This window comes from Nesoenas mayeri (genome assembly GCF_963082525.1).
Source record: "Nesoenas mayeri genome assembly, chromosome: 2".
In the NCBI taxonomy this organism is placed as follows: Eukaryota; Metazoa; Chordata; class Aves; order Columbiformes; family Columbidae; genus Nesoenas; species Nesoenas mayeri.
Genome location: NC_137543.1, coordinates 75077622 through 75221800, shown reverse-complemented (window position 1 = coordinate 75221800; position 144179 = coordinate 75077622). Strand labels below are relative to the sequence as shown.

The window sequence follows — 144179 nt, the reverse complement described above, 5'->3', positions numbered from 1 at the left end:
CACTCCCATGAAAACATTGCAGCCCTCACTGCAACATAGTACCTGAGCTCCATCTAGGTATCATCAGGAGCATCCTGTGAGTGCCACCTGTCTCATCATTAAAGGATGATCCAGGTTTGAAGGGAAGACAGGTGATCATGCAGTCCAATCTCCTGCTCGAAGTGGGGACAGCTATGAGATCAGTCTGCATTGCCTTGGGTTTCTTATGGTCTCCAAAACCTCCAAGGTCACAAAACCTCTGGTTACAAAAACCTCCAAGGACACAAAACCTCTGGTTACAAAAACCTCCAAGGACAGAGACTGCACAGCCTCTCCAGGCTATCTCTTTCACTGAATTTTGTCCTCATGGTGAAAACACTCTTCCTCCTGTCCAGTCCTAACCATTCAAGGGTACTATTATTAATGAAACTTTCCTGTGTACATTTCAAGCATAAGCATTACTGCAATTGCAAGCAATATTGTAACTGGACTAATAATATTCTGTGGTATTTTGATTAGATTTTTAATCAGAGTAGCAAATAAAGATGGGTTCCCTTTTGTTTCACACAATGCCTCAAGCGAAACAGCAAGAGGTAGGAAGGAGACAGGCAACCTGTGTTGTGAGAAGGTGCTTCTCTGCTTCATCTAAGGTAGGGGTGTCAAACTCATTTTCACTGGAGGCCACATCAGCCTCACGGTTGCCTTCAAAGGGACAAATGTAATTTTAATTACTCCTACATTTATACAGTCCTAAAGTTACATTCTTCCCTTTGAAGGCAATTGCGAGGCTGATGTGACCCCAGTGAAAATGAGTTTGACACCCCTGATCTAAGGGGAGAGGGGTGGATCAAGCACCCAATGAGGCTGCTGTACCTCTGTGTTTCGTTACACAGATCCTGAGCCCTGGCCTGTATGAGGAACTGAAAAGAGTCCGTGTCACACTACCCATGCAAACCTCCCCACACAGCATGCGAGAGTCATATGGAGAGATCTCTGAGCCCAGAAAGGGCTGGCTGAAAAGTAGAGCAAGGGAGCTAGAGGGCAGCTGGGATTTGACAGAACTGCACAAGGAAGGAATAGGCAAAAGCCGCTGAGGTTTCTGCCCAAGGCTGCCTTGGGACTCTGCCGAAGGTATGAGTTGGGTCCCCTCTGGGTATGAGAACACAGAGAAGGACGTTATTTGCCATGGTAGTTCCACCACTGGGTTGGAGTACCTCTATAGATCAACCAGAGAAGTTGCTTCCAGGAGCACGATCGTGAATGTTTGTTGCATGGTCAAGATACAAAACACCAGTTCTGGTGCTTTAGTGGTGTTTTATGTGCTCTAGCAGGGAAAGACCTGGCTGGAATGTGTGGCCATGGGCAGCCATGTCAATCTGGTTAGGAAGACAAGCACCTGAGCATCTTTACAGCTGGTGCATTACCATTTCTCAGGAGGCAGCATTCTGGTCTGTAAAGTAGCTGGTTCCTTTTCAGCCATAATCACCAGCAGCTGCTGCTTTGTCTGCTATGGTTGCCATGGGAGACTGCCATTTGAGGACATGGCAGCTCTCCACAACCCCCCAAAGGCATATACTGTGTTTCTGCACAGGTTGCCCAATAACACCAAGCATCTGATGCTAGAAAAGGTCCACGTTTCACACCAAAAGCATGTAGAGAAACCCCAGTAATGCTCACTGGAGTGTTATTCTGGCCTGTAACCTACTGATGATTGGGACAGCAAAAACAGCAGATCTCTCCAGTATCGTCTTCACTAGGGCTTCACTAGCAGACTCCAGTTCCCTGGAGAAAGCCTTGAAAGGGGGCACTTCACATCCAAAAGTTCTGCATTCAGTGCTCTTCATCCTAAAATCACACTATTGTCTTGTGCCACTGCAGGAACTGGATTCCTAGGACCAAATTCCTCCTCCACAAGGCCAGAGTCACCAGGTACAACCAGAGACTGATGCAGCTGATGGAACTCCCTGTCTTATAGAGGAGGTTGTGTTGTCCATGTGCCCCTTTCCACTTTCAATTCCCTGGACAAAATGGAATGAATTCACTCCAGCTTATGAGGTCCTTCTGGAGTTCCTTCCCATCAATACCCAAATGTATAATTTGCAGTCTTGGAAATTTCACTCTGCACTACCATTTCCAAGCCTTCATTTCCATGAAGATGCTTGATAAACTCTGGTCTAGTACTGATCCCTAGGATGCCACTGGTGACACTTTGCTATCCTGGAAAACGATTGTTAATGAGCTTTCAAAGCTTAAGAGGACCTTGCTGCCAAACCTGTGGCAACTTTGTTTCCATCTATATGAGTATCCCACACTCCATTTATCCCCTACAAAGACATAAAGAAACTATTCTGAAAGCAAACCAGCAGTGTTAGGTTTCAGGTAAAATTCAGAGACAGGGAGAATCGAGCGCTGTATCCCCTTTTTATCCATCAGAGCCAGGGCAGTCACTCCCACTGACAGAGCACCTTGTTTTAGGAGTTTGCCTTTGCCAAAAAGCCAACTAAACACCATGATTCAGGGTATTCTCAGGTGGTCAGCACTGCACTCCTGCTCCCGACTCTGTTCCTGCTCTGCAGGGCAAAGAAGGGCATAAGAAGGTCTCTGGAACCTCATGAATATAGTACGTGTAAGGGGAGGTATCCAGCTCTGTTCCAAACTGCATTTAAACGTAGTGGGTTGACACCACCGAGGGACACAGAACACAGTTCCAGTTAACATATGAATCGCCAATTAAACAATCAGTTAATAGGGTATGGGAAAAATGACTGCTCTTTCTGTCAGTAACCACATTAGGACTGGCACACTGGAACATCTTTTAGAGAGTATCTTTTAGAGGTCATCCTCTTGACACCGTGCCACAAGCCTGCAAGGCGGGAACTCATCCTGGAAAGCAGAGGGGCTTTATGAGGGTTCATCTCTGAAAGAGGCAAAGGATGATGTGTATTTCAGTTATCCCAAAGCAGTGCCAGGGAGCAGCAAGAGTGGCACTGCCCAGTGACAGGGGACAAGATAGGAGCTGAAGGTGACCGCAGCCCAAGTGGCGTCCTCACCAATGGACACAGTCCTGCAGAATCTGCACACAGTCAGCTGGGAGGATGCTGGTAATGGGCTCTATCAATAGGGCCGGACAAAGCAAAGCAATCAGTTGGTTTTGGGGGTCCACTTAAAATTGGGACGAGACAGGACCAGAAGCAGGGGTGGAAATAATGTTCCTTACTGCATATGTCCAAGGTCTGTCCCAAAGAGGTACTGGAGACCATTATGCCCACAACATAGCTCGTGAAAGGTCTAAAGACTTGAGCTTAAGCTTCAGTGAGGCTCTAGGCCCATTGGCAGAAGAGGCGAATGGAGTCCCCGTGTGAGGCTGATGAGGGCCATTAAAGCTTATTGATGCTCTCAAGGCCTTGAACATCCAAGAGGTCAGATCTTGTAGTGAGGAAAGCTCCATATTTTCTTCAGTTGTAGGTAACATTTTCAGAAAAAAAAAAATATTCTAAACAAATCTTTTGTTATGTCTAGGTCTCTCAAACATGCACATTTTAGCAAGTGAGCTATTTAAAATCATCTTCAAAATTATTCAGTTCTGCCCTAAATACAGGCAGAATCTTTTTATGATGCTAGAGTTACCACAAAATTGCCTCGTTTTAATTCAATGATTTTTGACCACAACTCTTTAGAAGCTGAAAGCTATTATTGAGTGGTTCTACTTCCCTTGTACTTCAAGCTCATCTCTTTTTAGAAAAGGTTATATGTACTGATTTGTGAAATCTTTGCAATGAGGCACCAGATTGGAGGCTAGAGGTAATTTTTAGCAGCTCAGTTCAAATTGCTTGAAAACTGAAGTATTAATTTTCCATTCTTTAGAGCTGCACAGACAATGACTGGATCATGAAAAAACAACCATTGCTTCTGCCTTTTTTTTCCAGGCATACATGTCACCCATGAGGAAGCTTGGGGCTATGTGCAGTAAGGCTAAGTTATTTGTCTTACTTCAGGGACATATAAACAAACCCACTGTGATTTATTAGTACTGATAAACTAAATGAAATAGATAGGGAATATCCATTCATGAGATACTAACAAGTGCAGGAGCAATGCACCAATGCATGAATAACAAAAATGATCTATCAAGATAGACTGCATGATCTAAAGGCAATTTGTTATTCAGTACAGTTTAAAAAATCCAAATATTTTCTTTCCTTTTTTAGACATACTTTTGCAGAGCAAAATATACAAAAATCAGCAAAGAAATTAACCTTTGTCTTGATTATAATCCTTTATATTTTTGATTGCATTTTGTTCTGTTAAGCAATCCCATTCTTAGTCAAAAAAGGTTTAGTTTTCCAAAACAGTTTGCTACTAAGATGGCATTGAACAATTTCTCTCCTAGTTCATCACTGTCAATATATTGTGAGTACTTCTTCAGGTATTTCAAGTCTGTTCACATTTTTCATCTATGTTATCCCTTCTCTTTCCTCTGTAGATGTATGCTGTGAAAAATCCACAAGCCATAGATGATTCTTTCAGTCTATGACTTTGCATCATTCATTAAAATTGAAAAATATTTTTAACGGCTTATTTGTTTCTTCGTCTTTCCTACCTGCCTATGTTGAAAATCATCACAATGTGTGATTGTCTTTGGAATACACTCTTTGCCAAGTGAATTGGGTGACTTTCATCCCTTTAAACATCTATTTTTCCTTTTCTAGCACACTGTAGTTGACATATTGATCTAATAAAGTCTCCTCCTAATCTTTTCCATGAGAAGCTGGTGACAGAGAAGCAAAGGCACCCAAGAATCTGAAGCTATGAACTTAATTCTTCCCCAAAGGCTGCTTTCAGTCGACCCAGTCATGCACAAATTCTTTACATGGCATCAGAGGCCACAAGAGGTAAGGCTACATATAAAGTTTTGTAGACTTTGACTAGAGAAACTGGATGTGTTTTGCCAACCTGGTGCAAAGAGCCATCTGGGCTTGGACATCTCACTGATTTGTTGTCTTTGATCACTTCTATTTCTTCCTCCACTTGTATCACCTCTGCCCTCTAATACCAGATTCCACCCTCCCACATTCTCTGAGCCTGTCCATGTTGTTTATACCTTAGACTGGCTGCACTCTTGTTACAAATAACAAGAGAGAAGATTACCAGGGAATATAACTTCCAACTATAGGAACTGCAGAATAATGTTTGAAAACCAAGAAGCTCATGCAAAATCCAGGCATCAAATTACAAAATGCATAATTAATTTTTCATCTGTTTTAAACCTCCCTGTACCTGAAGTGATGCCATGTGACGCTCTGAATTCTATTAAGGAGACCAGAAGCATGAGGCTAAAAGTTCTAAATCTCCGAATTCATGATTGGGTGGATTTTGGGGACCATAGCAATTCCCTTGGTCCCCTCAGTTAAAGGAGAAGAGAGTTCTCCTTCCTTTCTGGTTGGGGTAAATATCACTCCCACTCACCTCCTCCCCAGTCACTGGTTACAATACTAGTGAATCCACTTTTAATTACTACCTAGTGTAAACCAGAGCAGATACAATCCTGATCCCAATAGAGGCACTGCACAGCAGCTGTGTGACTGTACCACATACCATGGGAACCTGCATCATCGAAAGACTAGGAAGAGTTCAAATCCTATCACAAGAGGAGATAAATATGAGTCTCAGTCTAAATCTTGTGTTCATAAAAACAGGAACAGGGCTCAAGACAATTTCATAGCTCTTTTTATCTTGCAGATGGAAGCAATGAGAACATGTGCATTTGTGAACACCTTGTACTCAATTTGATCTTTTTATTGCTATAAATTATTGTTTGTTGTGTTACAGAGCATTTCAGTTGCACCACTGTGCAACTGCTGTCACTTTAAACTCTTTGTATAATATTTTAATAAGATGTTCAGAAAGGTGTACCAGCTATAACGTGATGACAGATATCCAGCCGAACTACTGCTTGTAGGTGTACCTGTCAGACAGAAATTTCAGGTTGTTAGACTAGTTACACTCAAATTAGTAAAAAATTATGTTTGGTCTGCTATAACAGAATAATGTTTTCTTCGTACAGACAGTGTGGCTCAGTTTCCAGATTAGCAAATCAAGCTGAAGACCACATGAGCACTCAGTGCTCACCCTAACCCACCGCTCCAGAAGGCAGTGCAGTCCCCTCAGTGGGGAGGACCAGGCAGCCATCAGCACAGCACACAACAGCAAACACTGTGCTGGTTGGGGATGTTACTAGAACAAAATATCCTGTTCCGTTATAAGTATTTGGTTGTAAAACATTATCTCCACTAATATCTGGCTGTGGCTGAGGTCCCAAACAGTGAGGATCTCACTGCAGAAACCGGTACTGGTGAGGCAGAGAAGCAGCTCAAGGCTTCTTGAGGACTTCAGGTAAACCAGCATCTGATGAAGGAGAGAGGGTTAGCAAGGGGAATGAGTGGGTCAAGCCTTACTTAAATTTAAGTTAAAATGCATTTCAGGGCTTTTTTTTGTTGTTGTTAAAATATGAGTTTTGACTCTGAGTGCAAAACCTGCTATTAACCTTTTTGGGCAGCAAGCAGACAGATCTGTCCAGACCAAGGGACCTTCTGGACTCTCATTCTCTCATATAGGTCTAGAGGACCTTGACAAAGCTACATAAAATTTTCTGGTTTGGAGCAAAAGTTTATTTAGTGGATCTCATATATCTCAGATTCCCCTTTGGAGGCAAAAACAGTGGAGTGACAGCCACAGTGTAGAAAGTCAAAGTGGCTTAGCAGCAGTGGCAGTAGGCTAAGGTGGAACTGGTCAAAGTCAAGTTCAGGTAGTTACCTAATAACAGGACTATTCAGGATGCTGTTGTACAGAACCCTGGACTAGCTGAGGGACCTTGGTAGGGTTTCTTTATTCAGTGACAAACGGATAATGGAAAGATGCATGTGCGCTGTATTTTGGATCCACGGTGAGCAGAGTGGAAGTTCTGAGTGTATAATCAGGTAAGGCAATGAGGCCATAATGATTGCCTTGATATTGTCCATTTACTCACTGCTGGCTTGCCCAGATGCATCATCTTCTTCTGGTGAAGATGCATTGCCCTCCCACTGAAGTTCCCTTGGTTTTGCCAGGGTTGTTAGTCATGATGGAAGCCTGTATGATGGAATTCAGTTCTCCTGGTTTACAGCTTTTCTCATTTATCTTTAAGAAGGGTGTATCTTCAATAACTGAACTCAACCTTTCTTGTTACTTGTGCCCGCTGGAAGGACCGCTAGAATTTTACCAATTGTTAGCACAATAATGGTTCATCGTCAGATTTTCTTCTTTTTACCCCCATGAGGATGAGGATGTAATCACTGGAGCTGTTTCTTGAGGGCACAGGCTTTTATAGGAAGTGACTGTAATGTTAAGAATTTGTAATGTTTGATTCTGGCAACACTTGAGTTTCCTGTGTTCAATGAATCCGGAATTCAGCAGGACACTTAATCAAACATGTAAAAATGCCTCATACTACTGAGTTCTGGCTTGTTATAAGAGAAGTCCTTCAGGGTGCATAATTAAAAATCCCTGGATAAACTGTTAAATCCTAAAGTTCTATATGTCGCCAGTTCTGTAGATTTTCAGTTTGGATAAAGCTTTAAGTTAGAATGTCTGCAGAAACAAGAAATTACAGCATAAAACTAGACAAATCTCTTGTTAACTTGCTAATAAATAGTTACTTATATGTAAGCTTAACTCTGGTTAATGTTTTTCTCCAGCTTTTCATGACAAATGGAATTTGAGTCACCTGTAGTCATGAAAATTAGTTGTGGGTACATGGATGCCTGGCATGTATGCTGGAGAGTGAATGAAATAATAAATTAATAGCTTCTTTTCATATTGTTCCTAGTCATCTTTCCTCACTGAAGAGTGAAAACAAAAGGTCGTCATGGTCCTTATTAAGAAGTGGAACATTTTATTTTAAAATGGAGTAGTACAGTTTCTCATTCCCTTGCTATTTTAAATGTTTATTACTGCACAGTTTTTCATCTCCATCTGAATTTAAAAGTACAATCTCTCAGCTGACCATTCAAGTCTTACTTTGCTCCAACTTATTATATATAATCTCTTCCATCTATGTCATCTTCATAGCTAATAGCATACATTCAGAATCCCTCAGGAAATTTAGGGATACAGTGTCAGAGTAGATGCTGTTAAACATTGTCTTCAAAATGAACCACAGCTTTTTCATCAGGTGTAAGGAATAATTTGTCCCTTGTGTGCAAATAATAAAGATAGGCTAAGTCTATTTCTGAGCATTTTCTGCTTGTGAGCTGAACAGTTAGAACACTTCAACCTAATAAAGTCATAGTTAATAAAGTCATACTAGCTATAATAAATTATTTGAGAGGTACACAAAACAGCAAATGGAACAGTAATGGAAACATATTCTAAGTTTGAACTCCTCCACTTTGATTTCTCCTGAATTGTGATAAAGGAGGAGCAAGTTCATTTCTACTTTACATTCACGTAAAACTTCAGGTTTAGTTTGGGGTCTAGTTCCAATTCACTACAGGTATTTTTACCAGCTTTGCAGTCTTTTGACAAACAATTCATAGAGAAATCGTAATGATGTTGTAATTTCCTTTCTTATTTCCCTAAATATAACTGTAAATGATCTATATATATTGAATTTTAGGAGGAAAAGAAAAGATGATTGGTGTATCACTTGCTAATGAATAACCTTCATGATGGCAAATATGATTTGTGTCTCTTTTAATGCATCTTCAGTCTTGATAATTATTTAATCTACCTGCTATTTGGGCTTTCTCTGGTCAGCAATTCAAGAGTCTCCATTTTACAACTACCATTTGCCAAGCTGATCATTCCTAAATAGACAAATATTTGGTAGTAGCTTATCCCAGAAATAAATTGACAGAACTACTGACACATGAGCAAATCATGGTTAGAACCTCTCTGCTGTATGTATGGTCTGCCTCCAGGAACCTCTTTGCTCTTCTGTGTATTACTGTTTGTTACTCATAGTGCATCACCCAGAGGTCTCATTTGATACCAGGGCTTTCTTATGCAGGACACTGCATGTACACGGGAAGATGGTGCCTGTACATCAAAGTCCACCCCACAGTCTATTCTGCCCAGGAAGCACAGAGGATGACAGAACTGTCCTTTCCAATGTTTTTGCAGCAAGTCTGTCTCCACCCACCTCCTCTCACACAGACACATGGCACTCATACCCTTGGCATCATCCTGTAGAAGCAAAGTCGAAGATACCAGCATCACTACTCAAAGGAAGTAGATACAGGTCCTTGTAGCTGTCTGTCTGAAGATCTCCCAAGCCTCAGAAGAAGGGAAGGAGAGAGATTTATAATGCCAAATCATCCTCAGCCTTGTAAAAGGTGCAGACTGTTTGCACAAAACTTAACAGAGTGCACAGCACTATTTCACATGGACATCTGCATGTATGGAGGTGACAGAGGTGAATCAGAAATCCAGTGCTCTTTTCCCTACCCCTTCTGCTCCACACCCAACTCTAGAAAATTCCCAGTTGCTCTCCAGTAACCATCCAGTCTGAGCGGGTCACTGTGGGGGTGACAGTAACCTCAGGCAGGGGACAAAGGCAGCTGCAGAACTTACCTTGGGATGCAATGAATACTGCTTACTTCCTCATGTGTATATAGACACTGGCTGGAAAAACACAGCAGAGAACCTCCCTCGAGGGAGGTTCTCCTGCCCCTCTGCTCTGCCCTGGTGTGGGCACATCTGGAGTACTGTGTCCAGTTCTGGGCTCCCCAGTTTAAGAAGGACAAGGAATTACTGGGGAGAGTCCAGCCACAAGCTATGAAGATGATTAGGGGTCTTTTTTATGAGGAGAGACTGAGAGAGCTGGGTCTGTTCAGCATGGAGAAGAGAAGGCTGAGAGGTGATCCCATCAATGTTTATAAATATCTCCAGGGTGGGTGTCAAGAGGATGGGACCAGACTCCTTTCAGTGGTGCCCAAGGATAGAATAAGGGGCAACGGGCACAGACTGAAACACAGGAGGTTCCATATGAATACAAGAAGAAACTTCTTTACTTTGAGGGTGCCAGAGCACTGAACAGGCTGCCCAGGGAGGCTGTGGAGCCTCCTTCTCCGGAGACATTCAAGACCCTCCTGGACACATTCCTGTGTGATCTGCTCTGGGTGAAGCTGCTTTATCAGGTGGGTTGGACTAGATGACCTCCAGAGGTCCCTTCCAACCCCAACCATTCTGTGATTCTGTGAACTGCCAGACCCCCACCCTTTCCTACAATCTGCTTTGGACAGGTAATCACTGCGACACCACTCTGCTCCCCCAAATCAGAGACAGCTCATACCAGCTTTTGTAGGCCATCCTGCCTGGAGTTCTCCTCCAAGTAGTCCTCTTCAGGCATGCTCTGTAAAAGAGCAATACAAAATTGGAAATAGTTACACCTAAGCATGCCAGGAGTAGAAGTCATCCTAGGGCAATGGTTTCTGACTCAAGGTTACTGAAATTACAGCCTAACAAAAGGGCAGCAGATTGGTTTAGAAATCTGCTGGAAACTGCAAAGTAGTCACAGATTGTTGTGCAGTAGTTAAGACTGAGATAGATCTCTCTTGTTATTTAGAGACAAAATAATATATGTTGAAGCATCTCCTTTTTGCAGTACTGCAGACCCTCCAATTAGGAGCTGAAATAACAAGAAACTGTTAGGAAAACTGCAGTATCAGCTGGAGCAGTGAGCAGAGTAAGAAGCAGGTGCAGCTAGAAAAGCAAGCAATGAAGGAAAACAGCAGCAAAAATGGAGAGAGCAGAAGTTGCTCACAGCACAAACTCTGCAGATCTTCAAGACTTGACCATAAATCTGTAAATATAAATGTCGTGCAACCTTTTTTTTTTTTTTCCTTTATTTTCTTTTGATTTTTTTTAATGGGTTTCCTGCTAGCTTTAGTAGTTTATGTCTCTGGCTTCTGTATGTAGAGCACCAAACAGATTTGTAGACCCCTGTGATATCCCTTCTGTCTTCCCTAGGCTGTAAAATTACATGGTAGGTGAATGGATTTATACAATGGAACAATGGCATATTTTTTCCTAAAAAATCACATTTGGTCTGCTATTTTGACCATTACTGGCACTGAGCCAATGTCTTCATGGAATCATTCAGCATAACCCCACCATCTTGCCCCTGAGTTGCACAGATGACTTCCAAGTCTATCATTTTACAACTGAAGCTATGAATATCTTCCTCCAAAATGCATAATTTTATGGGTGCCTCTGTTGAATTTAGTCTGGTTAAGTTTATTACAAGACTGAGTGACTTGGAAATGTCCTTCTACTCTTCATAGCCAGTTCTAAACCTTACTACTGTGAGTGACTTTGCAGTATCAGTAGTTTCCTTAACCCATTGCTCCTTTTCTGGTGAGCAATGTCAGTCCTAGATACAATGGTGATGCCTCTCTTCAGCCAGACCTAACTCTCTATTTCTTACCTTTTAAAACCAATTATTTGTTGATGCACAAGCCTTCTGTCCTATGACATAGCTAGTTTCCTTGCAAGGTCTGATGAGGGACTTTGTCCAAAGATACTGATCTGTTCTACTTATTTATCCATACTCTGATGGACCAGGTCCCACAGGATATAAGTCAGTCTGCTGATGAGGCTGGGCCACCAATATGTCTCACATAGTGAAGAGACTACTCAAACACAAGCAGCAAACACAGCATTTCAGAAGCAGCAACAGCAGCAACAGCTGATGTAACAGACACAGTAAGGAACTGCAGGGTGTTGCAAAGCGAGATGGACAAATGCTGAGGACAACACATGCTGCATGTCAGTGTGGCATGTGAGTATAATACATGCAAAAACTGTAGGGCACATACTGAGCCAAGGGTCTCTGTAAGCACTACACTATATGAACAAGGCCCATCATTCGTAGTGGGGAGCACTGGGAGTAGATCCAAATCATTTTAACAGAAGCGAGCCTTCAGTAAAGGGTCAGCGATCACTTTGTGTTGTGATACAACGACTATAACTATACAGATATGTGTATGTATGCATACATACATATAAAATGATAACAATATGCAGATAAACCCAGTATGTATTTTAAAGGTTTAATATTCAAGTATTGAATAATATTAAATAATTACTTATTAATTTAATTATTCATTATTAATTTATTAACAAGTAATTACTATTCACTTATTAAATATTATCATGTTCATTTTTTTTAATAATTGTAAAATTTCTCTGTCAGGAGCCTCCATATACTTTCATATCTAACTTTCTCCCCTTGCAGAAACTCTCAATAATCCCAACACCATATGAATATTGCAGGTGCTAATGCAGGAAGAAAACTAATAACCAGATAGCTGCTTTTCAGAAATGACTGAATCTAAAAAAACCCAAGAGGTTAATTTCTTTTGCTACTCTAGTAAATCCAAGTGCCTCAAAGGTCGCAGGTTTTGGAATTCTGGGCAGCCACAGGTACCACTGTGATGGATGTGATGAAAGAACCCGAAAAGAGAAAATTTGTTTTGGGGGATTACCCAGATCCACACATATTTTATTATAAAATCAGATCTGTTGAAAGGAAAGGAATGCTTTGAAATAAACCCGTTTAACAGTGCAGTTCAAGTCACATGCTTTTTCTAAATAAGAGTTTGGAGGCAAATTTTCCTGTAACTGGCATTTTGCATACTATATTTCAGGTCTGTTTTTCCAGAGTATAGCTATATACTGTATATAATGGCATAAGATTGACAGATTCTGTACAAAAACATACCAAGCAAGATTTAAAATAGAACCCTGATAATATATGAAAAAGGAAATATCATAGTTATAAACACTGAACCAAGAAACTTTTTGGAAGCAGAAGTGGAAAATAAAAATATTTCAGAAATTTGGCCTCTGTTCTCAACATCTTGTTGCAACAGATGAAAAGTAGAAGGAGATTTTGGAAGAACTTTGTTACCAACACTTTGCTGTTACCAACACTATGAAGAAATAATGCTGAAAGCAAAGATTTAACTACTATCAGTTCACATTGCTGTACCCCAAGGCAGGCAAAACTATTCTGGTTTTATAACCAGAGAGCCAGTGTCATGTTAGGTTTTCTTCCTGTAGGCAGTGCTGGGACACTTTGTGGGACACTTTGCTCAGGTATGCCTACATAGATTGCTAGTGTGATACAGTAAAAAAAACCCAAAATTAAAAAAAAATAAAATAAAATAAAGAAAAAAAAAATCAAAAAAATCCGTCTGCAGAGCTATTCCCAGTACTATTCCCAGTAGATGGAAAACAGCTCATGTGAGCCATCATCTCAGTAGCAGATCCAAGTTTGATGACCTATAATCAAGAAAGATGAATCTTAAAAGGCATGTAGATAAAGCCTACCTGAGAGATGGAAAGAGTGGAGAGGCTGTCTTAAGAGAAACTGCAAGAAAGTATTTGGTGTTTGGTTCCAAGCAATCTCCCTCTAAAAGGCAAAAATTAGTCTAGCATGTATACCTATACACATAATAGTAGATATTTGAGTAAAAAACAGGGAAGGAAATGAACAATTATGCATGAGAACAAATGACTCTTAATGAGCCATGAATAAATATCTATTTGAAATGAGGAGAGAATATCTAGACCATTGGCACAATCGTGTTTTGAAATGGGATTCTGAGAAGAATAGGATCAAAAATCTCAAATACTTTCAAATGGGACTTAGTAAGTTCATGCTTGCAATACAGCCAGACTGATTTGGCCACCCAGAAGCTGTTAGCAAGTTCCATTGAGCAGCAGCAATCACAGTTTGCATAGGACCACAAGTACATTGTATGGCTGTTTCCCTATTTGTAAATTACTGTGAAGTTGAAAATAAAATCATTTAAACACATAAGAATGACCTTTGTGAAGCCGGAAATGAAAGAACCATACTAAAGAAAACTCTCAGAAGCTGGAGTCTTCTATTTGTGTTTTTAAAACTATTTCACTACCTTTATATTCAAAGTTATATTCTATTTATAGGCAGCTGCATCTAAATTCATATTAAAACTGCACCTCAAACAATTGCTAGTGATGATTTTCTATTCCTAGCAAGCCTCATTCTTGCTCTGAACTGGCAGATTTTTATTCAGGTCCGCAACTAGGTGCAGCAGGCAGTCTCAGACCTTCCCAGCAGAGTATCCCGAAGGTTAGGTCTTTAATGAAAAATAATTGAATGACGTGATACTGAAACATTCAAAGCCTTTTGAAGAATACCCACAGGAATAGTTCTTCCTGTAGACAAAATGAAGAGCAAATATGCAGTGGCTAAAAAGTACAGATAATCTGAAAGGTGATTAAAATGCAAACACTAGATAGCTCACCTGCACTCAACTTACCTTGGTGTAAAACAAGGGCAAAAAGAGATAACACAAGCAATTTGAACATTAAGAGCACTAGCAAACCATGTTCTCAAAAGCAGTAAGGCAAAAAGCTTCCCTCAATATACATGGGTGAGATATTCTTCAGCCTGCAGTGAAGAATAGGCTCAAAAGCACTTCAGGGTGTTTACACAGTCTAAGTACAAAAAGTACTGCTACAGCCCAAGAACTTTGGCGTTTGCTTCTTAAAGAGCTCATGTTTCCTGGAGCTTGACATCATGGCCTTTAACCATGGTTTATTGTGATAGAAATAGTGCAGCATCCAATACATGATGATGTTAGAAGCCAACAAGATACTATACTTAGGAACTCCTGTTTCTTATGCATAATTCACATGGGAGGAATAACAGATCTGAATACAACTAAAACTCAATGTACTGATACAAATCTAGAAAATCTGGAATTAGATCATTAATAGTTTGACCACGTAGCCCTGTAATACGGTTTTGCTGCAACTTAGTGACAGGTTGTGAGCTTGGTACTGAGTTGAAAAGGAACAAGACCTGAAGCTTCTCAGACTTATTCTGTCTCAGCTTTTCCTGACCTGCCTGCAAGTCTGCTTTATTTGCTTGTTTTAAACTAGTTTACTTGGTTAACATGTCTATGATTGATTCGTGTTACTTGCAGTTATCTTTGTATTGTACAACCACAGCTTTACATAGATATCAATAGAAGTAAATTATTCTATGTAGAATGAGGTACTTATGCCTCTAACATAATAAAAAGTATAGAGAGATATAGGCCTGGTAAGATAGCAGAACAATAATACATTTATTAACAGTAATATGTAAAAGACACTAGATAGAGTAAATTTTGATGAAACATGGAGCTGGAGACAAATGAAGAAAGAGTAAAGGTGTAAAAGTGTTTTAGGAAAGATACAAAAACAACCCCAAGCAGATCTTAGAAGGAGGAAGACAAAATTATCAACATGAACATCATGTTTCTCCTGGCAAAGAACACCAGGTGCTGACACCTCACCATAACACCCACCACCACCACCAGAATCAAATCACAGATAGTAGAATCCAAAGGAGCAGGGAAAAGCTGAGCATAAAATCAGGAAATTGAGTAATTAATGATCTGGCTGATGGGGCAGAGTGTTCCCTCAAGAAGTTTGCATATGACCCAAAACTGGGAGAAGTGGCTGATATGCCAGAGAGTCATGCTGCCATCCAGAGGGACATTGACAGGCTGTAGAAATGGGCTGACAGGAACCTCTGATGAAGTTCAACAAGAGGAAATGTAGTATCCATCCAATCCTCCCTCAAGCCTTTCCTTGTCATTGCCTGGATTGAGGAGAAAACCACTGGGTCTCCATATACTTGACCCTGAACACCAGAGACATGCAGTCACGTGAGGTCTTCCCAGCAGCACCACAGACGCCCACATGGAAAAGCAGCAGAGCACATAGCAGGAGAGCTGTCCTTGGCAGTCTTTCTGCAACATCCTGGATCCAAGTCCCCAGCAGGCAGCAAACCTCCCTAGACAGCAAATGAGGTCGCAAGTGGGGGCTGCTGTTTCCTGTAGGAGGGAGTTTCCCACTCTTACCACAGGTCGCTTCCTCTTGGTGCTGTCACATATTCAGGCTTGGCCACCTCTCATGAAATCATAGAATCATTTGGTTGGAAAAGACCTTTAAGATCATCGAGTCCAACCGTATACCTGGTGTCCAGCTTCTCACCGGCTACCAAGGCACAGGACTTATTGCGTAGGTACAGATCTGCAGCTGGAGAAGGAACTGCGCTCCTGCTGCTTGAATTCACAAGCCTCCAGCCTTCACGACCACAGGAGCCTCCATTTACTACCCTGATGAGTTCAGCCGTTCCTGCATACAGCTGAGTTCAGGCTCTCATTTCTGCAGTGACTGGGTCCTGTTCAGATCCAGCCAACCTGTTTCTCGTCATCCCTAGTGCTACTCTGCATGCCACCCTAATCCCACAGCTTCTTAACTTGCTAACAGACCTGCGGGTAAGGACATCACCTCCCTGTGTCTCAGGCTTAGCCAGCAGCACCAGGCCCTCCCTGCAGCTCCAGAGCTGGAGAGCAGCAGCCTCCTCTGGAGCTGCCCCTGAGCAGAGACCTCTGATGTTCCTGGGGTAGTTGTTCCAGCCCATGCTGGAAAGGGCAGTGCCCTGTGGTATCAACCTGATGTTACATATGCCATCTCATTCTGGTATTAGAGAAAACTCTGCCCTTGAAAGGAAAATACATATCTACTATGATCTAAATGCTAGGGCAGAGGTATGAGTAGTAACAATTTATCACACACATGAGATTAATAACTAATAAACAATTGGGGAAAAAAAATAACATCCTCCTTGCTGATATTGCCTGAAATAATTACCATAGTCTTTTGTTTTTCTCCATCCCTGTTAGCCTTTAAAAAGCCAGCTCTGAAGGGTACTGACAATATTTAATTAGCTTCTTGTTTATCAATTAATGTTCCTTTCAGAAAGTATATTTTTCAGCCATTCAGTACCTCCTGTCAATATTCTGGCTATGTAATTATACGATGAGAAGTTAAAACCGGCCTTTCAGCATATTCTCTCAGCTAAGTCAAACCTAAAACATGAATTTTCCACTTGTTACACGAAAACCTTTTGTCTAGTCTAAACCTCAAAAAAATAAAACCTCTTTTCCCTGAAACCCCTTTGATGCCCACACGGTGTTCGAACTAATAATCTTCCTTGTTTGGCTGCTTTTCTCTCAGTCTTATCTAACATTGCAGTACAGGGTTTTTATCAATAGCAAAATGTCAGTCATTTTCTGAACCTCTTTAAGATCTTGACTTCACATGGTGGCTCAAGGGAAAAGAATGATGCAAAAGAAATATTTCGATCATATCACGTATGTAACAAGCTGTCTTCAGAACAGTCCTGATTTTAAAAAATGAAGACCCGTCAACTGTTTGACATCCAGAATAACCATATTAGGGTATAAAACAGTCACAGTGGTGCACAGAAAGGGGATACAACAGCCAGTGCATCTCAGAATGCTTAAGACAGTGTAGCAGACTCATATACAAAAAGATGATCTCAAGGAGAAACCTAAAATCAGCGTCCCAGGATTTTCCCACATTTAAGTGAAGCAAATAGGCAAGAAACATGGCAGAGCATGGTATTCCTGATTATCTGGACTGATTCCTTCCTTTCATGATTTGGGAAACATTTTCGAGAATGGATATAGGAGAAAAAAGGCTCTGTAAGATGTCAGATGGTAAACACTCCTACTAAGAGAATGAATTATCATAAGAGGATTAAGCTTTAAACCAATAGCTATTTTATAGATAGTAGGATTAAGAAATTAAAGACAAATTATATTCATAAATATTAGAACTGTTAAATAGGTGGGAACAGAGATGCTTAAGTCCCTTGAAACCCCTTGCAAGAGAAACTGAAATACCAGAGCATGAACAGCTTTCTTCAGTTCATCTTGCACAGTGGTCCTTTTTTAACAGGAGGGTTTTCCTCACTTCTCTTGATCTGCTGTGCATGCAGAATGTGGTGTAGGAAGTACTACCAGCTTGCTGTGATGGAAACAAAATTTGTACCTATTTTTAAGTAAGCAAAATGAAGCTTTTTTTTTAAGGGAGCAGGAGGGACAATGGTGCAAATGAAATCTCCTGTTTATGCAGTTCCCTGTATATTTCAGGCAGCTATCTTATGAGGTCAACCGAATTGAACAGAAAGATAGGATCAGAGAATAGCTCACAGTGGATGGGACTTCAGACTCAGGAGGTCATCTAACACAACATCCTGCTCAAAGCAAGGTCAGCAAAATATTACTCAGGGTTCTATCCAACCTGGTCTTGAGACTTTCTAATGATGGAGACTATACAACCTCTCTGGGTACCCTGATCCACCTTATGACTGCATCACCGTTAACAAATTTCTCCCCTCATGTTTCAATTTATACCTTCTGGCCCTCATTGTCCCACCAGGCACCACTGTGAAGAGCTTGGCTCTACCCTCTTGATAACCTCCTGCTGCCAACTCCCCCTGAATATTTCTCTTCTCCATGCTGAGCCAACCCCAGTTCCTCAGCCACTCCTTACAGGGCACATGCTGCACAGTCCCAGAGATAACCCACTTTCTACATCTTCCTCAAAATCTGCAGCTAGGTGAAGGGGAAGCATGAGTATGTGACCATCTTGACATCAAATCACAGTCACAGCTCAGAGGGGGTGCCATCCATACGGCCATGGTCAGCAGGAAAGCTCCAGGTTAATTACAGGCTTCTGCCCATGGCAGGTATCACAGGAGACACATGAGGCACTGGGATCAAGGGTGGGAGACAGAAAAAAATAAAACCAGAACAGATTGAAATTCATTAGTTCTGCTGCTAATAAACCAGCCTGCTTCTACCAGGTTTTGTCTTCTGCGGATACAAAATTCAATCAAACTCATTATGTAAGATTTGTATTTGCCGTAGCCCTTTGAGCATGTTGCTTCTGCATGGATATTGTATCTATTCATTGTTCTCCTCTTTGTAGTTAAAAATGGAGTACGAAGCAAACAGAGATCAGCTTGAACAATTTTATTCTGCATTGTTCAACTCAATCTAAATCATCAATATGTGACTTTTTCAGAATGGTAATTGTTTTCCTTTTTTTGCAAACTGAAAAGAATTTATAAAAAAAATGAAAATAGTTTCAATTGTTTCCACTGAAAGGGCATACAGTAGTTATTCCTGGTAAATCACAATCCTGTGCATGGATGTTTTACTTTCTGGGACTCCCTGAGGTGAGCTGTATTTTTTTAAGACTACCATCTCAAATAGTGAACAACTTAATTAGCAGCAGGATTTACATTCTAAGAATACACAGAATGTACCTGCGGCAACAAAGGAGATAAATTTAATCAAAATGTTCTCTGCTTCCAAATCTTGATATCTGTCACAAATGAAAAACTGTAGTTCAGTGGGATGCAAGGCCAATGAATATGTCTAGAAGACCACATTTTTAGGTAGGCTTCCTAAGAAAAAGCAGGTTATGCAATTCCGTTTTATAGCTGTCCGTCTACATGTCTTCTATTAGAAGACTTGACTCTGTTGGCCAGCTGCTATCCGGCTTGAAAGGGGTAAATATCAGGAAGATGACTGAGTTCACATGAACGTTCACAGCTTGGTAGAGGGCACTGAATCACAGCAGCACACTTGAGGAGGGAAAGTTGCAGAATTCATCTTCTACATACACACTCCATTTATTAACCACTGAAGATACTGACATTTGACCTTAATATCACCCTCCCAGACTTTTATAAGCACTTATTAATTATTTCAGTATTTTACACTTCTCAAGAGATTTTACAAACATTAAATCCTGCATTATGTGAAAATTCTCGAGACCAGTTTCTTAGCTGCTGTAAATCAGATGGAATCATGGTGGTATTGTGACGTGTATCAGCAGAGGAAGCATCCTCACGGAAAACAAAGAAATACTGGATTGCAGGTGAAGAGCAAAGAATTACCCTGATGCATTACACAGTCTATCTCATCTTTTTTTTCTTTCCATATGAGGGCATAATGACTGTTTTTATAATGAAGTAATAAAAGTCATCTAGATTTCATCTCCCAAAGTCTCATATAAGTGGAGTAATTGTGGAGTAAAAGTGGAGTAATTACCTTCCTTTCAGGAAGGAAAACGGTTTAGTGTTATACATTATTAAGTATAGGGATTAAGAGTATGCATAACTCTAGTAAACACTGTGCACTATGAAGTAAATACATAGAAAGGACAGATCTAGTTTAAAAAAAGAACAAATGTTCAAAAGCACGACTGAGAGATTCCCACACACAAAACAAGAGCTCTCAGGCTGCCCTATTCTGTGCCCAACCAGAACTGCCAGTAGTCCAAAGCAGAGGGTAGACCCAACAAGTACCATCCAGAAATTTGGTGAGATAAAAATAACTAGCGCAACAGTGAAAGAATAAGGTACAGATTACATACAAAAGAGGCTTCTACACACTAGAGAAAGCTTGTTTTCATGTATACATAAGTACATTAGCCTTACTAATATTTACCACAGACCTCACTGGCCTGAATCCTGCATGTGCGTAGGAGCAGAGCCGTACCAGGAACAGCATCGGCCACACAATGGAGCAGTAGCAGTGACAAGCTGAGATAAATCAGAGAAGTGGCAGATGGCAGAAAAGGCCACAATAACTGGATGTTCTGGTACCATGTGGAATTATGTGGTAGGTGGGTAAGTGGTGCAGTGGGGCACAGTGGACAAAGAAAGTATTAAGGCCTTGTAAGTGGCTGCAAACTTTCTCATGTTATTCTTCCTCTTTTTCCTCGCCCACCACAAATCCCTCTGATCTCTCCCTCCACTCCCCCTCCTTTCCAGTACCTGTCTGCAATTATCTTACTCTTCATTTTCTCCTCACTTTAAAGCCCTTTACCACTCTTCACTCTCCTGCGTAGCTGGAGAAGCCAGTATCGCCAGTACCTTTTAATGCAATTTTCTTTAATTTCAACTTCTTACGGTTTTTTTTTTCCCAGATCCTTTCCTTTGCAGAAACTCCTTTACTCTTCTGTCCCTTCCCTCCTCTGCATAAACCACTCTCAGCTTCTTTGGAGACAGCTTACCTCACCCTGAAGCAGCCACAGCTCCAGAAGCGGCTGCCTGCCTCTCTGTTTCTGATGGGGATGGAAAGAGATGCAGTGGGAGGGAGATGCCTCCATCTGGACCACACAGCTCCCCTTTCCAAAGCAATCCCTTTGCAGCTCTGGTTGTGGTATCCAGAGGTGTTATCTCATATTCAATATCCCTGAAAGGGTTTCTTTTTTTTTTCTTTTATTTTTTTGAGATTTTTCCAACTGTTTTTCAAACTCAGATAAGATTTCACATACAAAACTTTTCAGGAAAGAATTCTGCAGTTAAACCAAGAGTTACAAAAATTGCTCCCTTTTAACCTGCACCTACTTGATTCGTTTGGTGCTGTTCAACCGTTAGTAGGAAAAACTAGCAACTGTTCCTTTGCCTAGTATTTTGTCATATCCGTCTTCACTTATCGTTTGCCAAAGGTAAAAAAGTCCTAATCTCTGTCTTTTATGTAGCCTTATATGTAAACAATATGATTTATATAGAAACTAAACAGGACATTACTCTTGGCCTCTCCAAATATGGCCATACTTTGAATAGACATCTCAGATTCTTCAGTGAATCTGAGTTGATGAATGCATGTAATTACTGAGAGCTATGTAGAAGCAACTTATGTGGGAAAAAAAGAAAAACACAAAACCAAAAACCTACATATGGACCAGGCTGCGTTGCTGAAAGCTTTTTATAAACATATATTGAGTGCACAGTCAGACGTATAATACCAAACCACAAATCTAAAACACTTGGTGAACCTCCAGCAGACAAAAGTTTGGCAAAACACAAAAGGTTTGATACACAGTAGTGACAAACCATGTTGGGTTTGTTTTTTCTGAAGGACTACTCATTATACAGCCTAGGAAGCAGCTGGAGGGAGAAACGAGCTCTAGGAAAGATCTCATTTTGGAAGAAAATTCAAGACCCTTCCAGTACAGTAGAGCAAATGCTTACTTCTGACAGCTAGAGCCAAGAAGCTTTGTAAAACCACACATTTCTCAGTATCAATATAAACACAAGACAATGAAAGCCTTAGATGCTTTTACTGAATGTTAGTCTAAAATGGGGGCAGTACCCCAGCAAAAAGGTACAAGATAAGAAGCAAACGTTAGCATCATCTCCAGTAACTTCCAGGAAGAAGTGGGGAGGAAGACAGGAAAGAAAAGCTTGAGGGTTGGGGGCTGTGAACCCAAACGTAAAACCAACACCCAAACCCAGAGTGAAGTAACTATAATTCCGGGGCAGGAGAAGATAGATAACCTTGTGAACTGATAGAGTTGTCTTTGTAAGTTCTTTAATTAAACATAAGAGCCTCTTTAAATATAAGGCCTACTGATTTCACCCTGTTTCACTTGCAATTCTCATTTCTCTTTAAAAGCACAAAGTTAACTCTTAAACTGATAATACTACAGACTCCCTGCATACAGCCTGGACTGCACAGAATAATCAGAATAAGTTCTGGCTTGCACACACCTTTGCTCTGTGTTAGAAGTCCTATTGCCATTTATTCTTCTCCATGCACATTCAGTGAACACAAACTCATTTGCCACGATAATTGCTGATATCATGTTACTGACTAAAGATTTCGCTCTATCAACTCTTTAACCTTTAGAAAATAATGTTAATGGTAAATTTACCGCTGAACTAAAGCTGGATAAAACTAGCAACATTAGTACCTGTTTGCACAAAACAAAGAATCCCTAATCTGAATGATGCCTGGAGATATTTTCAGGACTGCCTTATATTAACACATCCATGCTGACTATACTGTATTTTCATCTTAAACTTGAAGAGGTGAAAAAAAAAAATAACATGGCCATTTCAGGCTAGGGAGAGAAAACCTGTCAGCATCCTAATTCCATTCCCAAGAGGACCTGGGAATAAAAAAAGCTCTTCTGCACGCTAAAACAATTAGGAGCTCCTGCACCTGAGCTGGATTTGCGTAGTTAAGGGACTGAGAGATCCCTAAGAAGGAAACAACAATTTAACATCTGGAAGTACTAAGCGTTATGCCAGTGGTACGGCAGGACAGCACAAATCCAAGGTAGGGTTTCCCAGGTACAGTTTTGATAGAAAAACAACCACCTTGTTCAGTGATCCATTACTTCATACAAATAAAGCGTTCTGAGTATTACCCGTATAAAACGAAATGAAATTACATTTAAAGCTGTCCTGTGCCTCGGGAAAGGTTTTTCAATCAAGTCAGCGCCTCCTCCTCACCAGAAGCGGGTGAGCTGTTTATTTAGCGGTGGAACATGAGAGTGGTGCAAGAGCGCACCCTCCCTGCAGCCAGGGCAAATTGAATTTAGCGAATTTCATTTACCTTATTAACAGCAGAAAATCTTGTAAAATCCTATAAGGAGATTAGTTAAAAAAAAAAAAAAAAAAATTCTATACTCGAGTCAATTTAAAGACTTTTTGTCAGATGAGCGACATTCACTTCTAGTAATCTATGGGTAAATAAAGTAATAAAACCTCTGCAATATGCCCAGGAAAAAAGTTCTTTTATCTAGATTCAGTGTTTACCTAGAAAGAAAAAAGAACAGCTCATTTTGAAGTAACTACTGACAGCAATCTGCTTAAACAACGCTGAAAAATTAATTCATGTTCACCATAATCCTTTTCATGGCACAACTTCAGAAAGATCCTGCTGAGCTCTTTCTACCTCATGTGTATCAGAAGGGTCTCTGATATTTAAATGCATAATGAATAGCATGTTTTGCTTTGGTAATTTAAATAGCATTCATGCCTAGAGGATTATAGTCCTCACAATTTCTAGTGCCTCCCCATCTGCCCTCCCCCACAGTCCTCTCTCAGGAGTCCATGAGAGCCAGAAAACAGAGGTTTTCAGTTCCTACAAAAAATAAAGGGCTATGAGGAAAAAGGGAAGATAGCTGTGAGATAAATGAACAGGTAGATCATTTTGATAAGTGTTTATCAGTCTTTTATTTCTTCGAGGCTTGGTTAACATGACTATTTACACCCTTGAATACTCCAGGCAGCATCCTGCATGTTGAGGGTCTGTCCAGCCATGTCCAAGCCTTTCGAGCAAATAACGATCTTGGCGCTTCTCTGCAAAATGCCACTATACACTGTGGCTTATGCCATGGTGAAACATGCTCTGACCACTAAAGTACCTCTTATGATTTCCGCATGACCGTGTCACAGACATGATCTAACGTGCCACATCAGCTTGAACAACAATTGCACAATTGGTCCCAACATCCTCTCTGCTCTAAGTGCAATATTGGGACCAAGGCTTAGCGCCATGAACATCTCCTTGATGTCGAGAGGATTCCAAAAAGTCCTCTGGCCTGGAAGCATCTGCTCTGAGAAAATAAACTAATAAATTTTTTCCTAATCCAAAATGTTCTTTAGAGAAAGCTACATCAGACACTTGAAAGGATTGAAAGTAGGGAACTAGCACAGATAAAAGATTCTATAAGGTCAGATCTGTCACTGAGTCCTGAACCTTGCCTCTATCTAAGGGCATGTTCATGACAGATCTTTTTTAAGCATCAAACTTAGAGTCACAGGGAGTATACAAGGGGAAAAAAAAAAACCCAACTATATCCTGCATAAATCTATGAACATTGGTATTAAGAATATTGAAGAGCAAGTAACAGGTGAAATCAGCGTAATGGTGATGTTTCTCCTCTTTGGGACAGTCTAGACTATCCATACTAAGTTAAAGCAAATACACTAAAATAGAGAAGAAAATTCTTTCAGGTCACTAAGACCTGACTGTATGAGCAGATGGGAGAGGGGCTTGGGGAGGGGACAGAGAAATTTATTCCATTTAGACACAACAATGCTGTGGTAGATCTCTCCTTCCCTATGGGATTGCCCCTCTTGTTGACAAACTAGCCTTTTTTTCATAGGCAAGAGCCATGCAATGAGAATTTAAACAACTTTCGTGCCTACAGGATTACATTCCTCTCCACCCCTCCTCTCCCACACATTTGAGTTTGGATCTATCAATATCAGTAGGTCAATGAACAGGAACGGAAAGTAAGAGTTACCAGGGACTGAGCTATGTCCTGGATGCCAGGCTAGGTCAAAGGGTGTCATCAAATTCCTATTTTATACACTGAAGTGCTCAGGATTATTGGAGGAGTCTGAGCTATTGCATGCCTTTTTCTTCCAGATCTTCCAAAAGGATCTGACAGGAAACCCAGAGTAAAACCACAGGCATTTCTCCACCAAAACTGAGGAAGGAGGGCTGGCTACCACAGTCATTCCACATTCCCTAGACTGATTACACCCAGTCAGATCTTCTACTTGTCATACATAGATATGAAACGACAATCAGCCAGTATGTTCAGCATCCCCAGGAAGCAAGTCATTCCTACATCAAAGACAAAGATCCAAAGTTTGCCAATACAAGAATGGTGCAAACTGATACAAAAAGCTGGGTAATGGTATCTGTCATCCCTAGTACTACCCATCGTTTTGTCATGACATGATAAAAACTCACTTGAGCTTTGGTCAGATTCTTAAGTGTCAGAAGATTCTTTAAATCTGTGCCTGCTGCTCCGGTCACAACTGAATAAAGAAAAAAAAAAGGAAAATAGAGGATTACACTTTTCTTTTTTATTTTCCTGAAATGATGACACAGGTAATTTAACCAGTAAAACTTTGGACTTGTAATTAAAGAAAATAATTAACACTACTGGAAATATTTCATATAATATGTGTTAGGTTCACACATCAACTTTATGACACAGTTTGGTGAATTCACTCATACTGTCAACAAATATGCCCAGGTCTCTTTCTTCTTTAGCATTTCTAAGCCATAAGCTTTCAATGTTTGGAAGCAGCTATAGATTCTTAATTTCTAGCCTTGTGCTTTGTGTGTCATCCCATCTCTAATACTCAGTACTACAAAACTCTAACACCGTGCATTGGCCACGCTTCCCACATTTGTCACAATAGCAGATTGAGCTGGTGCATGGCAGTTCTTGTGTCACAATCATTAGCAAATACAGACAAAACAATCTATTTGCAAGGTTAATCTTCAATGATACGCACCACCCTGGCCCAAAAATTTGCACTCAGCGCCATCTATTGATTCCATTCTGGTTAAGTGGAAGGTAACATTCATTCACCATGTGGCACTGAACCACAACATATGCTTTACAGAAGAATTTGAAAAAAGGGGGGGGAGGGGTTTGTTTGTTTGTTGTTTTGGTGGTGGTTGTTTTTTAATAGTAACACTGGGTTAAGCATTACAAAACATTTGATAAATGAGTGTCGTATTTTGCCTGTTTCTAATTAGCCCTATTCTGCTTTCTCACAGAAATAAAGATGCAATACTGATATGAGTTGTCCAAATAATGACTTTTGCTATTTCTTAGCAATATGAGTATCTTTGAGATCCTGGAGCTCTTTTCTCCATACAACATACCAGCATTAGAGGGACTTTCCTGGTGGGTTTAAGTCCTTATTAGTAGATCTGCAGCTTGGCATGTCTCAATTCCCATTCTGGTGGGATGGCTATTTTATATTTCAAGTTAAGATCATTAAGCTCTTAGATTTTGCTTCCTTTTCCTTTGTGGAAATTTCCTTTTCTATATACCCAGTCCTGATGAACATTTTTCTCTCTCTGATTTCTATGGTGGAAATTGACAGCGCTGATCTAGACAGATGTGATCTAGAGTTATTTAGGTACAACTCAGGCTAATAGCAGCTTCCAAATCTTACCTTCAATAAGCCTTGTCACGATGCTTTCAGCTCCATCAGTGCTGTTTTACTACCTGTCAGGCAGTGTTAATGTAAGTAATCTGCCTACTCCTGTACTGTAGAATAAATCCAAACAAGCAGATTTTAATTATCAAAAGCTTCCATGATGAATCTATGCAACTCTCATCAGGAAGAAAAGGTGATGAACTTCGCATTTTGGAGTATTTTACTGATGTCCTTCACAAACCACTAGTCCTGCACATCTGCATTACGTTACCATTGAAATACAAGTTGACTGAAATCAGAAGAGACAAAATATATGTTTATCAATAATAATAATAATAATAATAATAATAATAATAATACAGAGAATATACTCACAAAAATTCATTTTAGTCAGGAAGATTTATTGATTTACTTTTTGATCCATAATATATGTGTGGGGACTATGCATTTCTGGGTATTATTAACTTCAGAAGCCAGTGTGTTCTCACCTGTTTCAACCTGTTGGTCCTAGAATTTGCAGATATAATTTCTCAAGTGCAGGACAAAGCAAAAAAAAAAATTAACAATTCCTGCCCAACATTAAGACACTTCATAAACCTAACAGAGATACAGATAAATCAAAAAATAGTTATTCTTTTTTGTGATATCATAGAAAAATGAAGATTAGGACGAGTCCTACAGAGTTCACATGGCCCAATCTCCTAGTCTAGTAGGACTGACTTTTAATTTAGACTGCGTTGCTTGAAGTCTTGTCTAGGTAGGGTTTCAAAAGATGGAAATTTCACAGCCTTTCAACCATTTCAAGTGGTTGTATTCAGTGCTTAATCGCTCCGAATTTCTAACACATCCACGCGGTGCATGTAACTCACACAACCTTACACCCCTTGACCGTTCCTTCTTAACAGAGGAGCGGGAAGACATTTCGGTTGACTGCTATGTCAGGAACTAATCAGAAAACTTGTTGCACAGACCTGCTCTTGGACAGAAGTGGCAGCATTTGCTCTTGATGTGAGGGACAAACAGCTCTACTGGGCTGACTTTGCTGCCCCTGAGGTCTTTGTAAGGACAGCAGAACAAACCTTGCCCATGTAGCCGAGAACCGCAACTCTGCTCATCCACAGAAGAATGCACACATGTATATGAACGACTAAAAGATCAACCTTATTTTCTGTTCCTCTGTCTCCTAAGAAATTTCCCTGAGAAAACAGAGATGGTTTCATAATCTCACCCATGACTATACAGTAAGAGGTTACTCAGGTTGTCTGTTACCACCTGGACAGGCAACTCTTCACAAGGGTGAGATTTCACATACCCCTGTTGGCTCCTCAAATTAGCCAGATGCCCCCAACAGTAATCCTGAAGGAGAGGACGGAGCCCATCAGAAGATTCAGCTTTTTCTCTCTGGAAAGGAGGAGCAAGAAACAAGGAATCTTCTTGCACAGATTTTCTCAACAGAACTTCCCTAAGAAGATCAGTGAGAAAGTTTTTACTGATGTAAAGTGGTAATTAACTGGAAGTCCATAACCTCTATGCTTAAATGCTGCTTTCATCCTCTTACCCAGAAAATCGTGTAATGGAAGCTCCCAAACTATGCTTGTTCTAGGTTTAAAAATAAGACACTGAAGCATATATTTAAAACCCATTTTTTACTAAGACAGTAAATCGACCTACTGTTCAAATCCTGTAAGTTACTGAAGCAGGAAACAGCTCACTGCACAGCTAAGAACTCAGAGCAGGAAAACATGACACATGAGTGGGCAGGGGCAACGTAGCTGGGGATGCCCTTTCCACCCACAATCCTGCATGAGAGGCAGTGGCACAAAGGCCATTAGCAATGCCACAGGAATTTTTCCTGATCTCAAGTACAAAGATGTGTATCAGTAATACTTTTTATGTCAGGCAACAATCACTAAATTAAAAATAAATAAAAAGGCTTATAAAAAAAAAAAGCAAATGGTTGGAGAATCCCTAATTGATTTGAAAAGGAAAGGCTGCTCTCCCAGAGACAACAGCCTGTCCCAAAATTTTTGCAGTAGTATAAAACTGAGAAGAAATGTGACCAGAACTTTAAGCAGCAATTTTGCACATTTCAGGTACAAAGATGTTCTGTAAGAGGCACCCCTACCATTCTTTCACTGAAACACAACCATAGCCTGTGACCATTATTTAACAGAAATGCACAGCTGATCTATTTGTATGAGGTTCAACAAGGCCAAGTGCCAGGTCCTGCACAACCCCAGGTAGCGCTACAGGCTGGGGGAAGAATGGCTGGCAAGCTGCCTGGCAGACAGGGATCTGGGGGTGTTGATCAACAGCCATCTGAACATGAGCCAGCAGTGTGCCCAGGTGGCCAAAAAGACCAACAGCATCCTGGCTTGTATCAGGAATAGTGTGGCCAGCAGGACTAGAGAAGTGATCATCCCCTTGTACTCGGCACAGGTGAAGCTGCACCTCAAGTCCTGTGTTCAGTTTTGGGCTCCTCACTATAAGAAAGACATTGAAGTGATGGAGAGAATTCAGAGGAGGGTGATGAAGCTAGTGAGTGGTTTGGAGCACAAGTCTGATGAGGAGCAGCTGAGGGAACTAGGGCTGTTTAGCCTGGAGAAAAGGAGGCTGAGAGGAGACCTGATCACTGTCTACAACTGCCAGAAAGGAGGCTGTAGCATGGAGGGTGTTGGTCTCTTCTCCCAGGTAGCAAGTGATAGGACAAGAGGAAATGGCCTCAGTTTGCATCACAGGAGGTTTTGATTGGATATTAGGAAAAAAGTCTTCACTGAAGCAGTCGTCAAACACTGAAACAGGCTGTCCAGGGAAGTGGTTGAGTCACCATCCCTGAAGGTGTTTAAAAGACATGTAGATGTTGTAGACTTGGCAGTGTTAGGTTAACAGCTGGACTTGATGATCATAAAGGTCTTTTCCAACCTAGATGATTCTGTGATTCTATCTCCTAGTAAATATATTGGTTAAAAAGTCAAAAACATTTTGTTCAATAGATCTCTTGCAGACACCAGCTGTCCATAGGTTTCTTTAAGTGATCTTTTGCTAAGAACTAATGAAGGATTTCTGTCATCCAGAACAAGCAAGGCACCTCCAGGACTGGAACTTATGCAGTCTTGGAAGGAAGTAAAAAAAAACAAACCAAACTTAATATAAGAGTTTAACATCCAGGTTGAAAAGAAAGCCTAAAGTCATATGAAGAAAACGTGGGGAAAGGTCAGCTACAGCAGTCTTCTGACTGTGAACCTGAGGTTCAGTAAATGGTCAGTACTGTCATTCTGATACATTTTTTGTTACAAATGAATTAAACAACCACCTGCACTGGGTCTGAATACTGGGGTTTATTTACAAACCAGCAAGACTAGAACTTTAATTCGGGTTGATTATTTCACACACGCATCTGTTCACTCTCTCAAAGCCCCACATTTGTGAGGGTGTGAGCTCCCTTCCTGGCAGGTTGCCTTGCTGCTGGTGTGGCAAGGTCAGGCAGAAAACCACATCCCTTCATGCTACACAGCTACTCAGATACCAGTCCAAGGCAGTATCAGTCAACGTCCCTGGCATCCCCCGGTGGTTTTTTCCATGTTCCTTATCTCCAGGATCTTTTCTCCAGGCAGGATCTTTACTTTCTTCTAAGGCCACTTCCAAAATCCTTTTTGGCACCACATGTACGTTCCAGAACAGTTCAAGCCCAAATCAAAACAGTCTACATGCAGAAGTACAAAACACGATCAGCGACCTAACTCGTGCCTCTGCCTCATGTCTCTTCATCAGAGAATTCAGGACACAAACTTTGATTTTAACTAAATTCACAACCAGACTGTCTCAGCAGCAGACAGCAAGTAGCAGGCTTGTTGTGCTTGAGAGCTCAGAAGTTGGCAAATGAGCCCCCTACACATACACACCCAGTCATCTGTTGCCTGTTAGCATTCACAATTTAAGCTTTTATTTTTGCCCACCATTGATAGAGAGCTCACATTGCTTGAGGGTACACTGTATTTCAACACCGCTCTCTGTTACTATACCTGTTCAAGATCCTGTCCCACAGCTGTTTCTGTGGAAAGAAATGCTGCTGAACCAGCAACACTGTCCCAGCAGTCACACCTCTGTCTTCTCACTCTGCCCCAGCACATATGGGGGATGAAGTTACAGGAAAAGTCCCATGTGACACCAGCATTGACATCTCCTGGAAATGGCAACAGATGATAGCAACTGAGTTCTCGCTGTGGGTCCCGTTTATCCATTCCATTTGCAGTCTCTTCCTTCCACATCTAAACTCCATGGCTAATTTTGCCTGTGAACAGTGTACAAAATAGTCGGTAGGGCTGGGAAACAGATCCAGTGGACATCTGATATTATTATCAGAGAACAAGGGTTCAAAGGAACAAAATGAGACTCCCTGTCCATTAAACTACTAACAAGCATAAACTGTTTGGCAGAATCTGTGGGAAGAATAATGCAAAGTCACTAAATATAAAATGTCTGCAGAAATTATATATCCTTCTGCCAGCCGTGTCCCACCAGCCAACTGACCTTGACAAAAAACATTATCCCACCTGTTACTGAGTGCTTGTTATTTTCCTTTCCCATTACTTCTTAATGAGTATTCACGGGAGAAGAATGAAGTCTGACCAAGTACCACAGACCTCTCTGGTTCTGAATCCCTAGCTCTGCATTACTACTACAAATACTTCAGTTCTCTTTGTTAAAGTTCACAGATTTACACAAATTCCTTCCAAAGACTCAATTCTGAAATTTTGAATTCAAGTAAATTAGAGACATGACAGAGTCCTCTCAGAGGGTTAATGGAAATCAACAAAGACAGACAGGGTAAGTCCAGGCTTTGAGGAGGCTTAAAACTGGACAAAGATTTTGAGAGGAAGTTAGAAACTACAGGGAGGGACTAAAATATTACATGGAAAGTTAAGTTATCCCCAGGGATCAGCTAAAACCAATCTCCTCTTTTAAGAATATTGTTGGGAACTACCTCTAACTCCTCCGTTCTCCCATATTATCAAGAGATCAAACCCACAATTATGACACCAACTGCAGTGTTCATTACTCCCTTTATAAACACACCACAAATGTTTGCAGAGGGCGTCCACCCACCTTCCAAGCTCGTTCTGAAGGCATGTGGCATCAACAGTTTAAAGCAGATCCCAAAGCGTACGTCAAACAACGGGATAAGGTCAAGTACTATTTCACATATTAAGTCTCCCATTAAAAGATACAGAAGAGTGACTGGTCTCCAAAGTTTATTAAAAATCAAAGAATAGAAAACTTTACATAAAAATATGTCAATTTTAGCTTCCACATAGTTGTCCACACAAAAAATTTAAACATGATTTTTTTAAACCTGTAGCACATAACCACAGTGATAGCCAGGCCAATTTATTTGGTTCACCATGACTGAAGTGTTACATGATACCACTTTTCGAATGAGTTTTGCTTTAAAATGGACTCTAGTATAAGACACCAACTAAAGCCTTTGAAGGCTCTTTAATGTAGTTATGCTCAATATTGCTAGTGTGTGAAGACTAAGCAGTACAGGCTCATGTAACAGCCCTTAGATATTATTTATGAATCAGCTCACAATTTTTAAAACTTTTTTTTAATTGTGATGAGTCTGGAGCATTAAGACAAACTTTTTGCAAACAGATATGCGCTACTCTACTTTGGAATGTTGCCCTCTCTCCCCTCAAGGACCTGTTTGTGTTTGACAGATTCGGTAATAACATGAACTACTTCTGCTTCAAATGCATACAGCATATTAAAAAGCTTCATGCTCGACACCTCATTTTAATATTCAGGTATCAGTTTTAAAACCTTCTATATCTGTACACAGTATAGACGTCCTGTTAACAGGATTCTTCAACCTTCTCTGCTAGTGGGTTAGCATGACTGATCTGTAGTTTTCTGTATAGCTTAAGAACTCTCATTAAAAATAAACGGGCAGTCAGAGGGCGTGAGATGTGACCTACTCCCAGGACAACTGTGGTGCTTTAAAAACTCAGGGTTAGGCAGGATGTACATTTTTCAAAAAGTTAAAGACAGTGTTTGTCATGGCAATACACACTTGCATAGTATACCTGTATGCATCTGTAAATTAAGTGCCAGCCACTCATACTGTGTACAACACTGGGCTGTGCTCTCCTGCAATACATCAAAAGATACTTCTCGTAATGCTCAGAGCAGCTGAAGTACTTTTTATATATTTGCTCTTAACAGAACTAATGCATACTGCTATACAGATTCCTTAATGGAATCAACATATTTCCTTTCTCCACATTCCTTAAGCCGGGTACCTCTATTTAATAATGTTGTTTGAATCCAAACATTAACAGGTTACATTACTAAAATGCATCAAAGCATGTAGCTCACAGCTTTTTAATTTCACATCAGGACTTGAAACACCATTTTCCCCCCTCCTTTCAAAAGTTTTACTTCCGGTACTACAAATTCTGGATTTGTTGTCTAGTCAAAGGAATAAAATTCAAACTCATTGGTCAGAGCAAGATAACTGATAGAGGCCAGACAATGAGCTAAAAAACACAGGGTCAAAATGCTTTGGAGCTTAATACCTTCTTAAAACCATAAGCCAAATCACACTTTCATTGTGAATCAAGAAGCCTCAAATATTACCAAATGTCATGTTTGTAACACTGCTCAGACAACCTGCCAAAACTATGAACCCAACTTAGATAATGCAACCTGGGAAAGGATCTGTAAATTAAAAAACCTCTTCCCATTAAATATAACTTATGTGACAATATGAAGTTAAATTAAAAATTCTGAGTTATTGCACAAATTATACTCCCAATATTTACAGAGCAAAAAATTCTGAACTTTGAAACAAAAACAGGAGAGTAGCAAATTTACTTTTATGAATTCCCAACTTAATTTGCTGCAAAGAAAAAAATTCCAAGGGGCTGAAGTTTCCTTCACTTCTAAAACAAAAGAAAACAGAACCCACAAAGGAACAGATGCAGCCACAGCAAAAAAGCCACAGCATTTTTAGAATGTCCTCACAGTTCCATTGCCAGAGCTGCTTCGGCACTGTATGAACCATTGTGGGAAGGCAGAAAACAAACTTCCACGTTTTAATAAGGCTTCACAGATAAGCACAACTACTTCTTGAAGATGGACTGAACCACCACACAAAAAACATGCAAAGAAGTCAGCTGCAGATATTTGGCAACACCAATAAAACGATGTGCTGGACGCTGGTCTCCATCCCTCAAGTCGAGTGGCACTCGCTCAGTTTGTCTGAACAGGGAAGGTCATTTTGGCATCCGCCATTATCTGCTCAGACTAATAGGCAAACTGTCTCTGTGTTTTTTTCTTCTCCATATATTCCGATTGTACTGGTGGTGTCCTCGGTTACCAACCGGTTGCCTCATGCCTCCACTGCTGACAGGGCTGTAGCCGTTGCCTTGGTTATGAGTTCCTTTCATGGAGAACTTCATTCCACTGTGCTGCTAGAAAACACAAGATAAGCACTCAGATTAGGCACATAAACAGCTGAAACAAAGCACATGTTACCCGTGGTATTTCCTTAACGTACAAGTCATTCCCACAGAACATGGCTTGAAGCAACTCGTCTTTTCATGCTTGTCTAACTGTAGCTGCATAAGACCGATGGCACTAACAGTTTAAAGAGTGTTCTTTGATTGTCCTGCAAACAAAATGGTGTCGATTTCAAAGCCTCCTTAAAACCCTTGGACCTCCACGAATTATACTCACTATGCATCACCCTTATTAAAAACAGAGACCTTCCACATTAAATACTAATTGTGACAGTCGTGTCTATTTTAGAGGGTCTTAGCAAGAGCGTGACCAAGTGAGATACTCAATAAGACTTTCAGAAACATCATGGACTGATATAAGAGTGTGTTCATATGAGCTGATAAATACATAGCACAAGTCTGCTCTGCCCATAATCTCACTCACCTACAGGTAAACTAGCTACGGCTTGTATGGAGCTTGTAAATCCTATTGGTCTGATCAGGGGGCTGGACAGCTCTTAAGACTGTAACTCACATCCAGACCAAGGCAAAACAATTAAGCCATCAGGAACTGACCATGCTTTTGCCAAGAAAGGTTGGACCAGATGATCCTTGTGGTCCCTTCCAATGTGGTATTCTATGATTCTATGAACACAGCATGACACTTTATTTGGAAGAATGTCTTAACTTGGAAACTGCCAAAAATGTTTAGTGGCAGCTTGAGTAAATGTGCCACACCATAAGGTACTACAGGCATTCCTATCACTTCACAGCATATAGTATGTTGGTTTAATGTGTGTGTACTTAAAATAGGTACAAGAGTTTCAAAGATGAAATTGAAACACACTTCCCAAATACTGATAACTTCAATGCATACAAACTTTTTTGATGTCTAACAGCAATATCTTTAAGACTGAACACTGACTGCCTCTAACAAAAGCTACTAAATCATTTTGTCTGTCCTAAGTGCTCACACAGGAACACCACAAAGCTAACATTTGAGCTAGCTGCTTAGAATATAGAATATCTGCAGCTGCTTTAGTAACCTGTATTTCCAAACAGGCTTGGAGTAGAAAGAAATATCAGAAATATGAGAACACCATAATTACAATTGTGTGCACAAAACCAGGTTATTGAAGACATAACTCCATAAGCAACATTCCACTGTCAAATTAATTAGAAGAGACACTGAGCATACACAAAAACAAATCGGTGAAGACTAGTATTGAGGAATAATTAAAGTTAGCTGCAGGGTGATACAAAAATCCTTAAACTCTTTTTTAATTTGTAAAGTGTGTCCTACAGCAATCTAATCAACCTTCAACATGCAGCTTCTGGACTTCCAAGACAGACATGCCAAGTGCTGTCCTCAGACTAACAATGGTAAAATATTCAAGGATGAAACATAAAAAGGAAAGCTGAGAATCCCTCATTCTTTAAGAGACACAACTGCTCAAATCTTATTTATTGACGTATGTTGCAAAACATCTACCAGAAGCTATTTATGAAAGTCAACATGAAACTGAAAAAACAAACAAACAAACAAACAAACCAGAGTATGTTTTATATTCTTGGCAAGTGGTTCTTCAAGTAAACATCTTGACCATCTTGTCACATTCTTGTGCAGCAAAGCTTTCTAGTTCAGTAAGTGTACATCTAGCTCTCAATTAAATAAGCGGACAATTAAGCATCTACATTAAGTCAAAATACTGAAAATGATCCTCCAACAGTCAAAATACTAAAACCAGCCAGTCATTACAGTTACCCTCAACTACATGCTGAAAAAAAACCACAATCAAAAACTTCAGTTTTCCTACTGTACAACTGGAACAAAACTCTGGCCAAGGAGCATACAAAGATTCAGCAAGCCTATCCTTTTCAGCTGGAAATGTGAAAAATCTGGCAACTTCATCCTCAACTGGAGGATGTAGAAAAAAAATTACTGAGGGCAGGAAGGCAGGTAACCACAAGGTCAGACAAGCACGACAATTAAGCCTGTCTACCTGTATCCTAAAAGTCATCATATCCCTGATCTGTTCAAAAGGTAATTAAATTTCCAAAGAATTATCAATAAGCTAGCCAGAAAGTGATCTCTAGCTTGTCATGAAGCATTTTGCATTATTCTTTAGGCTATCAAGGTAAAGATTGTCAAACTATCAGAGCAGAATCTGAATCCATCTGCCTTATGACTCATTAGCTGAGAGCAGGTGCTTACACAAGCTGACCCAGGCACCTCTTAAGTCAGAGATGATGCCTTTATATTTACTAGTTCTCAACAAGATATTGTTCACTAGTCTGTTAAGACTTTTGAAACCACAAGCTTTTAGCATCCTGCATGCTGTGTTATGGCATTTCACAGCTTAAATGAGCATCATGTTTAACTTGAACCTATTATTTGATGATTTTTCAGTTTGTGGAGTAATTCCTTTTCATTCTGCTCCCTTTTCCATATAATTTTCCAATGATTACACAGACCTAGATCACATACTACTTTATTTTCTTTTCCAGGTTAAAGAACCATTCATTATTCACACAGAAGCAATTCCACCTGCCTGACCACTCTTACCATCCTTCCCTATTCTTCTTCCACTTGCATTATAACTTTCTTCCCATATAGGAGGTAAACTTGTACATCCTGTTCATGATGTGGGGCATACATTAATTTTTACATAATTTCATTTCTGCTCTTTATTCCTAATAACACCTGAAATCCGGTTTGACATTCGGTTCTCTGTAGGAAATCAAGAAAGCATTATCAAAGTAGTTTTCTGCAAAAACACGAAGATCTCATGTTTGCAAGAACTCGTCAGCCTAGGACCTACCACTCTCCACAAAGTTTAAACTACTTTCTCTCCCGCTTGCCTTGCCACACTTCATCCATTGTCTTTCAGATGTGAGGCAGCTTGAGGCCGAGCACAAACTCCTGCAGAGTTTTCCTGGTAAATTCCATTTACTACAAAAATTGAGGGTTTTTTTTTCTCATCATCTAACTAGTTAATCATTTAACAGAGGACACACATCTTTCACTTAGTTTCTTTCAGATCTTTGGTAAAATCACATCTTTTGGAAACCACAAGAGGTTATCGAGCAGCTTTCTCTTGTCCACACACTTCTGGATATTTGCATGTTCAGGACTCCCATAATCACTGAGAAATGGCATGTTTGTAAGCAGATGATGACTAGATAGAGATCAGATAATCAGAAAAGAAAGCCCTTCATCTGTAATAAAATAAAACTTGTGGTTTAGATATTTTGACCTTCTTTAGATCTATTTCTCTTGATAGTAGAATCTCCTCTCCCACCACGAAGTTATTGATTCAACAACTGATTGATGGAACTGGTTTTGTGGATTGTTTGTCTTGGGTTTTGTTTTGGTTTGTTTTCTTGTTTGTTTTTGTTGGTTTGTTTTTGGCAAGTCTGTCGAATTTGATCCTCTGCAAATAAAGCCACTAGATCTGGAGAGAAAACTAAAACTGCATTTAAGACAAGTCCGGGCATGAGGGAAGGGGGAGAATTCTGTATCACATAGAAGGTTTAAAAAGCTGCCAGATGTTTTAGCAGAAATTTAAGAAAAGGATGTTCCTGGCCTTTACCCCAAACTATATAAATCTGGTAGAAACTGAAATACCAAGTAATTATTTGCTACGGAAACCAAACTTTTATTCTTAAATACAAGCAAATGTACTATACAAAACTGCTGGTATTCAAAAACTGTCATTATTCAAAAAGAAAATTTATTGCCAAAAATAAATCACCCACACTTTGAAGCAACATAAGTAACATAACAGAGCAGAAATCTAAATGTAAACAACGTGTCTGAATTGTTTTAGTGTTTGCTTGCTTTTTGCCTGCTAGCATCTGTAAGTAAGGAGAAAAAAGCAGAAGTGTTAGTGATGAAAATTAAGTATCAGTACTCTGAGCTTTGAAGAGATTATACAAACAAAACTCAAAAATATTTGGTAAGAACCAGCTAAAGAAAAAGTTTAGAAAAGGCGGTTTAGAAAGAACACATATTTACTATTTTGTTGTTAAGACTATACAGGATTCATGGCCATGACTGAATCTAGTATGAAGTTGATCAGAATTGTTATCAAACTCATACACTTCAAAATATTCCACATGAATTATTACAGAATAATATTCAGAAGAAAATTAACATTTTAAGTATTCCTTTAATTTAATATACATCCTCAAAATATTTCATAAAATTGTTTTCAATTCCTCACCTTATTTCCAAATTCTCTATTTTTGGCTTGTAGCAAAAAAAGCCAACCCATAAAGAACTGGTTTCTAAAGATTTTAGGTTCACTTTCCCACTTTCTGAGCATAGGGACATCTGGAAATACACTTAAAAATGCATTTAGCATGTAAGTGAAATTTAACTTCTAGTTCTTTACGAAAAAAATTCACTGTTTTGCAGAGAAACAATGGGCAATGACCTAACCGACATTTTAGCCATTATTGCACAAACAATAAACCAAGTATTAGGCAATGGTTCAGGCTAGCCTCATTACTTTAAATTAGCTAATAGGATTCTATAAGATATTTGCACAAGTTACCTGGGCACACTCTTAGCCTGGTAAGATTTGTAAGTGGTTTAGATTTCTAAGCTGAAGCACAGCAAAACCAAAATGAGTTCCTACTCAAGTTGTTTAGAGCTGGCCATCCAAAGAAAAAAAGGCCCACAGCACTGCAAATATCAAAGACACTTCCCCTCATTTTGGGCCTCTTGTTTGGAGCTACTGGTTACTTTCAGCTACAAGAAGATCTTGAGCCCTAAAGAGATTTTATAAAATGAGCTAAAATCTTCTTCTGCTCCCATTAAGAGGAAAGAACAGCATTCATGCAACCAGCTGCAAGATTAGCAAAGAAAAAAAATCAACACAGATACCAGAAAGGGCTCAAAAGCAAGAAAGTTTTTTTAGAGGTTTCTTATCTTCTAACACTAGAGAACTGAAAGACTCAAAGCCACAAGGGAGCAGGTTATACTGGTCCTTCATATCTCATCTTACTTTGTGTAGTAGCTTTGCCAGTAGCCTTTAACAAAGGGAAGCGTTTGGTTCTCTTCACCTCTAGCAACTATTAGTATGATCAGTTCCAAGAAATTGGTATTTGAGAGATCAGAGGCCTAGTCTCCAGAATGAGTGACTGACAGTACAGACAACTGTCATAAGCTGAACATATTTTGAAAATAGAATCTGACACATGAAATAAATACCCTTTTTGATCTTGTCACCAGTCAAGTTTCAAAAATGAGAGTCAAAAAAACACTGCCAGAAGACAGAACTCACACTGCAACTTTGCTACTGTTGTGACACGGGCCATGAAGCGTTATCTGCATACTTGTCATTAAGGAGAATGCTTTTCTGGTATAAAGCTGACAATTATACACCTTAAAGAGAAATCTTACATCAATGAGATTTATCACCTTTTTATTTGGAACAAAAGGTATTATTACAGTGAGCAGACCCAAAATACTTTCCAAATGATGAGCTGATAGCAATATAGTACATGTGAAAAAGTCAGTAGAGGAAATGGATATGTGAGTAGTCAAATCAATCTCAGTTTGGGAGCAACAATCTGATTACAGTGGCATCGGAAGATAAAGGTGTACTACGCAAACAAATATCAGGTATTACCTCTACATTTCCATAAGTCTATATTTTATTTATGGTGGGTTTAGTTATGTTCCTAGAAAATACTATTTAGACTTTGTGTCTCTCCTGCAACTCAAAAAGTACTCAGGAAGCAACCACCAAGGTGGCCAGAGACTTTCATAGACTCATATGAACACCTGTGCTGCATGTTTATACAGAGACCTGGATGTCTACATGGAGGCTGGATGTTTATATGGAGGCCTCTAGATAGCATTTAATCCAGCCTTCTGTTGTAAACAGTCAGGTTAGGTTATCCAGGTCTAGTCAAACAGTCAGTTTCCCTACATAAAGGGATATCACCACATAAGGACTGTCCATATAAGTATAGGACAGTCTAAGATGAAAAACATCTTGAGTACTGTTTTCAGCTGAAAAGCCTCTGAAACTCAGCTGCAGTTTTTCCTTCTCTCCATTCTTTAGGAAAGGCAATATAACATCATCCTCTTTTCCTAATTTTGCATGTTTTAAATAAAAATAAAACCCCAATGTTCTGTCACACACAGAAGATAGGAGTCTGACATTTAGAATCAAAACTGCTTCCAGTTGCATTCTCCTTCCTTTACCTAAGAAAAATACATAAACATTGAACAAATATTCCACGCTAAATGAGAGAGCTCTAAATAAAACATAAATGACATTTGGTTGACTGAAGAAATCTTCAGTACCTAAACAGCTTAATAACGCGATTGAAGAAACTCAGTCCACTTCCAAATTGTAGTTAGGATACTAAAAATCTTGAAGCACCACACTAAACTAAAGGAATTTAGCATATCTGTACATCTGACCAGCTGATGACACCTGCATTCTTCAGAAATACTTGGTAAAGTGGACTAGAGTTCAGCCTTGACATGAATGACCATATATATTTACAAATATATATCTTTCATCAAAGTGAACAACACTTAACTGCTTGCACTCATGTAAAAGAAACACGGGGTGTTTCAAAACCATCAATCCAATTTGAAATCACTACATCTCCCCAACCACAAACTGCTCATGAATGAAACTCTTACCACATGAAAGGAGGGGGCACAGAGCTGCAAACGATCACAGCCAGATGCCTCACACAAACAGCCCTGGCCTCAGTCACTTGCAGGATGGTGTCCCCACAAATGCTTTGAAATTTAGTCCATCTTTTTGAAACACCCTGTACATTTTTCACTCAAGCACCTGAGCAACATTGGTTTTGTTTTCGATGTTGCTAACTTTTTAGGAATCATTCCAGAGATACCAGCAATACTAGTGAGACAAAGCAATACCATCAGCTATTGCAAATTCTGAAGAAAAGTATTTTAGCCATTGAAGTGCCTGTAAAGCAATATAAACAAGCAGTTTATAAAGTTTAAGTGTATGGTCTTGTATAGCCGAACACAAAAGAATCTGAAAACCAAACTACTTGAACAAGTTCTTCTAAGAGTTATTTCTACTGTGGTGTTTCTGCACTGGCATTAAGGTTTCATTTCCTATTTGTTCCCTGTGTTTCACAACTGAGCCAGTGAACGCTGCTATGACATTTTCAATGAACGTATTCACTATCAGATACCACTCATCTAAAGAGGTTTTCTTAGACACACTGGAAGACAGCATGGCAGATGGACTGGTGCTTACTGGCTTTAGATACTTTTGAATCAAAAGACCACTCTTTTGGGAAAAAAAACCACAACTTAAAAAATAAAAGGATTCTTCTGACCTAAGCAACATGAATTTTCTTCTGTCTTCAGTGGTGACTAAGTGATCATCAATCCAAGAACAACCTGAACTTATTTCATCCCAAAATAACAACATGGAAAGCAGCCGTCTTTTCTCCATGGGAAGTCACCAGGCAATTTCTGCCTGTTCCATTCATCTGGGCATACATGCCGGTATCTGTTTTGCTGCTTATTCCAGTAGGCAACACTGCTTTATAAACTGTTCTGCTCTCCCAAGTGAAATTTCAAGCTGCCTGTCAGCAAAGTAGAAGAATGATTACCTTGGAAACGTGATGATGATTCTGAAAAGCACGCAGACCTGTATCAGGAGCTTAATTAGACCCTGAACTATCTGGAAATTCTCCAATTATTTATGCAGTATGTAAATAGAATCCGTAATCAAACCAAAGCTATTTCAAAGAAAGAAAGCATTAGGAAGCTCTAATGGCAAAAAATTTGCCTAGAAGGCTTCAAGTTGTTCAAAATACAGTTAAGTGCTCTTGACACTGGCACCTCCTGCTTTTGAGGGTAGTGCTGGACACCCAGGTACAGCTTCCAAGCCAAACTGAGGCAGAGAAAGTTGCCAGGGAAAAGGCTGAAGACACCCTGCAGACAAATCAAAGACACTTTGAATATGAAAAACTCTTGCTGCTAAGTAAAAGGCTTGCAAATGTTCAGGTCTATCAGAATAGGAGCCCTCTGAGCTAGCAAAATGTGTCATTAAAAAATAGAAACTGGCACAGTCTTAAGTTACATCAACTGCAAAAAGAAAACCTTCAACCTAATCTAGCTCAGTCACACTCCAGAAAGCTGGAAATGAAAAGGAGGCATTTACAGTATTCTGGGTAGAATTATTTCATTTCCCACTTCTGACTTGGTCATAATCCTTATCCATAAAGAACATTTCTACTTCACAATACATAAGCTTTTGGTAAATTCAACAGAGAAAATCCTATTTCTGAACTGCAGGTAGCAAGAAATTCCTCTGATTTAACGTGAATCTCAATGGCCCATCTTTGTAAAGCAAAAGCCACAGAAGAATTCTCAATTTTACACATATAAGTATTGCACAAACTACTAAAAGAACACTTAACAAGGATTGGAAAGGACAGCCAAGTAACAAAGCCAGAAAAAGTGCTACAAAGCAGTTGTTTTCCAAGATTCAAAATTCCAACAAGGATCCAAAATTCATGCAACACACTGCCTCTTCACAACTGAGGCAAAAACTCTGGATGCCAACTTGTTTTTTATGTACCAAAAAATGCATGCCTCAAAACTGTTTTTTTTTGTCATTCTGATTAAGTTAAGCTTCAGGGTACATCTTCAGAAAAGCAGAGTTATTAAGTGAAATAATAAACTAGACTAAGTTTGTACTTTCACTGAAGTTTTAACTTAAAATACTTCTCCAGTTTTATTTTGAACAAACTTCAAAGGTTTCAGACCATACATTGACATGTGAATACTCAACTGCAAACACTACAATAGCTATATGATATTCTATTACCTTCTCACTAACAAAAAACATTTCCTGTGCTGATAAGCTGGTTTTGCCTAGGCAAGATTCAGCAGTAGAGGAGTACAGGTAGAAGGGAAAAAGGCAGGGAGGAATCTGTGTAATCACTTAGAAGATTTAAACAAGTCATCCCCTGAGATGCAAGTGGGGCTTGGTAGAGGACTGAGGATTGCAGAGGTAGCTGGGAGGAGCATATAATAACAACTTTAAAAGATGGTGCTCCTTCTATCTTAACCCACCTGTGAAGAACTATTGGAACACCTGCAGTATGCAAAAAGAAAGTAGCCTGGTCTAAACAAAAAAGAGGGTGAGAAACATTTCAGTGAAGTGCCTAAAATGAGCACTCGTGTAGTAAAGATGAAGAATTTGGGCATCAAGCTATAAACACCCTCTAACTCAGTACTGATACTACTGAACACCAAAAATGCTGTCCAGATGAAATTTTATTATTCATCCAAAAGTTTCAACATTTAAAGCACAATTTTTTTTTAATTCTGTAGTAAGTGGCAGTTACCATCTCTAGACATGTAAGTCAAACTCACAGGCTGAAAAGTATTCCCCTTACATGCCAGGCTCAAAGTATTTTGATAAGCAGTCCAAAGTCCAGCTGGAGGTCAGCAACTAGCAGTATATCCCAAGAGCTGATACTAGGGCCAACACTAGTTAACATCTTTGTTAACGACCTGGATGATGGAAGACAGTGACCCTCAGCATGGCTGCAGATGATACTAAATTGGAAGGAGTGGCTGATGATAAGATGGTTGTGCTGTCATAACGAGGGACCTCATCAGGTTGGGCAAATGGCTTGACAGGAATCTCATGAAGTTTGAAAAAGTTAAACGCTAAACTCTGCCCTTGGGAAGGAATAAACCCATCTACCACTATGCACTGGGCACTCTGGAAGGCAGCTTGGCATAAAATGACCAGGAGTGCCCAGAAGACAAGTTGAACATGAGCCAGCAACATGCTCTTGCATCAAGGAAGGCAAACAGCATACTGGGCTACGTTAGGGAGAGTATCTCTAGTACAGGGGTAACTACTCCTATATTTATACACTCCTAAAACTACATTCGTCCCTTTTGAAGGCAACCATGACACTGATGTGGTCCCCAGTGAAAATAAGTTTGACACCCCTGCTCTAGTACATCAAGGGAGGTGATCATTTCCCCTTTACTCAGCACTGGTGAGGCCACACATGGAGCACTGGGCCCAGGCCTGTGAACCCCATTAATAGAGAGACACAGACATAGAGGAGTGAGTCCAGTGAAGGTCCATGAAGTAAGGGACTAAAACTTTTGTCTTACAAGGAAATGATGATGGAGCTAGAACTATTTCATCTCAAGAAGAGAGTGCTTGGGAAGGACCTTATTGATGGGTCTAACTAATGAGAGGGTGTAAAGAAGATGGAGCCAGGCTCTCCTCACTGGTGCCCAGTAAAAGGACAAGAAGCAACAGGCATGAGCTGAAGAGCAGAAAACACAACTGAAATTTAAGAAGAAACTTTTTTTACTGGAACAAGTTGCCCAGAGCAACTGAGGAGTCTCCATCCTTGGAGATACTCAAAGCCCTAACTGGACAAGGCTTTGAGCAACCTGCTGTAGCTGACCCTGTTTTGGGCAGGAGGGCTGGACGAGGTGACTTCAAGAGGCCCCTTCCAACCTCAACTATTCCATGATTCTGCAAAATGCTTGAGCAGTCTCAAAGTAGAAACTGAAACAGATATACCATGTGATGACCAAGGAGTCAAGGAAGTGCTGAATCAAATAAAAAAGACAAGGTCATTAAGTTGAAAATATCCTGGCCCTAGATTCCCAAGAATTGTGATAGAAGCACTGAGAGAAGAAGGAAAACACTACAAGAACCTGACCAAAACTAGGTTTCAAATGAACCAGCTCGTTATTTTCTTATCATAGGCAACCTACAACTTGCATTAAAGCTCATGTGAGGTAGCTCTTTCGATTAACAGTTTCAATGATCAAGACTGAGGTAATATTTTTGTACACACAGAGGCACTGAGGCTGTAAGAAAAGCTGATGATTTTTCTTCCCCTTGTAGTATATAATGGATAAATGAGCTAAAATACTTCAGGCTAGTTGAGTAACATACATTTTCCCTGAACGTTCACCTCCCAGCACATTTAAGCACACATTTAATATTCTGGTAAAAGTTCTTGTACACACGCTCATAATTAATTTTCCCTATCTTTAAAATGTATTATTCATCTGATCTAATAATTTAAAACCAAGACAACTAAACAAGCCTAGACAGGTCAGTACTATTTCTTCAGATTCAAAACCTAGCTTAAAAATACACCACCTACATGAAGTTTCTATTTTAAGAACATAAAGTTAAATAGCCTAAAGATCTGCAAATATCCCAGTGGTTAGGCACCAGGAGTCTCAAGCAACACCTTAAGGAGTCAGACATCTGACACCCTCCCTTGGCAGTGTGTTGTGGAAGGGCTCTTATATTCAGAGATGCATCTCAAACACTAAACCCTTCCCCACCCATTCTTCTCCCCACACTTCTGACATGGCAGATAAGTACTTTTATGATTACATGAAGCTTAGCCCATGCCATCTTCAGAGGTTTTTAGAGTGATAGCACAGCGCAAATGATCTACACTTCGTTTAGATCACTGTCTCGTTAAGAAGTCGCTCCATTTAGTTGGCTCATACCTGATTACTGGCGGCCATTATCAAGGTTCTCGTAGGCGCAGATTGGGGTTTACCACTTGGCATAGGCAATGCGGGTGGTAAACTGGCCATAAGCTGAGTCGGTGCTTGCAGACTGAACTGGTAAACATTAGGAGCTGTGCAAGGTGGTGTATCAGAATCCTTTTGGCAGAGAAAAAGGGGAAAAGAAAAGCAACTTTACAGAAAGTACAGTATATACAGGCTATGCATGTGAAAAAGCACCCAAATATCAACTCATGTGAATACTCTAAAATTTAATGGGTTTTTTTCAGTGGTAAAAAATAAAATACAAGCCAGCACCATATTTATTTTACACATCTAGCAAAAGTTTAATTGAACTTGCATCAAGGAGACAACGTCAACAGGTCTATGGAAATCGCAGATCATTCCAGACAGCACAATCTAAAGTCAAAGTTATATCTCTATCAAATTTGAATGAAAAGATGGGAACTATGGTTGGGGAAAAAAGGAAAAAAAAAAAAGGCAGAACAAGAACAGCAGCACTGTTAGTGATACAAGGGCTAGAATTTTAGGTATCATGACAGAATCAGTCCTCTGGACAGTGTTCTGGATTGTACTTATCTGTACAGCAAAGTCACTCACTGTAATTATTATAGTCTTCTCCCATTCTAACCAGAAACAGCAAAGTTAGGGCTCCACGTACCAAGAAACAAGGAGACTGTCTGCCAGTCACCCACTTCACTGCTAACTGGGAGCTCTGCTGTTCTCACTTTCCACTGGAAATCTGAGCGATAATTCCTCAGGGAAAGCAAGACGGATGTACGTTTAAACAGAAAAATATACAGTAATGGAACTGATATTACTGATTATTATTCCTCCTCCTTCCAGTCTGACCACCAGCAATTACAGATGCACCGTAAGCAGTCATACTGGTGATGTTAAAACACTGAGGCCCTGCAGCACCTAGCAGACCCTAAGCAGGGCAGCAAGCACAGATGCAGTGGTTTATAGGAGTGACTGAAATCCAAAAACACCCAATTGCCTTCCTCAATTCTTAAACAGGTTATTTTATAAGTTGAGAAAGTCAAAAAACAAGCTACAGCTTTTTGAAACAACTTTGAACACAGATCTTGTAAAACTTATTTTTTGGTCATAACACAATGGCAACAGATAAATAGCTGTCCCTACATTTTACTGCTGCTTTTTACCTCACTCTTAACTCCAAAGAGTTACAAACTTGAAAAAATGGAAAAATCTATTCTTTATCCCAAACCACTGATTTTTTTTCCATTCCCATCTATCTGGTGCTAAGTATAGCAAGAGACGGGGCTTGGCTAATTAGTAGTTCAGAGTTACCATATTAAAAGACATTACCAGCTCAGATCATCAGGGATCTTTACTGTTAAAGTAATTACTGAAATATTCTGCTGCTCTTTCTCTGAAGATTAATTACCTGGAAGCAAAGACTCTCCACTTAAAGTAAGCAAACTTTAAATAGACTTCCAGCACTAATACTTGTCCTCACACGGCCTTGCTTTCCAAATTAAATTCTTCAGTTAGAGAATAGACTATCTAGGAAAACATTTTCAAGAACAGAAACAAGAAAATATTTTAAAGCTTTTCTTGGAGAAAGGAAAAGGCCATTTAAGAGAGACTGACAGTTATGAATACTGAGCAGCCTGAGCAATGAACTACTAGAAAGCGCAACTTGGATCCCAGCTGAAGTGAATACCCACAGGAGAAAGAGTCCTCAATAAAACTGTCAGCTGTTAGAACAATCACTCTTTTACTGGTCCATATAAAGTTGCGCTTACTAAAAAAAAAGTTCTAGAAAGAAAGGAGCTGCTCTCCTACGAAGTGAACTAGAGGTAAAAGTTACAGTATGCTTTTCTGAAGCAGTTTCAGATATTTGCATCATAAATTCACTAGAGACAGATCAGATTGGTAACATGAATCTGCAAAAACTTAAGTCTTATTTATGAGATCAGATGTTTACCATTTAATAAATATTTTCACAATGGGTGACTACATGCTGTAACGCATAAAAAAAAATAAGCTTAGCTGTATGCACACACAAAGCCGACTGCCTAGATGAGATGCCATTTTTCTCCTTTGCCCAATCCTACAGTATTAGCCACAGGAACAGGGTAAGGTCTCTACAAAGATGAAGCTGATACGTTCTTAACTAAATAGGTGGTAGTTGGGTACAGGCACAAGAACTTGGATTTCTAAACTGAAGTTCCTTTAGACACTCTTGGTCATGGAATTATTAAAAAGCTTATAAAAAAAGATGGGAAAATAAAGAGATGGCAGTCATGTTTGAAACAGACAACTTCTAAGCATGCTCAGGAGTAACCGCGAGCAGGGAGATGAGAGGGAAAAGAGGATCTTACTGTCCATCCAAATCAATGCGTTATCTTCTGCAAAGCAACCTTCATAAACTTGACCAAAGAATAGTTTCAGGCCCGACACTCAAGGAATCTCCCCTTTCTCTTCCACTTAGATAGAATCATACCCCTTGAAGATCCACATACCTAATCCAGATGGGACACTTCCCGTTTATAAAATTTTTTAAGGGGTTTTGTGCAACAAGAAGTTAACTCCAGTATGGAAGCAGCAGCAGATGGAAAAGGGAATCATATGGTTTAACTGAGATTAGATAAATTTCAACACAAGGGAGCTTATGTTGCTTTAATTTTGTAATAAGTATGTTCTTCTTATTTACTGATACACGTCTCATATACGTAGATTGTATTTCTGTTCCGAGGTGATCCTGGATTGTTAACAGGTTCACTGAATGGAGTTGATATGCTGACTTCTCATCAGCATCAAAATCCTTTTGTGAAGAAGAACATTACAGTTCTTATCCAAACTGAAAGGTTAACCAAAAAAATTGAGCTTAATGTGAACAAAACTGATTTTCCATGAGCACTGTCTACACTGAGAGATTACATCTTATTTGGTCTTCTGGACAGGATTCTCAAGTGTCATGTGCAAACTGGAAGCATTATGGAAGCTCAGACCTACGAGTAAGTAAAAGCATACAGGTAACATTTTGACACTTGAGATCCACATCTGGAAGACAAAAGCTGTGACCTTTACTAGAGTATGGGCTACAGAGGTCACATTGTAAAAAGATTAATGTGAAATAAAAGGGTAAGATCCCTCAATTGAGTTTACGAAATAATCTAGGGATAAAGCTACAATGACTGTACTAAGAGCCAAGATAAGTTCCTGATCTCAGGACTACTACTATTACTATGAATGCCAACCAGAGTCGCTCGTCCTACAAGGAAAATATCCCCCAAAGAGATGCTTTTGGAAACAAAGAGACACTGCCAGATACAGGTTTAGGATAAGGGAAGTTTCCATTTTAAAACACACTCTTTAAACTAGTTTCAAACTCATGAGTAAGAACTTAGTTCCTGGAAGGAAGATTTCTACTATTCATAGCCTTGATTACTGAGGACTCTCTAATTTACCTTAATGTTGGAAAGATGACAAAGTATGGAAGAGACCTAGAAACTCAAGTGTTACTGATGAACTGACATCTAACTATAAATTTTACTTGAGAAATGGGATCCCCTGGCCTTCTGTCTAGACAAAAACAGTGAAAACACTGCAGCCATGTGAAAGATGAAGACCTGAAGCAATCTTAGAAGCCAAACTTCTCTTCCTGACATCGGAAGAGAACAAAAAAAATCCTTCATGCTTCTGCAAAGTGCATCTCCCATTATAAAAAGTCCCAGGACTTCATCAGCAACAGAATATTTACTCACCAGAAGCTCCTTTGTAACTAGGTCTGGCCATAAGAGCTTATTTTCATTCCATTAATAACTCAAGGCTTAAGATACAAGGTGAACTGTACTGGTACATTCATTGACCAAGACAGTAGCTCAGTTTCCATGAACTTCACAGGCACTCAATTATACTCAAACTTCCTTTCCACCATTTTAAATGCCTGAAAAAGTGGTGCCTTCTGCTTTGTTTCATTTAGTCAGTTGAAAAGTTTTAAATGACTCACAATAGCTACCACTTTAGAGCTTTCAATTTCCAAGACTATTTTTTTTAAAAAAAAGCTGCAATGGCCTAAGAAGATTAATTATCAATCCCAGTCTGTTAAAGTGTTGGACCAGCAATAAAATACTCCAAATATCCTAGAAGTCAGTATTCAGAAATCAAAACTTAAACAACAGAATGCAAATTTCTTGCTAATGTGACAGATCTGGGTTCTTACACCCCACTACCCAACCCCTCAAGAATGAACAGAGGTCTTTGCAAAAAGGTTCTTATTGTTTCCATTCTGCCAACTTCTCCCACTAATGAAACATTTATTTTTTCTCTTTCCCACAACATTCAGGAGCTGGAAGCTGTGAGAGAACAATGACCGCTTCAGTAAAAATTGTGTTCCATGTTTGATAGCAAAGAACTGAAAATGGTGAGAAAACTGGTGTTTAGAGTTAACACTTTACAGATTTTCTTTCATGTTCTAGTCTTGTTTCTTACAACTGAAGTGAATTAACAGATAAATGCTACCAGTCTTACTCTTTTTGGCTCTTTTCCCATTCTGGCCTTCTCCATTATATCTGCCTTAGCATTTGACATTATTAGGAGCCAATTCATGGAGGTGTACCACAGAAACAGTAACCCTCTTTATCCTAGCTTCATCTTCTGAATCAGTTCACCACAGGATTAGGTGAACACCAATGCAGAAAAGCAGCAGCGGATAGTGAACAGAAACATCTGTAGCAAGGACATCTAACTAGTGCATTATCTTAGTAATACTAAGTATAAAACCACACCTCTTGGAACATAAAGCAGCACCAGAAAACTTCTGATATTTATAGTCTGGGGACATGTGCAGAAGCAGAACCTCAATGCATGCTCGCATTTCAGTGGTTTTAGCCCCAGTCTAACTTTGCTTGATAAAGTAACATGCTCTCAATGTGATTTCATGGACTATACGCCCCTGCCTCATTTCTTCCACATCAGCTTGTGCCATTTCCCTTTCTGGTAGGTGGAGCCGTAACTTTAACTATAGCGTAAAGAAAGTAGAATTGAGATGAGCAAAATTTCTATTTCTATGGGAGGTCACAGGGTAAGAGAAGTTGGATCAATATAGTTGCAACATTTCCACTTGGCAGCCTATAAACATTACTAAACAGTCTCAAGTAAGATAGTTGATTTTTCTGCCTTTGGGTCAACTGCAAGGCAAAAGGAAAACACCTTGGTCACGGTGCTTACAGGAGAGGAAAAGTGAAAGAAAAGATACAGTATACACAAGCAAACTGAAAACTATGAGTCCTTCAAAACATTAGTGTTCATTTTACAGAAAGACAACTAAAAATGTAATCTAATCAGGATCCATCAACATTAAGTGCAAGCACAGTAGCCCCCTTAACCTCACCTCATTATACCCTGCCAGACCTGACTGTGGGCTTATTCAATGTTTATTCAATACTCACTGTATTTCAGATAAATCATTTTAAATAAAAACAGGTCCCAGAGGTGTGTCATTTCAAATCTCCTTTGTTACCCCTAATACTTTCATTTCACAGGCTTTCAGCTGGTCTGTATTGTTAACAGCATATTAATATTTCAAGTTAGTGTTTTTCAAGTTAAGCACTACACTGTGTAGGACTCATTATTCAAGCTGAACATATAACCTAAATTAAATATTTATATCCTAGTATGTTTTCTTCCATCCTAAAATGGCTTAACTACCTCTGGTTATTTTTTTCAGAGAGGAGCATATTAACATACTACAAGAATACTACTAGCAATTAGCATCAGAAAGTAGTCTGAGTTTCTCTCCTTACTTCACTGACATCTCAGCACTAACAGCCAGTTTTACTTGCTGATTTACACCTTTCCTTCTGTATGCTTTGCTGCTTAGAATAAACTGTTGATAAATAAAATTAGTTTTTATTTTTATGTTCAAAAATGTACCTCCTACAGCTTTGCAGAAATTTGTTCTTACTTCAAGTGGATATAGACAAAAGTCTGCTCAAACAACTGAGACAGAAGAACTGAAGGAGAGCATGAAACAGTATAAAACAGCACATGGTCAAATATCAGTTAAAAAAGCAAAAATGGGACTCCATGCTGAAAGAGGAAAACAGGCAAAAGCAGTACTGGAAAAATTTGTCCCCCTCTAGTTCACAGAAACTGTCAGTAATCTGCACAGCAAGAACAGGAGAAAAGACTAGAGGTTTTAAAGGATTTGGGGCTTAAACTCAAATGCCCCAAATCAAATGTCAATCAGATGCTTTTCTCTTGTAGCATCAGGTTGTCTGCGTGCTCAGGGTTGCACACTGCTTTATTTGGAGACAAGCTGGCTGCAAGTCAGCATTTATAGCTTTCTTTAAACACTATAGATTCAGAGGGCTACTTTTTAGACCACTTGCCTCTATTTGTTCAGGAAGGGGAAAAGACTAAGAAATAATCTGCATTCCTCTACAAAAAGATACTACACGTATTTGAATTGTTACTTTGATGAGGACATGAGAATATTCAGGCATGTAGAAAAAAGGGAGAAAAATCTGTGTAGCTCTCAGACTGAGAATATTGTTGGGCCACCTCCTTAATGTCCCCTCTCCCTACACACACAATTTCAATGGGAAATCTAGAAATTAATCACAGTCATTAAGACAGATTTAACAAGACTACAAGAGCTGTTACAGTAACTATTCTGAAGTGTCTGTCCCTCCTACTGCAGATAAGCACATGTCTTACACCTACAAACTTAATTGCTTTTTAAAAAGCAACATTTATCAGGACAAGACATATCATATACTTTATCACCTCTCTCTGTGAATAGGGAAGTACAACAGTTCCTGCTAATATGCTGAAATCACAGTCTTTGACTAATAGGAAGGAAGGGGAGATGGTGACAACTTCATTAAGATTTTGAGTTCAAGTACTAAGCCACAATTAACTGCAGAGCAAGTAACTGTTTCAAAGTGAGTGTAGATCTTGTACGCATTCAGCAGAATGACAGGAATAATAAGTCTTATCAGTCATATTTATATACTGCTCTCACAATGTAAGCATCCGATCAAAACACTGAGTAAGTAATATTTGAAGTCAGTGAAAAGACACGTTCCATCCAACACCGAAGGTCTTGCTCAGCATCTCCCCTTTCTGATGGGGGCAGAATGGTGGGCAGATCAAGCACTGGCAATTGTGATGAAAGGTTGTTACAAAGCCTGAATGGCAATGGCTACAACTAAAATTTCAATAACAGTCTGAAAGGACATACTGTAAATGCTAAAAAATTAAATAGAGGCAAGGATTGTATTCTCCCTCAAACTAGGCTATACAGGCACCTTTACTGAAACTTCAGCCACCCTGGCAAGACTGCATGGTCTTGAGAAGTCAGAACTGTTCACAAAATCTTGCTGTAGAAGCCCAAAGAACATTATCACCAGAAACACTGAGATAAGGTAAACAAAATTTCTTAGATCCAAACATCTAACAGACAACTTTGAGATTCTGTGCTGGAGTAGATATGGGATTACATATCCATTAGGTCACAAGAAAGACCTTTAAAACTTTCCTGTAAGCCATTATATCTGTTACTGATATGCAGGTATCAGTGCCACAAAAAATGCTACGCTTTATTTGGCATAACAGCATCAAAACTGTGGAACACACTTAGCACCACGAATTATACCAGACCGAAATGAGACTGCAAAATCATACCTAGGATTATTTTTTTACTTGGCAGAGACTGTTGATCAGATAGTAGATATTCTCCAGCACTACTCTAGGACTTCCTGAGCTAACAAAAAGCAGCTCCCCACAATGCTTAAGCAACAAGGAATCCAGGTCAGTTACAGAGTAGAGGTCCAGAACATAAAAGCACACAGGAAAAAAGGCATTTTCAAGAGGAATTGGTCACTGCTTAGGTTCTCAGACTGATATCTGCAACTAGCTAGAACAAGCAGAGCGCTAGGGGCAAACATAGCTCATTTCATCTGTTTTCAGATTCTCATAACAAACACTTAAGTCAGTGTGAAGGTTGAAATGAGATTTCCTAATGCTTATTTTTCTATTGTGACTCCTGGTCCCATAGAGTAAAAACTCACTTTGCACTGTCCTTGATGGCAAAGATATTTATAAACCATCTTCCATTATTCACTTCAACATTTGTTGGATCATGTGGGAATGCATATTATTTTGCAACTTACCTGTTTACATGAGTAAGTGAAGAATACATACTGCACCTGCCTCTTTGTCAGAGCAGCATATGGTATTTTAAATACCCACGTAGAAGAATATTTAACTGAGAAAAGACTTAATACATAGATCAGTTTGATAATTAAGAGAATCCAGAAAAACATATGCACAGTCAAATATGTTCTGATGATCAGGTTTCTTGCATCCACAGGTTTATTTCCATGTGTGCCTCAGTTTGCACCTGATCACTAATAATTATGTATCTTCACAGAGCTGAGGTAGCAGGGCAGCAACTTTAGCACTCAGTATTTTGGAAGGAACTACATTTGAAGTGCCGGTGAGAGAATCAGAGCTTTGTACTGACATGTTCAGTAAGATAAACCTATAAACCGAACAGCTGCCTCACTAATAGTAACAGTGATACCAGAAGACAGCAGTCTTTGATCCAAAATTTACTGGTCCCAAAAGCTTTCTTTTGCAACTAAGATTTCACAGTTTCTTACAACTCTTATGAAAGACAGCACAACCAGAATGTCATCAGCCAGGTAGTGCTAACATTAAGGCATTTTGTAAATAGCTTTCTTGCCTTGGAAAAATCCATAAAAGGATATTTTTTGTACTAATTATGCTTTAATATCATTAGATCTGGTTCTCAGCTTTGGATTGTACTGACAGTGGTCCAGAAGTGTGCTCCCCTGCAAGCTAGTCCTGGACTTGCAGAGATGAAAGCAATCGCCCTCCAATTTGATGTGGTATACTGAGGAAAAGCATATAAATCTAAAATACATGGGGAAAGAGAAGGGCCTCCTTGATGGAAGCAGTTCTCTTGTTCCTCAGCAGTACACAAGTGCTCATCTTCAAAAGGTTATCATTGGTATGGTCCCCCAAGGAAAGCAGTAGCAGGAATAGAAAGAACTCAGGGTAGTAACTTTAAGCTTTTATATCCCTACACTTCCATTTTTCTGAGTACGTACAAAAGCTGAAAGGCTGATTTCTAAACGTTAGCTCTGGTTTATGCCACTCTGGTCTCCAGAAAAACCTGCTCGTTCTTGGTGTTCTATTCTGACACCTGTCCTCCTGCTGCTGCAACAAATCTATATCCATCGTTTTCTCTGAAGCGCCCATAATTCCAAGACACCAGAAGCCTTGCATATGCAGATGCTGAGTCATATTTACACAATATAAGGTAAAACCTGTAATGCTGCCAGAACTTCAAGGAAGTAAATCTTCAAAAAACATACAGCATGCTGTATTACAACCAACTAAACTACTGTTACAATCAGCTATTAAACTATAGGATTTAATAAAAATCCAAGGAGCTGCATGAGCAACACTGCACTGCTTTGATAATGCTTGCATACTTTATATATACTGTCAATATTGCTTCTAGGACATACTGACAACTATAAAGTAGGCCCTCAGAGCTATGGCCGGTGTACAGCGATGTGATGACTTAAGAATATAGCTACTTCTGTGCTAGAGTGGACAGCTGGAATATTTAACCTCCAGTAAAAGCTGAAGTTCAGCAAGGGGCGATATGACCAAGTAAAGTCACAAGCTGCCAAACCTAACTCCTCTTCCTCCACATATGTAAGTTGACTTCTATTTTGTTAGTAGGCAAATATCAGAAAGGTCAAGGTGTAGCTGATCACTATTACCAGTGAAACTTTAGCAGTAAATTGAAAAGCAAATACACTATCAAGTCCCTCTAATATCATAACTAAGATCTTGTGATTGATATACAGCAAAAGATATCCTGCAGTCATATAAAATAAATGTCCAGAAACAGTCTTGACACAGACCTTGTGCTTAACAGTGACATTGTACGGATGACTATTTTGCTATTAAAATAAAACCTTAACTACTGGGAAAAGACCAGCAAACTGTCAATATAGGACCTCTCCATCTGGATTTTCTTTATAAACACAGCATTTCTGAAGAACAACCCCTCCACAAGATCAGAGCTAATACTACATAGAACTCTACAGCAACGAGACACACCGTATTCGTATTCCCTTGTTCTGAAGCTGATACTAAAGTTTACTGCACCAGAAGTTTTGGCACAAATTACCAGTTGTCACAAGTGCTAGATGTTCCTTTGCTGGAACCTGGACACAGTATTATGCCAAGTCACGCCATGGACAGCCTCTGACTCTGGCAGAGTAGGCTTCTCTTCCTAAACCACGTGCAGCTCAGGACTGCTCAACCAGAACCTGCTCATCTTCATATAGCCAAGTGTGAATAGGATGAACACAGCCATTATTTGTCAGAAACCCAGCATTCCAAATTAAGATAACATGATGGCAGTCTACTAAGGACGTAACACCAATAAATGACCAGGCCTTAAACTAGGGTTTGTCATAAGCACATGGGCATAAGGCTTTTTATTTTGTTAAAAAGGGTAACATTTACATTTACTTTGTGGATGCCCAAACTGATTGCAGTTCTGTCTTGTTGAGAGATTCCTTTTCACTTTCCATTTATTTTGCTGGCATCAGAAATGAGGTTTCATCATCAATGTCAGGCAAAAAGGGACTAAGGTAAGATCATAACCACTTACCACCCATTACATTGAGAGTGAAGAATATTAAGCAAACACTGCATTTTCTCATTAAACTTATAACAACCATCTTGCTCACTGACTTACTCAAACGAGGAGCATGGCTAATAGTATCACTGGCAAGCATCATGCTATTCTTTTTTCATTAGCCAGATGGTGCAACTAAAGCATTTACCCAGTTTACTGGAGGTGGAGTCAAGACAATTCAACACAAAATTCAGTAGTGTAAAGGAATTACAGAAAGTAACCAGAACATATAAATAATGCCTTTTTCCCTCAAAAGTTATTAATTTTTTATTGAATACAATTCCCAACTTTTAATTCCACATTTGACTAGCTTTTCAAAGCAGTCAAGAAACAGGTACTCGTGTGTCTCTTGGCATCATCCAATTATTCACTATCATAGTTAACTGGATATTACATCTTGTTCCAGTCCATACCTCTATCTAGCATAGAATGCTTCAATAGATTTACAAAGAGCACCTCATGCCATGCAATACAATTTTGTGCTTCATAATCTGCCCTGCCCAATTCTATGTTGATTTAACTCCATATTGAAACAAAAACACCTTATACAATCTTAAGAGTCCTGAAACATATCTAAAGAGACTACTGATGTCTCTTCCAGAAAGTTACAATAAAGCCCAGCATTACTTTTGAACGGAACTTTCAAAAACAAAAGCTAACACAGCAAGACTTTACATATGAGGGCCCCGTTACCATTAAAAAATTAACTGACTGCCTGGTTGAAAACAGTAAGGAATATTATTTACCTTCACAGCACTATATGATGCTCATGTTCAATCTGAGGTGTGGGGAAAATGGACCAGAATTTGACAATGGGAGATCTTGCTTGATGAGAAGATTTATGAAGATACATTTCTACTCTTCTACTTAATTAGCTACTGATAACTTGGGTTTTTATGTTTTCTTACATTTAACTACTACCACAAAGAGTATCAAAGATTTAGGATGGAATTAAGACCAATTTAATTTCACAAAAAAATATTTTATTTCAGTAACTTTACTGAGCAGGGAGGTTATTAATTTGCTGTAGCAGCTTAGGAATACTATCACTTTAACTGTTGCATCAGTTGAGCCTCTGAAGTGTATGATAAACTCTGCTTCTTATTAGCTTAACCCATTAAAAGAAAAAGCTTACAATGTCACTGCCGGAGAGTGATGATACCGAAGAGGCGGATGAGCCAGAGGATAGCTGTTGTGTACTAGCCAATGACAAAGCCAAGTGTTGGTTGTATGATGTTTCAGAGTCTCTGTTCTGCTGCTGTTCCCCATTGCACGGAGCTATCTGGTCTCTTATTTTCAACCTATTATCTGTTAACAGAAAACATAAGTATCATTTGAGAGCACAGAATACAAACCCATGGGTCTTGAGGTCTAAGAAGAGCTGCAGTTTAACAAGCTAATTGAAAAACAGGCTCAGAGAAAACTCATCTTGGGTTAGAAAGTTACAAATTCCACTTTTTTTCCTACATATCTGACAATGAGTAATTTCAAGGTATGAGTATTTTGAATGACATCAAATTCAAGAAAAAAAAAATTTAAGCTGTTTTCAAAGATTCCTGCTATACCTACCAAGCTCAGGTGATAAATTAATTTTGCTCCCCCACTTCTTTTTAATCCAGGCCCTGTAGTCAATCACTTCTTGGGTCACTTTGATGATTCTACCTAATGTGCTAAAAAAATTTTTCAATTAAGTATTAAACAAAGATTGTTGGTTACATATTTGCAAGCATTTCAACAAGCAATCAAATTATGCTAAAAGTCAGTTCAAGATATCCCTACCCAAAGAATCCTTTTGAACCTTCATTTCCTTAGCACATCATTTAATCCACTGAAGCATCACAATTTTAAAATTAGTGTATTACTTATCTTCTGCCACACTAACATGCAAACACTGACAAACAGTAAGATTTTTACTCTATATTTCTAAATGGAGTGCATCTTATTTATCAAGACTGTACATGCAGTTATCAGTGGACTTGATAAAAGCAATTCACAGGTTCTTGCACTTCTCTACACAGAAAATATTTTTTTCCAAAGAATCTGGATTAGAATGCACTGAAGACATTAATATCCCAGCCCCCCAGCTGACTTTCATGCTGAAGACAGAGACCTTCACTAATCCTTGCTTACAAATTTATAATACAACTTAAAAGGTATAAGATCCCCACAACTATAAAGGAAGTACCATGGATCGTGAGGTAGTGGAAAAAATAAAGACTGGCTCCAAAACCAGAATAACTTAGACTTTAAGAAAATTCGTAACAGTAACTGGTTCAGAGAAAAAGCCTACCTGGTCCTGCTGAACAGTGCCCAGTTATCAACAAGCACAAAGCAATATTTTTCCAACATGCCTTCCCAATATTCAGCTATTTGAGTTGTGCTTCTTCTTGAGCAGGAGTTTTGTTTTTGTTTGAGCGCTAAACTTTCAAGCTTTCCTTTCATCAGGGACTAGTGGCTGAAACACTAACTATAAACTCCATGCTCAAGATAAAGGACTGACTACTGTAAAAAAACAGGCTGTGAAAAGTTACCATCTTAGAGAAGATAATGTTATTTTAGTTCTGAAAATCTTTAACAGTTACAACAAAGCTTACTTTGTATTTCACATCATAAAGGTACATTGTACCTGAACCAGAATGTTCTTTTGGTTTAGATGTATAATGAGAAGGTAGGACATACATAGTTGAAATGTATTTAGAATACCTTTATTAGATCATTTCATAGTAACACTTTCAAAAGGAGCAATAATTCTCCTACTGGCTTAGGGACTACTATCTCATGCAAGACCAAATACCATGTCTTCCAGCTTTAAAGACATGTCAGTTAGTGCTGTAAAGATGCGTGTTAGTACTGAAAACGGCAGTCCAGCATTTTAAGCAAACATTGAACCAAATAATATAATCTAAGTAATAAGTCAAATAGCTGCAAAAGGGCCTCATGGACAGAATGAATGTCATACACCATTCTATTTATGTAATGTAGATAAAATTATGCATGTTGGAAAACAAAATCTTGAATTTATGTGCAGAATTAAAGGCATGACTGATACACTCAGCAATTAAAGATCTGGGTTATAATAGGTAATTATTTGGAAACCACAGTTCAACAGTTCAGTAGAGCACACTAAGAAAGGAAAAAATAAAGCAGAGGATAGTATTTCATCAACATACACTCTCATGACATAAAGGCATTTTAGATATTCAATGCAGTTCTAGTGTCTCAATCTCAAAAAGGAAGTTTAGCCAGAGGAGACAGAATGAAGACAGGGATGGCCGATACTGCAGAGCAGCAGCTGTGGCCCTGAAGCTGCAATTTCCAAGACAGCAGCACCAGTGCGGGACTCACACACACACATGCTGAGTCTCCTCATCACTGGGACAGAGAAAGACATCTTGCTGCTAAAAAGTTCCATCTGAGATGCCTTCAGAGCAGTTTGAGCTTTTACTCCAAGATAACCTACACAGTTCACAACTATACCTGCGGTCTTAGAACCAGCAAGTGAACATGGACTGAGTAACACAAGCTCTTACAGAAGAGGTGGCAAGACAGTCTGAAGCTTCTTAGAGTACTTTCCCAGAAGCAAATCAAGTCATGCATTCATATACCAGAAGGAAAATGAATTATATAGGATGGTATTTTTATTAGCCTGGGTCACTGATATACCAAAAATGCTTGCTAGCAAATAGATGTAAAGGGTGAAACTACTGCTACACCGACAATTATTGCAGAGCTGCACATACAGAACCTGGCAACTTTCTTACCATCTCCTTCCACAGAGAACACAGATCAAAAGCCCAAACTCTCATTTTTGGTAGAAATGCAGGAAAAAAACCCAAGAAATTCACTAAGTTATCTGGTCAGAAGTCAAAAGGCAGATCCATGCTACACTGCTCATACACCAAAATTAAAAACATTCAAGACATCAGAAACTGAAAGGTGATTAAGCTTATGCTGCCATATACTTAATGAAGCATCAAAGAAAAAGGAAGCAAGTGTGATCAAACTAGAAACTTCTCTCAAAAAAACCCTTTTCATATGTATGAGACTAAAGCACATCCACAGGGTCAGAGATTTTTGAAAAGTTTTCAAAAATAAACATTTTTAAAATTGTGCTTGTATCTGTCTTCAATACTGAAAAGGCTCAGCCCCACCCTTAGTATGAGGAAATTCCACACTTCTGATTTTCTTTTTTTTTTTGGCTGAAGCCAGAACTTCTACAGATATGAGACACTCCCATAGTTCCACAAAGATACTTGTTTGGAAGACACGGAAATAACACAGTTAACTGGTTAATAAAATTAGACAGCTTTCCTATGAAAGATGTCCCTTTAAGGTTTTTCTCTTATCATACAGTAAAACCAGGAATAAGCTATTTACATACCTAGTTTATTTTATGGTAAGAACTTAGAAGCTCCTCTTTTTACACCCTGCAAGCCTTCAAGTTCAGAGACACTATTTAGCTGTTATTATAGCACAAGTATGGTGTAAATAAATCTTAAGATCACTCTTAAAAGGCTCAGATTGCTGACATAAGATGCAATAAAACCAAATATCTAAAGCTCCAGCCAAGATCCACATGAACAAGGGAGTACGAGAACAGGAAATAAACATCAAGTCTGTGAACGAACAGTCAATAACTGTTCAGTAGGCCTTAAGTGAACTTACAAAATATCCCCCTGGTATTAAAAGGGCAATATAATCTAAAAGCAGACTAAGGAACACCTGAGAAGGATCTGCTTGAGCATGAGGATTAAAGAAAAAAAAAAAAAATCAAAACCATTTATCCAGACAAATATGCTGTGTAGGAAAAGCTGATATTGCTGATACCTCATGCATTCTAGTGACAGCCATCCACCATTTGAGATATGAAGTAAAGACTGATTCAGACAGCACATCTTTTTTCTGTGCCAGCAGATCTAGCAGGTAAATTTAACATTCCCTTTAACAGATCCCAGAACTCCCAGGACTACCTTGGCCAACCAGGGGCAACCCAAATCTAACATACAGACCTGCCAGCAGTTAGATCAGCTGAACCGTACACTAGGAAGACACCAAACATCTTTCCAGCACAGAGATGGAAAAATCACTTTACATATGGCCTGAACTATTGTTGTTTTGACAATTAACACCTGTAAGCAACAACTCCAGCCCTGCCAAGGTATCCTCAAACTCTTAACTCTGGCCTGTTGGCATGACACTCTCTTTTCCTCATCCACCTGCACCACATGTCTGGCACCAATCAGGAGGAATCTGTTACCAACCTGCAACTCTAAGAACCAAAGAAATGTTTCAAAAGTTTAGTTATACCAGATAGGCACATCACAGCAGAACTAGTCTTCTATTCCTCATCTCATATGACCTTGTCTGCCACTCGAATGTGGCTACATTGCTGTTTGGAGATGCCATCTGAGCACATATTGGCATCTGAACCATGCGACAGGCCAACATGTAAGCCAATATCCTGATCTACAGACAAACGTATCAACCTAAGGTTGCATCTTTGTCACATCCAGATCACCATAACTTACTGCTGTCAAATGGTACAATACCACTCTCACCATCTTCCCCAAAACATGAACTCTCACACAGCCACAAGCCGGATCAACAAGCAAGAGCTTGTTGTCAGACATCTGCTAAGGTTCCAGCTTGAAACTTTGTGTCCAATGAAGAGCAACAAAGCTGGTGAAAGGTCTAGAGAACAAGTTCTACAAGGAGTCACTGAAGGAACTGGGGCTGTTTAGCCTGGAGAAAAGGAGGCTGAGGGGAGACCTTATCGCTCTCTACAACTACCTGAAAGGAGGTTGTAGCATGGAGGGTGTTGATCTCATCTCCCAAGTAACAAGTGACAGGACAAGAGGAAATGGCCTCAAGTTGCACCAGGGGAGGTTTAGATTGGATATTTGGAAAACTTCATTCACGGAAAGGGTTACAACAATGGTACTCAATCTTAAAGGTATTTTCCAAACAAAATGATTCTATGATTCTTGTATTTCAAGACCAGGGTACATCAGTGAAAAGTATGATCAACTTGGTCAAATGCTTGAACTGCCTTTTTTTAAACAATATCCTATTTATTTGCCATACTTCACTCATGCTCTGTCTCAGGAGGTGTTTAAAAGACATGCAGATGTGTTGTTTAGGGACATGGTTTAGTGGTGGACTTGGCAGTGTTAGATTAACGGTTGGGCTCAATCTTAAAGGTCTTTTCTAACCAAAATGATTCTATGAAAATATCACTCCTTACAGACTTTAGTTAGCTCACTTAAAGTGACATGCATTTTGCTAGAGGCAGGCTATGGACTAAGACCATACTAAAGCTGTTCAAAGCACATACTGACACTGACCCTTAAGTAGAAGCTATCCTGTCCATAACTATATTTTACAGCTAGACTCATGTCCCCGTGGGCCCAAATATTAAGAAATCAATTGTGATTTTCAATCACCTTGGCTGAACTTGCAACACCAAACCTGACCTTGCATACAACTTGCACAGATTCAAAACGTATCAGTCTCATTCTTCTATTAGAGCAAACATTCTTTGGAGGAAGAGTTTTCCTAACAAAATCTACTGTACTGTCTTTCAACCTCTCCTGAGCTTTGAGTTCTTCAAAAAGTCTGGATGAGAAAGACCAGGGACAAAACAGTGTTAAGGTAATTTCTGCAGCTGTAAGAACTACCTTGAGGACTGATTACTGCTCCCACTCAGGCAGAAGATAGCTTTCAGCTCCCACTGCACTCCAGACATTGTATTTGGAAGCTTGAATGAAGATGCTGGTAAGAATGATTTGAATCTACTCATCATTCTGTAGGACTTGTTACTACAGAACATGAACATGAAAAAGACCTATACTGAAGGACCAAAATCTGACTTTTTTTTTCCCCCCACAGTGAGAACATGAGAAGCAGCAGCTTGCGTAGAAGGCCTTAAATTAACTTAGGCTTGTGTTCCTCTGAATCGGACCGACCCTGAAAAAGAGCAGTAACGATGATCACCCAGAAAGATTTGAAATCTACTGAGATTGTCACATACAAAATGGGACTCTGTAAACAGAAATTTTCCCTGGAAAGAACTGATATGAATTCAAACCCACCACGTAGTTCAAAAACAAACAGTTCCACTTCTGGGAAAGCTAGCCCCGATTATGACAAAACTGAATTAATTCAAGTCAGCCTGGGGAGTTGAGCCTCCTGCAAGTTACTTCCCTTTCAAATACTCTTCATTTAGTCTCTGTTGATCCTTCTAGGAGAATGTCATATAGTTACTCACCGTTCTTAGAGGGAGCTCGTTGTTTAGCTTAACCTACCACTAACAAGTCTAGCAAAAAGAAACAAAACATGATCAGGACAAAGGGCTCCTGGATGAATAAGGCTTTAGAAGTCAGATCACTTGAAAAGTCTGTATACACAGCCCAGACCGCTCTGCCTAACGGGTGGAAAAAGGATCTAAAATACACCTAGATTGCTCAAGTACATCAGGTTTAACTAAAAATGAGACTGAGCATGAACTGCTCTTGAGGTTCTGCAAGAAACTTGTTACCAAACAGTTCATCATCTACCTACAGGTGTTTTGGCATTGACAAGCCTGGTGCTGGGGGAACTACCTGCATACAAGATTTTGCTGAATGCTGTTCCTCTCATGACACCTTTGACAGAATGGCAAGCCACTGGCATGATGAATTCTGAGATTTAAACATCATTGGCACAGACAGCCCAAAACCAGCAGACAGACAGGTCAGATGTGAGACACCTGAACACTGCTGCTGGGCCTTCTCCCCAAGTTTGAAGTCACAACAAAATTAAAACACTTTCCCAAATACAGTAAGAACTGTACATGTGAAGTGCACATACTGATGACACCTGAGGCTTCCATTAAATGCATTTACAAATATACTTTTTGATGTCTGTAATGAATACAGGTATCTCATAAGAGAATGACTATATCCTTTGGAGAACTACAGAGAAGTTAATGAAGGCTAGGACCCAAGACAGAAGGAACACTTCAGGAATCCATAAGTTGTTCTATCTATTCTTATATAAGAATGAAGTTTTTCTCAGCAACAAGAATTGTCAGCCAGTATGCATTTAACAGATACATCTTTATTCCATCTTAAAACAGCAGTCTCAATATCAGTTTGAAACACTACCACTCTTCCTATCCCTCCATTACAAGCACAAGTACAGTCTCAACCTTTGTGCATTAAATACCACAGAAAACCTAGAGATTCACAGGCACTATTAAAATACAGTCAGTTTTAAATTCACAAACGAAAGACTGCATCCACTGTGTGATAAACTTACTATAGGAAAACTATTTCACCTTCCAATGACATCAATGCTGGAAGTTAGCAGCTTAACTAGAGTTTGGGACTGTATCTACATAGTTTATGTCAGTTGCTATATACAGTCATCCCCCGGGGAGGTCAAAGCCTCTGGGATTCTAGGGAAGTCTCAGGGAGGAAATGTCACTGATCTAGCCCAAATTTGTACTGAGGGTGAGAGTAACAGATGCCAGAGCAGATATATGAATGAAAATGCAACATGGCTGATATGTCTTCATTTTCTTTCTCCTCTCCCTTCCAAAAAACCAGACAACTTGCAAAGGTGAGAGCTGAGAAAGTACTCATTGTACAGTTTTTCTATGAAAGACATTAAGAACTGTATTAAAAATGGCATGTCTAGAAGTATGCTACTTTTAAAGGCAGTTCTGACATTATGGTCATACCTAAGTGATTCTTTTAATAGCTTAATTACATATCAAACCTCCTCAAACAGCTCATGTGGAGAGCATGTATTAAAGAACTAGGGAAATTTCTAGCCTTGTTGCTTGGTTTTGTGTCTACACAAGCAATTTCATCACACACATTTCTTTCTGCCATAGTGCAGACATACATCATACCAAGCAATAAACCAGCAGACCTTCCTTTGAAACACTTTAAGCAGAATGTTTGAGGAAAGACCAATTATCTTCTGGCTCCCTTCTGCACTAAGAGAACCTCACATTGGACTCATCCTGTGTTTTGTCATGCTGTCTTCATTTCAACACTGCACATTGAGGCATTACACTCATACCAGTGGGCAGCCTAAATTTCTGGGCAGATTTCAATACAGCCACAGTTAAACAATAAATAACAACATTCCTGTTATTGATTTAGACTCAGACATTCCTAATTGATTACACAGACAAATGGATATTCAAAAAGTAGACTAATTACCTCTCAGAATCTCTATTTGGGTATGATCTTGCAAGTGGTGATACTGCATGGCTAAGAACAATGTAGGCATAATCAAAAACTTGTTTCACTTGCATGGCACCGTAAGAACTTCTGCCAACGTCGTTTCCTGAAATAATGTGACAGTCATCAGATCATCTTATTTTCATATCAGTTACCAGAAAATTATTAATACTAAAGGCTCAGACGCCTTAACAATACAGCTTAACTCTGTTTAAACTGGTTAGCCCATCCTACTCATATCAGGAACAACTAAGTGTGCCTATCTCAGTAAAAGAAGCCAAGCTTAAGAATGACACTTCACATTATGCATTCAGATTACCACTTTTAAAATACCAATGTTCCAGTGCCTGAAAGAAACAAAGAACAAAGATGAGCTTAAAGCTCTTACAGCTGTCTTTTAAGAGGGAACCTAGCAAGCTTAAAGCATGTCTCACTTACCAGTAGTGTTTCTGCAGGCCAAATTCAGCTTAAAACTCCACTTATGCAACCACATTATCTTCATAGGGCCAGGTATACTTACATAACTCCCACTTAACCATATCAAAACTACAGATTAATAAACCAGCTCATACAGACTATTTATTTCCACAGGATAAACCGGTTGTTCAGAATCTATTACAGAGGATTCCAGGAGTTGGTACAGCACTACTTTTTTAATCAAGTTGCTTGCACTTCTTGACTGCCCCTCTCTTAATGTCACTCTGAGTGACACTTACAGCAGAACTCCTTAAAATCCAGTGCCATGTGTGAGGAACTGTGGATGTTAAGAACACACTAAAGCTTCTGTATATCAGTGACAATGTACAAGTATTGGTCTCTCATTTGACAGCTAGAGAGATCTTGCTAGTACTAGGCAAGAAGAAACACTTGGCATTTGTTTTTTTTTTATATAGATATATTTGGCACCAGACACCAAAGGTTCACTGTCTCCACACAATTTAAGAAACACAAAGAAAACTTCCTCGAAACTGACTGTCTGAAATACAGACTATATCTTGAGTGGGTAGAAAGCTGCTTACAGTAAAATGTTTCCTTCTTCAGAATGATGTTTGAAATGCTGTGAGAACACTGCAATGGAATAAAGCACTGAAAATGTTTATTTTAAGCTTGAAAATCAGATCAGGGCCCATGAACAGGTTTTAGTGAAAAACCTGCTTTGAAAAATCAATGAGTAAAGGACAGAATCTGTCTTTTGGAGGACTGAATCCAATGAGGCTGAATTTGTCTTCAGAGGAACCGTTCACTTGCTGAACTATTTTGTCCAGCAAGTAATTACAGACAAACATGATCTAGATGTTCCTGCTCTAGCAGGGGGATTGGATTAGATGACCTTTTGAGGTCCCTTCCAATCCCTAACATTCTGTGTTTCTGTGAAACATGCTGAGGTTTGCCATGCAGGGGGGAAAAAACAGCCTTGACTTTACTACTTAACACCACATTTTAGTCCTTCAAGATTCTCCAATCATAACATTACTGTAACAGGAAAGCATAATCAATGAAAACAGATTGGGGACATAAAAGCATTTTGGAAAGACATAATTTCTTCAGTCATTTATATGGTCAAACAAAGGCTGACCCAGAAATACTTCCTGTTGACTGAAGTAACTGACTGTCTTGTTCTGAATGCACTGCTGCAGTACCCAACAGCTACTAGGGTCAAAACTGCAGAAGCCTCTCTAAATGTCATATTTGCAACTGAACTCTATCCTAAAGTAGAGACCAGTGTGGGTCTAGGACAGAGAATCCATGAAGAAACACATTGCAGCCAAGCTCATAGCTACACTACACTACACAGCAGAGGACTTCACAAAGGACTTAGTCCAAAGGCAGCTGAATAGAGACCAAGTTTATTTCAGTGGTCAAGAAATCAGAACATTAAAATGTTAATTCTACTAGAAAAGCAAAGATTACTTCACTACAGGTTTTTCCAGGGGCAGGACACATTGTTCCTGCAACAATGCCACCTCCCACATAATAACATGCTAGACATATGCACAAAAGAAATTGAGAAGCAACACAGAAATGGAATATACAAGTAGCTAAACAGACACAATTGCTCCTAACACTAAATTTGAGTCCACCTGCAGTCTGACTTGATGATCTTAAGGGTCTTTTGCAACCTAAATGATTCTATGATTCTGTAAATTCACATAGCAGGAATTAAGAATACAAAATCAAACTGCAATAATTCAGTTTAACCTAGTGCTAAGACAACTAACATTTGACATGCATCCTGCACAGAGTTACACCAAACAACCCCAGGCAGCACTACAGGCTTGGGGAAGAGTGGCTGGAAAGCTGCGTGACAGAGAGGGATCTGGGAGTATCAACTGACAGTGGCTGAATACGAGCCAGCAGTGTGCCCAGGTGGCCAAAAAGGCCAACAGCATCCTGGCTTGTATCAGGAATAGTGTGGTCAGCAGGACTAGAGAAGTCATTGTGCCACTGTACTCAGTGCTGGTGAGGCCCCACCTTGAATCCTGTGTTCAGTTTTGGGCACCTCATCATAAGAAGGGCATTGAGGTACTAGAGAGAATGCAGAAGAGGCAAAGAAGTTGGTGATGGGCCTGGAGCAGAAGTCTGATGAGGAGCAACTGAGGGAACTGGGGCTGTTTAGCCTGGAAAAAAGGAGGCTGAGGGGAGACCTTAACACTGTCTACAACTACTTGAAAGGAGGTTGCAGCATGGAGGGTGTTGGTCTCTTCTCCCAATTAGCAAGTGATAGGACAAGAGGAAATGGCCTTAAGTTGCACCAGAGGAGGCTTAGATTGCGTATCAGGAAAAAATTCTTCAGGGAAAGTGTTGTCAGGCATTGGAACAGGCTGCCCAGGGAAGTGGTGGAGTCACCATCCCTGGAGGTGTTTAAAAGGTGTTTAGATGAGGTTCTTAGGGACGTGGGTTTAGTGCCAGAGTTAGGTTATTATCGGACTTGATGATCCTGAGGGCCTCTTCCAACCAAAATAATTTTATGATTCTAAAAGGAAGACAGTGCTGCTACAAACTGTTGGTTACTCTTCTTATCAGTTGTTGCAACCTGCACCTTTGTGCCAGCAAAAGAAATCATAAGCTTTCCCTAATCCACTTACGGGAAACTCGGGCAGTTTAGTTTAAACCACCAACGAAGTTGCGTTTTGAGTCTTGATTGAAGCAGATTTGAGAACAGAGGCAGGATACCTCATGCCACTGCATGCCTAGGTTCCTGGATTGCCTCATTCTGCACCTGCAATTAGTTCATAAAAACATCTGAATAAACAGTCTTGTTCAATTATACAGGCTGCAGAGTTTCTGGCTTGTGCTGAAGCTGAAAAGCAAGTATGGAAGCCAAAGCTATTATGTGAACTACTGTGAACTGTACCAGTCAAGGTTGTATAGAGGTGGCCCTACCCAATCCAGACATCAACATACTAAAGAAGCCAGAAGATAACATATTTGCACTGAATATTTTCTTCTGAGAGATTGTCCTCACTAGCAGATCACATCTTACATACCTGAGCAGCCCTTTTTTGTCACAATCCACAGACTGATCAGTTAAAGCACATAAGAATGCTCTCTTTAAAAAAATCATAGAGATTTCAACCTCAAATGTACACTAGTAGATAACAATGATGTGATATTTCATGTACAATTCAATCCTCATTCCTTCTTACAAACCCTTTGTGCCTAAAGGAGTATGTCTAAGATTTCCATTCCTTGTTAAGTATTACCACTCCATCAGGTGGCCTTCTATTACCTGAAGCAGTTTTAAGAACATGGCCTAGAAAAGATAATACTATGAGCTAGGACTGAAACAGATCCATTTATGTTAAGCTATTATGTAGTAAGTACCTTTTCACAACATTCAGCACTAAAGGGGTTATTTCAGATGCTAACTTCAATATATTTGTGTATATGCATATATTTCATACACACACACACATATATATATATATATATATATGTGCGGGTTCTAATGACAAACAGCAAATATTGAAAAGCTTCAGTAAGTAACTTTGGGTAGCCACTAAGACTAGAATAGATGAACCCAACAGTTGTTGTCAATCTCAAATCTTATGACTTCCTGTATTTGTGACCTATCAAGATGCAGAAGCAAGAGACATGAAGCATAATTAGTCCTGTAAGTTAAAGAGTCTCTCTTCAAAGAAAACACATTGACTTTAAGGTTTAGAACTTTTGTTAATGCCCATAGTAATTAAGAATGAAGAACAACCTTTTTCATAAAGGGAGTAGCAGAGGTGGAACTCTAGGTCTTAAACTGCAATTTATCTACTCTTGCCACTGCCAACCTGAAACAAGACCAAAATCATTTCTGTTCTGAGCATCAGCGATGACTGAAGGACCTTTAATAATCACCTGATTCACAAAGGCGTAAAATAAGATTTCGCTAGAAAACTGCCAAAAAAATGCCAAGTTGTTGTTGTTGTTTTTGTTAGTTTTTGTTGTTGTTGTTTGCTTGTTTTTTCTTTTCTTACAGCCTCAGATTAAAGATTCATCACTTGCAACCACAGTCATGTCTTCCAAGACAGGATACTGATAGACCAACTCTGCACAATCCTCTTTTAGGGTAAAATCATCTACCCTACTCCAACACGTTCCTGTGAACAGATTTCTGAGTGCCTGGCTTTGCAGTTCTCATAAAAGAATATTTTCATTTTTTACACAAAGAAATTACAACTGCTTAGAGAGTCTGAAATGGTGGCAGTTACAAGATGTTTATAGAAACTTCCTTCTTTGGACAATGCTAAGGGAAAGATTTTTCACCTCATTACCCTGTTCTAGGACACAAACTCAAGATGAAGAATCTTAGGCTACATATGAAGATCAAGTAAAAACTACCACTTTAAAATGCATCACCAGCTAGATTACTCTGACATCTTAAATCCAGATTTCAACACATTTCCCACTTTAAGACTCCTAACAGCTTTGTTGGAATCTTGATTCCCAAACCACAGAAATTATAATATTTTCGTGCCCAGTAATAGGTCTTCAAGAATCTCAGAGGAAACCCTACAGCACCCAGAAGAATCTGACCAAAACCCACACCAACCAGAACAGCAACACAACAGGTTGATGCCTGTTCCTTCCAAACCTAGGAACTAACAGAATGTACTGAGCAGGTAGAATTGACATCATTTCTCTGTTAACCAGACATCACCACTTCCCACTGAAGAAACTTAAAGGAACTAATCCCATGGAACTTAATTCTCACCCCTATAAGGCTGTTTAAAGCTATTCTTACAAATACACCTTTCAACATCCTACTGCTGAACTAGTGCTTACGCTCACAGGAGGGACATTCACACTACTTGTATAATCCAGAGAAACCGAAAGGCTTTTTTTCACCCCTGCATTTTTTTTCTGATTTCTGGATTAAAAAGTCATCATCTGAAGTTTTCTTCCAGGGCTTAACTAGAACTTTAGAGAAAGCCGTGATCAAGCTTAAAAAGCATCACTAAAAAAGATTAAAAACCTGTGTGTGTAGTGCATCAATAGGTTTGAGGGAAAAACTCTACAGTAGCTTATGCTCACTTAAATGAAAAAAACATCTGTGTCCACTCTTTTCCTAAACACTTGTTCCCATCACCTCCACAGTACCAGCACTGACCCTCACATGGAGTGAGACACTGAATGGATATGACCCCAAAATTATCAAGCAGAGATGATTTGTCAACTGGGCAAGGACCTGAACCCTTGGAAGTTTTTTTGTAGTGGGACACAAGCAGTAACAGAACTAAACTCATTAACAGAATTCCAGATATTATCCACGTGCACCTAACAGGTACTTTTAGATACTGTAGGAATATGTGATTAAGTCTAGATCTAAGGAGGCTGTATACACGAGATCTGATTCAAAGAGCCATCCTATATGTTCTTTATAATTTCCCTCCTAGTTCCATCAGGCAAGTTCTAAAGCTCTGTGGTAGCTGCCAGAAAACATCCCTAAGGGACACAATGGTCAGTTAAGTTCAAGTTATTGTCAGCTTTTATTTCCCTTGCCAAAACACTTTCTCTCCTGTAAGAATTACCTCAGCCCATAGGAATCCATCTAAAATTTAGTTCTTACCAACTCTTGGATACCATATAACTAGATATCTTTCTTCTAAATTACAATTCATTGCTTCTGCAAGTCCTCTGCTACGAGGAATGGTTCAGAGCCCCTACCACACTTGCAATTTGTTTTTCTTTCTTCTCTGAAGAGTCAAAAAGAAGAAAAAATTCCCAAGCTGAACTATTAGCCATGACTAAAACACTGTGCAGCATACATAATTTCTTCTCTTTTAGTCCTCAGCAGACAGGAACAGAACTGAAGGACAGTAAAGGTTTTTGACTCTAAAGAAATGTGGCTCATGCTGCTACACAAATAGGTCTTCAAGCAAGTGAGTACACAGCTCCTGAAGAAAATCTCAATCAAACAACAAAAGTTCTGCAAAATCACACCTATGCCTGGCCAAGTGCAAGAGTCATGATGGACATAAACTCAGAGCTACAAACAGATCACCAGTATCTTGGCTTGCAACCTGTTCTAGAGAACTATCAACATTCAGCATATTCAGTATTTAGAAAGGTGCCAGACTTCAGCTCCTGATCCATGGTATTTGCTTTAGAAGTGCTCTATATAAGCAGTCTACCCACGAGACACGACAGTATGGAGTTTGAATGCCAATTACATTCCAGTAATAATACTGCTGAAGTCTAAATTAACTGAAAATTGATTTGGTTAATAAGCTGTTTTGGAATTTCAGCTATTTGTGACAGTCTACGTAGAATCCAAACTGAGTACTACCAGTTGAACATTTTTTTCAGCTCAGCCAAACTTAATCTTGACTACTTTGAAGGTTACTGAATCAAAAATAAATCTTGAAGGAAAAAAAAGAGAGTTACTTTCAAAAGTACATACAACTAAAACTGGCCTTCTCCACAGGTCCCTGTGCAGCACAGAAGCCCATCATGCACATCAGACTCTTCACAGCAACACCATACTACTCCCTTGCTACATGTTCATGGATATAAACCCCTCCTTCTGTGCAGGGCTATTGCATCACGCTGCAGGACAGGTTCCTCATCTGGGGCGTTTCTTTTCCATATGGTGTCATTTATCTGGAGTACAGCACCACAGACTGTGGCAGGAAAAGCTGCACCCTCCATTCTCATTCTCTCACAATGAACAATGGAGAACTGTTCTTACTAACAAACCCCCTTCCAGGATTTCCTGGACCTCTTTCTTTCACTACTAGAGAATCCTCTTGGACACTCCACACAGTTCTGACTTTCCAATGCATTATGTATCTGCACTATTAACATGCAAGCCAATTTACTCAGGCTATGAATCTCGCGAGACTTCAGGTCCTTATCCCTTAGCCCATCTCTGTAACTGTACCTCAACACCAGCGAAGTCTCCTTTCAGTGCAGCTTCTTAACTCATTTAACAAACTTTAGGGACCCTAATGTAAGCTCTGAGAGCACAAGTTGAGCCAGAGCTCTGGAATATTGCAGGAAGTGTACAATCTTACCAGGCAGGAGAGGATCTTCAATACACAACATGGATGGTCTGTATCCATTAGTCATCACTTTCATGATTTCTTCTTTGGCAATATAGGCACCTCCATTCTTTATTCTAATACCAGTTTTCAAGTAGTTAAAATTCCTTCCATAGAGTTCAAAAAATTCTATCAGAAGCATTCCAAGGTTTTCATCAGCTCTTCTAGCATCAATTCTTGGATGCAGCTGTGACACAGAACAGTTGTTAATTATTAAAAATTAATTGCAGACCATAACGAAGTGCAACAAAAAGCTCTCATTTAAACAGTTGAGTATAATCTCTTTACTCGAGTCCGAACTGAGTCATTAATTATTCATGTACTTAAACTACTTTCACACAACCAAGTGGGGCAGCACTTCAGCAGTATCTGGAAACCAAAGAATTCTTTCTTCCCTCCTCTTCCAGCTTTTTGAGGATTAGTAAATTCCTTTCCCTAAGCCAAAAGCAATAAAAAAGTACTGTATACTACATTACAGCTTAGTAACAGAGCAATACCTGTTTTTTTCACAGAAAATCCATCAGTCTTAATGTTTTCCGAAGCAGAGGGGGAATCTATTTACCCCAATTCAAACAGTGGGTTTTTTTCTCAATCTCCCTATATTATATAAGTCAATCTTTAGCAGCAACAGGATATGTAGGCTCTTCCATCATCAGAGCTGCTGAGATACACATTGTACCTCATCATACTCATAAAAAGCTTACTGCCACGAAAATATATTGGAAGAAGTTATAACTCATTAGATATTTCATCAGTTACCTACAATATCCACCAGTTTTAAGTATGTGACAACCTACACATAATTAAAAAATAAGTTGACTATTTTTCATAATTTTAATGAACACTGAAATCAACAACTTTGCACATTCAGTATCAGTAAGTCTAGGAAGCAACAGACTTAAACAGCATCCTGACAAATTTACAAAACACCAGTAAAATGTCACAGGTACTGGAACAGGCTGCCCAGGAAGGCAGCATAATCCATATCACAAGCCCTGGTATAGAAAGCAATGCCCAGCCTCTACAATGCTCATAAGGCTCTTGCTGCTGTTTCAGTTCATACAGTGAACAGTTGTTAGAGGTCTGAGAGGTCTACAGGAGCTGCCAATGACTGAACACATAGAGCCATAACAATAAAGCTGGACATTGCCAGGGGAGTCTAAAGAAACAGCACATAACAGGGAATAAGTACAGAAACCAAAATATTTTAATGAACGCAGAAATCAATAAGAACACACTTACCTGCAGGAAACTAATTGCCATTAAAATTAGGCTGTAAGAACTAATTCCACCAGTAAAAACTTCATTCAAGTCCCTCTGAAGGAGGAACTGTTTTAATACTAAAATCAAGTAAGGCAGCAAAGAATATTTCTGCAAAGCAAAATAAGTCTTATCAATGACCACATAGACATTCCAAAACAAAGAAAGAACTACACAATCTCAACACAAGATTCACCTTCCAATACAAAAATGTTATCCAGTAGCGTGCTATAAAGTGTTTCCACAAGAAGAACTGAAACATGCATATTTTTTTTTGTAATTCTAGAAACAGATGAGAAGACTTAGCTCTCCCTTGATCAAACAGGTTACATATCAAATTTATTTCTTTCCCCTAAACAGGAAGATTTTTATATCCTTCTTTGAATGCCAGTGTCACTCATTATGGTCAAAGCTTTCCATCTAAACAGTATTTTTACCACAGAGCATAAATAGTAAACTTGATTTTAAGTACACAGCTACAGAAGAATTGGTTTTAGACACTGTTTAGCAAGATACTGTTCATAATCAAACATCACTTAAATTCAAGGTAAGCAAAACTTGAACAGACTTGCTTTAGAAGTGTAGTACCTATCTGCAGTTCTAGAAATGACTGTAGAAGTCCTTCCACCACACAGGTTTATCCACACAAACACCTAACACTCAAAGGCAACATTGAATAAACAGCAGTAGAAAATCAATTAAAATATCCACATTTAGTTAGTATTAATGAAAACAGTCTTCAGCAATAAATCTTCAAAAGTCTTAGCCTATACCAAAAGAAGTTAGCTAAGCATCTAGCACACCCTTAGTAGATGGCATAACACACATAATACAGCTGATACCTTCATATATTCCTTGATAAATCGAGCTGCCTTCACACCAGTTTCTACATTAAAACTGATGTCAACTTTCACTTCTGTCTCCTGGTCAGTAAGTTTTATTATTGGTACCTGAAAAGATTAACACAACATTTTATGAATAACAGAAATGCAATACTGGTGCTATTCTTCAGCTTACTCACTTAAAACACATGAATATTATCAGTCCAAATGAATGCAACTATCAAGACAAGAAAACATGATTTTGAGAAAAGATAATAATGCTAACTTTACTGACAAGCAAATGCTTTTTAGTGAAGTGATTAAAAACCCAGGCAGTTATGTTCACATTAACTTATGATTACTTAAGTACTCTCCCATAGATATTAGATAACTACCTTTATAGCTGCAATATCATTGTTTCTTAAGAAAACTAAATTTACTTCATTTACTGACTCACTGCTGTTAGTAGGAGACATTCTGCCCTCATAACCTGTGGGAACTGCATTCCTCTGACCCAGCACTGCACCAGCCACTTGCTAAACTGACAGAAGACTAGCCTAGCAGAAGAAAATAAAGCACGGTCTGTTGGTTTATCAAGCTGAACTGATTCCCTGCAGAGTCAAACAAAAGCCAGAAGGGGTAAAAGCAAAGCAGGAGTAGCAGTACTTCCTCTTCTGGCAGCAATAAATTATTATAAAACTACTGAATATGTAGTTCAGTCTCATACCACCAACTTGAAGGTAGCATCCTACAAAATGGTCTTACAATCATAAATAAATGTTACCAGGGGAAGTTTAGATTAAATTGAACTTCTTGCATTTTTAATCTGAGATTGAAAACAGAAAAAGAGCAGAAGTATAGCATCATTCTATACCTACTGCAGAGGGAATAAAATAAGAATAGCTAGTAAAACTGGTAAGTCTAGCCTAGGGCCATTTTACATACCTAAGTGGTATCACTGATTCTAAAAATGCCACTCATTCTCAGGTAAACCTATGATTACCAGACCTACTGTTATGTACTACTACTCCAACAGAAGCGATAGGGATCTTCTGACCTAAAAGAGTGACCTTATTTCAGAGACCTTAAAACATAACAGCTTACTAACAGAAGTTTGAAATACTCTGCTTAGTCTCCTGGAGAAAACACCACTTGCTCAGTAATATAAAATTCTCATACTTTCAGTTTTTTGCATATTCAAATTGATCTGTTAGGCTTACAAGACAGATGCAAGAGATACTACACATCAGTTTCACAAATGAAATAAAGCTTTTCAGTAGTGTATTTTAGAAGAAAAAAAAAAATATTCAGTTTGGAATGCTTTCCTATGCCACCCGAAACAAGACAACCTGAAAAATCGGGGTTTCAAGCAAGACCGGTCTAGCAACTGGCCCCTGCCTGAACAAAATCTTCCCAAAGGTCAGGGGAAAAATGCTATACAAATCATTAACTTATTTTTCTAGGTATTTTACAAATACTGACTTTCAGTTCTTTATTGACAACATACGCATAAAATACGGCCTTCCTGCAAATACAGTACACAGACATACCATTGTCCATTTAAAGAACTGTGTCCTATTGCTAAGTACACACACATTCTACAAATCTTACACAGATAGAGCAAAACATTGTGCTTAAGACAACATCATTTGCTTTGAGTTAAGAATTACATTTATCACTAACATCTTAAGCAGTCTGAAAGCTTTTCAGTTCCGTATTGTAAAGACTATTACTTACCGTAGCTTTATCAAGTACTTTAATGGAATATGGCTCAGCCACATTGTGTTTTCTTAGTGCTTGCTCTAGCAGCTGTAAAGGGGGTCGTTCCCATTTCCCAAAAACAACTAGATCAATATCACTGGACAAAAAGAACACAGAATGAGATTCATTATGTCTAAAACATACTCTACCGGCCCTTCAGGGTGACTACTTTGCAACTTTTATCTAGATTCCCAATAAGCTTCCCTTAGCAATGTTAAGAGATGGTCTAGTGCACTTCAGGAACCAAAAGTAGTATTCTAGTTTCTTGGTTCCAGTTTTCTGAGGATTTGAGCTCCTCTCCATTTTACCTTCCTTGCTCCCTCTCCTCTAACTTCCACAGCCTAATCCCATCCCCCCTCTACTCATGTTGACAGGCATGTTAGTATTCCAAACTATTGTAATCAGTGATTGTTATTCATAGAAATTAAAACTGCAATGTTTTCCTACTGAAAATTTAATTGCTGTAAGACACGGCTACACACATCTTCCACATTCATCTACTGAAACATTAAGCAACATAAATCACTGAATTAAATAAGAAATAAGACAATTTGCTCTCCAAAAAATGGGAACATACAGCTGTGATGACTCCACTGACTTTGCACAGTAACTCAGTGATCAATGACACAGTCTCAGTAATCCATTATACTTAACAAAACACTACCTTTATACACAGGAAATACTAAACATTCAGTTTCACTATAGCTTGAAAACAAAGAGCCAAAGACTAATCCCAGACATAAGGAAGAAAAGGTAATTCACCAAAGAACCAGTAAGTACCTAGCACAGTAAAATGATATATCAAATACTTATCTCAAATCTGTAAGTTCAAAGGCTTTTCACTTTGTCACATGGGACATTAGGCAAAAATTTTACTGTAAGTTTGATGGGTTTACACATTCCAGTCTAAATTCCCCTTTAAAATTTACCATTACTCTAAAATAAGACAAGCTTTAACATAAAAGTAAATTACCACTTACCTAGTTGGAAGATAAAGCCCTGTACTAAAGCTGCCAAATATCTGGACCTGAAAAAAAAACCCACACCAGTGAATTATCTTGTAATTATGAATGCTCACCTCATTTCACTTCCAAGAGACTTAAGAGTTTTTCTAGACTCATTAAGGATACAGCCCAGTAAAAGAGTTATTGAACGTACTTTACTACATACTCTGTTAAGCTTGTACAAATACACTTTCTCTTATAGATGTAACTTTTGAGGAAATAATTTTAACATGAAGTGACTACCAATCCTGCTAGCAGCAGAGTGCAAACTTTTGAAACAAAACCTTTTCACTATTAATTTTTAGTTCGACAGGAGTATAAGCTGTTATAAATTTCTTTCCTTCTCCCTTCTTTCCTCATAGGACAGCTTTACTGAAATTTAAAGAGTTTAAGGAAAACATTTTTCCAAATGGTTAGGTTTAAAAAACAGCAAGTACATCTAAATATGTAATTCAGATAAACATGAATATTCCAAATTTTACTGTAAGAATGACTATGAAATTGTGGTAGGTGTTCATGCATGGAAAAGAAAGTATGCTGAAGAGACATTCATACTCCACATCAAATATTTTAAGTATGCTTCCAATCTAGAGAATTGAGACATTCTTTCCCCTCTGATACAGCAGAGCAAAATATCAATGTTCACTTCCCTGAAGTGACTTATGAAAAGAAAAGGCTGGGCAACACTGGGCCATTTCAGTGCTTATACTTGTTCCCACAAACTAGAAAAATGTTATTACTAAGGAAAATTGCAATTGAGGGCAAAGCTGATGAGCTTCACAGTGTCTTCAGCTCAGTACTGTGGCTATAGCCCTCACTCTGTCATGGAAAGCTATGAAAACACATTGTTCTGTTTTTCTGCTTGTTCACAACAACACTACTATCTGGTAATAAGAAAAGGTGATGCTACAGATGCAGCTTACAGAAAATTCATTTTGGATGTTTTTTTGTTTGGAGGAAACTTACTTTTTGCAAAATAAAGGGTTTGAAAATACAAGAACTTTGGTTGCAAGATATCTCAGGAAGTCAAGTCCAATCTTCCCACTAAAGCAGGGCTAAAGTAATTCTCTAAATCTCAAATTTCTGAAGAGTCAAAAAAAAAAAATCTGGGGTTTTAAACTATTCTTTTGTAAAATATTTGTTTTTACAAATACCCATACACTCAGGATGCCTTGCAGAAATGGATACATAGGCAGTCAGTCTCACTTCAATATTCAACATGAAGTTACAGTTCTTCACATCCCCGGTTCTCAACATAAAAAAAATTACCAGTAGACTTCAATAACCTGGAATCTAGATTTCAAATTTCCTCCTTTTTTTAAAATAAACTGCCAAGTACTGCTAGAACTGTAATATTAAGATCCTTAAAACTGAAGTCTTATCTGTTCACTTCTAAAACACAGAAAGATAATAGCAAGGTTAAGTGAATCGAGCTCTACAATCTACTAGAGAAGCAAATCAACACCTGAGTTACACTCACATCAGCTGTAGGCCAAAGATCTTTGATGACCGTTTCTATTCTTTTCACCACTTCTCTTCTCATAGCTGCTTCTTCAGGACGAGGGGACATGAAGTCATAGAAGTCAATTATTTCTTCATGTAGTCTAAATGAGAAAGTAGCATCAGTTATAATGACGATGTAACTATTACAATAACTTTCAACAAAAATGGGCGATAGGCTTTATTCAATATCATCATCTAACCAAAAACAGCAATATTTTCAAAAAAGGTGAATGCAAGAAGAATTAGGCTTTCAGATGGGAAACTGGAGGGTTTGGGATCTGGTGTTCAGGGCATATATATTCATCCTTGACTTTCATGGCAGCACCTCACAGTAATCTCAACAACACCTACACATCAGCCCTCAACACATTACCTAAATGCCAAGGTGTCAAGAGACACAGGATGCAAACACTAGTAGACATTTACTAACCTTCTTACTGGCTCAATAATGAAGGTCAAATTCAATTCCTGATTCCTAAAGATTACTTTCTTTAAAAAACAAAGCATAGTCTTAAAAACTACACAATGATCCAAATTGGAGTTTTCAAGTTCATGTTGTGTTTGCTTTCAATGGAAAAGCATCAAGCCATGCCAAACAAAAACACTCAATTCCTTAAACAGGACAATAACAACTACTGCTGTGATGTTTTACAAAAACTTTTTTTTGATGTTGACACATTTCTAAGATTTCTCTCTACTTCAAGAAACACATCAACTCAGCAGTGTAGTGAAATCTGAAAAAAAAAAATAAATAAAAAGGGTTCAATCCTTTGTTAACATACTTAGCCTTCCAAAAGGAAAATTTTATACATCTCTAGTAAAACTCTTACCTCTTCTCTGAGACGTTAGAGAATTCCCACTCTAACAGATAGCTTCCAACAGACCATATGCCCAGTTTTAAAGTGTCAGGATTCCTTTCTATTCACAAAGAAATTTTATCAGAAAAGTACTAAGATACTTCCAAAAAGCATACGTATTTACAATTACTGTTTGCCCTTTTTCTTATCTTAAAGTGGGCCTGGATCCACAACTGAACGTTTAACTATGCAGTATGCTTATCACCAAACTTTTCAATTTGTCGATGAATCTACTTGATTTCAAAACTTCAGAGCAAGAAAGAAGGTACAAACTAGCATGCTGCTACTTTATTTTGTTTCTACAAAGAATGCTTTTTTTTTCCTTCTCAAAGATGACACGACTAATGAAGAAAATATTTGAATATACATAACAGCAGTGGGGCCACACTGAAGACTTCCCATTGTCATGTTTATAAAAACTAGCAATAGGCAGATTCCAACCATAATGTGTATTAACTCAAAGGACTTTTCTTCCACTCATTTTTCCAGGTCTTTTTAGTCCATTTATGCTTTTGTCATTCACAGCATTCTATGAGAACTTAAGTACACATCAGAATAAACAAGTGCCTTAAAGTGCTGCCTGTTAATGATTTCATCTGATATTTTCTTGCGGGGGGGGGGGGGGGGGGGCAGAATTATTACTGGCAGTTCATCTCCAAACATAATACTTCACAGGTTCTCAATTCATATCCACTTGTCTCTATCCACCAACTCTATGATCTTCGTAAGCACTTGTTACCTCTTGAGTCAGGACTGTGACAGTATCCCAGTCATTAGGAACAGAATTTCAATTTGCAGCACAATGTACATGCACATATAAGTAACATCTTAACTTTTTTTTTTTTTTAATGTAATTTCCTTCAACATACAGCATGAGTCAATTTTCTCCATCTCCTTCTGGCTTCTTGAAGAATTTGGCCTCGAGCAGCATCTATGCACCTAGCATAGATGTTCTATCATATTTTAAGGTGCCTATTGTACTACCTTCCTATCAAAGATAAACATTTTAATTGACTTTTTTCACAAGGCAGTTTCACTACATTTACAGAAACACTGAGAACAAAACTTGTTGGTGAGATTCAGATCACTGTACTCTTAACACAAGGTGGAAAAGATTAGAACACAAGGATGCAAAAGAGAGGCTACTTGTACTTGCTACACTATTGAGCTTGCTAATTTTCACAGCCTGGACGAACCTAGCATTCACTAATGCTATTACCGCTATGCAGAGTAAACATCTGCTGCTTACAGGCTGAACTATGCAACAGAACTGACACCTTTTGTTTACCAAAATTTATCCCTTTTGCTGTTTTAGGAAAGGCAGACACACTTCTAGTCTTCAGGTTAATATAATATTCAGGAGACATCCTCAGACTTTTTTAATATTTTTCCTTAAAGGCAGGTTTCTAAGAAAAGAGAACATTTACTTTACTCATCATTTACTGTATCTACAACTATCATTATATATAACATTGACTTGTTGCCTCAAGGGCTAACTCCAATGCAGTGAAATTAAACTCTCAAACAGCATCAACAAACTAGAAAGTGAATGAAAAGCCACAGAGACTTTGTTCCTTCAAGTAAACATCCTGTTTCTTTTCAACGTCATGTCTACACTGCTAAACACATTCATTTATTCTAAAGGAACAGATAGAAACATGATGGCATGATTTATGCAAAACAACTGATTCTTTTTTAAAACATACTCGTTCTAGTAAGTAAAGAAGATTTTTCTAACTGAAAAGTCTAACACATCAGCCAAGAATGTTTATAAAAGGAAATAATAGATGCCCCAGTTAAAGCATGTGGGTGTAACACTAATGGCAAGTAAGAAAAGGAGCTAAAGGATTGGGAAGGCATACGCTGCATTTCAACAGATGCTTTGTTGAAATAAAGGTTACAAATAATAGCATACGGTATTTCAATGAAATGCGAAGTCTGAAACATGCCTGAGGACTTCGCGGTCTCAAGGTTAAATGGTGAAAGGCTCAGGAGCCACTGTGCATATTTCTGAGATCTGTTGAACTTCACCTCCAGCCACTGCAAAGCACAACTGCATTACCAGGGAAATGCAGGTGAAATTTCACACGACAACAAACACACACATTCAGCAGCTGAAACCAGTGTAACAGTTTAAAACTCAGCAACACCGTTTAGTGAAATAAAGGAAAGCGGAACATATATATATATGATTGAAAGTAATAGTATATTCTGAGATAGACTTTTTCCAATATGATCTAAGATTAAGACATCTGCAAAAGTAGCAAAAATAGAACTATTAATATGACCAAGAAGAGCAGATTAACTTAGAATTCTTTTCTTTCCACCTCAGCCACAACATCCGTCAGATGCCTTCGCTTTTGTACGCCAACCCTTCTCACTCCCGCTAAGAGTGCTCCATGCCCCAATACAATGTTCTAGGCTTAGAGATGAGAGAAACTACAAAACATAGCGCTACATTCACAGACTGTACTGCCGCAGCAAATCAGTCCCATATTACTACATAATTCAGACAAGTATCTTTGTCACTGTAACTGTACGGAAGGCAGCAAATTCAAAGACTGGCAGTATTAAAAAAAAATATCTCAACTATATAGAACTTATGAATCAGAGCTGTGAAATGTTTAACAGGTAGGTACTCATATAGGAATACTAAATACTAAACTCATATAGGAATCAAAATGACTTTGCAAGTTAACTACTAAGCAGAAAATGAAGGAAAAAAAAGTACTATTTTTTCTCATTCACGGAACAAAGAGAGTAGTTAATAAAATATATTGTACCTTTTCCAAAAGAGATTGTATTGTTCATATTTCCTCTCTAAGCCTTCTCTTTGTCCCACACTCTTGCAAGTCAGAGTCAGTCCTAATTTTAGATTTAGTTTCTTCTAGATTAAATTCTGTATCTCTTAGGAGCAGTTGATGGTTCACACACTTGAGAAACTAATTGGATTAATTTACACTACAAATTTCCAGGTTTAACTAACAGAATCTGTTGCACTTCGGAAGAGAAAAAGAAGCCAAAATCAATCCATTTCTGCAAAGTCTGTCAATCCAATAAAACTCAAACAATTCCTTTCTTAATGGCTGGATGTTCTTTGAAAAAGCTGCATTATAAAAATCTAGAAAATAAATTGATCTATATCTCCAAGTTAATAGAAGGCAAAATAGATCCACTACATAAGCTTCTGAACAGCTGTACATTACTCCCGACTTACGCTGCTGGACTTCACCGCAACATCAAGAAAACATCACACAACTATTTTGTTGCATCAGTGAAGGAGCATGCCATATGTTAAACCTTGGAACTGAATCAGCAAGCTCGCTATGACAACAAATAGAACCGCTAAACACTGAAATTCCTGTCTTAATACTATTCTTCTCCAAATGCCCAAAGATAGCAAGCGATTAACATCTCAGACAAGTCAGAAAGGTTGCAACAGCAGAAACACATTAGTGATGAGAGACTAATTATGCCCATGTAGATGAGGTATGCATTACACCAGGTTAGCCACTGAAACATTTAAGAGAAACAACTCCTGACATAATCTCAAGCAGCAGAGTCTAATTCAAAATGCATCCATCAAAGTACTACTAGCAGCAAACCCTGCCCATTCAAAGTCGATATCTCTGCAAGGCAACAAAAGGTAAAAAAGCCTTTTCTGGATTTAAGTATTGCATCTAACCAGATATTAGGGAAAAAAGAGCTGCTACTACTTTGTCACAGGATTCCATCAGATGTCATCTTCAGAAACCCTGAAGTCACATACAAAGCAGGAAAAGAGGATTGGAAGATTAAGCATATCAAAAAGGATTATGAGGAACAACTTAACGAGATGCAAACCTATGCCTGAGAACGGATAAACTAGCTCAGGAGCCCCAAAACCTGCTTCTGTTAAGCGAATTAAGTGATCAGAACAGAGGAAGTTAAGTGATTACAATGCATGACAAGTACAGAAGTTAGTGTTGGGGTTTGTTGGTTTTTTTGTGGGGTTTTTGTGTGGGGCTTTTTTGGGTTCCCAACCCCAGAGGTTGCCCTGATCCCTGCAGGGAGAACTTGTCCCACACCAGCTTTTTAGTAGAAAATACTTCACAGCAAAATCTATTCCTGGTAATTTGGTATCTGCCAAAAGCAGCACTCACTTGATACTGCATTTGTATCAGAAGAACATTAAGCAGCAATCTCTTCGTTTAATCTAAAAGCATTAGTTTTGACATTCATAATAGTCAAACTAGTCAAAAGTAGAATCAATGCAACACATGAACAGTTATCACTATATCAAGATGTCAACATAGCTTTCATAAACAGAAGTAATGTCTTAAAGAAAACTATTAGGAATTATTTGCAAGAATCAGTGAACCACAAAGGAAATCCTGTTATCTACTTGGATTTCCAAACAACATTTGATAATGGTCCCACATGTCCTTATGAAGACTTAAAAAGAAACTAAGCTGACATGGGATAAGAAAAAAAGACCTTCATTTAGATAAAGAGGTTTTCAACAGAAAACAAGCAGCTGGAACTCTTAGATTCCACATTAAAGGGAAGTCACCACTGAAGCCCCAAAGTGCCCTATGCTAGTCAGCATCCTTGTAAGTGATATGGCAAGGTGACAAATAATAAAGCAGAAAAGTCTGAGACTGTGAGGCTATCCAGTATAAGCCAGCTCAAAGAACTGCAGATGGACATTAAAATACAGACTGCACAATGGAGTAGCAGGCAGAATTTGAAATAAGATAAATGTAAGCACAAGAGGCACACAAGAAGATTTTATCTTTACAAAGATTCAAGGAGGTGCTATAAGAATTCTGCTAAAAGGTCTGTCCCCTACTAGTAATCAGGAAAGAAAGTACAAGATAGAACAAGACAGCCCAAAATGTAGGAATACTGTGACACTATGACACACGGGTCTGGTTTATCTGAGTCCTGAAGATACAACAGAACGTTAAAGTATACAGAGGTGATAAAGATCTAGAGGCAGGAAACGGCTTCAATGAAAGGAATGATTAAATAGACTAGAAAACAGACAACTGACAGCTGATTCAACTCATCCCTCTTTCAGGTCAGCTGCAGAGAGCACACACGGACTTCCTCATTAATGCATTGACCTGTGGCTGGCAGTAACTACAACCTTAGTGACAGCCTCAGGACAGGGAAAAAAAAGGATCTTTACATAATGCACAGCTTAACTGAGGAACGCCTTGCCATAGGACAGTGCTGATCCCAGAAGTTCATACCAGCTCAAGATGAGACAAATTCATATATCAAGTCCACAATAAGCTTAGCAATACACTGCCTGTAGCCCCGGGCAGTCCAAGAACCATCAATCATTGAAATCTGAAAGATTACTGCAGGAAATATCACCACAGACTCATGTTGATATATTCTTCTCCCAGCATTTGGGATTGACCTCTAATAGTCTCATCCAGTACAGCTGTTGATGTTCTTAGTGCTAATTATTTCTACTGCCAAAGCCTAACAAGTGTGAAAAGCATCATGAAGCTGATGCCAAGATTAAACTGCTCCAAACATGTCCCATTCTCCTTCACACACAGATGTGAGCAGCTGTCATGCAAAGCTTTCTCATGTTTTACTACTGTAGCTCAGCCTTTCTGACCTCTAGTACTATGCTCTCTCCCAGGTCTACTGCTGCCAAAATATTTCTTTCATTCCATTAGTGAAAGCATCAGTCTCTAAATCCATGCTAGACATCCACTTCACAAAGAGCTTTTGAGCTTTACCTACTTTAGTCAACTTAGTCAACCACAAAAAAGAGATGCTCTGTTCTTTTGATAATCCCTCCAGCAGCTTCCTTTGAACTCTGCTGCGTACCAACCTTTAGGCATGAAAACAAACTGTTCAACCACATCCTGATGCTCTCTCAAGTCTCTCTCTGGATATTTACTATGACTAATAGGCAACTACTCCTGCCCTCTTCCTTGTGTACTACAGTATATAACTGCCTCATTCTGCCCTGATTCTAAAGCCAGATGAAACAAGAATGGAGTGTACATTGCCAGCATTGTCTGCCTCTGACATTAAGAACTTCACTACCAGTATCCACATAACATTGCAAGTAACAGACAGTAATGGTCTAACAGATGAAGGATAGCCCAATGTGTTTATTCTTTATCACAAGGTATTAGAGTGAGACAGCATCATTAAGTACAGGAAGGAGTTAGAATACCACCCTTGGGAATCCCTTAAAGCCTTTGCAAGTATAGGACACCTCAGTGCAGACAGTAAAGGTTTCACACAGTTCCCAAAGTCTGCGTTTTTTCAACTCAGTCAAAGTACAAGAAAATCAAATTTGCAAAAGGGGCTGACTGCGGCATCCCTTCACAGTGATTTGCATTGTCCAGCTCTGACAGCAGCATAAGAAGCAGCAAGAGTTGACAAACATGGAACTAGTGCTATGGAAGTTCTTGAATGCAAGGCACTTTTAATTGTGCATTGCATAAAACTTAATAATGGAATTTATCTTGGTCTAAGTTCAGCAATATAGCACAAATGCAAAAAAAAAAAAAAAAATTACAATAACACTGGAATTAGAAGCACTTCCATATACAGCTGAAGAAACAAACAAAACCTAATATAGACTTCATATACAGTAACACCACCACATTTGAGTAGCTACAGAAATGAATCTCTAGATGTCACTTTTGGTACACAGTACCCTTCAGCTGCAAACTGGCAAACACTGAGGTAAGTCTTCTGGGGAAGCATCATCATGAGCTTATCTTGCTTATGTGAACTCTCCCCAGATGAATCTGCTATGGTCACCAAACAATGCTGGCCTGAATCCTCCCTCAGCCTAATCACATGTGGAGGTGTTTGCACTCTTCTGCTCTACAACAGAAGTTTCGTGTAATTATCAAGAGATGCTTACTCCTCATAAGCTATTCACTACGTCTTAAGAGAAAGCGCCCTGTTAGCTACACACTCAGACAATGCAACCCTAGGAGTAGAGGTTTTAGTAAAAAATTTAGAATAACTGGATGCCATATTTTGAAATAAAACTCCAGCACTTTTAAACTCTCTGGATGCTTAAATTAGTCAGACATATTTAAAATAATGCCTTTACAGAAACAGAAGTTACTACTTTGATGTACAAATAAGACAGATCCTAAGGTGCTAGGTATCGTTTAAAATCATTTAAGAGAATCCTTTACAGTAGCAAGAAACTACATGTAGTTCTGCAAAGTCACAACAGTTTGATCTAACCTTATGACATTAAAGGACACTTACCTGCATCATATCTGTAATCAATCATTCTGTCATCTCCACTGTGCTATACTCCTAACCTAAACCTAAAACATTTAAGAATTTACACTGCTGCTATATTAATTTCTTTGTTGAGGCACTAGAATAAATATGGCTTCGTTCTCCTCACTCCTTACTTTCCAAAAATCTGGGAAAAGATAACACAGGTCAATCTAGAGCATCCAAAAGCATAAATTTAGGATGAAATCTAATCAAGCATGGCTATTCACGCTTGCATTTTATGAGAGGGAGAATTTCCTTTACAACACAAAGATGGGCATGCTACTGTCAGAAGGTGGTAAAAGCAATAGGTGTGAGTCCACTGGAAACAAAGGAACACTGTACATAAAACAGAGCAAATCACAGTCTTTACAACATAAAGTACTCTAAATGTCACCACATCACAAAGCCACTGACTATGATCCATTTCAAAAAATGGTGACAACTTGCACTGCTACAGACCATCTCCAGCTCTGAACAAGAAAGCGAGGACAGCACAGTACTATTTCAAAGCATGCAGGCACTTCATCAGAAGTACTACTGCAGCCTGGGAAAAGTCAAAGAGGTTACCCTTTAGTCAGCTACCGAAAGACACTACAGTAACACTGTGAGCTACTGCATATCACTTAGAAATTTCAGTGCGTTATAGAAAAACATTCTGCAGAGAACAATTTTCATAACAGAGTAAGCTCTAACATTCATGCATAAAATGAGCACAAAAGTATCAATGATCGAATCCTTCTTCCCATAATCTATGTCCAAAGCAGACTGCAACTGACAATTGTAAAGCTCACATTCTTTGACAGTTGCGCACACCAGTTTGACACCACTGAGGACGCTCTGCCACTCAAACATCACAGTTATGGAAGTGATGCTTCAGGACTGGGCTGACAGTGCCAAGTAATACCAGGCAACAAATCAGGAATGCAAAGGATCCAGAAGAAACTTCTGTAGGGATCTGTTCCCACCCAAGTCTTTTCAGTGTATTTTTATTTGAGAAGGCAAATAACACACCAGCCTGGCTTCAGGAAAATGAAGTGAATCTCACCAGTAGTCAGAAATTACTGCAGTAGAGACCTAAAGTGGCTCCACTAATTACAATATTTTTGTTATTCCAATCATGTAAGCACTTAATAAAAGATTCTAACACCAAAAAGAAAATCGTTTTAGAATACACGCTCATCCAATATTCACCTTGCGTAACAGAACTCAAAGTTTAAGGCAGGAACTGCTTCTCATATTTACGTCTATGGTCTCAACTTCCATGCTTTCTTTCAGCACTAGCTCCCTGCTACTCTAAGGAAAGCTATGACATTTCTACAATTATGTGACACAATGATATGATAAATTAATCATAAGACAGTCTGGAATTATGGAATCACACATGCTGTAGTTACCGGTGTCTCACCCCTAGCATCAAGTCTCACTGTATTACTATACAAATTCTTGACAGAAGATCAGGAAACACAGTTTCCACATTCAAATCACTTGTCATTAACTCATCAGCAAAATAACTTGTACTATGGAACTGAATAGCGCAACTGAAGCTTGGCTAAACAGAAAACAAATGGGCAGAAGATGCAAGATAAGGATATGTGACTGGTATAGGTGGTGCTACCTAACAACCAGAGGACAGAAGCTGCATTGCCTGGATTGGATTCTAGGTTTGCCAAAGACCTGCTGGGTGACCTCAGGCAACTCCCTCACCCACCTGCCTGGAGACCTACCTCAGTGACACTGACTTGTCTTATATACATAAATTAAAATATTAATTCAGTGTTCTACTGCTTCTCTATAGAAATAAACCAAATTCAGGCTATTTTTAAAGTAACATTGGAATTTGAGACATACATCTTATTAATACAGGACTGAAAGCTTATGACACCTCTTAAACATTCAAATCTTAGCTTCCTGTAAGCAATTTTCATTTTCAGTGTCAGTTTGGAATTAAAAAGCAGTAGTCACAAGTCTTGTCTTCCCCAGGAGAGGCTACAGTTTGCAAAAACAGAACTTTAAAAACATATTTTAATACTTCTAAATAACTTTAACGCACTCAGTGCCTGACAGTACCACCCAAAACAGAAACAAAAGACAAAGTCCTTAAGTTAAATCTCTCAAATTTCTCCAGCTGTGAAAGCATACCCTGTTATCTTTATCTATTTCCTTCTATAAATATGCAGTGCCTTTACTCCATGGGCATCCAAAGGTCTTGGATTTTAGGAGTTCCAAGAAACTATTTTTGAAATGACATCAGAAATCTGCTATGATCAGTCAATGCAGCTAGCACTTTTTCCATTAATAAAGTAACTTTACCATTATAAAGCAATGTTTCCCCTTGATCAAGTATAATATAACAGCTGAAATATAGAAACCTCATGGAGCACTCCAGAGGTGCTTTGTTCAAGTTTGGTCCCTTCTACATGCTTGTCAGACTAAACTGAATACTCAGCATTACTAACTACACATTTATATGAGAAGGTTATGGGCACAGAATACAATAAGCTTCATATAAGCGTTCTCTTTAGAAAGCCAAGATTTCAGTTAAGATATTGGCTGGCTCTCTCTACTCTAGTGATAGAACATTTCCCTCAAAAATGTTCTGAGACCACATTGACTTTCATGCTTATTTCAGCGAGAACTGGGCACTTCCCTTTCAACTGATGTTCTTAACACTCAATGTAACGTTTACACTCAAAGTAAACAGTCTGCTACAGCCTAAACAGAGGCATTTAAAAATCAGTGCAAAAGTCTTCTTTGAGCTACTCTGAAATGAAGCCTTCCACTTTCCCCTTACAATTTGAATTGACCCCTAGAAAGCTGAGAGGCAGCCCCCATCCATCTCTGCTTTAACTACTGTAGGTGGTCTGACATCTTTGAGTCTCAACCTACCAGAAAGCAATGCCTATCTCCCAGTATCTATGGGTTCCCAAGCCCAGCCTGCATCACTGCTTTGGCCAGGAGCCACCCAGCTGGAACAGACCAAGGTGATTTACAAAAGAACACCGTTTTGTGCTCCACCATCCCGTATCATCAACCTTGCTGCCACAGCGGGCTCCAAAGGAGTCAGTGTGACCCCAACCCACCCGCCTCCATGCCTGGAGGGTGGCCACAGGAGAGGCTGCCGAGGTCCCCCTTTCCTCTCGGGCTGCAGCAGCCCCAGAGGCCCCGGCTGCTCACCCCTGCACGCCCGGGCTGTATTTCCTGGTCTTCCAGGGTGTGCCGGGGCTCTGCAGTGCTGGCTGAGGCTGCTGCCGCTGCTGGTGGGGGGAGTTGTTGACGGCGACGCCCCGGCTGCCGGAGAGCAGGTAATTCATCCCATAGGTGCTGGCTTTATTCTCTCGTTTCCTCCGGCCCGGGTGGTACTGGTGCTGCTGGGGAGACGCCGGCGGCGGCGGGTGGGGGCTGCGCGCCAGGTGCGCGGGCTGGTGGTGCCCGTTCACACCGCTGTTCACTTTGTTCTCGTGGAAGTTAAAAAACTCCCCGGGTCCGGCCCCGCTGCCCAGCAGCCCGGGAGGAGCCACCGCCGCCGCCCGGGGGCCGCAGGAGGAAGAGGAGGAGCCGCCGCCTCCGCACGATCCCGAGGAGGAGAAGCCGGGGCTCTCGGTGCCGGACTCCACCGACGAGCAGGAGGACGAGGACGACACGGAAGGCGACTTCTGCAGCCGCCGCCCTCCCTCGCCGCCGTTCAGCGCCGCGGGGCCGGCGTTGGCAGCGGGAACCAGTCCGGTCAGCAGGGCCGGAGGGGACGGCGAAGGCGAGGGCGGCGAGGAAGAGGAGCAGCAGGCGCTGCCGCCGGGCGCCCCGAGCCGCACGCAGCTGTGGCCGCGGGGCGGGGAGGCGGCGGAGTCCAGCGCCGGGGAGTTAAGGCAGAGGTAGTGCGGGAAGCTGGCGCCGCCCCGGCCCCCCACACCCTGCGAGGTCTCCCAGATCTGCATCCACAGCGCATTCGCGGGGCCTTTCTGCTCGGGCTGGATCCAGGCCACGCGGGGATCCATCCACGCCCGCCCGCCTCCAACCCTCACGGCCCGGCCAGAGCGCCGCGCCGCCGCCCGCTCACCGCCAGCCGCGCACTCCCTCGCCTCAGCGCGCCGGGCCCGGCAGCGGCGCTAGACGCGGGCCGGGAGCAGCAGCATGTGTCGCGGGAAGGAGGGAGGGAGGGCGGCCGCAGGCGGGGGGCAGAGCCGGGCGAGGCCAGGCGAGCGCGGCTCGAGAGGAGCGGAGGCGGCGCAAACTGTACCCGGCCCGGCGCTGCCCGAAGAGCTCCCCTCGCCGTTCCAATGTGGCGTCCCCCTCGCCAGGGCCAGAACCGGGACTGCGCATGCCCCGCAGATTTTAAACCTCCACTGGAGACGGCCGCCCTGGCAACCGCACATGCGCGCTAGCCGCCCCGGGGGGCGGGGCCGGGCCCGCCGAGGCCGGTGGGAAGCGGGAGGGAGGAGGACGTCGGAAAGGCTTTCTCTCGCTACGGCGCATGCGCGCCTGGCGGGCGTCGGAAGGGTTCGGAAGCGTTCGGAAACCCTCGGAAAGGTTCGGAAGCCCTGGAACTCGTGCGGGGGTTGAGCAGGGCTGTGCTGGCCCCCCGCAGGAAGGAGGGGCCCGGGGCGCACAGGCAGAAGGATGCGGCTGATGAGCAAGGGGAGGCTCTGCTACCTCTGTCTCTGGCGCCAAGAAAGTACCGTGAAGTACTGTGTTTTTGCTGGGTACTCAGGTTTTTACTGAGTTTGCCTCTGCTGGGTTTGAAAGGCTGGGTTTCATGTGCCGTCATCACGGGGGGCTGGGATCGAATGCAGATAAGCTATGTTTCTGCCGTCATGTAAAGATCTGCTTTAACAGCCAGCCTTCCAGAGTGATGCTCATAGCTGTTCTCTTCCTAATCCCGTGATTTGGCCTTCTCCTTGAGCAGCTTCAGCATGCATAGGGATCAAGTGTTCTCTCCCTCGGGTACTCCCAGTGGTCCTCGAATCCCCAGTGAGTCGGACACAGCCCTTACCTGGCTGCAGCACAGCAAGGAGAACGGTGTAGATGCACGATGGGAATCCCAGTTACGACAGCCCTTCAGTGCAGTTGTCTGGTATGCCCTGGGTGATCTAACAATTTACTGCCACAGGTGAGGAGGAAAGGAGAGGTCCTGCTCTCTGTAATCCTGTTGCTCCCTTTCTCTCTGCTCCTTTGCACCAGACCTGATATGGATCAGTGAGCCAATTTACTTTATTAATTCATCAGAAAACTGCACTAGGAAGAAAAATGATAGTTTTCAGCAGTTCATTTTGAAGAAGCTTTATCATCAGAACTGGTACTAAGAAGGGGGTGAAGAGAGGATGAGAGAACAGTACTCATTTGTTAGCAGAGGACAGTTGTATTTGATACAGCTGTATTTTCTTACTATACTTTTAGACTTTAGAACAAGATAAACTGATTTGAGGGTGACAGCCTAATGTTTATTGTTGGAAGTGATTTAAAAAGAGCAAGTAATCCATTTGCTTTTGTTAAGAAACAGATCTGTTTCCAGGAATAACAGCCAAACTACACATAAAAGTACACAATAAACTAAAACCAGACCACATGAAAGAGCTGTTAAGCTTGTCTCATATAAAACCATATTCACCAGAATTTCCATCTGATGAAAACAAAATGCCCTTCTAACTGGTGTGGTCAACCAGATATATGCCTCTCCAGCACAGATTTCAGCCACTTGAGTTACAGATAGCAGTCCTTGGTTTTATAGTTCATCTTCCCGAAGGATTTTGGATATTTTTGGCTTGGTTTGGTTTTAATTGAATTTGAATGGAGACAAATAAACGGGTCCCTCAACTCTGTTCTTCTTATATAAATGCTACAAGAAGTAAACCACAGAATTATACTGTCTCTTTCTTCTTCTAGCCCTGAATACTTCACATTCTTGTCTCTGCAATGGCTCAGGTTCAGCAAACAGAGTATTTCCGCAAGCCTAGCCAGCGCCGTATGCTTGTGGTTAGAGTGGTTACTTTGTAGATTCAGTTTGAAGTACTGAGAATGCTGAGGAAGCCATAGAGCCCAGATTTCAATCTTTTTTAGTTCTGTGTTCTGACTTTGTGCACAACGGGTGAGGTTCACATATTCAAGCCACTGACTTAACAATTTTAATACATAAGTACACATCAGTGTTTTGAGAAGGAAAAAAAAAAAAGCACAAAAAATTTAAAAAAAAAATAAAGAAAAAAAGACACAAGGACCACTCTCACAGAGGCAATTTCAAGCTCTGCAGTTTCATTAGTTGTTTTCATTATTTCCCACTCTGTCCTGCTTCCGTCTTTTAAGGTCAGTTCTTTTGAGAGGGCCTGATTTTCCACTTTGCTAAAATTATCTCCAACTTCATTTTGAGGTCTAGCTGGTAGAGACCACTGCTCTATAAGAAGCAATAACTCAAAAGCAGCTTTTGATTGAGGAGAGACACAGTGTTTTTGAGGCTCTTGTCAATCCCAATACTGTCTTGGAAGGGGCCAGGCTGTCTCCTGAAGCAGCTACAATCTTCTCCGAAGGGGTTGCCTCTCACTGACTTAAACTGTTCCTGTAGACAGAATAATAACACCCAGTGGCCTGACGTGGCACAAGGACAAGAAAGATTGTCATCTTTAACATCAGCTCTTACTCTCTGTTTCTAGTATCTCCACTGAGAAAGCTAAATAAAACATGTTTCTAATCTTGTCTTCTTAAAGCAAGAATTTCCTTTGCAAGGATTAACTTTTAAAAGACTGGTTGATTTAAATTCTTTTGTCTTTTACTGAATGAAACTATTCAATGAAGGCAAGATTCAGAAGGTTTGAAGGTCAAATGCAGTTTTGATTATCAGAATTTTTTTTTTTATTATTTTCAGAAGAGCTTCTTTCACACTGGTGAACTTGTGAGAACTCAAACACTGAGAAGATCATAACCTCAGGAGACACAATGCCTTGTTTGCAGTGGCGAAGTTCAAATGCTTGATTCAGATAATTAATGTAATATTAAAATGCCTCATGCTAGCATAGTCTTATGCCAGTAACATGATGTCCTTATATCTGCTCTTTTTTGTGACTTCAGTTTCTTTAAGATAGTATTTAACTTTGAAGTTATAGAACTAATGACTAAAAATGTACCCTCATTACTTCTGAGGTCATTTAATTAATCTTTTATAAAGTGTTTTAATCTAGCTGCTTGTCACAGAAAACTGTGGAATAATTAGCGAGGGGGCAAATCACTGAAACTAATTATCAAGGATACACTTGCTCAGCATAAAGCTATATCCATATCCTTAGCATATAAGGCAGTGTGGTGGGGAAGAAATCTGCTCTATATGGTTTCACCCCCACCCCTACCTGGCCTGTACTCTTGGATGGTTGTGCATGGGGGAGCTCAGTGTACTGGCAATTAAGATGAATGGGGAAGTGGAGTGGTATGAAGATAGCATGGCCAGGCCCTGTATAACAAGGCAAGTACAGGAACCAGATGGTATAACCGCTGCCAATTTTAAAGGTAAGGTGTAGCTGTTGTCAATTAAAAAGGATGAGTGTTCATTTCTGTCCAAAGTGCTAGTTACTGAGACAGAAATTTGTTTGATGGATGAACTTTGCTCATTATAATCTCATTACAATAACAAAACACACCTCTGTCTCAAAGGATACCCACCCCCATCACACCCACAAAGCCCCTCTGAGCAAGCTCAGTTGAGTTTTTACCTTAAAAATCAAAGTGAGAGTTTTAAACCAAACAGCAACAAAGGTAAGTATGACAAGAGTCACTCAAGCTCCACCTGAATGTAGGAAGTAGTAAAAAATAATAGAGGAAGGGTGGGGGAAAGACCCCATCACTGAGGAGTCAAGGGAGCAGCATAATAAGAGTTCTGGGACCAGTTGATGGGCTGAGTCTTATCTTCCCTGCCCTCAGGAGGACACTCTTGGGTAAAATTTGTGCACTTAGTTATGCCGGGTTTTGCCTGGGACACTTAGACTTCAAGCTTGCATTTGTAATCACATTAACAGCGCTATACAGTCATCTTAGAATTTGTACATATTTGGTAACAATACTTATTTCTTGAAACTAACATTTGTTTTCAACTAAAGTGTATTTTGCAACTAAACTGTTTTTTTGCAGACATTGTATTTATCAACAACATCTAAAAGAAGTTGTACCTGTTGCTTTAATAAATCTCATTATTTGTGGATCTAGTTGTGAGATTTTCTTATTGGATGCACTCAGACTTATAGTATATGTTATACTATTTGTGAATCTGTGCAAGCACATAAATTCAGTGGTCGCAACTGTCTCAGAACTATCAGTGAATCCATAAATTAGTATGGATTGAACGTTACACCAGCTGTTGAGCACGATCAGACTTATAGTGCCGACTTGAGGTTATTTGGTGTAATTGGGCACCACTCAGGGGTTCAGCCCAGCTGCACCTAAGCTGCCCCAGTGATTAGCTGGATCACAAGGGGGCTTAACTTCTGCCAAATTAATCTTCTTAATGCAATAGAAAAATACAGCAGCAGCTCTCTCTTGGATTAAGATTATATTTCAATTTCAGCTTCAGCTAAATACATTTTTCATTTTGCAAGAGTGGCAGTGCTTAAGTCTTTGGTAACCTTGTAGTTGATGACTTTGATGTCCTGATGACTGCAATTCCAAATCCGTGAATAGTTCATATGTTTTGGTAAATAATGGCAATTGAATTGAGTACCTAAGTGCTCAGGGCAGTGTTGCCCAATGTTTGCTTTTTTTTTTTTTTTTTTTTTTAAATGAACCCTCTAAACTCATTAATGCAGGTAAAGGCAGATAGTGTCTCATGCCTTTAATATGGCTCAGTTTAAAGCCCTGGAAATGATGACATGCAAATAGAGCATACCCATGTGATGCAATCTCAGCTCTGCTCTCTGAAGCTGGGAGTTGCCATGGGTGTTATTCCACCAGGTCAATGCTGTGGCTGGGAGGCAACCAAGAGGTTCTCCAGCAGTTCACACACTCCAGGACATCTCCAGGATTTTGTCCCATATGACCTTCATTCTGGTCATCCACAGTCTCGCTGCAAGTATCTGATACATCACCTCCCTCACACTCCCCAGCTCTGATCTCCTTCATAGCCTGTGTGTCCTACTGGATGGATGGATGGAGAAGACACAGAGAGCAGGGTTCAGTAGTATTTTTGATCAGTCACGTCTCTGCTGAAGGCAGGAAGAGGAAAGAACTGAAAAAAGAAAAATCCGGCCTTGAGCTGAGTGCCATTGGCCTTCCTGGCCACAAGGGCACAGTGCTGGCTCATGGTCATCCTGCTGTCCACCAGGATCCCCAGGTCCCTTTCCCCTACACTGCTCTCTAACAGGTCATTCCCCAACTTATACTGGAACCTGGGGTTGTTATTGCCCAGATGCAAGACTCTACACTTGCCCTTGTCATATTTCATTAAATTTTTCCCCGCCCAACTCTCCAGCCTGTCCAGGTCTCTCTGGATGGCAGCACAGCCTTCTGGCGTGTCAGCCACTCCTCCCAGCTTAGTGTCATCAGCAAACTTGCTGATAGTGCACCCTATTCCCTCATCCAAGTCGTAGATGAATATATTGAATAGTACTGGTCCCAGTACTGACCCTTGAGGGACTCCACTAGATACAGGTCTCCAGCTAGACTCTGCCCCATTGACCACAACTCTCTGGCTTCTTCCCTTCAGCCAGTTCCCAGTTCACCTCACTACCCGATCATCCAAACCACACTTCCTCAGTTTAGCTGTGAAGATGCTGTGGAAGACTGTGTCAAATGCTTTACTGAAGTCAAGATAGACCAAATCCACTGCTTTATCATCATCTATCCACCTAGTTATGTCCTCATAAAAGGCTATGAAGTTGGTCAAGCATGACTTTCCCTTGGTGAAGCCATGTTGATTGCCCCTAATGACCCTCTTATCCTTGATATGCCGTGAGAGGATGCCAAAGATAAGTTGTTCCATCACCTTTCCAGGGACAGAGGTGAGGCTGACCGGTCTATAGCTACCCGGGTCCTCCTTCTTGCCCTTTTTGAAGACTTGGGTGACATTTGCTTTCCTCCAGTCCTCAAGCACCTCTTCCATTTCCCACAACTTAGCAAAGATGATGGAGAGTGATCTATCAATGACCTCAGCCAGCTCCCTCAGCACCTGCGGGTGCATCCCATCCAGACCCATGGATTTATGGATGTCCAGATTGCCTAATTGCGCCCTAACCCAGTCCCGATCAACTAAGGCAAACTCCTCCATTGTTCTGACTTCCTATGGGGCCTCAGGGGTACAGGGCTCCCCAGGACAGCTTCCGGCAGAGTAGACAGAGACAAAGAAGGCATTCAGTAACTCTGCCTTCTCTGTATCTTCTGTCACCAGGGCACCCACCTCGTTCATCAGTGGGCCTACATTGCCTCTGGTGTTAGTTTTATCTGCCATGTATTTGAAGAAGCTCTTTCTGTTGTCCTTGACCCCTCTCACCAGGTTTAATTCTAAGGAGGCCTTAGCTTTCCCAGTTGCCTCCCTACATCCTCTGACAACAGCCTTATATTCTTCCCAAGTGGCCAGCCCCTCCTTCCATGATCTATAAACTCTCCTCTTCCACTTGAGCTTACCCAGCAGTTCCCTGTTTAGCGACGCAGGTTTCTGGCTCCCTTTCTTGATTTCCTACGTGTCTGGATGCTCTGATCTTGAGCTTGGAAGAAGCAGTCCCTGAATGCTAAGCAATCTTGAGCCCCTTTACCTTCAAGCAACCTTACCCATGGGATTTCCCCTAGCAATTGCTTGAAAAGGCCAAAGTGGGCCCTACTGAAGTCCAGGGTTGCAATTCTGCTCAGTATTCTGTTCCTGCCACATGAGATCCTGAACTCCACCTTGTCATGGTCACTGCAGACATGGCAGCCCTCAACCTTTACCACCTGGATGCCTTCCTGTGTAACCTCATCTGGGTGTTCCTGCTCCGGCAGGAGGATTGGACTAGATGATCTTTCGAGGTCCCTTCCAATCTCTAACATTCTGTGATTCCGTCATTCTGTGGGGTCATGAGAGAAAGGCTGTCTAGCCAAGGAGATACATCTCTAACAAGTGACCTTCAGAGTGTGCTGGTCACCAGGACACAGTGTTGGGGAGGAGGTAAAAGGGAGAAAATTTCCTTAGATGCACTCTCATCACTTTTTTTTTTTTCCCCCCAGTAAATACATTCCTGGACAGAACAGCAGAGGTGGAGTTTTCCTCTCACAAACGGAGCTGATCACAATGGGGAGACAAGTGGAAAAGCAGAACAGGAGTTTCTGATTCTTACAAGGTATGATTTAGGGCATACTAGTAATCTCTCCTCTGGAAACATTGGCTTTTCCGTTCTCCGCAATGGCTTCTATCTCACATCCAGGAAGGCCTGGCGCAAGTAACCCTGAACAGGCTAAAATCATGTCATCTTTTCCTCCTCAAATCTTCTGCTTGGCTCCTTCGTGGCTCATCATCCTCTTCTGATAAGCACTGATTGTCAGCCAAATGTAGGGTGTTGAGGCATATTCAGAGCCAATTAAAGTGCAGAGGCTGGAACAGCTGTCAACAACCAGCTGCCTCCTCTTCCCACTCCATCCTCCCCCACTCTCACGAGAGTTGCCAGGCCCACGTCAGAGAAGCTGAACAGACCATAAATCAAGAGCTGAACAGCTGCAGCTTCCAGCCGGGCATGTTCAAACATGTAAAAATCCTTTTCTAGCTGCCTACATAAAACAGCCGGGTGGTAAATGGAGAAAGCATGGGAGGTGGTTTGCAAGCCATTCAGTCGCACTTGTGGTCAGGGTGGCAGCTTGTGGGGCAGAGGTTGCATGGAGAGCCAGGCTTCACTCTTGCCTCACAACACTGGGTGTGTGTCAACCCTTCTTGAGGAACTCTGTCTTGGAGACCCTTCCTCACTGTGTATGTTGTATAGATGTGCAGTACCACAACAGGAGCAATACAAATGTGTCACCTTGATACACCTGCATTCTATTTCCATTGATATATTTAGGGCTCTGATAGGAGTTACTTTCAAAATGCTACTTTATGATGAATAGTTGTCTTGGACTATGACAAAGCAATTAAATACTTAACATAGCATTATTTACAGTTTTCCGTGATGAAACAAATAATTATTTAATTGTTCCATTTCAAGAATGGTGTATGCAAATTTTCAGATAGTTCTTGTGTTCTATTTTGTTTGCCTTCCTCATCTAGACAAAATTTGGAAGGATATAGATTTTGGAAATTTTGTTTTTTAACTCAGAGGTTAGAAATTTCTGTCTTGAAGACTTTTCATATTTCTTAAGAGATAACATATTTCCAGCACTAACACCTAATTGAAGAGAATTAAATCTTACATACTTTCTTTCTTCAAAGGCTTATTTAGACATGGAAATTAAATTGTGATAACAAGCACAGAGAGGGTTTTAAGAATAATTTTAGGTGTAGAAAATAATAGGTGAGAGAGAACATAAACAAGTGAAGTTTATGTTAAATATCTATAAAGCTCTTGAAAGTATTTTCCTAAGTGGGATCTGAAGAGTTGTGTGAAATCAGAGGGTCTCTCTACCTGTCCTGGTTAATGCAGAACCCTGCAGAGAGTCGCTTTTGTAAGGAGGATCATTTGCTTTTGAATGACAGGTTGAGAGAACACATTAAAAAGAATGTCATTAAAGTTTTGGGGAATGAACCAGTCAGGATTCTTCCCTTGCTCATGTTTGCAATCTAGGAGGTCCCAGGATCATCTTTACATTGTCATTCTCCAGGCTATTGTGTAGAAGACAGCTGAGGGCATACAGAGCCTGCTGTGTGAATCCTGGCAAGGGGAAGGGAACCCAGCTCACAGTGTGGTTGCAACATGCTCTAAAATTGAAGGAAAAAGTATTTTGGGCTAGACCTTTTCTGCTTAAAGGAAAAGAATCTATACATAATGAATTGTTCCTCCTAGGAACAATATTACAATAAAAATGCTTTCCTTCAGATGTGTTGAATGTAAGCTCTCTGCCGAGGAGAGCAAGATACTGTTAAAAAAAAACCAACCAACCAACCAAACAAAAAAGAACAGGATAAAAAAGTGCTAAGACATACAGGACAAGCTGTAAGAGGGCTGATGTAAAATTTGCCTAGTGAGGATGTGCCCTGGAGCCCTCATCTGCCACGTTAACATGGCACCAGATAGGGTGCCAGCTGCTTCTATACTAAACCTGGGAGAATCATTTATGCATAGCAGAACAACTGTGGATAGAATTAAAGAAAAGTTACATCAAGTGTGAGCAAAGACTATCACGGTGAAAGATGTAGCTCAGTTTTATTAGCTTCCTAGCTAGACCAAAGCCATATTTGTTCTTGTACAATTTTCTAGAACCTAATTTCTCTTGCATGGTCAGCTGCCTAAGTATCTTTCATTGGTTCATTCTGCCCACTGCCTCTAATCTATAGGCAGCACATGCACATACCTATACACATTCACTCTTTAAATAGAAACTGCACTCTGTTGCAATGCACCTCCCTCTCCTTAAGTATGTCCATGTCCTGCAACCCACCTTCAAAGCTATTATTTTTAACTGTTCTTGAGCCACAACTAAATCACTTGGACATCTCAGGAAGGAGATTTCCAGAAGAGAAGCAGCTTGATGCCAGTATAGAAGTGCTGACCCAAGCCATATTCACATTGGCCCATAGATAAGTGAGCAGAGGAATACAGAAGATCAAAGGAGAGCAAGATATTTTGGCAGGGTTTTTAGGTAACATTAATGTGCAGCAGCTGTAGGATAGATTAGATAGTGACTGACAGGCAAGAATAATATGGTGTAGCAAGTCCTTTAGAATGAGAATAAGAACAAGGATGGGGAAAGTGTGATTCAGTAAGGGTATGACTGAACATTTAATCTGATATAGAGAAAGACCTGGACTGCGAATAAGGAGAACAAAGGAGGTAGAGTGCACAGATGTTGGTGTTGTCCAGGGGAGCAGGAAAACTGGCAGAGCACTGACTCATCTGTCAGCACACATATTTGGGCTGTGAAGGAGCTAAAGTCAGGCCCAGGGACCAGCAGCACAGCATTCAGATGCCTCTCCCCCAGGCTTTCTATCAGCACTCCTTTTGCCTAAAATTCACCAGCACGAACACAATTGATTCTATGCTAAAGAATCTCGATGTTATTTAAAAACAAACAAAACAACAACAACGTTATTAAAAAAGGTAAAATTTTGCTTCAGCAAGCAATCTTTTCCTCATAGTTATTTTCCAGATAGGGACTAATACTGCCATACTAATGAGAATAGTAATGACACACTAATACAAAGTCATGTGACTTACAGAAGCTTGCTTTTTCCAGCTGGCGAGTCTTGCTTTGCTTTGTATTAATTCTATCAATAATGATCACATAGTGTATTTTTATGCTAAATATTGTGTTTAATCTATTAGGGTTTGATTACTGATGTTAGTATATGTTAATGACTGTTTTTATGCTTGACCACTTCTAAAACACTACTGGGGACTTTCAAGTCACTTCTCCTGTTTCAATACAGTCACCATTTTCCAAAGAGGCAGGCTGAGAATGTAAGAGGAATCATATTTACCCTCACAAAATATTAAAATGCTGCAAGTCTACATTAGTGTACTGACCTCTTTCTCACAGGCTTCCTCCCAGGGCCACCTGCATATTAGCAAAATCCTGGCCATGCATAGCACCTGTTTCTTGGGCTCCTGCAGCAAACACAACACAGGGGCAGGGGGTGTAGCTAGAAGCCTCTCAAACTGTTCACTAATACCAATTTAAAAGGTTGGATCCCAACACAATAATAGCGGGTACCTGGGCTAGTTTCTGCTAGCTCAGGTTAGATAAGCCTTCATTTAGTCTTGACAGCGCTACTCAACATATTCTGGTTCACGGATATGATCACATAGCTCTTTCTTTTCCGGTAGACACATATATCCAAGTTTGTACTGTTTTTACCTTTCAATAGCTCAAGAGAAATGGAGCATGCCCTCCTAGAGCAGCTGGAACACATGGCTTCCCTATTGCTCCCTCTTCAGACCCGGCCACCTGTGCTCTCTCAGAAACTGAACACATAAATAGGCATTTCCTAAAAAAAACAAACCAAAACCAAACAAGAAGAAACAAACCTGCAAATATGTGGGAGCAGGGACGAACAACATCACTGCAAGGCTCTTGGTAGCACACTGGTAACACATCATCTCTGGAAAAGCATTACATCAAATACTGTACCAATCATAATATAGGTATTCTTCCACCTCTGTGAAGAAATAACTTATTGCATCTGCCATCCACAGGTACACAACAAAACATAAGGTATTGGCTTTGCTTTCAAAACAAACGTGGGAATCAAGCAAGACATCTACAAGACAATTTGAAGAAGCTCAACAGCAAGTTGTAGTTGTGCAACCCTCTCAAATGCAAACCTTGTTTTAGATTTATCCCTTCAGCTGTTTCACTGAAGGAATTTCCATAGATGTTTGTTCACATGTGTTTTGTGTGGTTATACAAGCACATACATGCTGACAGATACATTGCATCACTGCAAAAAGTGGTGCAATTTTACCCAGAGGTCTGTTTTCCTCACAAACCTGACTGATGTATGCATGAAAGGCTGCCCTGACAAGTGCAGCTATTGGTAAAACTTGGCAGCATAGAACAGGCTTGGACATTCTCATACTAAAATTATTACTTAAATTAACAAACAGGTTTTTGTTAGAGGTGTTTTTCCTAAATAGGTTGTAAAAACTCTGTGGTAGGCACTCAGGATTTCTTGCCTGCTGGAAGAATACAAGTTCATATGAGAAGTCATTTGCACTCATTCCTCAAATATGCTGCTGAACCACAATTAAAATAGTTGAAACAGAAGGTGCTACAGTTATTCCAAATAAAAAGTTCACCAAGAAGACAAACCCAAATGAGTAGCCTTTGCTTCTGTTAATCTTTGTTCTAAGTGTAGAACACCTCAGCTATGTACTTTGTTTTACATAATTAAGAATGCACACTAGACAAATTTATCATGGGACAACTCCTTTGAGTGGAACTCATTAAGTTCACATATGCATCTAGGTTACTCTAATACAACCTTTTACAGTCCTCAAGACCTCATTTGGGATAATGAAATCACCGGAACAAAAGCCTTTGTTAACCTCCACAAATTACATCAAGTATTACTAACAGAAAAAAAGGATTTAGCAAGACACTGCAAACCATATTTTATTAGTAGGGGATTTTCAGGAAAGATGTATACAGTCTGTATAGAAGTGTCTCTTAAAAATTGCTACACATGTTATAATCAATAGCAAGCATACGTATTTTCACCTTCTGGAATGGGCAGAACAGAGTTTATTTTCACATCATATATTTTCAAGAAAAATTTCTCAGTATCAGATATTTTCTAACAGAAAAATTCTGTCAATGCTGCTGAAAGAGTAAGGAAACACAAGTAAAATATGAAAAATAAATAGGATTTTTTTTTTTTTTTTTTAAAAAGGCAGTTCTAGCATTTGACCAAGTTGATCACACTTTTCACTGATGTACCCTGGCCTTGAAACACAAGAATAACAGAATCATTTATTTTGGAAAAAACCTTTAAGATTGAGTCCAACCATTAAGGTAGGACTGCCAAATCCATAACTAAACCATGTCCCTAAGCATCACATCTACGTGTCTTTTAAACACCTCCAGGGATGAGGACTCTACCACTTCCTTGGGCAGCCTGTTCCAGTGCTTGATAACCCTTTCTGTGAAGACATTTTTCCTAATATCTAATCTAAACCTCCCCTGGTACAACTTAAGGCCATTTCCTCTTGTCCTATCACTTGTTACTTTAGAGAAGTGACCAACACCCTCCATGCCACAACCTCCTTTCAGATAGTTGTAGGCAGCAATAAGGTCTCCCCTCAGCCTCCTTTTCTCCAGGCTAAACAGCCCCAGTTTCCTCAGCTGCTCCTCATAACATCTGTTCTCTAATGAACTGCCTCAAATGAGTTCTGTACTTTACTTAAGGAAGGTTGCAGCAGTATAGTGAGCATATAAAATATAAACATAGAACAAATAAAACCATCTTCTGTTTGTTTGTGGGTTTTTTTATTAATACATAAATTAACTAGAATTTCTATACACACTGACATTCATATCCCATAGACCTTAGCTTTTCCTTTTTTGTAATGAAAGAACATGGATAAGCAATCAGAGCATCCCCTTTCAGATCCCTATCCTGCTATAGGTAAACCATAAATTAACATTACGTGAGCAAACTAGCTGAACTTTTAGTCAAGATAAATATTTAGCAGCATAGTACCAAAGCAAAACTGAGGCATCAGTACAAATTTTCCATAACCAACGGTAAAAACTACTGAGTACAGAGAGTTACAGCTTTTGATAATGAGACATACTGAATGCCAAGCAATTTTTCCTCACTCTTTACTATTGAAAGAATCTTTACCTTTTTATAAAAGGCCAAAAAACCAAACCAAAATAACAACCACCACCAACCACAAACCAGTGTGGTGGATTAGAGACTAAAGTGCTGCAGCCAGATCTTTTTTACTAGTTGGTTGTCCCATTAGTGATTTTTTTAAACAGATATAAAGATAAGATATTAGTAAGATGCAAATTCACCATAAACTAAGCAAACATTTAAATATCTAGAGTAAGTAGTGTTATTTGAATCCTGTAAAGTATTTTTTTCCCTAAAACAGATTTTGATGGCTGAATGATTTAGATACCAAGACAAACTGCCACAGGGATGTAGTAGGGCTTAGAAATATCTAGATACATAAGACTAGGCTTCTAAAAATTATCTTCATAATATGCTTTAAGTGATCCTATTGAACTTTTATTGTCCACTAAGTCCACTTCAGCATTGAGGGGTGAATCCTCCTCCTCCTCGCCATCCTCTGCATCAGGGAACCTGACTGTTCATAAGGCAAGCTAGGATCCAATGTCAAATCAGGGTGCGACAACAAAAACAACAGGGGAAGCCTCAGACTTCTTCTAAAACACTACGGAAAGATGCAAACACTAGAGAAATTATTAAACAACTTGAGAATCAAGTAATGACACTGGCAACAAAAAAAAAGGGTATTCCTATGTTCTCCCAAAGCTGGACTTTTTGGATATTGGCTGAGAGCAGGATGGGTCACCCCAGTCAACTTTATGAGCAGCAACTGGTAGTCCAAGGGTTTAGCTGTATTAAGTTATCACCACTGCAGGACTGCTAATTTCTCTCCTCTCCTTCCTTTGACTATTTGAGTCAATAACACCCTAATTTTTTGTTACAATTATTTACACCACTGAATAAATTCTTAATGATAGCCAATACTACAGTGCAGTAAGTACCATATAAACATGGCAGGAAGAGGAAGAAACAACTGTTAAGCAGAAACTTGGCTCACAAAGTCCTTTCTTCACTGCTCATTTTCTGAATGCACTTTTTTTTTTTAAACTAGTAACTAAAATACTAAAGGTAAAATTCATGAGATACACTAGTGCAGTAACCAGAATAACATAACAGCAAATACAGAATTTTGAGCTTTAGACAAAACTTACTCAAATACCATACTGGAAAACACAGCATCCGGAAAAACTATATTACCAATTTGTTTTGAAGAATATAACCCAACATAAATGGTGTAAACAGATCAAAAGACACTTGGCAAGTTTTATTTCCAGTGATTTCCAAAGTATATTAGCAGCAGAGTTTCTGGGTTTTGTGGGAAGTTTATGTCTTTGTTTTTAATTATTACTGTTGGGTTGGCTTGGTTTCTTGTTTGTGTTTAGTGTTTTGTTTGTTAGTTTTTTTAATTCTGTAGAACTGTAGTTTGGGTTTTTTTTAGCAATTCTAAAAAAGAATTTAATATCATAAGCACACACAAATGTGCCCAAAACTCAAATCTGTATGCTTTCATGTCTTTGAAACCCTTCTGAAGTATTTCAGGAGGAAAATGCAGGGGTCTAAGAACTGACATTAATAAAACAAGCAGTACTAAAATATTCCAGATTTTTGGAATATAAAATCATCTTGAATGCTATCAACAGGAGAAGGAAGACACTTGATATTTTAAAAAACACAGCATAGTAAGATAATTTTGTAAAAAAGTATAAAGTTAGAAGACACTACACAATTGTTAACAGTGCTAGACTGGCTTAAGTATCACAAATAAAGAATGCCTTCTGAAAAAGGAAGAGTGAGAAAACACACTGAATATTGAGACAGTTATCAAATTTGAGAGGTAGACAACAATCTTAGTGTATTATTTGGGAAAGGTAGCAGTACAACTGTTTCTGTAAATAGTATTATCTATATAGAGTCCATACCCCTGTAATAGTGCAAAGAGGAAGCAGAACACTGACTCCCACCTAAGAGCTGGTATATTTAATGTCTTTGGTCTGCATCATCAGTTCTGGAAAAGCTGGCAGGGGAAAAGAAAGGATTAGAAAGGCAAGTTAAAAAAAAACCCAAACACATAACCGTATTTGTGTATGCAGGCAAATAACTAGCAGAATACAGCATCCAGGTTGCAGTGAGGGTGACTGGGCCCACGGCACAATCCTCAGGACAGTGTGGGTAGAGCGAGTGGAAACAGCAGACGATGCACTTGCAGAAAAGGAAGCATCAGAAGTCCTGTGCAGTACTTCCCATGATGTGAATTAAGACACATTGCTTAATGTATTTATGATGGTGCTCTGCTGTTGGAAAACCATTTCTGTTCCTGTTCACCATGTCCCTTAGATTCTGGGTTTTCATTAGAGGAAAAGCAGCAAGTAGTAGCAGCACTGATGCCAAGGCTCTGTCACACTGATGATCAGGGTATGTTGTTAACCTGTCAACACCTGTAGTATTAGCTGTTACAAAAAGCATCAGTTTAAAAAACAGTGCTAAAAGCACAGCTCAGTACACAAATGGGATCACAATTTTTCTGGTTTTTGGGTAGTCTTCAAATTTCTCAAGGTACCATCTGAAAAACAAAGACAAATCTGATGAGTACTGAGTCTTCAAGTTGCTATTAAGGAAATTAAGTTATTGTACAATGTGTTCAATAACTGCCATTTACCACACTCATCCTAATGACATCTAATTACCAACTACAATGAAACAAAGTTTCTGCTGCCAGCAAGGGGAATTTAGACCAACAGATGTGGTGAGAGCAACCAGGAAAGAACAACCTGTTGTTGCAAAATGTGTTATGCATCCTGAGTATTTGCATTTTCAAAGAAAAACAAAGCCCAGCCAACCAATAACACAAAAACTTTCAAGGGTATAACATGACAAATTGTATAGTGACTTCATGCAGAGGCAAGGGATGCTTCACATACTGGAACAACAGTCCTTTACTGCATAGAAACATCTAAATCCTGACTGGAACTTCAGATGATCAAAATCAAAGTGACAAACATTCCACCAACCTTACTGCTAATCCCCTTCAAAGACCATCCCTATTTTCAAATCCAGACAATTTTAAGAGAATGCATAGCACTACAAAATGCTATTATTTGTCTGGTCACCTTAAATATTTGAAAATGGGAGTAAATATGTGTTATATATTATTCAGCTTCTCTAAAATATTAAAACATATAATTAACTTCATCTGGGCTCCTCAAAGGCACAGGTATTCATATGATCAATGGCTAACTATAAGGTCAAAGCTGTAATAAACAGAGAATAATTCATGCAGTACATGATAATCTGCAGCTGTGCAATACCAGCATTACACTATTTATCCTTTTCGGTCATTTATTCTAAGCTTTTTACACTTACAGACCACACCAAAATCTTTCTTCACTTCACACGGATTCACTATTTCTAGGGGTTTTTTTGTTTGGTTTTTGCTTTTTTGTTGTTGTTTGTCTTTTTGTTTGTGTTTGGTTGATTGGTTTCGGGTGGTGTTTTTTTGTTTTGTTTTGGGAGGCTTCTGTTTTGTTTGTTTTCTGTACACTTCTTTCATTTTTATGCATTTTTCCTTTAGTGCAAATCGCTTCATTTAACAAAATTTAGCTTTTCAGAATGCTCTGTAAGTCAAGAGCTCTGAAAGAGTGCAGTCAAGGCTTAAGACAGACAGAAACCAAACATGGAGTTTAAGCCTGAAGAACATAATATATAAGGTGAAGCTGAGGAACCTGGCATTGTTTAGTCTGGTGAGGAAGAGACTAAGGGACCCTGTTATTGCTGTCTACAGGTACTGGATAAGGAGTTATTTAAGACAGTGGAGCAAAACTATGAATGAAATGCAAACTCTTGCAGCTGGAATGCAATGTCCTCATGCAAAAGTGCAGGCCAGAGACTGAATGGTCAGACAGTAGCTCTGCACAAAAGGACATGGACATCCTGCGGGACAAATTGAATGTGAGTCAGTAAAGGATCCCTGCAGTGATGAAGGCTAACTACATACTGGCCTGCTTCAAAAAGTATAGAGCTACCAAGACAAAGGAAGTGATTACTCGGCAGTTGAAAGCCTGTGTCTACATTATGTCTTCCAGTTTTCAGCTTCCTGTGCAACAGAAACGTCCCCAAACTAGAGAAGAATCCATCATTAAGATGACTGTATAGCTGGAACATGAGGAGAGGCTAAAGGAGCTAGGCTTGTTTTGCCTGGAAAATCATCAAGAAGCAGATTTAATTGCAGTCTTCTACTACCTGCAGTGATACTAGAGAGAAGGCAGAGCCACACCACTCCTGGAGGCACACAGCAAGGGGACAAGTGGCAGGGGATAAGAGTTGCAGCACAGAAAATTCCAGCTGGACACAAGGGAAAAATCTTTCCCCATGAGAATGAGGAAAATCTTGTTTCTGTGCTTTGCCAGAGATGTGCTGAAGTGTCCACCCTTGGAGACGCTCAAAACTCAACTGGTTGAGGCCTCGGGAAACCAAGTATAACCTTGTGGTTGACCCTGGTTGGAGCAGGTCACACCAGGTGACTGGGCCATCTTCAGATGCTCCTCCCAACCTAAGATAATCTGCAACTCTAAGTAATTGCAGCTGGTAAAACAAGGAGAGATGGACACAGGTAACAAGCTTTGGAAGGTTCAGGTTGGATAGCAGGAAAAACTTGTTCACTGAAAGGGTAATACAAACAAGGTGCAGGAAAACCTCTGTTTCTGGAGGTTTTCAAGACTCCACTAGACATAGCCATGGCTGCCCTGACAGACAATGCAATGGCATTTTTTTTTTACCTACTCCCTCCATAAATTCATGTTTATTTCCTTTTTTGCCACTAAGTTTCAGCATGAGAACCAAAGCAAAAAGATGAAAATAACCAAAATAAGTTGGTGTTCAAATTCTTTTAAACATGCTATTCCTTAAAGCTAATCCTTTCAAGAAACAAGTCTTACCAAACTATGATCCCTCTGTTAGTAGGAGAGCCACACTGTCAATACAGTACATTAGTAGTCAGTTTAAGTACAGAGCAGAGACTTTATCAAATATAATCTACCAGAACCATTTTCATACTGTCTATACACTTGATTATAGACAATGTGATATAGACTGGACTATAAAATGTGCCTGTTATGAAGTAATTTAGAGTGACTTTCAAAATTTTAATATTGAAACAAGTTTGAGCTGCAAGGTATAGTACATGTTCAATTAAGTTCATAATCAATAATGACAATTTTCCAAAACTTTTCTATCTTTTTTATGGATCCAGGATGAACTATGTTCATTTAAATATGATTTTGACCACCCTATTGTACATTATGTTTATGCTTAGTACTATCCCACTGAAATTCATCAGTGCTTAACACTATTCAGAATATTCTCTACCATATTCTCCACTGCAGCAGCAGAGTCTTTTACGAGACTTGCTCTGCAACATCCCTGCGGGATGAGGCATAATTTGTGAAATGAAGATAAAGTGTGGCATAGAGACAATAGAAATTATAAGACACAAACACTTACTGGTGATGTTGTTTTGCCCTTGAACCCAAGATGAAAAGCGTACACAACGCAAATGCAAGGCTTTCAATGGTGCAGCAGGCAAGGGCAAACCCAAACCATTCCAGGATCTCTCCAAAAAAGTTGGCTCCACTGACATACTCAAACATTCCTCCTGAAAGCAGGACAGAGTTATTTTAAAAGCACCTTAATCAAGGATATCTCCAATGCTATCTTCTACTGTAAGTCAAATAAGAGCTATATGACCAATATCTCCATGTAATTTTTAAATAAAGTGGAATGAGAGTTTCTCAGTTCAAGGGGTACTAAGAATGAGGTCTGAAGTCATCCTTCAAAGATAGACCCTCTCTAGCTCCATTTTTCCTCTTTAAGTCATGAAACAAAAGCAGATTTATCAGTAGCAGAAGCAAGCTCATGTTTCTGTAACTAATTACTTAACAATGATATTAAACTGGCTCTTTGATCATAAACTAAGCCTTACTTTAAAATACGTAAAAATTTAAAATATGCTTCCTTTTAAGAGACATAGAAAATACTCATAGGGTTACTTAGCGTACAATGTTTAATTACTTCAGAAATTAAGTGTAATTATGAAGAATATTGTTACAAATTAAAGTTCCAAATTTATACTGTAGCTTAAAATATGTTGCCCCTTTTGTTCCCAACTCCCATCAGGTCCACTGCTTCAGCCCTGACACTCAGCGAAAGAAGTAATTGGCAGTCTGCATTAAATATGTTTTAAAGCCAATTATGCATAAGCAATCAGTACTCACCTGATAGAAATTTCATAAAATAAGAACTTTCACCCTAATTCCAAAGTTAGTGTACAAATTGATAACATCTCACTGCTTTACCAGTGAGACTAAACAAACAAGTATTTGCCAAGTGTAATAAAGGACATTTTAACCTTGCTTTAATGACTTCACTTTCGTGGCAAAAGAGAAGAATTCTAACACTGGATAAGTAATATCAAAAAGACCAACGCCTCCTGATTGTGCAGCAGATAACATCTTATTTCTTTCAGACCTTTTTTTGCACTGAACACAGTATGCTCATATTCATTTTTTACATAAGCTTGGCTTTACATCTATTCAGATCATAAAGTTACCTTTCTTGGTGAAAAATAACAGTATTACCTTGTATGTCTAGTTATTCAAGTTTTATTAAAACAGTCTCCCTAAAAAACAGGAGAGAGCAACAACTGGAGGAAAAACTCTGAGAAACAGCAGAATTCTTTTTCTGCTCTCACTGACTGTAATATACCTGGAAGAGTCTAATGTTCCCAAAAGTGTCAAGAAACCTTAACACTTCAGTAGGGTCCATAAGAAGTCCTTTCATATTCTCTATTTTCCCATGATGGCCAGAATTTATAATGCATAACTTCCTTTGGTTTTCTGTCCTCTTTTCCTTGTATCTCCCTACTGCAGTAGTTGTTGGTCTCTGATCATCCCTTTTAATGTGTGAGACAACACAGAATGGGTCAGCAACACACAGCTGCTGAGTTCTTTCTGCCTTCCTCTTTTGGCCCCATGCTGGGATAGGGATGTAGGTCTTCTTTCTCCACTCACCTGCTGATTCGCATAACGTTTCAAAAACACAGCCAAAGTTGGTCAAAAATTCAAAGACTCGCACAAGTCACATAATATCATGAAACAGAACCCTTAGAGTACTTGGCTTAGGAGGAAAAAAATATAATGTTTCCCACACTATGAAATCACTTCTTGAAGTAGGCAAACAAACTGCTATTTCCACTTTCTTCTTATATCATAAGTGACTATCTCCCCTAAACACATCAAGCTTTAGAAGGTCATCTTGTTAGGTTGGAAGGGATCCCTTGAGATCATCTAGTCCATCCCACCCTGGCTTGAGCAGGGTCAGCTAGAGCAGAATTCCCAGGGCCACATCCAGTCCAGTTTGCAGTACCTCTACAAGTGAAGACTCCACAACCTTTCTGATCAACCAGTTCCAGTGACCACTCTCATGGCAAACAATGCATTCAGACGTAATTTCACGTTTGAATTTTGTGCCCAGTGTCTCTGGTCCTGTCACTGGGCACCACCAAGGACAGCCTGTCTCTCTCTTCTTCATTCCCTCCCATCATGTATTTATACACATCCATAACACCTCCCCTGAGACTTTTCTTCAAGCTGAACACTCCCAACTCTCTCTGCTTCTCCTCATATGAGATGTTTCTTTTGCTATATAAATTTCTAACATTTTTACTCACCTCTTGGTATCTTGTAACCAGTTTCCCCAGGTTTTCTCAGATTCCTGAGAATGTGATCAGAATGAATATTGATTGCCATGCCGACCAACCACCCTATTAAACCTGAAGAAAAATATTAAAAATACTATATTTAATACACTGAGCCAAGGAACTTTTTCAGAAAACAAACTACAGTTGTATCTCATATTCGGTGTACTGTGTCAAAGTAGTATGAATGTAAGCAGTATAAGCAATTCTGGTGACATCCTGCACAACCCCAATCACACATTAAGCTCTTCAGTCAGCAGAGCTCATAGTAATCAACAGATCTCTATACAGGAATAGTACTGTAAGTATATAGTTTATTCTTATGTGCAAGACTTGTATAAATGTATGCATGTGCATATACAGATATGTAATGTGTATATTTCCTTAACTTCCACATAGAAAACACACACACACAAAAACTTTAAACATTGAAAGAAACAGCCATTCTCCTTCCTGACAGAGGAACAAATTTTAGTTCCCCCTTTTTTTTTGTTACTGACAATGTATCAGTGTGTCCACAGCAGACTTGTGTGCTATAAAAGGAATATTAAAATTGTGAATTAATTCACACCCTATTTACTTGTGTTAATGACACAATTTACACCAGGCTTTCACAGAAACTGAGATTATTGCCACATTCTGCATCCTTATGTCTTATTGCCATAATTGCATAGGATAAATCAAAAAGAATTTAGGACTGTAATTCTGTATTTTCACCCTTCCATTCTGAGTCTTTGGCTACATGTTACCTATATTATTTTCCTTTGAAGGCAACATCCCTTATTACTGGGAACAGACAAGTTCCGGGTTTTGAGGGTAGATCCATTGTGGTGTGTGAATCCACCTCCAAGCTTATTTTTATTTAAATTACCAAGAAAATGCCAGTGGTGTGCTTCTAGGAAAATGTCATTTCAAACATCAGATAAGGAAAGCATTCTTTGCCTTTTTGCACCCATAACTTGAATATTTCAGATGGTTCTCTTTCAGTATAGAGAAATGCAGTAGTATGACAATCTTGGCAAAGACATTAAGTGGACATGCAGATGTATAAGGCTGGGTTGTGAGACTAGTAACTTGTTAGAGCACACTTTACCAAGACTTAAGCTGCACTTCAAAGTGAACCTACAGCTGTAAGTGGACTTCGTCTCTCAAACAACTTGTTTGATAGGCAGCTTTCTTCTCTCAATCCCTTATGAGCTGTGTTTACCAAAAGGACCTAGCTGTCTGTTTGCACGTGGATTAGAAGGAAATGACTGCTCTGCAGAGAAACTGAGGTTTCTGCATGAGAGCCCTCTCCATATTTACCTATATAAACTTAAAGTGCTGATTAGCTCGCTACAATCCACTTACATTACAAAACTAAAAGCAGAATTTAGTCCTGCAAACAAGCATATTTCTTAAACTTTTATTCATACAGCACAGTGCACTAAGTTTCCATTAGCAATCAAGGTGTGTAGACACCATATATAAAGTTATCTTTTGTAGTAAAATTTTATCTTAATCCTTTAAGCTATATATTTAATCTAATTACATCATCATGAGATAGATTAGATCAATGTAATGAGGAATTTACAGACCAAAAAGCAAAGGGTGAATAATTAATAGAATTATAGTCTAGAATCATAGAGTCATAAAATCACAGAATAGTTTTGGTTGGAAGGGACCTTCAAAGGCCATCTAGTCCAACCCCCCTGCAATGAGCAGGGACATCTTCAACTAGATCAGGTTGCTCAGAGCCCCATCCAGCCCAGCCCTGAATGTCTCCAGGGATGGGGAATCTACCACCTTTCTGGGCAACCTGGGCCAGTGTTTCACCACCCTTATTGGAAAAAAATTTCTTCCACATGTCTAGCTTGAATCTCTCCCTCCTTTAGTTTAAAACCATTGCCCCTTGTTCTATCATAACATGCCCTGCCAAAAAGTCTGTCCCCAACTTTCTGATAAGGCCTGAAAGGCCACAATAAGGTCTCCCTGGAGCCTTCTCCAGGCTGAAGAACTCCAACTTTCTCAGCCTGTCCTCACAGCAGAGCTGTTTCAGCCCTCTCATCATATTGGTGGCCTCCTCTGCCCCCTCTCCAACAGGTCCGTGTCTCTCCTTTACTGAGAGCTCCAGAACTGGACACAGGACTCCAGGTGGGGTCTCACCAGAGCAGAGCAGAGGGGCAGAACCACCTCCCTTGACCTGCTGGCCACACTTCTTTTGATGCAGCCCACGATACAATTGGCCTTCCAGGCTGCAAGCGCATGTTGCCAGGTCATGTCCAATCTTCTATCCACCAGTACCCCTAAGTCCTTCTCCGCATGGCTGATCTCAATGCCTTCCTCCCACAGCCTGTATTGATTCTGGGGGTTGCCCCAACTCAGGTTCAGGACCTTGCATTTGGCCTTGTTGAACCTCGTGAGGTTTCACAGGCCCACTTCTCAAGCTTGTCCATGTCCCTTTGGATGGCATCACATCCCTCAGGCATGTCAACTGCACGAGTCAGTTTGGTGTCATCCGCAAACTTGCTGAGGGTGCACTTGATCCCACTGTTTATGTCATTGATGAAGATGTTAAACAGTGAAGGTCCCAGTATGGACCCCTGAGGGACACCACTTCTCACCAGTGTCCATCCAGGCATTGTGCCACTGACCACTAAACTCTGGGTGCAACCACTCAGCCAGTTCCTCATCCACCAAACAGTCCACTCATCAAATCATACCTGTCCAACATAGAAAGAAGGATGTTGCGGGAGACCATGTCAAAGGTTTTACAGAAGTCCAGACAGACAACATCCATAGCTCTTCCTTTGTTCACTGATGTAGTTAGTCCATTGTAGAAGACCACTAGGTTGGTCAGGCAGGACTTGCCCTTGCTCAAGCCATGCTTACTGTCCTGAATCACCTCCCAGTCCTGCATGTGCCTTAGCAGAGCTTCTAGGAAGATCTGTTCCATGATCTTCCCAGGCACAGAGGTGAGGCTGACAGCTCAGTAGTTCCCAGGGTCCTCCTTTCTACCCTTTTTGAAAATGGGTGTAATGTTGTCTTTTTTCCAGTCACCAGGGACTTCACCTGACTGCCATGACTTCCCCAATACCATGGAGAGTGGCTTGGCAACTACAGCAGTTAATTCCCTTAGGACTCTGGGATGCATCTCATCAAGTCCCATAGATTTATGTATGTTCAGGCTCCTCAAGTGGTCACGAACCTGATCTTCAGTTACAGTGGGGAAGGACTTTGCTCTCCAGTCCCTGCCTTGCAGTTCATCCACTCAAGAATTGTGGAAAGAAATCTTGCCAGTGAAGACTGAGGCAAAGAAGTTGTTGAGTACCTCAGCCTTCTCCTCATCCATTGTTACCAGTCCTGCTCATAGTGGGGGTTATGCTTCCTTTTTTGGTTGACACACCTGTAGAAGCCCTTCTTGTTACTCTTTGTGTCCCTTGCCAAGTTCAGCTCCAGCTGCACTTTGGCCTTCTTGACCCTGTCTCTGCACAACCAGGCAGTATCCCTGTGCTCTTCCCAGGATACCTGTCCCTTCTTCCACTGCCTGTGCATTTCCTTCTTGACCTTCAGTTTGACTAGTAGGTCTCCACTCAGCCATGCCAGCCTCTTGCCTTCCTTATCTGATTCCTTACACCCAGGGATTGAGAGCTCTTGTGCTTGATGGAAAGTATCCTTAAACATCTGTCAACTCTGTTGTGCTCCCTTGTCCCTGAGGGCAGTTTCCCAGGGGATCCTGTTAACGAACTCCTTAAAGAGCTGGAAGTTGGCTTTCCTAGAATCTTGACATCAATTATTAGCTCCCTTGCACTGGTGACCATCATGTCCAGTATCACATCTCCGCTGGTAGGGCTATTACTTGTCTGAGGAAGTTACCCTCAGTGCACTCCAGGAGTCTCCTGGATTGCTTACATCTCATCATGGTATTTTTCCAGCATATGTTGGGGTGGCTGAAGTCCCCTAGCAGGACAAGAGCCTGCGAGGGAGATGCCTCCTGTAGCTGGAGTAAGAAGGCTTCATCAATAGTCTCCCCCTGACTGGGCAGCCTGTAGTAGACATCAACCACAAGATTTCCTTTGTTGCCTTGGTCTCTGATTCTTATCCATAAGCTTTCAACCTGCTTGTGACTATTCTTCAGAGACAGCTCTTCACACTATCCACCTCCTTCCTGATGTAGAGGGTAACCTCTCCACCCTTCTTTCCTTGCCTGTCCCTTCTGAACAACCTGTAGCCATTGATCGCCACCCTCCAGTCACGGGATCCATCCCACCAAGTTTCAATAATGGCCACTAGGTCATAGCCTTCTAGCAGCACTGTGGCTTCCAACTTATCCTGTTTGTTGCCTGTGCTGCATGTGTTGGTGTAGAGGCACTTCGGCTGGGCTGTCAGCCATGTCACCTTCTTAGAAGAACAGTCAAATACTGTTGAAGTCTACCTTTGGGGAAACAGATAATTTTAACTTTTTTCCTTCAAAAAAGATCTCTATCCAAACAGAGAATATTGAATCCCCACTGCATCTGGCAACAAAATAGCTTGCTTCTCTTAGCGCTTAGTAACTATGTATCAATTTGCTAATTGCCAGAGAAGGGATGTTACTCATACAGATAAATAAGCAAGTCATTATCCCTACCCATACAATAATTTGAAAGGAAATTTCTCAACAAGCACAGAGGTCAACTCTACTTAAACGTAAACAATACTACTAATTTACTTCAGTATTAGCATGAAGAAAAAAAACCTACACCTAAAGTTAGTATTAGTTATAGAAAGAATATTAAATTTCTTTCTCAGGAGAGGAAATTAGAGGCCTTTTGATTTCTCTGAAATGCCACCATAAGTTTGGAGAAAGTTACCTGTGTATTCTTTGTTGGTATCTGTAAATTAGCATATGAACTACTAAGAACTTCTCAGATAATGTAAAAAGACTGGAGGTTGCTTTAAGAGTGTCCAATTACTATAAAAGACTAGTTTGATTCTGTACATTTTTACTCCTCCTACTTGAAACCAACCACATGTCAGAAGGAAACCATGAAATCTCTCATCACAGACAACAAGCCAATTAATGACGGCTATTTTCACAGCACCCCTCTTCAGCTTGAAGATCCACTTTCCCCTGAAGTACTGCATACCCATATCCCCTGTGCCTGTACTCTGTGGGCATTGTACTTCACTGTCCTCATCCTCTGATCCTCACCATGGCTCAGCCCTAGGACTGCACTCTACAAAGCCAAGAGGTGGTTATGCACCATGACCTTGGCTTCCACCAGAGGGAAATGTGGGTGTGTAAACAGGAAGGAAGCCACAGTGCAAGCCAGTAGATTCTCAGATCCACATGATGCACCACAAAACACAGATGACCTCACATCCTAAGAAGGACCATGACTAGGTCGATACTACCAAATAACCTGGTGCAATGGAAGAGCACATGTGTGTTGTTGCATCAGTGCCCTCTGCACCCTCTCCCATACAGAATATTACGCATAAAAATCTACTCTTGTTCCACAGGCTATTTCAGTGTGACAGCATGGCAACTGCTGTCTGGTTCATGTCTCCACTCCAGGTTTCAGGAATATGAAGTGCAAGATGCTGTATGTAAACAGCAGGAAGACAGTTTATGCAGCTGCATGGAAAGTGCCTGGTAGACACTTCAGCTGAACCAGTGCTTCATCTCAGATTGTGCAGTTAGTCTCTCCAAGAAGACAAGATAAATTGGAGCATCTCGATGCCTATATTCAGAGAGATACTGACTAACCCATGTCCCTCAGTCATGAGACCACATCCAGATATGGATGTTGCCCGTGCTCTCTTCAGGTCTGTTCTGTGTAGGGAGCAGAAGTGACGTGTGCTTGGTTGCCTGACTGCCAGATAAAAGGCCTCAGGCAATAGACTAGGTGCTGATGTTCTGTCACCTGCACTTTCTGAGCTGTAGGTATTGCTCTGTTTCACAGAGCTGCTGTGAAGAAAAGTGTTTTGATGCACAGAAGGGTTAACAACATTAGAAGGAAATAGTTGAGTGGGGATTTAAAGAAGTAAGAAAAGAGATACAGCATACTGCAAAGGGTTTGATGAAGCTAAAGCAAGCAAAGGAAGTAATGAGTTTTCAATTAGATGTGCAGACAGATCAGTGAAAAACACAAGGGTGAAACAGGCCAGTGCATATGTCCTTGTTTGTAGCATTAAACACTTCAGGGTATCATGAGTACTCATGGTAAGTTCACAGACTTTTTATTGGTACACATACGTGAGGCTCATGCTGAGATATCATGATGTTATTCCCACAGTGATTTGCAAGCTCACAGTTTTATCAACTGCTGTACTGCATCTGAAGCAGAACATTTCCACTTCCTCTGAAAATCAGACTAGTTCACTGCACTAACACACAGTCCAGAGAAAGCATGAGGGGAATGACAACAAAACCATATTGCTGCTCCAAATGAATTGCTAGCATAGACACAAGCTATCGCTTTTCCAGAATTAACTCCTAAATATCTAAAAACAGTCAGTCTGTATACTAAGGTTCCACAGGCAGAGAAAATGAGTTGTTTGAAACTCACTCCCATGATGGTTAATTAGTCTGACTTTCCCAAATTTCTGCCTTCCATGCACATTTATCTAATTTCAGCTTTCAACTACAGAACTTGTTTGGCTGCTACTTATAAACATTATCCCATTTCTCCTCCTCATGGTAACTTCATATAGACTGAAAAAATTTCTTGTTAGCCCTCAGCAAATATGCTTTCTTGCTATTGTTATTTTCTAATCTTCTGCTCTTTTTTTTAGTCATTTTAAACAGAGGCCTAAAGATATTGACAATGTTTTTGATTAACTAGAACATAACAGTTCAGTTGTTCAGGGAGCATCCAGTGTAAAATACAGCATTTCTGCATTTGAGTGACTGAAGCTACAGGCATAAACTATGGTTATGTGGAGGTACTTAGCTAGGACGAATACGAAATAGCAATTATAAATATCCACTATATTCCAATTACATAGACATGCACTAAAAAACAAACAAGCCCAAAATGTGTTCTAGTTACAGGACTAAAAGAAACAAGAAGTCTTAGTTTTAGCTGTTTCATGGCCATGTCAAACTTTAGATAAAGATTTATTGTAATCGTCTCAAAAAAGTTAGTGAGTGACACTATTAAAACGGATGTATACCATGAATCTCCTAGTTTACAGCTACAGCAAACAATAAAATTAACTATTACAAAAGTTAAAGACGGATTGAAACTACTATAAAATTATAAATAAAAAAATCTCTGAATATAAAGGAAAACTAGATCTAATGTTCCCAGTGTTTTAACTCACCTGTAATGAAACGTGGATCTTTTAACCAGTCTGAATGGTACTTTGCATAGTTGGTTAAGCTTCGGCCTTGCAAGTAGCCGTTGTAAACACAGAACAGAAGTGCTAGCACAAAAGTGAAAAATGGTGTTGGTTTTCCTTGCCGTATCAGAAGAGGAAATATGAGTGCCCTACAATGAGAAACAGAAGAAAAACAGTTGCATTAACAAACAGAAAAGACACTTTCAATGTCCAAAACTAATCTATAGTCCATAATATCCTGCTTTTCAAATTCTCAGCAGAGTCCAATTCCAGTTTGGGAGGATAGTTACACTTGCTTTAACACCTAAACATTAATTTTGTTGCTTAATGGGAATGACAGAAATTTACAATCTTGTGTCCAAGGCAATTACTTTGACCAAAGCAGTAAAGGCAACTGATGTAAGCACAGTTTATTTTTGTCCTCCTGTGTTCCTAAATCCTCAGTGGTATCACCAAGCTTTCCGAAACAAGTCAGGCCTCACAACCCCTACACAAAATCCACCAGCACATCCATGAGTGTAAGTCAATCCTATTGAAATTAACCTGAGCTCAGTTCCTCCTTGCCCTAAAGGTCACTTAAAAACATCATTGCTTTGCCTTGACATTCTTGGTCTACCCTGCAACACCTGATAAAGACATGACAAATCCACAGCTGCCATCCTATTTGGGAAAGGAACCTTGATTGCTTTCCATGGAGAATTACACAAGTAAACAAACAAGCTCCAAACAAGAAAAGCAGGTGAATGATTTTGTGCTCTGCCCCACGTAACTAGCCAACTCCCCATCTCCTATCAATTTAATTACAATCTATGACATGGAAGCAAGATTATTGAAGCCTGAGCATTCTTCAGGTGCTTTCCAGCTACCCCAGGTGCTTTCCAGCTACCCCAGGTGCTTTAAAGGAGCCTTTCTAGCAGAAGCAAAACCATAACATCTTTCAAGAAAGCATAACAAACCCATTAATATGGTTATCTAAAGCCCACTACATTACAATAAATGGAACTGGATAACAGAGGTCTCTTCCAGTTTATATTCACTTACAGAATAGTCCCTTGGGCAGGCAATAGCAACAAACAACTAGAAAAAAATAAACTACAGTACAGTTCAGCTTTCTGTAAAAACCTTTGCCTTGTGTTTCTAGCTTTCCCCAGACAGTGAGGATGAGTTAACATCCCAGGCCAAAGCTAATCTCTTCACTCTTATGAACAGAAAAAGGAGTAAAGAGACACTCCTGGGTTTACAAAGCCAGTCAGCCACCAGGCCAACTGTACATTGCATCCCTCTTGACTACAGCAATATGGAATACTGTTAGTCAAAAGCAATAGCCTCTCTCAATAAGCACTGGGAAACAACTGCATATCAAGCCACACACTCGGCTTAAAATTAGCCTGACAAATCTATCTTTCCTGTGTTAGTATAGTAGCAAAATTACTTATGGAGTATTAGCAGTAACTATTGTCAATTACTTGAAAGGAAGAGTGAAATCTTACCTGAGCTCCAGCTAAGCTGCCCGATCTTGAGTAATCCTATAAAATACCCAGACACCATTGACTACACAGCAACATAGGGCACTCAGCCTCAGCCCTGCCAGTATTTTATTACATATTAATATAATAATTGAATATCCTGAGCTGGAAGGGTCCCATAAAGATCATCAAGCTAAAATCCTGAAATAAACACTACACTGAAAGACATAATTGGAAAATAACTGTTTCACACAATTAAAATGGCATGATATTAGCATCCACAGCTGAATTTTCCTTGTTGGAACACAGTGTCCTTCAGACTGCCTTTGTTAAATCACTGCTGAAACAGGGGTCATTACCAAGAGCTACAGCTATAGCATACACACATACAGACACTGACAGAAGACCAAACACTCAGTTTTTATGCCATTTCTGAAAGGTGCCATACACCACACAACAGCAAAACAAAGCAAGGAAGCACAACAACACTGCAATTACTTGCTCAGCTTATGTCGAACCACAGAATACCTTAATAGAACGAAGCAGAAAAACTACTTTAGTGATCATTATGTTAAATAGCGAGCATTAATTAACAGCAGAATTTCAATCCCTGCAGTCAGGAAACAGTAGTCAGGCATTTCTATCAAGATGAACCCCGAACTGCCACAGGCCCGTCCTCCTGCCCCATCAGCCGCCGTTCGGGCAAACCCGAGCGGGAGCACCCGAGGGGCCACCCCCGGCCAACCGCTCCAGCGCCGGTGCCCGCCGGCAGCGACCCCCCCTCCTCGGCCGAAGGGCCGCACCTGTGCGTGTAGTGCACGACGAAGCAGCCCAGCAGGAGACGATTGGGCCAGGCCGCGGAGACCGCCCCTCCGCAGGCGGCGAGCCCGAGCGGGACGAGGAGGGAGGGCAGCTCCTGCAGCGCCCAGGCAAGGCGGGCGGGCAGCAGGCAGCCGAAGCGCCGCGACGAGTACCGGCCGTAGGGCATGGGGATGAAGCAGAGCAGGAGGGCGGAGGCGGCGCCCAGCACCACCAGCCCATAGGAGAGGAGCTCCAGCAGCCGCCGCTCCTCCGGGCCCGACACCCGTCGCCAGAACTCGCACACGCCACCACCCGGCCCCATCCTGCGCCGCCGGCACCCGCAACGCACGCACACCCGCGCGCGCCCCGCCGTCTCCATTCATCGGCTGGCCGGCGGCACGCCCGCCGCCGCAGCAAACCAATCGACGCCGGGGACGTTCCTGCACCGCCCCCTCCCCGCCCGCCGGTTGGTGGGGCCGTCTCGGGCGTGAGCAGCGCTTGGCAACGGAAGTTCTGCCTGTGCGGTGGGCGGTAGTGGCGCCATGTGCCGCCCCCCCCGGAAGAGAGCTCGAGGGGGAGGGCTGGCGCAGGCGCGCGGCGGCGGGAGCACGCGGTGCCGCGGCGGTTGGGCCCCGCGCTGCCCGCGGGCCGGGAGCGGCAGCACCGGTGGCGGGGCGCGCGCTGAGGCTCGGGCGGAGCCTGGCCGCCATGGGCCGCCGGGCGCGAGACCGCAGGCGGCAGCAGCAGCAGCAGCAGCGGCCGGAGCGGGACGGGGGCGGCGGGGAACAAGCGGTGAGAGCCGGGCCGGGCCAGGGCGGGGCGGGGAAGTGGCCGGGCCGCCGGACTTGACGGGTGGCGGCGTGTTTCAGGGCTGGGCCGGCGGCTACCCAGAGATCGTGAAGGAGAACGAGCTGTTCGAGCGGTACTACCGGGAACTGGGCATCGTGCCCCGCGGCGAGTGGGACTCCTTCATGGCGGCGCTGAGGGAGCCGCTGCCCGCCACGCTGCGCATCACCGGATACCGCAGGTAGGGACGGCGGGGCGGGCGGGGGGACTCGGCGCTGCCCGCTCCCCCGGTACCGGGCACCCAAGGGCTGAAACACCCGGTCATCCTGCGCGGGTTTCTCCCTGTCCCGTCTGCAGTCACGCCAAAGAGATTCTCCACTGCTTGAAGGAAAAGTACTTTAAAGAGCTGCAGGACCTGGAGGTAGACGGCCAGAAAGTCGAAATGCCGCAGGCGCTGAGCTGGTAAGTGAGCTGGGAGTGAAATGAGGAGCCTTGCCTATTCCCAGTCTTGAGCCTGACAAGTTGTTTTCTCTCTTTTGCTTCTGGCCTTTTTTCCGCCTGTTTTTCACCAGGTATCCGGAAGAGCTGGCGTGGCATACTAACTTGAGTAGAAAAATCTTACGCAAGTCGCCACAGCTGGAAAAGTTTCATCAGTTTCTGGTTAGCGAGACAGAATGTGTAAGTTTTGGGTAGATCTTGAGATATATATATATATATATTTAATTTCATATCCTAAGCAGTGTTTTATTTAAGTGCATTATGAGAAATTGAGACTATACCTTTTCTTTCAGAAGTTGGTTAACTCAGAAGAATCTGGATTTTACATCACTGTTAACAGTGATTCATCCCGTGATTCTGGCACAGAACTGCAGTTAGAAATATTTCTGCTGAACTAATTGCCTTTTTTTTTGGGAATGGGAAAATGAGTCCCTGTGAAATAATTAGTTGCTGTTGGAAAACAGTTGTTTGAGTCTGCTAAGAAGTGCACATGTATACATACCAAGACTTACCTTTAGTGAGAGATGTTTCTCACCTGATTGAATCCAGTTTCTCATCTCTTTTAAGCAGAAACTACACCCACAGAACTAATCCCATTAAAGTAAATATGAAATTATCAGAAATTTCAACTGGGTGAAATACTGTGGTTTCAGTTGTTAAATGCTAACCGAATTTAAACCTGAGTTTATAATAGTGTGGTGTTGATTTCTTTATTATTGTACTATATAGAGGTTTAAAAAGTATCACAAAAGAAATGCATTCTTTTGTAGAATAAAAAGGAGTTCGTTTAGTTTGGTTTTCTTTTCCTCTTTTCAAGGGAAATATCAGTCGTCAGGAAGCTGTTAGTATGATCCCACCTCTGCTGCTTGATGTTAACCCTCATCATAAGGTAACTGAAATATACTGTGTAGTAGAGTTTTTCCCTAAAGAACAGTTTGATATAAACTACAAATTACAACAGCAGTATCAATGCTGATACAGAATTCTGGCTTGGGTTGATGTGGTTTATGTTTTCTGCATGTAAACAACCACAATCAACTAGTGTTCAGCTCATTAATACAGTCAGTGCAACATGTGCTTTTTCAGCTAGATGTAATACTCATAAAAATCACTTTGTTTTAAAGTAGTTGCATTATCTTACTTTCAAAGTGTAAATGTATTTAGCTGGATCTAAGTTATGTATTCTTGTTTCAACCTCCTTTTGAAGTAAAATGACTGGTTTTAACTTCCTGCCTTTTTTTAAACAGTTCTTTGCCAGGTAGTTTTCACCCTTCTATGCCTTTTGAAGAAGTTGCATACTTCTGCTCTGTAAATCTGTTGGTTAAATTAATTTGGGTAATTTGGCGTGTGCTGTTGATGGTGCCTAAAGAGCATAGATGGTTAACTTTAGCTGAGTTGTCAAAGAAATGCCCATGGTATTTTCTAATGGCAGATTGTAGGAGTGGGGATATCTGATAGTAAACTCCCAGTTCTAACCTTAGTGATGTTTTTATATGCTGTATTTGTTTGCAGAATGAATCTGTCAGTGGCCTTATTCTCTTAAACTGGTAAATTAAGGAGATATGCCTTGCTATCTCAAGCAACCGTGTTGTGTACTTCTTAAAATTTTTACACCATGTCTTAAAATTTTAAGTTTTCAAACTTAACATATATAAACATATAAACTGACATATGTGTTTCAGAGACCCGTTCATACATACTGTTTCTTTATTAACATTACTTAGTATACATAACTTTTCAGTTTATTTTCTCATCTTCTTACCCCAGTCCTGTATAACACAGGGCTGATGGCTGTGTTTTGTGAGGAAAGGTCTTATCATCTCTCTTAAATAAATAATGAATTGAGTGATATCTTCAGTCCTAATGTGTCATGGGTGCATTTTGAGTTTTGTCTGGAGCTGAACAGGTACCGAATGTGTTCAACTTGATGTAAAACACAAATTGTGAGAATGTTTTTGCACACACCTTATTTATATTGTATATACAAAGGTAGCAGTATTTGGGTTTTGTATTGAATTTTTAACTTTGGTGACTGTATTTCAGCAAGCGCTTTCCAGAAGTGCCTGTAGCATTTGACAATTTTCCTCATAAATCAGACTCAGAATAGGTTCTTTATCTTCTCTTGTGACAAGACAGGAAATAGCTGCTTATGATGCTCTTGTTGTTTGGGACCTTTTATGGTTCTTAGTGCCTTAGTTTCTGAGCTGCTTGTTATGCCCAGAATCACAGGTTACTTTTAACGCTTAAGCAGCATGTCCTACATGCTGATTTCTATCTTGCACAAGGATCAGCTTGATGACTGTCAAACCTCTCTGTAGTTGTGTTCATTTTTAATCTCTTTTTCATGATTCGGTTTTCCCTCACCATCAATTTGCTGGACCAATTTTAGAGCATGTTTAGGCTTGCTTATTTTTCATTATCTTCTGCATTGTCTACAAAAGTAAATAGAAGCCAGTAGCATCATAACTGTTGTTTTGAACAGCAGATATGATGCTCTCTTACTGAGTATGTCTCATGATGTGTTAACACTGCTGCATGGCAGCACTTACCACGCGCTCTCTGGAACTGTCCGTAAATGCTCTTTGGGTTTCTCTGTGGTCTTGTCTTGCAGTTTAGTCTTGTTCATGCCAGGGGCTTGCATTAGGATCTGAGCAGATCTGTCCCCATCTTTTATCCTGTTGCATGATTTTAGCTAACTTTTACTGGAGCCCAAGGTCCAGAAGATAGATGGGAGTCATATGTTTCTGAAAGAGGAAAGACTCTAGGCTTCCTTTCTTAACAGTGTTAGCTGTCAAATGATTTGCTGTGAAAGTGATTCTATGAATGACTTGATCAGGGGCCAAGTTTGTGATGAAGCAGGAGGGAGAAATATGCTAGAAATCAGATGTTGGTGCCTATGCAGTTCTGTTCTGCTACCCAATGACAGTTTGAATATTTCCCAAAAACTTCTTCCAGGATCCAGAAGCAGGCAGCTTATACTGCCCTGATTTTTTGCAATAAGATGGAAATGAGTGAGGAGGGGTAGCAGTTCATTTTTATGAAATCTACATGATCAACCATGGCAGATAGTCTCTGATTAATTTGTTGATAGTTAAATAAAAGTTCAGCTTCCTCTTGGATGTACCTTTGCCCTTAATGTTTGTTTGTATTTGTAAAGCTCTAGTTAACTTCAGTTGGAGTTGCTTGTGAGCCGATTAAAGGATCATATCCTGTATGTGTAGTCAGATTTCTCTTTTATTTTTTTTTCCAGCTACCGTATTTCTTCCCTACAAACCAAAGTCCTTGTTATATTTTAGACCCTCAGAGATAAAGCTGCATTCCATAATGCAAAGAATGGAACTGTACTTTGTGTTTTTGCAAACTGGTATTCAGAACAATCATAATTCTACAATTGAATGCAAAAGTATTTAGACAATAACACATAGTCAATTTCTCAAGTACTTAAAAAATACAAGGTAGAACATTTTTTTAACTTTCTGGTGTTTGTAGATTCTAGATATGTGTGCTGCACCTGGATCTAAGACTGCACAGCTCATTGAAATGTTGCATGCAGACATGAATGTTCCTTTTCCCAGTAAGTCTGGAAAAATTACCAAAAACTTTTGTGACTTTGAATTTCTGCTTTTTCTTGAAGAAGATTACTTTTAATATCACAGATAAGTAACTGCATTTAACTACATATTGAATACCCCAAGTAGTTGACTTAGATGGAAAGTACTGCACTGCTTCCTTGGAACTTGTAGGCTTCCTTGCCTTGAAGGAGAAAGATGGCTCAGACATATATCTTCACAGTTCAGACTACAGTAGGTGTGGTCAGAGGTTAAATTTTATATATAAATCAGGTTTATTTAGTAGATGGTGGCCTATGAGCCCTCGTGTTTTAGTGGTATCCTGCAAACACTGGATTAAGCTGCTTTAGCCTTAAAATGGTCATGATAGTTATCTTTTTTTTTTTTTTTTTAAAGCTTCAGAATCTTTATTTTCAGTCGGATGCTCACAGAAAATACTGCCCATAGAAATTGTGAAGTTGGGGGAGTGGTTTCTTTCTGTGTTCACTGAAAATCTGATGTACAGAGATTCTTTGGAGGCAGTGGAGGTTTTCTCTGTTACAAGGGTTTAACTTTGAGAGCGAAAAAGTTCAGGGGCCCTTGTTTGTGTCTTATTTCTGCTGCATGGAAGCTAGAACTCTTGAGACCATATTTGACACATCAGTTAAACCTCAATATACTTGTATGTTATTTTATGTTCAGTAAGGAGTCCTCTATTCCATAAGCAGTCTTTTAAGTAAAAGTCTCCAGTGAAAGATTTACACAGCTTTAAAGATAAGGCAATAAACAATATAAAATTATTCAGCTGTTGGACAGTAAAGCATCTTCCCACTATTTTATGTTCACAGAGGGTTTTGTAATTGCTAATGATGTTGACAACAAGCGCTGCTATTTGCTGGTTCATCAGGCTAAGAGATTAAACAGTCCATGCATCATGGTGGTAAACCATGATGCCTCCAGCATTCCTAATCTACAAATAGATGTTGATGGAAGAAAAGAGGTCCTCTTCTACGACAGGATTTTATGTGATGTCCCCTGCAGGTATCTTGCATGTAATCTTCAATATGCAGATTTTATTGGACTAAGTGCAGTGCTAAAATTTTTGTATTACTGAGTTACACTTTTTGTGTTGCTTAATGAGATATAGTTTATGTTAACTTCCCAAACAGGTGAATGCTTTAAACTGTCATAGGTGAGAGGACATCAAATCAAGGTGAACTTTTTTTCATTACAAGTGGTACTTAAATTTGGCCAGTTGAAGGGCTACAAATTTTGAGCTCTGACTCAAAATATTGAAATACAAAGATCATGTAGAAACAAACAGTACAGCATAGGAAAACTAGGTAACATGGGAGAGGGACTGTTAATTTTTTTCTGCTATAAAATGACTTTGTTATGACATTAATTTTACCCACAAATAATACGAATCCGTTCAACCTGTTACAGCGGAGATGGAACCATGAGGAAAAACATCGACGTGTGGAAGAAGTGGACAACACAAAACAGTTTGCAGCTCCATGGGTAAAAATGCTTGTTACACATCTGCACTTCTTTCATTTCTCTCTCCTCCGTTTACCCTATCTTTAACATCTGCGTGCGTTTGCATGTTAATATATGACAAAGCAGAGACTAAGAGTTGCTTTTCTGTCAAGTCAAGATCTTATGTGCTATTCAGAGAAAGTGTAATATTTCAGATGTGAGAAGTGGAGTGTGTGAATCAAAATTGTTTGCATTCTTATGAATATCTGACATTAATATTCATTGAATTAATTTAGACAAGGTAGCTAACAAAAACAGAGAACAAATAATTTGATTGGAATTCTTAGTGTTTAGGCAGGTAAAAAACTGTTGAAAAAACAGTAGCTTCTAAAATGTATTAGTAATGTTTTAATGTCTTTAGAATATTAGAAGATCATACATAAATGGTTTCAGATACCTGAGACTGATTTATGCTAACTGATGGTGAATGAGTACTTAGCCTAGTGCAGGTACATGGTAATAAGCAGTAATTTAAACATAGATGAAAAAGCTTAGAACATTTTACTGTGCAATTGTAACAAGCTGGGAATGTGGTCAGTTACTGTGACTCATCTGAGTTATGGTGACTTGTTACTGCTTGATAGTTAATTCATAATTACAGGTTTCATTTTAGTTTTAAGTATGCAGGTAGGATATAAGCTGGTGATTCAGCTGAATGATACTTTTGTTAGAAGTCAAATGCTAGCTAAGACCTGTTGTTCGTAATATTTGTAACAGTCAGATTGCTCCTCATTTTAACTCCAGATTTCTGAGAAGACTCAGATATCTAGGGTGTTATTTTTCTAGTGTTGAGTACTTTAAAATAAACTTGATGAGGCACTAGAAATAACAAAATACAGAAAGTTATGTTAAAAGTTATCAAGCAGTGGTGTTAATGTTTGACCTAATTGTTGTTTTAATAGGTGTAATTGTGTGTCTGCAGTATAGACTGCACTAAGTTGACTTAGTTTGACTTCAGTTTGTGTACTGGTGACAGCTGTGGAATTTGGTATGTGCTGGCTTAGTCCATGGAGAGTTACGTGTCTGCAATATAGCTTCACCTGTAAGAAATGTGATGGCAAATCTTTCTGGTTCCTGAATGATAGACCAAGAGTGTTCTGTTAGATTGCAGTTAAGAATTGCAACCCGTGGTGTTGAACAGCTGGCAGAAGGCGGAAGAATGGTATATTCTACATGTTCGTTGAATCCTATTGAAAATGAAGCTGTGATTGCATCTCTGCTAGAAAAGAGTCAAGGTGAGAATGCGAGTTTGGGCAGAGTGGGTACATCTTTTTTTCTCAGCCCAATAAAGGATGTACGTGTGATAGTATTAATAGTACTAGTAATAATAGTACTAGTAATAGTACTTTAATAAGCTTAGACTAGATAATGTGCTCCTAGTATGCAAAACTTCAGCAATTTTTGGTACCAGTAGTATTTAATTGGTGTTCATATGAGCAGTCTTCTTAAATAGATGTAAATCAGGTGCAGATATAAAACCTGAAGAAGTCATGTTAATATTATGCAAAAGACTTCTACAGATTAATGAGTTCAGGCTATGTTATCTGGCTACTGCTAAGCCATTCCACTCATTGGAGTCCATGTCATATTTCCTTTGGAAAACATGGCATGGGACATTACTGCTGTAAAGAAAAGTGAAAAATGTAGTGAAAAGCCCAGAGTGCGCGTAAGCAGTTAGAGGAATGTTACTGTGCACCAGTAGGTGGGAGTCACTGATACCTTTATCATCCTTTGACCCACATTTTTACATGCTGGGAATTTTAATGTCTTCAGGGTCCTGAGGTTTTTTACACTTTTGCCTTGCACATGAAACCTTGCTTAAGTTTTTGTCAAGTCTTCATCATCTGAAGTAACGAGGTGGAAACATTGAGATGAGCTGGGAAATTGCACTGAATCAGTTTCTGATGGCAGGGTTTAGTAGCCCAAATTTCTGGTCTTGAGCTGATGGACACTGTTTTTTCTGTGTCAGAAGCCTGAAGTTTGGAGACATCTAATTGCATTTTGCATGAAAAGTTCGACTGACTTTGTTGAGCCTTGTACAGAGCAGAAACAGCTGGAGCTGAGCTGGTTCTGGAAGTAGAATAGCCTGTTTTGTGCAGTGTTTTCTTTGTGCCAGTCACTATTCTGACCTCAAATTATGCAGGAAATTTCATTGTCTCAGAAACAGCAGTTTAGCTGTGGTGCCTGCAGATAATTAGGAACTGACTATTTAGTTTCCACTCAAAGGACGTTTTTATTTAGAGGTGGTTTCTTTGGCAGACTAAGTGAAAGAACAGCATAGACATGCTTCTGGTAAATTATCGTATGCTTGGCTTACTGAAGGCTGTAGTAATCCAGTTAAGTTTAGCGATGACAAGATTGGAAAGCAGTAAGGACTAGTTTGGATAGGAGCATGAAGCAGTAGGGATGTTGATGGAAGCCAATAATGGCAGCATCTAGGGCAAATTCAGTACTTGGAAGCAAGGGTCTTGAGTGGCTGTGGCATGTGGATCTTGTTTCTGCCCAGTGGAGATATTCTGAGGCTTACTGGGAGGCTCTAATGTGTCTCAGTGAGTGAATGTTATCCTTGGGGCTTGAACATGGTGCAGCTCAAGAAGGGTGAGGTAGTGGTCTGCAAGGGGTATTGGATCTCAAGGATTTGCTAGGTCAATCCAGGAAGTTTGTTGGTTCTTCAGTCTTAAGTTCCTGGCACTGTGTTATACTGCTACTTGTGGGGCAGATCAGACATTGCTATCCCCTTGGGGCTGAAGGAGTAAAGAAAATGCATTTTTGTACCATGTTTCTCTGCTGAGAATTGTATTTCTGACAGACCATTTAATGGCCGATGAGTCTGATGTAGTTTTGAGCCATCAGTTGAAGTCATGCTGTAGGTAGGCAGGAATATTCGAAGGAAGGATGCAAACATCAAGTTTAATCAGATTGGAAATGTCATTTTCGTCTATGAATTCATGTGTCACTTTTTCATTTATTTAAAAGACTTGCTTAAACTGTCACTGTAAGAGTAAAAGGTTAGTCTTGTAGAACAGGTTGATAAATTGTGTACAACATGAGGAAAAGCCTACCTAATTGTTAAGAAACTAGGTAACCAGAATCACAATAAAAAAGAAATTTTAAGGTGATTTTTCTGTAGAGAAATAACTTATTTAAACAGTAAGGTTTTTGTATTGTTCTTTCTGGACTTGGGGCATCGTAAAGTTTTTATCCAGTAAATTAAGTTATACTCTGTTGATGTTTTTGTAGTAATCTGACATATTTTAGGCACATAGCTTTTTATCCTGTTAGTTTGATAGTTCTTACCTTCCGTTAAAGAGTTTGGAATTTTCCGTTCCATTAAAAAATAATAAATTCTTTTTCCTCTCGCATTGAAATATGTTAAGTTTGTAACACCATAAAATCAGAATATATCGAGCATTTTAAAGGCTTAGTCATCCCCAAAGAGTACTTTTCTGAAAAGTGCTTTATCAGCATAGTAAATGCACATACTACGTGAGACTAAAAACTTCTGAGTGCATTGCCTCCAACACTGATGTTTAATGATACAGGTTGTAGAGTATTACTCTATGCAGTTGCTGCAGAAAGTATCTAGCCATTATATTTTGATTAGTTTATAGGTTGCAAAATTCTGTACTTACTATGAATAGTTCTTACCACATTTTTTGTTAACTTTCATGATAGTAGTTGTATAACATTTTGTTCCTTGAAAGGTTTAAAACGCAATGGTCTTAAAATGATCTTAAAACTTGAGGGAAAACTATTTTTATAAGAGTTAATTAGGAGCACGACTCTCAATTTCTGTTTTCAATAATATTTGTGTTCTTGGGTTTCAGGTGCCTTAGAACTTGCTGATGTCTCTTCTGAGTTACCAGGTTTGAAGAGGATGCCAGGAATTACAAAATGGAAGGTACTTATCTGATGTTCCTGTGAAGTTCTTTGTCTATGGTAGAGTGTTAAATTATGGAAGTTTTGAAGTAAAATTGCAAAACATTAGACAGAGCTGAAGTAATGGTAGTGATTTTCTGTTTAGACTTTTAGACAATATTGCATTGTAGGGGACAGCATTAAAAATCTTTCTGATGCTAAGTTCTTGTCTCCTCATCTGCTCTCCTCTTTTTTCTCTACATTTCTTTGCTCTATCTCCTCTACTGCCTTAATATAATTCCATTTTATATTGCGTGCAGCATGTGGCCTGTAGATGGCAACATAATTTCAGCCGCTTTTTAAGTTATCCCTTCTCTGTCTTTACAGTCTGTGAGTGTTAGATTTTACTGTTCTTTAGCTGATCCATTTGAATCATTTGGAAGTAAAAGCTGTTGAACCCTTTCTGGAAGTAAGCTATAAAATCTGCAGTTGTGTGAGTAATCCTAGAATATCAATAGAATCCTGTATTCTGTTCCAAGCCTTATGTGATTTCAATTCTGGAAATAGACTGCTAGGGAGGGGCAAAAAACATGAAAGCTTCTTTATCTTCCTAAGTATAATCAGAAAGAGTAGAAGGCTGTCCTGGTAGTAGAGAAAGAAACACTGATTAAATTTTAGTTATGAGCATGTGCCTAATAACATCTGTTGAAAGTTTGCAAGACTTTCTTCAGCTTTTATTTGCTGCTACTGTATTTTGTTCAGGCCTTGTGGTCTAGCTCATCATTAAATGTATTTGCTTCCTTTGGTGCTGTTTTTACTCGGTGTAGTCTTTTGTTTCCTGGTGAAATGTCTGTCCAATGGGAGTTCTGTGACTTAGGGGTTACATTGAATATTCCTGAGCACCAGTTGACTGTAAATCTCTGGAAACAGCAAAATAAAAACAAGGTTTTTTTCAAGGGACACTCAGATGCTTGGAAATAACATTCAGAACTCTCTCCTTAAGCCAGGTGATGAGTGAACTCAAATGAGTTGCTTCAGAATCTTGAAGGAAGAGGCCCTTTAAACTTCAGATATGTTACAACACTTGTAGTCTTCATTCTACACTAATAACAATGGCAAAATGTGCAGTAGAGAAGACTTCAGCATGTTCTTTGATGCTTTGCCATTCCAGCAGTTACATTGTGTGGTTAGACTGGTAAACCAAAACTGAACAGAGCAGGGCTGTTATGCATTTATTCTAGTACATCAAAAATAGTTCTAGACTTGTTTGTACTTCCAGTTATTTAACAGTCTCATTGTTTGTTTCTGTCAAGCTCAACTCATAGCTTCCAAAGAAGAGCAGTTCAGAATATCAGTGTATCTTGTCTGTATCTAGCAATATGAAATGTAGCATATTGGACTTAAAATACTAATTCTGGAAGTACAGTCATTTCTATTTCAGGGACATGGAAAAGTATAATATTTTAGGTGTGATCTGATCAGTGGCTGAGAAATGCCAGACTTCATGACACTGAAATCTGTATTCTAACATCATTATTGAAATTGTAATCTAGATAAATCTTGCATTTCAGTTTCCACTAGAATAATTAATTAAACCTTCAAGACAATCACAGTGAGACATATGAAAACATTTTATTATGCTTGCCAGTCCTGAAGTCACCATCACTGTGACTTCTCTATTTTGTTGTCTTAGCAACAAAAACAGGCCTTCATTTCAGATATGAATTTTATGCATTTGCCCCACACATTCCTGAATGTTACCTTTATTCTAGCCCTAGTCTCCAGTATATGAGGCATCTAGACTTCTGAAGTCAAATTTTCTGTTTGGCTTCATTTTTTTGTTGGTTTTTTTTGGTTTTTTGGGTTTTTTTGGTTGGTTTGGTTTTGGTTTTTTGGTTGGTTTGGTGTTTTTTTGTGATGGTGGGTTTTTTTCTACTTTGGTACTCTTGCTTAAAGAGCATTCCAAATGCTTTGTTACAAGAGCTGTGGCTCCAACCTCCTGCTTGTATCCTAAGCATCTGTCAAAAGCTTTGACCCTTAGACAGAATGAGATGTTATGTCCACACAGTATCTTAAGAGTGGATTTATAGATGTGTTCTGAGTACTAGATAAAGATGCAGACACTAGAAAATTCATGGGGACATGATTCTTCAGTAACTTTCCTTGAAAACATTTCTGTGACCTATATATGCCTGTCTCATGGGACTCTGTGCTTACCGAGCTGTTGTGTTGCACTCTTGGATCTTTCCCGTGTTATGGAGTTCCTCATTTCTAGTTTCTACTGCTACACTGCAATAGCCCTTTTCCTTTGTATACTGCTTGGCAGCTGCCTATAGCAGAATGTCCCACAGCCAGTCTCATGGACAAAAAGAAGTAATGTGTCCTAAATCTGATGGCTTAGTAATCTTACTAATCACCACTGTCCTTCCTTTAAATGTTGGTGTTCTGGAAGGTTAACAGATCACTGTAGTTGATTCTGCACCAGTCTTTACTTAACTGCACACTTCCTGAAGCATATGAAGTGGAGCAAAGGGGTACAGCTGGAAAGAATCTCCTGCTCTTAAGTGCATACGTACAATGCACAAAGGAACAATACACTTTAAAGAACTTTAATTTACCATAGCACAAAATAACTTCTCTTTTTGCCATCTGAACCTTGGCTTGAAAGTATTTTAATACGTTTTTGTTTTGAAAGTACTTGGTTTGAAAGTATTTTAATAGTTGGACTCGATGATCTTGAGGTTCTCTACCAACTGAAATGATTCTATGGTTCTAATTAAAACCTGTAAAATGGTGACACATATTCTTCACAGTATTTATATTTACTCCTTTGAAGGTAATGCTGAAAGATGGGCAGTGGTTTGAAGAGTGGGGAGATGTGCCTTCAAACAGACAAACACAAATACGTCCCACTATGTTTCCAGTAAAAGACGAAGAGAAGCTAAAGGCAATGAATCTAGAGCGTTGGTAAGTTTTCCCAGAGTAGATTTTTATGGGGTTTTGATGGTTACCTTCTATGGTGGTGGGCAAATTATAATGAGGTCAGATTAGGAATGTGTTGCAGTATAGACTTGTGCTTGTATAGGTCTGAGTATATTTTGATTGCTTCATATGTAATAGCAGTACACAATATTTAAATTCCAGCGAACTGAGAGAAATTATTGAAAAATGTTCACAAGGAATAATTACTCAAAAAACAGGTGAAATTCTTTGCATCCAATAGAGATACATATCCATAATTACTGGAAAAGTATGTAAAACACATTTTAACAGTGTGGCTTATTTTCTATGAAAGACTTTCCATAGATATTCTAAAAACAGTGTTTAGAAATGAGTCATTAAAGCACAGATGTGAATGGTGAAATGAATGCATTGCAATGATGCAAGTTATTTTGCCAGAATGCTCCATTTTAGATCCTGTTTCTAGCTTGATAAATTAAATCTGTGAATCCTACTAGTAATACTTAGTTTACCCTGAGAGTAAATATAAATGTGACACTTCTAGTACTTTTTGAAGGCCTGAATGCTGCTGATGAATACACTGCAACTTTTTTTTTTAATCCCACTCCTTCCTAGTCTTAGGATTTTGCCACATCATCAGAACACAGGAGGTTTCTTCGTAGCTGTGTTAATCAAAAAATCTCCAATGCCATGGAATAAACGCCAGCCTAAGGTAACTTCTTTTAAGAAGAGCTGAAATGTTAACTTTTAATAACATTTATTGAGTTTTTTTAAAGCTTGCATAATAGAAAACATACTATAACTGTGTCATATCTACCCTTCAGTTATAGTTCAATGTGTCAGTTTAAAATAATTCCCAAATCCCTTAAGAACTTGAAAAAAATCTCCTTTTAAAATAGAAAAAATAAGGAGGGAGGGATTTTGAAATCATAGTAAAATAGCAAGATAAAACCTGAAACTAAAATTGAGGCTTTAAAAGAATTACAGCAGCAGATTAGATTGGGCAGCTAAAGCTGCCACTTCCTTCAGTTGTGTGTGGTCCCTCTGCTGAAGGCTTTTTTTTTGCTGTATCGTAAGCTAATTCTGATTTTGGTTTATCTTACTCTGTGGCTGGTTGCTTGGGAGTGATTCACTAGCAGATTAGTCTGGCAGATCAGCAGCAGGGGAATGGATGTAAAACTGTTAGGAGCAGCAGCAGCTTCAGCCATCTGACTTTAATCCATTTGTTGTCAATTGTCTTTAAAATCCTGTCAACAGGATTTTAAGTTGAAATGACTTATTTGATCTCTTAGATTGCTCATATCTTTAAGAGAAACTTCTTGTGTGAATCCCTTTTAGCTGCTTCTATTTATGTGATTTACTTCATTAGAACACCTAATGAGTGAAATTTATGTGGCAGTATGGAAAAAGCATTCAGAAACAAGCGTCATCCAAATCGTTTGTGCTCTTCTAAGTTATTTGTAGCACTCGTGTGTGTCACTTTTGAGTGCTAGGAGGAAAGCAGCAAATACTGACTTAAAATAGTCTTTTCTGTGAGTGCTCAAGCATTTTTTTCTAAATGGTATAGAAACAGCTTTCTTGGACAGTTGGTGAGAAATCGTCTGGATCAGTACTAGAGGTGAATGCAACTTATAATGCTATCTTGACTTAGTAATCAGTTTAGCTCCCTAAATGGATGTTTGAGCTCTTACAAACAAATTGATATGAGTTAAGCAGATGCTAAGAGAGAACACAGATTTTTTTTTGTTACAAGTTAGATGCTGCTTTTGCTTTATTGAGAATACTGTAATTTGAAACAGATTCATCAGAAATTACAACAAAGAACAGAAGATACTGAAGTGACAGCAGCTAATTCAAATAACGGTTCTGAATGTGTTACTGAAGAACCAACACTTGCTGAAAATGAAGAGTCTAAGAAAACGCAAGAATTGCAGAATTCAGACACTGAGCAAAGCAAAAAGGAAGGAGTATGTGGGTAAGAGACCATGTCTAAGTATTTGTCCTGTAACAGCTTTGTAATTGCTGAGTATTCTATAGGTCTTTTGTTGTTGGACTCATTTAGAAGTTGATCAAGAAGAACTAATGAATTTACTTTCAGAAGCTGACCTTTGGAAGGTCCTTACTGTTTTCACAATTACTCCCTCAGAAACTTCAGTTTACTTGTTTTTCTGGTTTCTGTAGTGTTGCCTTAGTGAAGCACAGGAAAATGTCAGTATTCTGTTTGGCATGCTATTGTTACCATAAGGCAAGTGTTGACTAATTGAACTGAATATACTGATTTAAAACAAAGTACTTTTACTGCAATTGACAACACAATGCTATTTGCTTTTTAGACCACCACCATCTAAAAAAATGAAGTTGTTTGGTTTTAAAGAAGACCCTTTTGTGTTTCTCCCCGAAGATGATCCGTTGTTCCTTCCTATCCAGTAAGAAAAAATATGTTTCTGTTTCTGCAGTAAGATTCCTCGTAGTTTAGGAATACTACTAGTTTGGGAATATTAGTAGTTCAGTCACAAAAGATGTGTCTAGCTGGTAATACATAAAACTTTTTCCCTACCTTTTTACCAGGTTCCCCTCTCCTCAACACTTAAACTCTTTTAAATGAAATAGCCAACTATGGTTTGCACTGGAAATTTTCGAGTGTATCTTAGTGTCTATGACAGCTTGTCCTTTCTGATGTCATATATCTTAGAAAGTCTAATCTTATTTTTCTGGAGCTAAAATGTTAAGTGTTTGCACAGATAGCTTGAGGTCTAACTCATGCATTTTGAGTGTGTAATTTCATTGTTCAGTTAATCAAAACAAGTATTGTGGCCACAGGAAATTCTATGCATTGGACCCCTCATTTCCCAAGATGAATTTACTAACTCGAACTCAAGAAGGAAAGAAGAGACAGCTGTACATGGTTTCTAAGGAGCTAAGGAATGTGCTTCTGAACAACAGTGAGAAGATGAAGGTATGGTTCATTTCTTCAGGTTTTCACAGTGGAGATCATGAGCATCAGTGGATGTCTCCTTGAACTTTGTTGCTGAGCTTATTGTTTGTATAGAGGGTGAGCCCTCTGATGGGCCTTTTCTTTTAGTCTGAATGAATGTTTTCCTCTCTATCCCTCCTCTGTTAACATGAAGAGTTGTCTCTGAGAGGTAGATAAGTCTCCAGGATTAAAATCGGTATGCTTTTTGGCAGGTGCAAGGGAACTTAAAAGTAGAGGATGGGAACAGGTAACTGCTTTGTGTGTACCAGCATTGTTATGTGGTCTTCAGGTACCTTCACAAGTGTACATTAACACTGTCGTATTATGAGCCCTTTAATTATAAAAGTAATAAGAACTTCAAAAGCCTACCAAAAATAACTGATAATTTCAGCTAAATTATTAGCTGGATGTGTTACATGGGGACGTTATTTCAAAGTAATTTCAAAAACTGAACATTTTGAGAAGTTAAGCTGAATGATAATGGAATAAGAAGTAATTTTTTGTGAATTACAGTTTGTTTGTTTGTTTGTTTTTAATATGACTCTTCATGGAACATGCCTTAAAAGTTGTTGAATAATTTAAGTCAGAGTGAGGTCATCTAGTGCAGCTTCTTCCTTCCCCAAGCAGAGCTAACTTCAAAGCTGGATCGGATACAGTTTGGGGCCTTGTCCACTCAAATATTGAAAATTTCCAAGGATATTTATTACATCTTTGCAACAGATTTTGAAATGGATAAATAATTATTCTTTCATCCCACATGGAGGAAATGGCTACATAATTGACAAATTTTTAATAAAGTCATGCATTATATTAGGCAGTGAGACTTTGAGCACTACAAAGGATATAGTGTCCTAATACTAAGCACTTGTGTGTTTTTAAAATCCTGTCCTTGTTTAACTTTCCCAGAATCACTCAGAAAATTCTTGCTTGAACTAAAATTAAAATTAGATCTTAATAGTTCATTGCCCTCATTTGCCACTTCGTCATGGTGTTCAGTTTTCAACATGGAAATGAGTAAAAGGCATTTATGTTGAGAGAGAACTATGTTTTGATAGCAGTGATTCCTTTTTCTCTTGAATGAATTTTCACATGAATTTAATTCAGTGTCCATTGCAAATGAGCGAACATTACCACAGAATTATCCTTTCTTCCTCCTTTTAGTCGAAGAGTTGAGTAAAAACAAAGTTCAGAGTGGTAATTTGGAATTTATACCCCTTAATGAGGCTTATTGGCTTTGCTGTTTGCAGGTTATTAACACAGGGATAAAAGTCTGGTCTCGCAACAGTGATGGTGAACAATTTGGATGTGCATTCAGATTAGCACAAGAGGTAACTACATAGTATTGTATTTTCAAAGGAGATACTTTGGTTTCCTCTAGAGCCTATAGTACAACTGGCATTAACTTTGTCAGATTAAGGACAATTTGTATTTTAATTAATGTTTAAAATGTGAAAATTATTTTCTGATATTAGCTAGAGGATATACTGCTTTTAATATTTTTACTTCAGAAAGCAGAGATTGTCTTTTGAAATAATTATTTTATTTATTAAACAGGGAATTTATACTCTGTACCCATTCATTCATGCAAGGATTATAAATGTCTGCATGGAAGATGTTAAAATTCTGCTAACCCAGGAAAATCCATTCTTAAGTAAATTTAGCAGTGAAACGCAAAAGAAAGTCAAAGACATGGGTAAGCCTTCTGATTTGTGCTATGACATAATGATTATTATACCATACACAGAAGATGATGAAAATCCTGTCACATAAACTGTGTTTGCTAAAATTGTTAATTAGGCAATTAAGCATTACTGAAACCCACTCTGCTACTAGAAACTGTAGTCCTTTCTGATCACAGCTTTATAGTTCATGAACTCCAGACAATAGAAGAGTTGCCAAACTTAGGACAGCTGTGAAGCAGTGCTGTGATTTTATGTACATTACTGATCTTCACACCTCTTAATGTTCCAGCGGAAACTGTTTGTCATCTGTATCAAATATAGTGATTCTGATTTGATTTTCTTAAATATGGGCAACAATGTCCACTCATATTAAATTTTTATTTCCTCTATATTGCATGCTTGAAGAAATGGAAAACTCATTTTCAGTGGTTTGGTTTATGTTGCTTTATTTTCAAGTTATTGCTAGTCCCTGTACTTCAGTGTTTGATAAGAAAAATGGCAAGATACTCTTTGTTCATTTTACTTAAGTAAAAGTTCTTTTCTAGATTCACTGAATAAATTAATCCATTTAATGGATTTTAATTTTAATTTGTTTGTTTGGAGTTTGAGAGGGGGCAGGGTTGGCATTTGGTTTGGTAGCTACATAAATACTTTGAGGGGAAAAAAAAACCACCCTGGTATTGTCTAGAGTTTACTGTACTGATATTAGCAACTGTTAACCAGCTCATGCTGTGTGGCTGTCTAAAAACCAGTTTTCTTGAAAGTTTTCAAATTACAGTAATTTTAATGTACCAAGTAACACATCTGTTTTGGTTTTGTTCCCCCTGCCCCCCTTCCTTGTAGCGATGGGAAGTATAGTTCTGAAGTACGACCCAGATCCTGAGTAAGTATTTATGCATTTTTGCATTTTTAAAACTTGGACAATAATTTATTTTCAGTCAGCAAAAACAGAAGTGGAGGCATAGAGGTGCCGTGAGGTCAACAGTGAAGCCTGACAGGGTACCAGGAGTATAACAGAGAAAGAAGCTATATTGCCTGTGTATGCTTTAAAAAATTGGATTTAGCTTTATAAAGGAAAGCTAGTAGTTCTGCCAGAGGTCCACAGTATCTCTGCATGCGATTGATTTGTTTGTGAAGTCCAGCATTTGGAATACAAAAAGTTAAACCTTTTCATTGTTCATTTTTGTTGACAAAGCAGTATCAGAAGCTCTTGAGAACTTTTTAAATGTAAAATTTCATCTTGCTGTTGCTCATATTAGTTTTGAAACCAGAGCCAGAAAATTATTTTGCTTGTTGCATTGAGCTTTATTTTTTTTTTGTTTGCTTGTAGACAAGCAGGTACCTGTTTAGATTTTGAAGTTAAGACCAGTGTACACACCACTTATACAAATAGTTATAAAATGCTTTCACTATTACAGATTGTGCACTTATTTATCAGAGTTTGGCCATAAAATTAAGTTTTGAAGATTAACTTTCTCAACGTTGACTGAATGTAACTGTTTGTTTGTAGAAAACCTGATGATCTTCAGTGTCCTATAGTGCTGTGTGGTTGGCAAGGAAAGACATCACTCCGTGCCTTTGTGCCCAAGAATGAGAGACTCCATTACCTGAGGATGATGGGAGTTGAAGTGTTTAAAGCGAAGAGGAAAGAGGAGGAATTGGAAAGTAAAATGACAGAAGTTCAAAATAGGCTGGCACAAACAGAGGAAGGAATGGATGTGGAAGATAAAGAACATGATTTAGTCACAAAAATGGAAGCAGAAATAGGTGAAGAATCTTCTCACAGTCCTGTGGAAAGCAGTGCTATGGAAGTAGAAAATAAAACTGAGGACTTAGATCAATCTAGTAAAAATGCCAACAGTCATGTAAACCAGGAAAGCAAAGACACGGATGCGAATAATGTGAAAGATTAAGTTTCTTTATTACTTGTCAGCTTCCCTGAGGCTGACATCCAGACTTCTGCTTTTAGCATGCAAGTATATTCTAAAATTTTGTTTGGAATGAGATGTTCCTTTTCTAAAGTTTCACCTATTTTATTTTTAAAATGAAAACTATAAAGAGATTTCAAGTGTGTCTTCTTTTTTACCTTTTTAAGCTCTGTATTACTGGTAGGTTTGTGTGTCTGTTGCTGGCAATGGACCATGCACCAGTAAAGCCCATATTTGAAATGGAGTAATGGTATATACAAATGAACTGCCTGTGTAGCTAGTCAAGAATTCCTTCAGAAGAAAAAAAATACAGGTTATCATTCCAAGGACAGAAGTTTTAGGAAAGTATTTTTTCTCTTAATATTGCTTACCCACCTACCACCAAGTTGGTGTGAGTATGCGTACAAATGCACCTCTAGGATATCTAACTAACAACATGGTTAACATTTGTTTAAAATGAAACCATGCACAGCATCCTGGAAACAAAAATGCAGAATGCATTTTGCCGGAGACTGTCTGAGGTTCTTCTTCAGGGTAGTTAATTGCTTGACAGGCATAGTCATTAACTAGATCTTGAGGTAAGCTGAGCATGCCTCAAACTCCTGTCTTGAAATGTGCCTGTTAACCTGCTGTGGTCATCTGTTTCTCTGTCATTCTTTCAAGTGGGAGTCATCTCTGATTTTTGCAAGATACTTGTTTATAGCTGAAATAACAGTTAAAAAGAAAGTGTGGTGGTATATATTGTTGTATAGTAGATGTTTAAAAGAGGTTATTGAGATCCAAAAGGGTAATTTCCTTAATCTAACTTCAAAAACAAACAAACAAAACCAGTTGGCTACCTCAGAAACTTATAAATTCCATCCTTTGTGACTTGGTTTCAGCATTACTGTATGTACTTGTACGTAGTTGAGCTGACAGCGATGTGTAACCCCCACCCGGGCCCTGGGCCTGCCCCCAGCTGCCCTGCTGTTCCCTGGAGGGCAGCTGGGCTGGTACCGGGGCCCAGGGACCTTGGTGGTTCTCTTCCCTCGCCTCACCTGGGCCCCTCAGTCTTGGGCCTGCTGGATGAGGTGGTGCCTGCAAGGTGGGTGCTGGTTTCTGGTTCACATGTCCTGCTCCTCATGGGGGTGAGGAGCAGGGCTGGGAGCAGGGCAAGGGCAGGTTCAGCCTGGAGAAGAGAAGGTCTCCAGGGAGACCTTATTGCTGCCTTTCAGTGCTTAAAAAGGGCCTGTAAGAAAGATGGGGACAGACTTTTTAGCAGGGCCTGTTATGACCGGACAATGGGTAATGGTTTTAAACTAAAGGAGGGGAGATTCAAGCTAGACATGAGGAAGAAATTTTTTACAATGAGGGTGGTGAAACACTGGCCCAGGTTGCCCTGAGAGGTGGTAGATGCCCCATCCCTGGAGACATTCCAGGCCAGGCTGGACAGGGCTCTGAGCAACCTGATCTAGTTGCAGATGTCCCTGCTTATTGCAGGAGGTTTGGACTAGATGACCTTTGAAGGTCCCTTCCAACCCAAACCATTCTATGATTCCATGAAAGTGACTGGTGGTACAAGGTGTCCTTCACTAGGAACCATGGTGATGCAAATATTTCTGTTGCATGTCAAACTTTACCATGTGTACTTTTACTGATGAATTCCTAATGTGGCTTGGATCCCTTTGCTGTACTTGCTACAACAGACTTTCTGATGCCTGCCCTTGAACTACTTCATCGAAGGGAGTATTCTTGAGGGAGAGATGTAAAAGTGAAATAATGCCATGTCCTCTGATAAGATGCAAGTCTCATGCAGTGAAGAACCATTGACAGGACTCATTTTCCTCTTGAGAGTCTGTAAAATAGGTTAATAAAAAAAATCAGTTCTTGCCCTTGTATTTTGCTAAGGTTTGAGTGTGTTCTTTGGATCAGGAGCTGTGATTGCACGGGTTATTTTTTAGCAGCTCTTCAGGCTGAAGAGCAGCACAGCAGAATTTTCTTTTGAATGGAGGTGTATGCAAAGTACAATTTTTAATTCTT

At 39.7% G+C, this 144179-nt stretch overlaps 3 protein-coding genes across 5 annotated transcripts; 1 reads left to right on the top strand and 2 right to left on the bottom strand.

Moving 5' to 3' along the window:
- Window positions 1–32553: 32553 nt before the first annotated feature.
- TENT4A (terminal nucleotidyltransferase 4A) lies at window positions 32554–91817 on the bottom strand. 3 transcript variants are annotated; one of them, XM_080339078.1, is made up of 12 exons: window positions 90859–91817; window positions 79539–79662; window positions 78035–78081; window positions 77031–77151; window positions 75315–75422; window positions 74455–74583; window positions 73186–73399; window positions 65657–65783; window positions 58014–58114; window positions 57580–57752; window positions 45698–45856; window positions 32554–34134 (listed from the first exon to the last, which is right to left on the bottom strand). In XM_080339078.1, the coding sequence occupies exons 1-12, from the start codon at window positions 91674–91676 to the stop codon at window positions 33955–33957; spliced, it is 2301 nt and encodes a 766-aa protein (XP_080195204.1). In that variant the 5' UTR covers window positions 91677–91817; the 3' UTR covers window positions 32554–33954. The 3 variants fall into 3 exon arrangements, with proteins under 3 accessions (XP_080195204.1, XP_080195202.1, XP_080195203.1); XM_080339076.1 differs by lacking the exon at window positions 45698–45856; XM_080339077.1 differs by lacking the exons at window positions 45698–45856; window positions 58014–58114; window positions 65657–65783.
- Window positions 91818–107557: 15740 nt separating this feature from the next.
- SRD5A1 (steroid 5 alpha-reductase 1) lies at window positions 107558–122708 on the bottom strand (the record flags this gene model as incomplete). Its single annotated transcript, XM_080339617.1, has 5 exons — window positions 107558–107624; window positions 110561–110711; window positions 112785–112886; window positions 120102–120268; window positions 122389–122708. The coding sequence occupies 5 exons, from the start codon at window positions 122706–122708 to the stop codon at window positions 107558–107560; spliced, it is 807 nt and encodes a 268-aa protein (XP_080195743.1).
- Window positions 122709–122977: 269 nt separating this feature from the next.
- On the top strand, window positions 122978–142145 carry NSUN2 (NOP2/Sun RNA methyltransferase 2; the record flags this gene model as incomplete). Its single annotated transcript, XM_080339941.1, has 19 exons — window positions 122978–123178; window positions 123256–123413; window positions 123530–123634; window positions 123745–123850; window positions 124488–124559; window positions 127160–127244; window positions 128067–128259; window positions 128665–128739; window positions 129862–129992; window positions 132585–132658; window positions 135452–135582; window positions 136192–136288; window positions 137376–137551; window positions 137910–138002; window positions 138397–138532; window positions 139798–139878; window positions 140105–140243; window positions 141076–141115; window positions 141743–142145. Exons 1-19 carry the CDS (start codon window positions 123095–123097, stop codon window positions 142143–142145), a joined length of 2379 nt encoding a protein of 792 aa, XP_080196067.1. The 5' UTR covers window positions 122978–123094.
- Between the last annotated feature and the right edge of the window lie 2034 nt (window positions 142146–144179).

Coding starts and splice junctions, on each gene's coding strand:
- TENT4A (XM_080339078.1), bottom strand. CDS start 91,676: ATGGATCCCCGCGTGGCCTGGATCCAGCCCGAGCAGAAAGGCCCCGCG. Junction 78,082..79,538: donor ATCTTTGGCCTACAGCTGAT/GTGAGTGTAACT, acceptor TTTTTTTTTCAG/GTCCAGATATTTGGCAGCTT. Junction 77,152..78,034: donor GGGCTTTATCTTCCAACTAG/GTAAGTGGTAAT, acceptor CTTTTTGTCCAG/TGATATTGATCTAGTTGTTT.